This window comes from Notamacropus eugenii, chromosome 1, assembly GCF_028372415.1.
Source record: "Notamacropus eugenii isolate mMacEug1 chromosome 1, mMacEug1.pri_v2, whole genome shotgun sequence".
NCBI lineage: Eukaryota > Metazoa > Chordata > Mammalia > Diprotodontia > Macropodidae > Notamacropus > Notamacropus eugenii.
Genome location: NC_092872.1, coordinates 628,945,376 through 629,088,880, shown reverse-complemented (window position 1 = coordinate 629,088,880; position 143,505 = coordinate 628,945,376). Strand labels below are relative to the sequence as shown.

General features: G+C 39.7%; 5 protein-coding genes, 1 long non-coding RNA gene, 1 other non-coding gene and 1 pseudogene across 13 annotated transcripts in view; 6 read left to right on the top strand and 2 right to left on the bottom strand.

Annotated features, from left to right (window-relative positions):
* The window catches only part of LOC140520860 (transcription factor E2F6-like), a 19,835-nt gene extending 4,821 nt beyond the window's left edge, over positions 1–15,014 (top strand). For 2 of the 4 annotated variants that reach the window (XM_072635230.1, XM_072635231.1), the window contains 6 exons: positions 525–579; positions 2,923–3,139; positions 4,770–4,928; positions 9,075–9,189; positions 11,350–11,497; positions 14,360–15,014. In XM_072635230.1, the coding sequence (XP_072491331.1) occupies positions 525–579; positions 2,923–3,139; positions 4,770–4,928; positions 9,075–9,189; positions 11,350–11,497; positions 14,360–14,421 (756 nt within the window). In that variant the 3' untranslated portion in view covers positions 14,422–15,014. Of the gene's footprint in view, positions 1–524; positions 580–2,922; positions 3,140–4,769; positions 4,931–9,074; positions 9,190–10,129; positions 10,206–11,349; positions 11,498–14,359 lie in introns of all 4 variants that reach the window. The other 2 variants (XR_011972679.1, XM_072635232.1) reach the window with 2 other exon arrangements.
* Positions 15,015–23,180: 8,166 nt separating this feature from the next.
* LOC140520859 (transcription factor E2F6-like) lies at positions 23,181–60,341 on the top strand. Its single transcript, XM_072635229.1, has 7 exons — positions 23,181–23,429; positions 29,824–29,869; positions 33,583–33,790; positions 37,702–37,860; positions 50,015–50,129; positions 52,329–52,476; positions 59,659–60,341. Exons 1-6 carry the CDS (start codon positions 23,295–23,297, stop codon positions 52,437–52,439), a joined length of 774 nt encoding a protein of 257 aa, XP_072491330.1. The 5' UTR covers positions 23,181–23,294; the 3' UTR covers positions 52,440–52,476; positions 59,659–60,341.
* A 6,569-nt stretch (positions 60,342–66,910) lies between these two features.
* On the top strand, positions 66,911–68,023 carry LOC140528024 (L-lactate dehydrogenase A chain pseudogene; annotated as a pseudogene).
* A 1,865-nt stretch (positions 68,024–69,888) lies between these two features.
* MAK16 (MAK16 homolog) lies at positions 69,889–85,194 on the top strand. Its single transcript, XM_072635225.1, has 10 exons — positions 69,889–70,456; positions 73,491–73,540; positions 73,629–73,738; positions 73,847–73,911; positions 74,161–74,312; positions 80,713–80,767; positions 82,848–82,922; positions 83,659–83,778; positions 84,570–84,635; positions 84,879–85,194. The coding sequence occupies exons 1-10, from the start codon at positions 70,442–70,444 to the stop codon at positions 85,068–85,070; spliced, it is 900 nt and encodes a 299-aa protein (XP_072491326.1). The 5' UTR covers positions 69,889–70,441; the 3' UTR covers positions 85,071–85,194.
* A 600-nt stretch (positions 85,195–85,794) lies between these two features.
* Positions 85,795–98,481, bottom strand: TTI2 (TELO2 interacting protein 2). Of its 2 annotated transcripts, XM_072635223.1 has the most exons (7): positions 97,571–98,481; positions 93,177–93,363; positions 91,506–91,598; positions 89,838–90,025; positions 89,606–89,749; positions 87,107–87,269; positions 85,795–85,954 (listed from the first exon to the last, which is right to left on the bottom strand). In XM_072635223.1, the coding sequence occupies exons 1-7, from the start codon at positions 98,149–98,151 to the stop codon at positions 85,850–85,852; spliced, it is 1,461 nt and encodes a 486-aa protein (XP_072491324.1). In that variant the 5' UTR covers positions 98,152–98,481; the 3' UTR covers positions 85,795–85,849. The 2 variants fall into 2 exon arrangements, with proteins under 2 accessions (XP_072491324.1, XP_072491325.1); XM_072635224.1 differs by lacking the exon at positions 91,506–91,598 and having other exon boundaries at positions 97,571–98,396.
* A 255-nt stretch (positions 98,482–98,736) lies between these two features.
* LOC140520858 (uncharacterized) lies at positions 98,737–133,081 on the top strand. Of its 2 annotated transcripts, none has more exons than XR_011972677.1 (4): positions 98,737–98,956; positions 130,077–130,189; positions 130,398–130,445; positions 132,889–133,081. It is a non-coding gene; the product is annotated as an uncharacterized lncRNA (long non-coding RNA). The 2 variants fall into 2 exon arrangements; XR_011972678.1 differs by having other exon boundaries at positions 98,738–98,956; positions 130,083–130,189.
* On the top strand, positions 98,739–98,842 carry LOC140521916 (small nucleolar RNA U13). Its single transcript, XR_011973183.1, has one exon. It is a non-coding gene; the product is annotated as a small nucleolar RNA U13 (small nucleolar RNA).
* On the bottom strand, positions 125,513–141,775 carry RNF122 (ring finger protein 122). Of its 2 annotated transcripts, none has more exons than XM_072635226.1 (6): positions 141,281–141,775; positions 134,269–134,425; positions 130,585–130,630; positions 129,564–129,605; positions 127,408–127,490; positions 125,513–126,801 (listed from the first exon to the last, which is right to left on the bottom strand). In XM_072635226.1, the coding sequence occupies exons 1-6, from the start codon at positions 141,288–141,290 to the stop codon at positions 126,690–126,692; spliced, it is 450 nt and encodes a 149-aa protein (XP_072491327.1). In that variant the 5' UTR covers positions 141,291–141,775; the 3' UTR covers positions 125,513–126,689. The 2 variants fall into 2 exon arrangements, with proteins under 2 accessions (XP_072491327.1, XP_072491328.1); XM_072635227.1 differs by having other exon boundaries at positions 127,408–127,487; positions 141,281–141,746.
* Positions 141,776–143,505: the final 1,730 nt, after the last annotated feature.

Genomic DNA, 143,505 nt, shown 5'->3' with positions numbered 1-143,505 from the left:
GAATGAAAAAAAATGATTGTCATACCTTTTCTGAGAAATAAAAATACATTAAAATGCTGATTAAAATAATTTCAAGGAACTGTTTCAAATAATTTGTTTTGGATATTTTTCTCCACTATTGATTGAAATAATTGGATAGTTAATGACTGGGAAATCTTTCTAATACATAATTTTTTTTATAGTAATCATAGTTTGTGACATCTTATTAGTTTCTATTATGTTCTATTTCGCTTCCTCTCTGTTGACTCTTATATTCACTCTTTGTTTTGAAGCTTATTATAGTTATCTACATCTCATTTTCCCATGCTTTTTTTGCACTGCTTGTTTGTGCCTCAGCATTCCCATGAAGGAGTAGTTTTGTATTTAAAGACTGGTACTGTGTAGGTGGGCTAGTGAGCCCCCTCTCAGTCTTACTTGAACTATTGCCTCAGGAAAAACCTCAAAATATATAAAGAAATTATATTGAGTTTTTTAAAATAAATTGTTGGTTACAAGTAATTTAACAGTTATCTTTTTTCCCCTAGCCATCAAAAATAAAGATTAATTTAGAAGAGAATGTACAATACATGGCCATGAGAAGTAAGTTAAACATTGCGTAGTTTTGTTTGAATGTTATTTGAATTTCACAGATTTAAACTGTGTATTGGGGTTTTCAAAAATATGAGAAAGACTGTTGGTAGGAAATTAGACTAAGTCAATCTAAGTCATTCTTCCAACACAGTGTGATTGATTCTTCCTATGCTCTTATAGTGAGTACTTTTTCTACACTCACAAAGTGGAATACTAGCAGCAATAGTTAAGGCACTGGATATTGCTTTAAAAAGGAGAATTTTAAAAATTTGTTCTGTATTTTAGAGGCTTTTTAGGAATATAGAATAATAGGAATGTTAAAGGGTCATCTAGATTTATCCTCTCATTTCACAGATGAAGATTTTTTTCATTATGATACAATCAAGGTAACAATGTGAGAGTAAGTGGCTGGGATTCAAATTCAGCATCCCTGATTAAATCATGGAACTCTTTTTGCTAGGCCAGACTGTCTCTTACTGATATCAGTACATAAATAAATCATGTTTCTAAAAATGCTCTTATTTCTACTCTATGGAAAATCCCATACATTTACACTTAAAATTTTTCAATATGTACGCAGTCTAGTCAACATAGTACATGCTTCAGCACTGTTGATCTCAACCTATCCATGTCTTCTCATCCTGTTTGATTCTTGTTCATTCCCTCCAATAAATCCTCTAGTCTATGGCCGAGAGACCTTCCTCTAGGCCTTTTAAGTTTCTGTGGATAACAGTGTAGCATGTGGGTTGTTCATCTTGCTCAGAAATCATTATTGGTAATATGATGCAGCCTTCTTACGGTCATCCATGATTTTTATTTCTTTGGAAATTGTGATGTTCCATGATTTTAAGCTATGTAGCATTTCTGAAAATTGGGGTTTTATATTAAAATCCTATGGTATTTGGAAAATTCAACAGCATAGAAACTCACAAGAGACAAAAGTAGTCAGCAGGATTGCCTTCAGATAAAAAACAACTCCCCATGTCTTACTACGATTTTGGTTTCATGCTCCTTGAAGTCGCTGCTACCAATTGAAGGTGATAATGATTTCTATAGGAGATAGAACATTAGTTTTAATTCCTTATCCTTTTTGAAATATACAGCAAAATGAAGGAACAAAGATGAGAATGATAGATTTCACCTGAGATAGAAAGATGAGGAAAAACCTTGAAAAGTTAGAAAAGCCTTAGGTTGGGGGGGTAGGGGGTGGCCGTGGTGGGAGCAGCTACTGTTATTTTTTTTCTAAGTTTTGTGGAATTTGATGTGTTTGGGCCTTTAAATGTCATAACCCTAACCATTATATATTTAAATAAACACTTGTTAAACTAGAACTTGTAGTTTGAATGGTATATTTGAACTGTTGTCTACTGCCTGCTTAGAAGTAATGAAATCCTAACCACCCACCACTATAAATCTTTTTAAATATAGAGCTAATCTCCATTAATTTGGGGAATCTAGCTATTCATCCTGCACTGGGTAAAATCATAGATTTGCCAACCACTGGAATTAATCTGAATAGGATGCAATGAATGTGATGGATTAGGGAACTTGGAGAGTGGTTTTACAGTATTGCCTTTTGAAGTATGGTGCTTAGGATATGTGGAAAAAAATCATTTAACCTTGGAGCAGAATGACAGCTGAATTATTTAAAAACATCTAATAAAGATACATTCAAGGCATTCATTGTAATAGGATGTTGAAATGCAGTGCAAATGGGAGATTCTGTAATTTATTTAACAAAATCTTAGGTAGAAGGAAACTTCAGTGGCCATGGAATCCAGTATATACCTAAAAAACCACTGCTTTGAGATTCTGGATACCGTATGTTCATTGTGCGAGGCCTGACTCATCACCAAACTGTCTTCAGGGTGTGAATTTCTCAATTATAAACATTCTGGAAGATTATCTACTGAATTCCAGAGGTTATGCTACCTGCTTTGGTGATGTGTTTTTGAAGTGTTTGTAGCTATTAGTAGGGTGATTGGTTGGAGCTTTGAGTCAACAGCTAGAATTTACAACTAGTCTCTTAGTGTGGTAGAAACGATTAAATTTAGCACTTAGCGAGTCTTACAAGTTAAAATGGTAAGCTACCAGTGATCTGGCTAGGATTCCATACCAACCCCTGTACCCTACCCCCAGCAATATGTCAGGTGTTGGTAATGTCAGTTGGCTATTTTGTTGTTCTATTTGTCCCAGGTTCAATAATTGATATGTAGGACTGAGTATATGGAATGTCTTTTTTTTTTTTTTATTAAATACAGTGTTACAAAAGAGATATTTTTCTGAATGGTAAAGAATATGCCTAAATGTTTTATAAAACTTATTATTAAAAATCGTGTTCTATTTTTTCAGAAGCACTAAGAGTGGCAAAACCTCGTTATGATGTATCTTTGGTTTATTTAACTCGTAAATTTATGGAGCTCATCAAATCTGCTCCTGGTGGAGTTCTTGATTTGAATGAAGTTGCAACAACATTGGGAGTACGGAAACGAAGAGTATATGACATCACCAATGTATTGGATGGAATCGACCTCATTCAAAAAAGGTCTAAGAATCATATTCAGTGGATGTAAGTTGATTCAAGCTTTTTTGTCATAATTCTCCTTTAAATCTTCATAGTACAGTTAAATCTTTTTCAAGAAAACCACACGTATACATTTTAAAATTGTAATCCAAAGAAGAAAGTTTTATACAGTAGGAAAGAATTTTAATTATTCTGTCTTAAACTGAACTAGAGTGTAGTTCACTAATGTGGAGAACCTTAGAAGCAGTTAGGAGTCATTATCATTGAAGAATTGGAGGCATAATATTTTTTTGAGTCCTTTCATCATAGTTCAATAAACATCTGTCACATTCTATTTGATTCCTGATTACTAAGGAAGAACTAGTTAAGGCTTCAAAAGTAGATGGATACCTTGGAGAAGTATTCAGTAACCTAGAGAGGGGGAATAATAAATCAGTAAGATAAATGGAATTTAAGTCCCAGAGAGTTAGCCTTCATAGAGTAAAGAGAGGCAGGTGTAGTACAAAGCATTTGGGTACACTTAAACATAACAGGTTATAATTATCCAACAAAGAAGACTGAGAAGCCTGACAGGATGAGTAGGTGGTCAGTAATATGCTATAGAAAGGGTCAAAGTTGAGGAGTCAGAAAAAGCCATTATTCTTGACAAATAAGAGATCATTCTAGCTTTGGCTAGAATAATTTCAGTTGTGGAGTCAAATGCCAGATTGTAAGACATTGAGGGGTGGGCTGATAGTGAGGAGGTGGAGGAAACAAATACAGGCAATTTTTTCTGAGTTTGACTATAAAAGGGTAATATAGCATAGAAATACAGAAATATGATGGAGCCTCCTTAATACTTACCCTCCGAAGTTAACAGTTTATTACCTGAATAACTTGTCAATATTTTGTTATTAAAACAAAAATCTATCATGACCTTAAAAAAATTTAGCCTTTAATTTATTCATTATTTATTAAGCTGATTTTTTTTAAATTTGAGTTTCAAATCCTCTTCCCTCCAGCCTTTCCCCTATTGAGAATAGAGCACTGGACCTGGAGCAGACTCCAATCCAACTTCAAATGTGGTCTCAGAAACCAGATTAATAGCTGTGACCCCGGCCAAGTTACTTAACCTCTGTCTGCCTTAGTTTTCTCTGCTATAAAATGGAGATGTTATCAGCTCCCAGAATTGTTGTGAGGATCAAATGAGATAATATTTGTGAAACACACTTAGCATAGTGCCACACACATAATAGGCACTTAAATGCTTTTTCTTCTTTACACTCATGTGATAGTAAGAATAGGAAGTAGTCTTATATTGTACTCTACAAATTAGGTCTACATTAAAGTTTTGTTTCTATTTTTGGTCACTTCAGTATAAAACTCCTCTCCAAAATTCCTATGTCTGTTTTGTTGAGAGGTTTTCTCATAGGAATATTTTGAGTCAGTGGAAAAATTCCTTTTAAGCCAAAATTTGAAATAAAAGTGAGCTATTGTTTACTCTGTTTTGTTAAATGATCATTTTAACATTTTCAGTTGCCATATGATTATCATTGAATGTAAGTATAACATACTGAAGATATTAATACAATTTGGACAAGATAAAAAGAATTGTAAAAGCGTTAGTGAAACAGTAATCTAAAAGTATTCTTTGTAAGCTTTTTACATGTTTTATTTTTTCATACTTTTTTTAAAGTGGATCTGATCTTGGTGGTATTGGATCAAAAGTACCACACCAAAAGAAGATAAGGGATGAACTGAATGATTTAACAGCAATGGAAAAAGCTTTGGATGAGTTAATTAAAGATTGTGCTCAACAGCTGTTTGAACTGACAGATGACAAAGAAAATGAAAGATATCCTTTATCATTAGCTGTTAGAATTACTCTGGAGCCATTTAATTTGAATGCTGTTGTTAGCAATAAGTCTTAATTTACATATCTTAGATGGAAAATAAGTCATTTAGCCACTGAAGTACATGTAGTAGGAGAACTTAAGGTTTTAACACAAAAATCCCCATTGCTTTTATAGCCTCATCAAATGTTGGTTGGGACTCTGGGAGATAATACCCCGCTGTTATCTAAAAGTGATAGTTACTATTAGGGTTATTTCATCATCTCATTTTTAATAGTAAAACTGTGGTATGTTTTCATTGTAGAGTATTATAAAATTAGTCAAATACTTTTCTGTTTAGGTAACCCCCAGCTTACAAGTTGTATTCCCCAAAATTTTATAAAGTAGTTATTTGGAACTAGAAATACTTTTTCCTGGGAGAACATTATAAATAGTGATTAGATTTCCAGACTAGTCAGTCTAGCAAATATTTGTCAGACACCAGCTATGCATCTAGCTCACAGTTTTAACTCATACAACAGCCAAATAATTCCTGATTCCAGAAGGAAGGAGCTATGTCATTCTCCGTGACCTTTCTGCAGCCTTTGACGCTGTTGAACACTCTTTCCATGATATTTTTTTCTCTGGGTTTTCAGGGTACCGTTTTTTCCAGGTTTTCCTCCTACCTATCTGATTTCTTCTCTGTATCTTTAGCTGGATGCTTCTGATCACATACTCTAACCAAGGTGTCACTCAGTTTTGTCATAGGCCCTCTTCTTGGCTACACTACTTAATTGTGAGATCTCATCAGCTACTATGGATTTAATTACCATCTTTATGCTGATGATGCTCACATGTACTTGTTCTGCTCCAGACTCTCTGCTGACATTTGATTTTGCATCTCTGCTTTCTTTCAAACATCTGAAACTGAGTTCCAGTAGACATCTTAAACTCAGTATTTCCAAAATGAAATTTATTGGCTTTCTCCTTAAATCCTCCCCTCCTCATATTTTCCCTATTGCTGTTAAGGGCAACACCATCCTCCTAGTCCCTCAGGCTCACAATTTAGGGGTCATCCTGGTTCCCCTATTCTCTCACACCCACCCAACCCCCCACTCCACTCACCATGTATCTAAGCTGTTACTTGGTCTCTTGGTTTTGCCTTTGCAACATTTCTCATGTAAGCCCCCTTTTCTCCTCTGACACTGCCACCATTCTAATGCCAGCCATCATTACTTCAAGCCTGGATTATTGTATTAGCCTTCTGGGGGGTCTGCCTACCTCAAGTCTTGCCCCATTCCAGTCTGTCCTCCATTCAGCCGTGATTTTCCTGAAGTACAGGTCTGATTATGTTAGTGTACTACTCAGTAAACTCCAATGCTTCCCTTTTGTGTTCAGGAGCCAAATGCAAAATGCCTTGTTTGGAATTCAAAACCCTTTGTCACTTAGCTCCCTTCTATTTTTCAGTCTTCTTAACACTTATTCCTTTTCTTGCCATGTGTTCTTCAGTCCAGGGATGCTGTCTCCCTGGTTGTTTCTCACACAAGACATTCCATCTCTTGATAATCTCTTTAGCTGTTCCCTATGCCTGGAATACTCTCCCTCCTTTATTTTTGTTGACCTCCCTAGCTTCTTTTAAGTTGTAACTAAAATCCTCCCTTCTATAGGAAGACTTCCCTGATCCCTCTTAATTCCAGTTCCTGCCTTCTGTTAATTTCTCCTATTTGTCATGTACGTAACTTGCTTTGTATGTCTTTGTTTGCATGTGGTGTGTCTCATTAGATTATAAGCTCCTTGAGAGCAGGCACTGTCTTTTGCCTCCTTTTGTATTCTCATTGCTTAGCACAGTGCCTGGAACATGGTATGCACTTAAATATTTATCCATTGATTCATTGATTACAGAAAGTGTTTTCTTGTTTATTAATAATGGGCAGAAGTTTCATCTTCTCTTCTGAGTTGTAGTACTCCTGTGCTATCCAGTGCTTTTTTTAGCTTTCCTTAGGCCCTCCACTGGGTGTGCCTTACCATTACCAACATCTTCACATTCAGAATTCCTATTTACTAACTAGAATAATCTGAGGTAGGTATTAGGAGAAAAGGAGTCTGAACTAATTCATACTGATCTATGTATTGCTGGTAGCTCCTAACCCTTCATTATTTATTTGAATTTTACCCTAAAGAATATTCAGTCCGGGAATGTCAGGCAATGAGGTAGTTCAGTAGATAAGAGTGTTGGGCCTGGAGTCAGGAAGACCTGAGTTCAAATCTGGTCTGAAACACTTAATTACCTATATGACCCTGGGCAAGTCACTTATCCCGTGTGCCTAAATTTTCTCATCTGTGAGTGACCTGGAGAAAGCATGGCAAAGTACTCTGTATCTTTGCTAAGAAAATCCCAAATGAGGTCACAGAGAGTCAGACATGCCTGAAATGACTGAGCAAATCAAAGTAAGATGAAACATAACAAGGTAAAATGAAAAAAATACAAGTACTAAAAGGACAGTATTTTAGGATGGAATAACCAGTACTGTCTGTTACCAGGCCCACCTCCCCTCTATTTTCTATCCCTATCCTCTCCTTTGTTTCCTGGAAGATTGCTCTTTTAAAGACCTCTTTCTCTTCACTTTCCCTACACACTGATTCCTTCTTTACTGCCTACAAATATGACCAGTTCATGTATCTCTTTTACAGCCAACCTCCTAGAAAGGAGTTATCTACATCTACTTGCCTCCTACTTAATTCTCAGCCTTAAAGTCTGGCTTTTGATGTTAGCTTTTGATTAAAACTAGCTCTCCTCAAGGTTACCAGTTTATTAAGTGCTAAAGGCAATGGCTTCTTTTCAGTTGATTGTATCTGACCCTTCTGCAGTTTTTGATGGTGTCAGATACTGTTTTCCTGGATACTTTTTCTTTTGGCTCCATGACATACTCTTTTTATTTTTTTTTAAATTAACTTAGTTTTAGTTTTCAGCATTCACTTCTATTAGATTTTGAGTTCTAAATTTTCTCCCCACCCCAAGACAGCATACAGTCTGATATAGGCTATACATAAATATTCATGTTAAACATTTTGACATTAGTCATGTTGTAAAAAAAAGAATTAGAACTATTGGAAGAAACCACAAGAAAGGAGAAAAAAAATGAATACTATTCTTTGATCTTCATTCAGACTCCAACTCTGGATGTGAACAGCATTTTCCATCATGAATCTCTTGGAGTTGCATGACACTGCTCTTTTGATTTTCTACATGTCTGTATTTTCTGTATTGTTTGCTGGATCATCATCCTCTTCCCACCCATTTCTGTCTTATTTCATATTCTTCATCAAAGCATCTTCTTTCTAGATGAATGAAAACACATTTTTGTGTGCTTACCATTGTGTAAAGCACTGAACTCTGTGCTGCATATGCATGTTGAAAAGTAAGACAGCTCCTGTTCTGAAGGTCTTCATGCTGTAATAGGGCAAGACAGTGTGGTAATAGCATTGTATTAGATATTTTACCTTTCTTGCATATCAAGAAGGACTTGGAACTAAAATTATAATTTTTACAGTGATGAGAGGCATCATAACATACAGTACTTTGGAGCTGTGATCTTACTGATGTGGGTACTCTCTCTGCCAGTACAAATCACATTCCATTCACACCTCATCCTTAGATGGTAATGAAGTTTCTTTCATTAATAAACTCATATCTGTTTGTGTTGAACCATTTGGTAGTGAAAAAGAAACCGATCCAGAAAGGTTGCAAGTGACTTGTCTCAGGTCACATTTAGGTGCCAAGAGCTTATAATCGTCACACTTCAAATCCGGCAATCTTTCTACTGCATACCAATTTCTTCCTAAAGGAGAAAACTTTCCTTATATCTGTTTTAATCTTTATTTTTAAATGTTTTGTCTTCATTATTAACCAGCAGAATATTTTAGCATAATCTGTATTAATAAAAAGAAATCTGGAGCTAAAGTAAATACTGAAAAATGACCCTGGAGGAAAATCTCTGAGTAGTTTATTACTTGGGCTAAAAACTCTACTTTTTCTACTCTAGGCTATTTAGCTCACATAAGTTAAGAATTGCCTAGATTTACATTATGAAGCATTTATCACTGGCGACCTTTTAATTGCTTTTTAGCTTGTGTTTCTTAATTTAGAGATTTCCTTGACTGATTCATACATTAGCATATGTGACCTATCAAGATATCCATAGTATTCAAGCTTTCCATGAACAGATTGTTATTGCAGTCAAGGCTCCAGAAGAAACCAAATTGGAAGTGCCAGCTCCTAAAGAAGTAGGTAGTATTTTAAATATATTTGTTTTAAAAGTTTCATTTTAAGAAAGTCTTTTATAAAAAGAAGTCTCGTTCCATTTTTCTCTTTTAAAATTTATCTAACACCATTGCCTTCGCTCTGAACTTATTAAATAAACTTGATCTTATAAGTAATAGAGATGCCTTTTGGTAGGATTTGTTGGTCCTCTTTTATAGTGTCTGGAATGGTAATAGCATTGTATTAGATATTTTACCTTTCTTGCATATCAAGAAGGACTTGAAACTAAAATTATAATTTTTACAGTGATGAGAGGCATCATAATATACAGTACTTTGGAGCTGTGATCTTATCGATGTGGGTACTCCCTCTGCCAGTACAAATCACATTCCATTCACACCTCATCCTGTGTGATTCTTGTCCATGTCTTCTCCTTAAAACCTCCAGATGATAAGCTCAACCCTTCTCCTCGAGTTGTGGTTGTTTTTTTTTAAAACATTTTGTGGAAATCAGTGCAGCCCTTAGACTACCAAAATATGTCTTCACTTTTTAGCATTCCCAGGACCTTTGTTAGAATCCCAAAAAGGTTACATTTCTATTTTATAATAATAAAAGCAATCTAAAGACTTCCATGGAAAAGGCCTGGAAAGGGAGGAAAGAAAACAGGTACTGAAGAGCTGCGTATAGTGTCTTCTTTTGACTCTCCTGGTTCCTACAGGCATATCAGGCCCTCCTGGGTTCCCAGCACTGAGCTGGAGTTCAAATGAGAGTCAGTCTGGATAAGCTGTTAGGGAAGATGTTTCTAAATTAAAACCAAGAAGCAGACTGGTAAATTGAAACCTGAAATAGCCTTAGACATGCCTTCTGGTAATGGGAGAACTTAGAAATAGAACAGAAAATTAGGATGTGAGATCCTCTGCTATGCTGCATTTCACTGCAACTCACTTTGTGTTGTGAACACAGTGAAGGGCAGCGCGGGAGGGAGGAATGCCATCTGTGTTGTCTAGACCGGGCCTAACAGACATCCCCAGAGAACCAGGTAGGGGTTTCAATTCCAACTGTCGACATGTTGCTTTTCATGTGTGTAACATTATCATTTTATTAAATGTGTTAGAGCCATATTTCTCATGTGGATATTTTATGACATCTGAACTCTTAAGAGTAGACCAGCAAAGTATCTGTGTTTGTGGGGTTTTGATCAACCTGCATGAGAAAAAAAAATGGAAATCATCCTTTTAATGAGGACTATGCTTGCTTTGATTTACAATTAAGAAAAATACAGAGATTATTTTCAATTGTATTGCTTTCTCAAGAATTGACTGTCTTATGGGGGAGAAATGGTGAGATGTCTAGAATAATATGAAGAGGCAACATTTTAAGTAACTTTCAGGAAATGCAGTGAGGTACAGTGGAAAGAACATGAGCTTTGGATTGAGGGAATGAGTTCAGAATTATATTTCTGCTAGCCATAAGTGGGATATTGGGAAGGTCACTTAACTTATCTGACCTCAATTTCCTCATCTATAAAATGATGGGGAACAGTTGGACTGAATGTCTTCTAAAGTCCTTGGCAGCTCTAAATTTGTGATCCTGTGTGACTCATTATTTAACATTATTTGATGACCTTAGGTGCTAGACATTACATTAAGTGCTCATATTTTCCCAAAAATCATTAAATTATGTGGTGTTATAAACAATTTTTTTCCTTTGAGATTCTTGTTCAAGTATCAGAGAAGTGGTCCCTATAGCATGTACCTCATAATCATTCACAATCATTAGACTTTTAGTAGAATCTGTACTTTGTGGTCATCCAACTTAGACTAATCAAGAATTCTCATTCTCCCCTAATTGATAAAATGTTAGGGTCTTGGGTACTGTTTCTAGATTCATTCAGTTAAAGTAGAAGACTTAAGTAGAAAGAAACAGGGTTTTAAATAATTGAGTTTTTGTACTTTGGCTCCAAACCAAACCCTCAGTATCATGTGCCTGATTGCTTTGCTAACCTGACTAGTTGATTATACCTGATTATTTTTCAATCTTCATTGATTTTTTTTCTCACAATTATTTAATGATAAAATAAAGTGTAAATTCAAACTTTCAGGTACATTTACAAAACTAGTGAAACAAGATATGACTAATGGATTGTTCTCATTCATGTTTATATCCTATGTTTCTTTTCATAGGACTGTATAACAGTACATATAAAGAGCACAAAAGGACCCATTGATGTTTATTTGTGTGAAGTGGAACAAGATGACATAAGTAACAAAACATTTGAAGAAATGAGCACTACTTTATCTGAAAGTAAGTCTACAGTTCATCCTGATCAAGGTAAATATTAAAGTGATTGTAGGGGAATTTGGAATTATCAGAACTCAAGTATAATTTAGCCAAAATTTTATGAGTATATATCATAGTCTTTTAAATAAGTGTTTTTAAGAAGTACTAGGCCATGAAGAAATATGCTTGTCTCACTGAACAGTAAAATTCAACATTCTTTTTGGTCTATTCAGTGAAAGTATTATGAGTGTTCTGCAATTTGGAAAAGATATTTTGAAAAAATTAGATGGAAAGCACAATAGAATTTTATATCTTAGCCCTATTTGTTCATTGGCTGCTGTTTTACAGTTGTAAATGTGTTGTTATGGCAAGACACTTTCTTAAATGGAAGAAATGATTGTCTTCACTCTAGAGGCTTTCCTGTTCTTGTCTGCCCTTTCTTCTCAGTGGGTGAAATAGCACCCTTTTTCAACCATTTAAAATTCATGAGAACTTGGAAAGGTCAGAAAATTCTGAGGTAGTTTTGAACTAATTATTTACATGCTCAGAAACCTTCCCTTCTATTTTTGGATTGATGCCTTTGTTTGTAAGGCATCTTAGTTGCAACAAAAAGACTATCTGATTAGGATTTGGAACCTCTGGTTTCTGGCTTCTCCCAATCAACTGTTTATTAGCTATGTAACTTTACTAATTCAAATAGATCGTTTTAACCCTGTTGAAACTTGTTTCTTCTTACAAGAGGAGTATAATAATGCCTGCCCTGCCTGCTTGACTAGAAGCTCAAAATAAATAACATATCCTAACTTTGAAAACACTAAAAGATTATACATATGTAAAGTGACTTTCTTTTCTTCCTACTGTGATTGGATCAGCATGGTACAGTGGAGAGAGGACTGAATTTGAAATCAAGAGACCATACTTTCATTCCTGGCCTGGCTCTATCATTTGCGTCTGTGCCTCTGGGCAAGATACTTTCCTGGACCTCAGTTTCCTTAGGTGTAGAATGAAAAAGTTGCACCTAGAACACCTCCAATCAATCTTTCAGTTCTAGGTCTATGATTCTTTGAATCTGAGCAAGACAAAGGGAGGTGTAGGACGAAGATGCTTAACCTTTTTGTGTTATACTCTTTTGGCAGTCAGGTGAAGCCTATGGATTCCTCAAGAATAAAGTTTTCAAATGAGTATAATGCATGACATTTCAAGGGAAACCAATTATTTTAATAGTTATCAAAATAGGTTTTTAAAATATGTGGCTTCAAAGATTTTGTATATAGAAAAGCTCAACAATTTTTCATTTACCTTAAATACACGTTTGTAGACTTTAATTAGCTATAAAATTGTGTTCCAGAGAAGCAGATCATGATACTGACTTGTTGAATAAACTTAGACTAAACATTACTCCTTTATTATTACCTTTATGAAGAAACTTGATGTTTCAGTTCTTCTGATGAAACCTGCTATGAAAAATTGTTATACTAACTCCTTCCTTTTAAAAATTTAAGAAACTTATTTGTTTTAAAAAACCATTTGTGTTCCTTGCAAAAAAACATCACAATCCCCTTCTTGCTTTCTGGTTCTTTTTTCCTGAGTTTTGTTATTGTTTTGCCATTGGCAAGTAGCAAAGTTTGAATGTTGATGAAATGTTTTCTGTCTGGCAGCTTTTTTTCAAAAATCCATTTCAAGATGTAGGTATAATAATTACTTTAGAAAAGTGCTTCATATAAATTTGAATACGTTTTTCTCAGGCTTGAGGGTGTATAAAGGAGCGTACTTCTCAATTTGGGGGAAGCTGTACTTTGGTCTTTGCTGTATCTTAGTAAATATCTCTTTGTAAAGGCTTTTTAAAGTGTCTTCATATGGGGAAAGTTGTCAGCCTTAACTAAAACCTTGTTTTCCTTTCAGTAAGCAAAGTAAATCACTTTATTAAATGAACCACTTAAGTCATTTTCCTTTTACTCTCAGGGTTAGCTGTATTATGTCTACTACCTCTTCTGTCCATGTTGTTATTTCAGTTGTTTCTTAGTGTGTCCAGTTCTTACTTGACCTCATTTGGGGTTTTCGTGGCAATAATACTGAACTAGTTTGCCATTTCCTTTTCCAGGTCTTTTCATAGATGATGAAACTGAGGCAGACAGGGTTAAGTAACTTGCTGAGGGTCACACAGCTAGTATGTGTCTGAGGCCAGATTTGAACTCAGGTTCTCCTGACTCCAGGGTTGGCACTCTGTCCACTGTGCCACCTAGCTGGCCCATAGGTGGGTATTAATTGAAGTCACAAAAACATGGTCAGTGAAACCTACAAATTTATTCCACTGCCATAAACCACCATCCTTCTCTAAATCACTGTACTCACCTTCCTAGTGTAATAGACTGAGGGAAAAGTAGTTGGTAAAACCAAATCATTTTAATAGTTTTAAGGCTGACTTTAATTGTCAGTGAAACCTACAAATGTAAATACTATTAGTACTAGAGTTGAATGTATTAGTGAGGGGAAAATTCACTATGTAGCTACTAATTAGATTGAGCATTTTACTAAGTGTTGATATGCCACACACTGTGCTAAGCACTGGGATGCAAGAAGAGACAAAAAGATAGCCCCTCTCATACTGTAGTTCAAAGACCATCTCATATTTCAATGTTTGGTTTAGGAATTTTCTATCACATGTAATTCAGAAAGCCATTCTTAATGTTTGAGGTTTGTCTTTTTATTGTATTGCATTCAAATTTAAAATGGTCATGAAGGTTACTTTTTTCTACCTTAAAAAAAAACTGAATAGATTTTATACCAGTGATTTTCAAAGATGTTCATTTTGCAGGCATGGAATTTCTTGTCTTCTCACTTGCCCACTTGCCCCCTTATCTCTCCCCAATTAAAAAAAAAACATTCTAGCTTGTTATGTTTATTTCTTTGTAGAAGGAAATCTACAGCAGAGTGAATCAAATGAAAAAAGCCACCTGAATGGTCTTGAACATTAAAACTCTGGAATGATTTCAGCACCTTCTGTCAAGTTGGCTTAATGTCAAGTCTCTGGTGAGACTTGCCTTTTCAGTTTGGACTTAAAAAAAAATCAGGCCGTTGAGGATTTCTTTGTCCAGTTTGATATTAACATTAAGGCCAATAGTTTTAGTAGTTCTCTTATATGAAGTTATATCAACTTGTTGTGGAAAATGGTTCATTTTATAAACAATTATGAAAATGTAATTTGGCATTTACTTAAGTGAAGCAAGGACTTTCTATATTGAATGGCGTTTTATCAAAACAATCTTTTAGAGCACAAGTTTGTTACTACTAAAACATTTGGACTAATCTGACGTTGAAGAACATAGTATATCACTAACTTCTTTACAATGCAGAATATGTACCAAGTGAAATTATGCTTTACATCATGTGAATACTGTTTGCATTGTGTGCAATCAGCTGTTTAAATAATAAAGATGTACACAGTAAATTAAATGTGAATATTCCTGTATATATTTGTATAATGTTTAGATAACTCATGAAAAATGTGAAGCATATCGAAAATTTCCACCATGTACAGCAAAAAATAAAATGTAAATATGAAAGTTCATTTGATTTTTGTGTTTCTTCAGATTTATCCAACAACCTCAAAATCAGTTATTGAGGTAGAGAAATGTGAGTTTCAAGGAGTTGAAAGGGACCTCTAGTGTAACAGCACCTACAGGTGTGCAAGTGTACACACACACGCACGCACATGCGCACACACACACTCTTACTCTCTCTCCCTCTCTCTCATGACACGGGAGTTAAGTGACTTCTTTCTGCATGTGCTTGAAGACGTCTAGTGATTAGACTTTTCATTTAAATGGTCACGTGCTCTCTTTAATTCTGAAGTTCCCTTTGGTGATGAAGATTGTATCCATCGATATTTGCAGCTTTTATCCATATTTTCTCCAAAAGTTTTCCACGGGAGGTTGACCTCACTTCATGGAGATTGCTAACAGATACTTTGTCAACTGACAGATTCCTCTTTTACTACATGACCAGACCATTTTCCCATCTTACAATTCCTTGATGGCATTCTTTACTTCAGAGCCCTTCATTTGCTGCACATGGTAGCCTCCTCATGGCCACTATTTTCTTCTGTTTGATACTCATCTTTAATTCTTCAGAGGCAAAGATCTTACATGAGCAGCACCAGTAAAATGTTAGTATTGAGCAGATGGGCTCCTGCTTTCATGGGAAGCTTGGGGGCAGTAAAAGAACTTTGCAAATACCTTAATGCAATTCAGCCTGCTCTCCTTTTCAGTTGTGGGCCCAGCTTATTGTACCTCTACTCTCCATTCTAGATCTGTATTCTTGGGTGAGCTTTATAGGGTGTGCATCCAAATGCATGTTGAAATCTGCAGTGTACTTTGTGCATCTGTGTGGATGACAGGGCTAAACTCCTCTGAGGCTTCCAGGGTGCTCTGCAATATCTTGGTTTTGCACAATAAATGTAACATCATCTGAAAACAGGAGAATATTGGAGGACCTCACCATCTACAGAAAATCACTGCTGGACTTAGATTCTACTGGATCTCTACCAAAATTGTTTGGGATCTTTGGGAAGCATATACTGACCTCCTTCCATATTTTATATGTGTTTATTATCACAGAGTTGTTGAGCAGCTATTTCTGTTACTTCTGTCGGAGACTCCTGAAGTCTTCTAACTTCCGTTCCTTCTAGTTTTATTCTCTGGGGACAAGCAGAACAAGCCTAATCCTTCTTCCACATGATAGGCCCTCAACTAGGCAGTTTTCTTGTTCCCCTAAGTTGCCTTCAGCTTAATCCCACTTTGAGTTGATCCACTCAGTGTCATGATTTTTCAGTCCTTTTACCATCATGGTCTTAAGCATTGGGGCATGCTTATTTTGCTTGTGCCCTTTTGAAATGTTATAACCAGATCTAAACATTGCATCACGCAGATGGTCTAACTCAAACACTGGATCTTTAGGGTCCTTTTAGAACAGAATGCTGTAAACTTCAGAGCCCTGGGATTTCCTGGTCTGTGTATTGCTAGATCAGCACTGGCTTCTACCTCAGCAGCTTCCTGGGTGCATGCTATTTGCTTCTGACCACTAAGGAGCTGAGGGAAGCTCATTCATTATTCTCATTGCCTTGAGATTGATATTTCTTTTTTTTTTTTTTTTTTACTTTCAATAATAATACTTTTTTTTTTATTTTGTAATGTTTAACAATCACTGCCATACAATTGCGATTTTATCCCTCCCCACCTACTCCCCACTACCCCCCTCCCTCCCCACGACTGCATACAATTCTGTATAGATTCTACATATACTTTCCTATTGAGTATGTTTTCACTATAGTCATGCTATGTAGTCAGACTAAGATAAATGAAAGAAATCGTATAACAAATCAGAACATGATACACAAACACATACACATACACAAACATGATCTGCTACAATATGTGAGTGACTTCCATATTTCTCTCTCTGAGTGTGGCAAGCATTTTGCCTTGAGATCCTCCATTGGGATTTTTTTTTTTTTTTGGTAAGAAGTTCTTGTGTTATTACAAAAATCTAAGTCTACCAGAAAAAACTCTCACACACTGTGGTTGTTGCTGTGCATAAAGTTCTCCTGGTTCTGCTCCTTTCACTCAGCATCAGGTCATATAAGTCCTTCCAGGCCTCTCTGAAGTCTTCTTGTTCATCATTTCTTATGGCACAATAGTACTCCATTACATTCATATACCATAATTTATTCAGCCATTCCCCAATTGATGGACATCCCCTTGACTTCCAGTTTTTGGCAACTACATAGAGTGCGAGATTGATATTTCTAATCTAGGAAGGAGGCCCCTGGCTAGTTTTTGCCTGTACTCTTGGCTCTGACTTTACTGCAGGCTCCTTTTCCTCTCTTGCCTGTGGGTTTCTAGCTGACTTTGTGTGCAGTTCTGGGGTGGAAAACTTAGCATATTTTCTCACTGGGTTTTCTTTATCTTGGCAAATCCTGGAATCATCTATTAGGTCTTGAAGAGATCTTCTGGTCCTTAATGAAAGGATTTATTCTGTGAAGTTTGGATTCAGTCAAAGGGTTAAACTTGAGGAACTAGAGGGCCACGTGTGGCCTTGAGCGGTTCCCCCACATCTAGCTAGACTATCAATTGTTATTTCTTAATTATTAATACAATAGTCCAGTTGTGGTCTGCCCCAGTCACTTAATGCCTCCTTTTCCTTGGAATCTGTACATCTCTTAAATGCAGCGTAAGATAACATGTTAGCAGCTTTGACTGTGATATATGTTGACTCCATACCAAGCTTTCAAAACCTACTAAAATATGCTGATCCTTCAGACTCATCTTGTGCTTTTGAAGTTGGATTGTTTTAACCTGAATGTATAACTTCACATTTATGCCTTAAAAGTAGGAATTGTTTTATTTTCTACATAATATCTCCAGTGCCGGGCACATAGTTGGCACTTAATGAACTTACTTTACTCTTGAATTTAATCTTACTGGATTCAACCCAGTGGCCTAATAATGAGGCATTTGGTAGAGTAGAAAGTGCTGTTACTGGCATCAGAAAACCTCAATTCAAATCTTTTTTTGTGTGTGGTTCTTTCTGTTTACATGGCTGTAGTCATTGTGTATATTGCTTTCTTGGCTCTACACTGTGCGTCAGTTCATGCTTTTCTACACTTTTCTGTGTTCATTATTTCTTTTAGCACTGTAGTATTCTGTTAGACTCATGTGCCACAATTTAAGCCAGTCCCCAGATGATAGGCAATTACTTGGTTTCCAATTCTTTGTTATCACAAAAAGTGCTGCTGTGTTTTTGTATATGGGGACTTTCTTTTTATCAATTGCTTCTTTGAGGAGTATACCAATTAGTGAGGTCCCTGGGTCAAAAGGTATGGACATTTTTGTCACTATATAATTCTAAATTGCTTTCCAAAATTATTGCATCGAATTCACAGCTTCTCCAAAGAAATTTATTAGTGTGCGTAGCCATCCCACAACCATTTCAACATTTGACTAATGCTATTTTTTCACCAGCCAGTGTGTGAGGTGTGTCAGTCACAGAATGTTAAGAATTGGAAGAGATTGAAGAGTCATCTGGCATTAACCCCAATGTGAAGAAATAATTCCCTTTTAGGATATTCTAGAAAAATGGCTGTTCACCCTCAGCTTGAAGGCCACCAATGACAGGATGCTTACTATTACCTATTGTATTTATGAATAGCTCCAATTAAGTTGTTTCATAAATAGTCATTTATGAAATGCTCTTAGGTAAGCAGCTAGGTGGCATAGCAGTGGACAACCCTAACCCTAACCCTAACTGGACATGGAGTCAGGGAGATAGGAGTTCAAATCCAGCCTCAAGCACTTGGTAGCTTGTATGACTCCCGGGAAGTCACGTCACTTCTGTTTACCTCAGTTTTTTTATCCATGAAATGGGAATAATAATAATAGTACCTGCCTCATAGTAAGAGTTAACATGAGAATCCAAAAAGGTAATATTTTAAAGTACGTTTTGAGTGCTCTAGAAATGCTGGCAGGCAGTCAGGGTTAAGTGGCCTACCCAGAGTCACACAGCTAGTTAAGTGTCTGAGGCTGGTTTTGAACTGAGGTACTCTTGACTACATCCACTGTACCACTTCTGCTACCCCCTAACCGTTGTTTATAGCCTTATGTTAATTGCTGCTATCATAGATTTAAAGTTGAAAGGAACCTTAGACATCATTTATTCCAACTCTAATTTTACAGATGAGGCCCAAAGACCTTGTCCAAGATCCCACAGTAAGTAGAACTAAAGTCTGTTTTCCAGTACTTCATCATGGTTTGGAGGTACCTGGGTTCTTGAAAGATGCTTTAGTCAAGTGACACCTGTAGCAAAGGATTTACCAAGCTGGGAAAGTCTTCAAGCCTGTGATGCATTGTGTGCTTGTTGCCCAAAGATCAGTCCAGCCAAGTTCAGAGGCTCATCAATAGGTGTCCAAGAAGTTTCTATAACATGAAGTTTCCCTGAGGAAATCATGGAGCCTCATTCCTCTCCCCCCCCCCTTTTTTTGGTACATTCTGTCTCCCCAACTACATAGTAAGCTGCAGAACCTGTTGTAGGTATCACAGAGAATACAAAGATGCATAAATCAATGCTTTGCCCAATACCTGTTGAGTAATGGGTACTCTAAATATTGATGACTCACAAATGTCTTGCAAAGCTCAAACAGTAGGGCTTTATAAGAGTGACTGTGAACATTTTCCAGTTGATAAATGTTCAAAGGATGTGAACAGGCAGTTTTTAGATGAAATTCAAGCTATCTATACTCATGGAAAAATGCTGAAAATCAGTATTGATTAGGGAAGTGCAAATCACTACAACTCTGAGGTACTGCATCATACCTATCAGACTGACTAACATGACAAAAAAGTAAAATTATCAGTACTGATAAAGATGTAGGAAAATTGGAGTTGTGAACTGATCCAGCCATTCTGGAGAGCAATTTGGAACTATGCCGAAAGGGCTATAAAAATGTGTATACCCTTTGACCCAGCAATACTAGCGTTGTATCCCAAAGAGATCATACCAATGGGAAAAGGACCCATGTACAAAAAAATGTTTATAGCAGCTCTTTTTGTGGTAGGAAAGAATTGGAAATTGAGGGGATGCCCATTAGCTGGCAAATGGCTGAACAAGTTGTGGTAGATGAATGTGTGAGAGACAGAAGAAGTTGTTTCCAAAGTGAGTTATTGTTAATTGATGAAGTCATTGAGAGTAAGTTAGATAATAAGAAGGCCAGCAGACTGCAGGTAGACTCAACCAATCAAAAGACAGACAGTGGCCTTTAGAAAATTAAAAAGTTTTTGATAAAAGAACCATATCTACAGCTAGCTGGAACTAGCCAAGAAAAATGACCTTGAGTTACCTGGAGAAAGCTTTCCTTCACTGCACTTGCTTAATGAACCTCATGTATATAAGCAGACATACCCTGCATAAAATTATGCCTCCATTTTCGGATCATAGATCCTACGTTAAAGCATGTTTGGGAGGGGGAATCACAATAAGGGGGGTTATGTAATGGGCATATAGAGAAGATGATGACCTAATGGAGAATGGACCAATCTATCTCCTGGTGGGAGGATCTGTTTTGAATTAACAGTATTTAGCTCATTTCGCTTCTCCCTCCTCCTGAAAAGAGGGTGGGGGGGGGTCTGCTTTAGCCAACATGTTCATTTCCTCTGAACTGAGCTGTAATAAATTTTCTTTGATCCCTTATTAACGTCAAACGTGTTTCTAACAAATGGAATACTGTTATGCTATAAGAAATGATGATCAGGTGGACTTCAGAAAAACCTGAAAAAACTTGAATGAACTGAGCAGAACCAGGAGAACATTGTACACAGTAACAGCCACATTGTATAATGACTTTGATAGATTTATCTCTTCTTAGTAATGCAAGGATCCAAGACAACTCCAAAGGACTCATGATGGAAAATCCTGTCCACATCCAGAAAAAGAACTGGAGTTTGAATGCACATTAAAACATATTATTTGCCCTTTTTTACTTTTTGTTTCTTCTTTCTCGAGGTTTCTCCCATTGATTCTGATTCTTTTTTACAACATGACTGATGTGAAAATAGATTCAATATGAAATGTATATATAGAGCCTATATCAAATTACACACTATCTTGGGGTAAAGGTAGGGGGAGAGATGAGAAAATTTGGAACTCAGATCTATGCAAGTGAATGTTGAAAACTATAAATTTTATTGCATTAGAAGAAAATAAATTGTTTTCTGTGTCTTATATCCTTTTTTGCGTTCCTCTTAAAAAAAAATCTTGGAGGTTATCAGTATTATACTCAAAATTTTCATGACTGTCAGTTGTGATCCCATAACCCTCCGACAAATATGTGAACCACAGCTTTTTGCTTACAGAGTGTAATTTGTAAAATCTGGATAGAGGAACTGTCTGCCTACCGTTGAATTGAATTCGGGAAACACATGTAAACAAAATTTAGATAAAACAGACCTCCCCCTTGTAACTTAAAAGTCTCCGTGGAAGATAAAATACACAGCAATAATATATCTAAGCATGATGTCACGAGCAAAGTGTTACGTGAGTTCTAAGGAGGGGTATGTGTACGTGAATCATTTTTTGGAAAAAGGTAGGTTTAAGTTAAACTTCAAAAAATATACTAAAATTCAGAATGGGTTGGAAAGTGGGGTTTGGTGGTGAAATGTATTCTAGACAGACTGGCAAATAGTGTGGGGAAAGGAAGAGAACAGTGAGTAACAATTCGTTGCCAAATCTAGTTAACTCTACCTACACAACATATCTTCCATCAGTCTCCTTTCTACCTACATAATCACCAGTTTGGTTCAAGTCATCACCACCTCTCCTTTTAAGGAGTATTGCAAGAGTACTGATTGGTCACCCATTCTCTCCTACTGAAATGTCAAATTTCTGTTCCTAAAGCAGAGGTCTGACCATGTCAAAGAACTGCTCTAGGGACACCTTTACTTCCAGACACCTTTGTTTTGCATTTAAAACCCTTCACAATCTGACTACAATAAGGTGACCTTTCCAGGCATGTTACACATTACGCTTTCTACATTCAAGCAAGATGGCATGCCAGCCCTCCCCAAGAAGTGTCAGCTCCTACGAGAAGCCTATCTTGATTTCCTCTAAGCTTGCTGGTGCACCCCACTCCAGAAGTTACTTTGTAACATTTTCTTGATATATTTCACCACGCATTTTGAATTATTTGGCTCGTAGGATCATTCCACAAATTACTTTGTAACATTTTCTTGATACATTTCACCACGCACTTTGAATTATTTGGCTCGTAGGATCATGAATCTGGAGCTCGGAGGAACCTTGGAGACTGTCCTGGCTAAGTCCTCATTTTGGTAGTTTATGTTTCCCAGCGTCAAAGGACGGTTAAGTGTTATGTGGGACTGCCAGCGTCCTGGGGTCATGGCACGTTTGGGCACACTGAGGCTTGACGACTTGCGTGGAGTCGCACAGCTGACTGTGTCTGAGGCCGAATTTCAGCTCGTGTCTCCCCCACAAGTCCCGGGCCCTGTCCGCTTACACCCTGCTGTTAATCACTTCTTCAGGTTCTTGTCTTTATATTCCCGGCGCCAGGCCCAGGGCCAGGCACCCAGGAGGTGCCGCTGGTTGAGAAGGGGGAAAGCGGAAGGATAGGAGTGACTTGGAGGCCTTGGAGAAGGGGTGAAGGGGGAAGGATAAAGGGGGGCTTGGAAGAGAGCAAGGCACGGGTGGAAGGCGTTCAGAAGGGAGGTCTGCAAGAAGGAAGGAGAGGTCGGGGAGGGGGGCTTGGAAGAGGGGAGAGGGAGAAGTAAGAAAGGGACGGAGAGGCCGGAGACGTGCTGGAGGGAAAGAGCCAGAAGTGCGAGGCTTGCAGAAGAGGAACGGAGAAGCGGGAGGAAGGGAGGGAGGGGGAGGCGTGAAGGAGCGAGGGAGAGGGAGAAGTGGAAGGCTTGGAAGAGGAAGGGCGAAGCGAATCGCTCGTGCGAGGGGGAGAGGCGGGGAGCCTGCAGGAGGGAGGGAGAGAGGGAGAGAGGAGCGGGAGGGGTACGGAGGGAGAGAGGCGTGCAGCAGGGGAGAGGCGGGCAGGAGGGAGCAGGGCGAGGCGGGCGGGAGCGGGGCGAGGCGGGAGGGAGGGAGCAGGGCCAGGCGGGAGGCGTGTCCGAGGGAGGGAGGGGAGGACGCCTCGGCGGGGAGCCAGGTCGGCCGAGGGACCAGTGCGTAGCGGGTGGCGGGCGCAGGAAAGCCCGGCAAAGCGCGGCTCTCCGCGTGAGGGCCGCGGGCACCGGGCAGCGCTCGCGAGCGGAAGCGCGGGGCGCGGGCGGGCAGGATGAGCGGGGCGCGCGCGAGGCCGCGGGGCGGAGCCCCCGAGGCCGCGCCGAAGAGCGGGGCCCGGGCAGGGACCGCACGGCCGGAGCCCCGCGGCTCCCCCGGGACCAGGGACGAGGAGGGCGAGAGCGTCCCGGTGAGTGAGGAGGGGCAGCGGGCGGGGGGAGCCGCTTTGTCCCTTCTGCCCGTCCTCATTTTACAGATGAGGAAGCTGAAGCCGAGGCAGGGGAACTGGCTTGCCCAGCTCGCCCAAGCAGTCCCAGCCAGATCCAGCATTTGCACCCAGAGCCTCGAACTTCGAATTGAGGGGACGGCCCGGGATTTCGGGGCGCGGACACAGGGTTTCCCTCAGTCTCCGGGCTTGCCTCGGAAGCAGATTAGTTGAAATGGATTGGTTAGAGGAAAGCGAACCGGGTCTGGAGTCATTCTTCTCCCCGAGCCTCAGTTTCCTTCTCTGTAAAACTGGAGGGTTGTAATGGATTTCGCTTCTGGATCTAAGCCAGCCATGACCAGGAGTCCGTCAGTCTGTCAGTTAGCCTTTATGAAGCGCTTGACCCGCCCCAAAATGTTTAATGCCTTTAGGACCTTTAAACGCGATTCTTGAGTCGCTGGAGGGCTCGCCTGGACCGTCCTGGCTTTGGCTGGTCCCAGTGCCCGGCCCTGAGGTCATTACTGAAGTTACCGCGTGAGGGACTTGGTTTTCCAGCACTCACCGGTGCCCAGGCTTCGTGCCTCCCCTGGGGCACTGACTTCAGGGAGTCGGGCTTAGAAAGGAAGACAGTGAAATGTTTGGTGGGTGGAAGGTGACGCTGACCAGTGCTGATTTCATTTACTTCAGTCCCAGGGGCTGGGGGGGCGTGGTGAGGGCACTACCGCCCTATACCGTTTTTATTTTTTAGAAAACAAATTAGCAGTTCATTTGGAGTAATAAATTGCTTTTTAAAAGACTTCTTAGGAGGAAATACTATTAATCGTGTATTCTTTAGTTTCAATTATTTTAACAAGCTAAAAGACTTTACTTTTAGCCAAGTTTCTTCTGTCTGGCCCCTATCCCAGTCCCTATAGTTTAACTCAGTCACTATCTCCTCTAGAGGAGATCTAGTTCAGTATCATCCAGGGAATTGGGATTTTGGAAGCAGCTATGGTGGTGGATATGGAATCAGAGGAGGTGGGTTTAAATCTGCATCTACCTTCCTGAACTTCAGTTTTATCATCAAATGACATACATAAATTATTTTTGCAAACTTTAAAGCATTATGTAAGTGTTGGCTGTTGTTCCTACGCTTAGGTCAAGAGGGAAAGGTGTCTGTCAGTCATATTTTATTTCTTACATGCCTACTATGTGCTAAGTGCTGAGAATACAGAGGTAAAAGTTCCTGTTTTCAAGGAGCTCACAGTCTTATGGTGGAGGCAACATACAAACAACTAGCTAGAAACAAGTATATTAGGATAAATTGGATGTAATGAACAGAGGGAAGGCACTAGAATTAAGGAGGAACTAGAAAGGCTTCCAACAGGAGGTGAGATTTTTTTCTGGAACTTAAAAGGAAGCCCGAGGTGGAAATGAGGAAGGAGAGCATCCTAGGCATGAGGGACAAACCATGCAATAAGTCAATGAAAATTCATTAAGAGCCTACTGAAAATGCCCAGAATGGAGAGGTGGAGTGTCTTGTTCAAGAAACATCAAGCAAGGCAGTGTCACTGAATCAAAGAATATATTGGAGGGGAGACGGGGAAGGTTATATGGTGCATAAAGGCTATACAGTTATATGTGGTGGGGCTGGAGGGGGTTATGGAGGGTGTTGAATATCAAACGGAATTTTCTTTTTGATCCTGGAGGTAATAGGGAGACAGTAAAGTTTATTGGGACTGGGGAAAAAGTTGTGACCTGGTTAGACCTGTTTAGGAAGATCATTTTGACAGCTTAGTGGAGAATGGATTGGAGTGGGGTGAGCCTTTCAGAGGCGAATAACCAGCAAACTATTGGAGTAGTCCCAGTGAGGTGTAGGATTGGATAGGGGATAGGGAACTAAGTGGTTTTATGATGTAACTTGTGGGGTGAGAGGGAGTAAATTGTAGAATTCAAAGATATTTCTTTTGTCTAGAACTCAGGTAGCATTAGGATGCACCTACAAATTATCTAACCTGTTCCTTTTGACATGTATCTGCAAACTGCTGCTACCGAATGCTTAACAGAGTATGAATTTGGAAGGCTATTAAAACCTTAGCCCTTCTAGTTCAGAACAATCTCTCCAATTCAATCCAATGTCACTTTAATTAATCCCATATCCTCAGTTTGGGGTGGGCATAGATAGCAAAGTAGAAAATAGAAGGTAAGCTCTTTGAGGGCAAAGACTGTTTCGTCTTTTATCTTTATATCCTTAGTTCCTAGCACAGTGCCTGGAATGGAGCAGATACATATTAAATGCTTGCTGAATGAATGAATGAATAATTGAAGGAAATGAGCCTGCTAGATAGATTTTATTTTTATTTTTGTAACTTACTATTTACTTTTTCCCCTAATTACATGTAAAAAATAATTTTTAACATTCATTTTAAGAAAATTTTTGAGTTCCAAATTCTCTTCCTCCCACCTTCTTACACCCCCACCATTGAAAGGCAAGCAGTTTGATATGGGTTATATACGTGCAGTCATGCAAAATATTTTTGCAAGTTAGTCATGTTGTGAAAGAAAAGATAAGGCAAAAAAACCAAGAAAAATTAAAAAGAAAAACTATGCTTCTATCAGCATTCAGACTCCATCAGTTCTTTCTCTGGAGGTGAATGGCATTTTTTCATTGTAAGTCCTGCAGAATTGTCTTTGGATCTTTTTATTGCTGAGAATAGCTAAGACATTCACAGACAATCATCATACAGTATTTGTGTTACTGCATATAATGTTCTCCGGGTTCAGTTTATTTCATTTTGTATCGGTTCATGTAAGTCCAGGTTTTTTGAAGAGCATCTTGCCCATCATTTCTTATAGCACAATAGTATTCCATCACAATCATATATGATATTTTGTTCAGCCATTCCCTTATTGTTGGATATCACCTCAATTTCCAATTTTTTTCTACCATTAAAAAGAGTTACTATAAATATTTTTGTACATATAGATCCTTTTCCTTTTTGTTTTTTGGGTTTTTAAAAAATTTCTTTGGGATATAGATCTAGTAGTGGTCTTTCTTGGTCAAAGGGTATGCATGGTTTTAGAACCCTTTAGGCATAGTTCCAAATTGCCCTCCAGAATGGTTGAATCAGTACACTGCTTCACTAGGTAGATTTTTGAAGAGGGGAAGACTAGAGGCAAAGAGATGAGCAATGAGGCTTTTTAGTGATCTTGGAGAAAAGTGATTAGTTGTAATGGCTGCTTCAAAAGGTAGTAGACTCCCTCTCATTGGGAGGTCTTCAGGCAGAGTACAGAGAACCACTTCTTTGTGTATGTTATGTTGAAGATTCTTTTTGTATGTGGCTTGGACCAAACGGCTACTGAAGTCCCTTGTAAACTCTAAGATCCTGTGATTCTGTGACTTTTAAAATGACAGTTGGTGCTGTGATTGCTAAGCTCCTATGAATAATCTTGGAAAACTCATGGAAAAGGAAGAGGTGCCACAGGACTTCAGAAGGGCAAATGTTTTCATTTTTGAAACTGGAACACAGTGGAGTACCAAACTATAGGCTGCTGGTGATCTTGACCTTGATTCCTGGCAGAATTCTAGAATAAATTAATAAGCGATGGTTTATGAACTTTAAAAAAGGGAGCATTGATCATGTCAGACTCACTTCATTCCCCTTCTGACAGGGTACCTAGGCTAGTAGATCAGGGTAGATAATTTACCTAGGTTTTAGCCAAGTAACTGATAAAGCTTCTCACATTGTCCTTGTAGACAACGTAGAGATATATAGGGTAGATGATAGCGTAGACAGATGTATTTAGAATTGGTTGAAGTACTGGACCAAAAAGTTAATGTCATGTTGGAGAGAAATCTCTAACAAGTGCCCCAAGGATCTATCTTTGACCCTTGACTGTTGAGCATTTGATCAGTGACTTGGATGAAGCTATGGAATCATGCTTGCCAAATTTTCAGATGCTGTGAAGTTCAAAGGGATAGCTAACTCAATAAATGACAAAGTCAGGATCCAAAGAGATCTCAAGCACACCAGAATGATGAGCTAAATCTGAAAAGATAAACTCTAATAGTTCTATAGTTGAATTAAAAATTAATTTTGTAAATTTGATGGAATAATATAAAAAATCTGGGGATTTTAGGGGGTTGGATGCTCAATCTGAGTCCAAAATATCATGACAGCCCAAAATGTGATATGAGCCTAGACAGTATTAAGAAGGCACTGTGGCTAAAGGAAAGGATTTAATACTTCTAATTTGCCCTGATCAGACTATGTCTGAGGTATTGCATTTAGTTCTGAGAGGCACATTTTAAGTAAAGCATTGACAAACTGGTGTGTATGTTCAGAGAAGCAGTGGAGACCGATAATTGATGGAAGGAAACGGAGATATTGATACTGAAGAATGGGAGACTTCAGAGGAACATTTCAGCTAACTTCATTTATGTTAAGAATTAACTTGTGGAAGAGGAATAAAACCTGCTTGGCCCTGGTAGACAAAACTTGGAGCAGGGGATGGTAATTGTAAATAGGAAGATTTTGACTCAATATAAGGGTATAAACTTCCTTTAATTATGATTAAAGATGACCAAATTTGAAATAGACTGCCTTGGAATGTTGTAGGTCCCCCTTCACTTGATTTTTTCAAATGGAGGCTAATCAGTTTGAAGGGTCTTTTTCTCCCTCTACTGTGGTTCTTGGATTTACCTCTTGCCTTCATTTTAGCAGTCACCAACATAGTCACAGAATCAGAAAATTAGGATCTCAAAGTATGAGTGTCTAGTATAATCTATCTGTGCCTGACCAAGAATGTATTTACTTTGGATGGAATTTGTATTTATTTATGTGTCCATGTCCTCCCTTCTTCACTGTCCTCACCCCTCTCCTCCATCCGCAGTAAAATGTAAACTTGAGGGCAAGCACTATTTTCTTTTTGTCCTTTAGTTTGTCAACAAGCATTTTTAAAGTGCTTACTATGAGCTAATAAAGGACCTGGCACATAGTAGGTGCTTAATAAATACTTGTTGAATGATCATTCAGTCTCTAAATTAAAATTTCCAGTGAGGTAATACCCACTACTTCCTGGCACATTTTACCTAAACCTACCCTGGGTCTTTCTGTGACTTAGAAAACACATTTAAATGTTTTTACAGTGATACCAAGTAAATGAGGTATCATTATATTAAGTTTCTGGTAGGTCAGAATTGCTATGTGACGATATCCTTTAGTTGTATAGAGATTCAAGACTTGAGAAAGAAAATTAAACCCTGGAGGTAAAGATTTAGAAATTATGTACATGTTAAATCCAGTGTCAGCACGTACCAAAGTAATGAAATGGTTCTGTAAAAGAAATCTTCAAGGACCAGATGAGAATTTGTTTTCTGCAGTATTAGTATAGGAAAAGTATTGAGACAGTCTAAGTATGAAAAATGAGGTCTTTTATATAAATACATACATACATACATATATATACCTATATATTTATAATACCCAAGTTAGCTACAAAGGACCTGTGAAGGTAGATGCTATCTGCATTCAGAGACAGAACTGATAGATAGAAGTATGTATAGAATGGTTATATATATATATATATATATATATATATATATATATATATATATATATATATACACATACACATTTTTGTGTCTAATGGTAGCTGTGTCTAGGGCAGTAGGGGGAGAGGGAAAAAAAGGAAAGATGCATGATAACTTTATTATATATTTAAAAGGAATAGAAAGTTATACATAATTTATTTGTAGTTTCATGTTTAATCATATTTTTTCTATTCTACTGTGTTATAGAAATGCTTCTTTTACATCTTAATTTAAGAATAAAATTTAAAAAATAAAAAACCTGACAAATATGAGAAATTCAGAGAAATATGGAAAGACATATGAAATGATGCAGAATGAAGTAGAAAAAAAGAGGAAATGTACATTTTAATTACAATAATATAAATGAGAAAAACACTAAAAGGAAGCCAAACCACGAGTAATTTTACTAAGTCTGGACAGGGAATATACAGAATGAAACATACTTCTCTCCCTTATCTTAGAATGTCAACTGTGAATCACTGTAGCAGTAATTTTTATTTTTGTTTTAATTTTTAAATTAACACTTTATTGCTTTTCTTTGCTATAAGGGAGAATTTAATGTTGTATTTATGTGGGAATTTGTATCTATGATCCTTCCAAAGACTTATAAAACCACATGCTTTCAGAAGAGAGTAGAAGGAATTGGATTTAATGCTAAAGACATAAATTAGTTGAGGTGACAAAACTTTGCCAGCTCCAGTTTGTCACATTATGGGACAAAAAATAGCCCATTGAAATGTTTTTTATTTCTATTATATTTTATAATTTGTCAACTAGATACAATCTGACATATTCCTTTTTTTTAAGCTACCAGAAATAAAAAATAACTTAGAAGAAAACATTCCCAGGAAAAGTAAGTGAAATATTATATATTTTAATATTGTACAGTTTAATTTTATATAGTTAAATATATATTTAGGTTATTTTCCTGTGCATATTCAGCTTTTAAAGATATGAATAATTCTCTTGGAGGAAGCTAGGAATACAGTAAAGAATGTTCTTTCTATGATAACAGACATATTTCTGGCAAAGCTTCTACGGCCATTGCCACATTCTGATAGGGTGAGTAATTTGCTCAGCATTATTTTGAAATTCAGTTATAGTAGTACAGAGGATTTCATGGTATCTGCAGAGACATACATATTGCTGTTGTGCCTTGCAAAAATTGGCAGTCACCTTTTATTCTTTTTCTGTCTCAATCCCAGTTACAGTTACATTTACTGTCATGCCTTGTTTGGGTATCAGGTGGTTTTATTCCCCGTTATCATCCACAGCACCACTGAGGAAAATGATCAGGCTTACTGGAATTAGGACGTATGCCATTTTATTTCCTCCAAAAGAGAAAAAAAGTACCTACACTGGTGTCTTGCTTTAAGTTTTGTTTGAGTATCATATAGCACAGTCCTGACCAGTATTCGTGGAAATAAATGCTTATGAAATCCCGGGGGGAAATATCCAATTTGCATTTTTATATTTTAAAATCTATCCATTAGTTTAAGGAAGCAAGAAAAAAGACATCATAATGGTGTCTAAAACCTTAATGACCTTTTAAGGATTCATCAGTATGTAGTTTGCAAGATGAGGAACCGTAGGTTTGGATAATTGCATGTGGTGTTAGACTCCATTGATGTATTAATTAGTTTTGTAGAACTGCTTTTTGAAGCTCTTTTTTAATTCCTCACTACAAGGGGTGGCTGTCTGGGAATGAGAAGGGTGAGGATATAACTGGAAATGAAAGTAGTATAAAAATAGAAAAGACCAATAAAAATTTAAAAAGTATAGTCTACAGATGTGACAACTTAATTGTTGTTTAGTTATAGTGAATAGTTTATTTTTGTGCAGAAAAAGACTTTAAATTATACCTCTTAAAAGAATTAAAGAAACAGTGCTTGTGAGTGAAGTATTACATAATTAGGGTTCAGAAAAATTTCAACACATTTTTGTAGTCATGCTACATAGAAAGAGACAAAAGAACATCCTGAGTACACAAATAAATACTTTTAAAAAATTTTGTTGAAAGATGAGAGGCAGCATTGTGTAATGGAAAGAACACTAGGCTGGGCATTCAGGAGACCTGTATCCAAATTCTACTACTCTAACTCAATTACTATGGATGAGTTGTTTTAAGTTCCCCAAAGCCTTGGTCTCCTTATCTGTAAAATGAGCGTATTAGTACCTGTACGTACTAATGTATTTATATTCTAACAAGTTATTGTGAAGAAAGCACTTTGTAAATCTTAAAACACTGTAGAATCACATAGTTAGAAGGAAGTGGTGGGAAAAGAACTGGATTTGGGGGCCCAGAGCACTTAGATTTAAATCCTGGGCCTAATACTATTAACTGTGTGACCTTTAGCAAATCATTTAACCTGTATAGGTTTCACTTTCATCATCTGTAAAATGAAGAGGTTGAAATAAATTATATTGAATGTATTTCCTTCCTTTGTGAAATCTGTGATAGTTAGAGACCATCTGGTTCAAACCATACCTAAAACAGACTCTCCTCAATCTACATCATACCTCATCCATCTTTGTTTAAAGACCTCTAGTGAGGGGGAACCCCTTGCCTCACAGGGTAGCACGTTCCACTTTTGGATAACTCTGATTGTTAGGGAGAGTTTCCTTACTTTACATTACATTATGCAATATTATATTACATCATGCTTCAATGTCATTCTTTATAATTACCAACTGTTCCTCCTAGTTCTGTTTTCTGGGACTAAACAAAAATATAACTGGTAGTGATGCTTATGCTGATGACAATAGTGGCTGTGGTGATAGTGGTGATGGTGGTGGTGGTGGTGGTGATGATATTGTATTAAGGACGCTTGCTCTGTTGGAATATTAAAGTAATTGGCAAATCTAATGTGAGAAATCACTGGAGTTAAATCATGGTAGTATGTAGAATACTTCCCATAAGTGTCTTTACTGTTGCCTGTGGTCTTTCTCTTGAAACCTAATTTTTGAGTTGGAAGAGACCTGAGAGGTGATCTACTCTCATCCTCTCCTGAAACATGGTCATCCAGTCTCCAATTATTCATGATCTTAAGTAGTAAAGTGTTCACTATTTCCCAAGTCAGCTTATTCCATTTGGGGGCTGTTCACATACAAAGTCCTCCTTCTATTTGAGCTGAAGGCTGCATTCTTGTAACTTCTCCTCATTCGTTCTTAATTCAAATTCTGTATCAGACACTTACTAGCTATGTGACCTTTGGGCAAGTGCCTCAATCTCTTTCAGATCCAATTTTCTCATCTGTAAAATAAAGGGACTGAATTTGATAACATCTGAGGGCCCTTGTAAACTTCAAATCTGCGATTCTGTAATCTCTTTGGAAACCAAAAGCATACTTCTAATTCTTCTCTAATTCTGTCCCTATTACTATTAAATTGGCCTGAGTCCCCTAAAAACTTGGACGCCATTATCTATACTCCCTAAAGTTTGCCTTCTAAAAATCTGATGTCCAAAACTTAACTTTTAAAATATTGGATGGATTCTGACAAGGCTAAAGTTTAAGGGGACTTGCTTTTTCTATATACTGTACTTCTGTTAATTTAGCCTAATAATCACAACTTTTTGAACCTGCTATTTTATAATGTTAACAGCTTCATCTTAAGTTTATAATCCACTAAAACTTCAGGTCTTTTTTTCTTATGACTTATTGCCTACCTACATTTCTCCCATGCTGTAATTTTGCAGTTGATTTTTTTCTAACCATATGTGCTGAACTTTACATTAACCAAATTAATTTAATAAATTAGATTTTGTCTTATGTGAATTTTAGTTAGGAGGAGAGAGTTAAATTTCATCCTGTTAGATTTTTTTCTGTCATTGGAACCTGTAGACAACTTTTTGGATCTAATTTCTGTCAAATAAAATGCTAACTGTCCCTCCCAGGGTCTTATCTTCTACAAATGACAAATGCGGTCAACTATGTCTTCATTCAAGACACTGATAAAAAAGTTCAGCAGAACAGGGACATGAGCCTTAATGTACAGTCCCAGGGACTTTCCATGTCTATTTAGCTGTAAAGAAGATATTTTGATAACTTTGAAACATTCATGATCTTACTAGTATAGATATCTTTTTCAGTGATAATAATCATATCACCCATTACCATCGTCACTCACACAGATTTTTTGAGTTGCTGTGACTGGAAAGATCCGTTATCGTCTTTTGTTGATAAATCTTCTATTGATAAACCTACTCTACACTTAATCAAATTAGACAAATAGTTCTTTTTCCAGACCTAAAATCTTTCCAGTCTGGAAAACTTCTGATATAGCTTTTGAGAATCCCAATCACTTCCATGCCACAGTGAAACATCAGAATAAGAGCACTGTAAAAGTGTAAAAAGGAAAGATTGAATTTGGCTCTTGCTTATACTTGTATAACCTTGCGCAGGTCATTTAATTTCCTCATTTGTGAAGTAAATGGGGTAAGATTAGATGATCACTAAGATCTCTTCCAGCTCTAACTCATAATCCTGTAAAAAAATTTTGTAGTCAAGTAAAGTGCATGAATAATGTTTAAATTGTACTAACACAATGTTTTTACTGCTTTCTCAGAAGTATCAAAAACTCGTTATAATGCATCTCTGTGTTATTATACTCGAAAATTTATGGACCTTCTCAAATCTGCACCCGGTGGTATTCTTCATTTAAAAGAAGTTGCTGCAGTATTAGGAGTAGGGAAACGAAGAGTATATGACATCACCAATGTATTACATGGAATCGAACTCATTCAGAAAAGGTCTAAGAACTGTATTCAGTGGATGTGAGTTGGCTTTAATTTATTATGTATTTTTAGCTGTATAGGTATGATTTGTTCAAAGAAAACTGAAATTGTGTAATCTGGGTGCATAAAACATAAATGAGATGTTAGTATGATCTTCGGTATTCTGTTAAATAGTGCTCTGTTGAGAGTAGGAAAACCTAAAGTATTAGAAGCCGTTGTCACTGAATAGTTGTCATCATCTTGCGTGATGCCTTACATATAGACGCTTCAATAAATATATATTAAATGAGTGTTAAATACATTAAATTAAGATCAATGGAAAATGTCATTTGATTTGTAGGAATTCAATTTTTCATGATCGTGCGTGTATGGGTGACTATAATCCATTAAATATTTTGATGATTGCTACAGTTAGGGTATCATGTCTTTGTGAAGGTCTTTACCTTCAAGGAGTTTACAATTGATTTGTGGACAAAAGACATAAATACCAAAAAAATGGACAGTTCAAGAGAGAAATGTGTCCAACAGGAATGCAGATAAGAGATCATTATGTGCTAAAGTGATCTGGGAAAACTTTGTGAAGGAGGAAGAATTTGATTTGAGACTTAAAAAAAATTTTTACATCAAGATAGTTTTTACCGGATTTGAGTTGGTTTGTAACTATGGGAAGGAGTTGAGACTTTAAAATCACATGATTCTGCTCAAGATCCTAGGGAATGTGAGTTGGAATTAGATAGTGTGGAATTCCCTTACCACTCTAAAATTCCATGGTTTGGGGAAGATAAAGAGAGGAGGCCCCGTCAGAAGAACCTCACGAGGTAGTAGAGGCCAAGAAAGCTCATTTTTCTTTACAGAGACAGGAAGATACTGTGCAATGAATAGTGGTAGAAATAATGATGGCAAGATAAAAAGTTCTTATAAAAACTTGCAGTAACATATGGAAGAATTTTTAAAAGCAGAAATTGTACAAGTGATAATTACAAGAGCGATGAATTTTGAGTCTGAGGACCTGGGCTCAAATACGTTCCCTGTGACTTATTGCTTTTTGGGCAAAGCGTTTAGTGTCTCTGGGGTTTCAGTTTCCTCAATTATAAAATGAGGAAGGCAGATCAAGTGAACTCTGAGGTTCCTGCAAATTTGTGATTATATCATTACTTTGTTACTTTGGGCAAGTCACAGCTTCTCCAGGCCTCAGTTTTCTCAATTGTAAAAAGCTCAAACATCAGAGGATCATAGATGATCCTTAGGACCTCATTTAGATCTAGTCTCACGATCTCATGAGCGCAGAGATGTATCATGGATGAGTACATCAAAGATCAGTAATTTCACTAATATGGGAACTTCTCCACCCATGCAGATCAAAACCTATGTTAATTTAGAAGAGAAATCTTAAGATATTTTGAGAAACCTTAGAGAGAGTTATCCAAGACATAGAATTTAAGTGACTTACCCATGGTCACATAGAGTAGCTCGTAAGGGTCAGAGGGAGACTGAATCCACATTTTCCTAACCCTAGTGGCTGCCATCTTTATATAATGCTACACTCTGTATTTTTATCAAAATTAAGTATCAGTTCAGTTTCAACTCATTTAGGAATTGTAGGAAATGTATAGGTTCAGCATGGACTGATTTATTGGCTGCTTTTATTTGTAGGGTTTTTTGACTATTAAAAAGAAGACCCCCCCCCCCCCCAACAATTTTGACTCTTGATGATGTGGAAAATAGTGCTTGATTTAGAGTCAGAGGATCTGAGTTTAAACCCTAGCTCTGCCAGTGACTGCCTGTATGACTAATTTTAGGTAAATAATTTCCCATTTCTGGGCCTCATTTTCTTCATCTGTAAAATGAGGAGGTTGGACTAGATGGTCTCTAATTCTCTTATAGCTATGAATCTGTTAGTCTATGCTTCTAAATTAAAATTCATTAGATTAATGTGGTTTGCTTATGCCTTCTGACTGATTGAGAGCAGGTTTGAAAGGCTAAAAGCCAGAATGGAAATGCAGCCAGCCAGGGACAAAGAAGTAACAAAAAAGGGTTTTTTAGAAGTATCATCAAGAGAATAATGGAAGTCCTGGCTCTCTCACTACTTGGGATCATAGATAAATTGCCTAATCTTTTAGGGTCCCTTGTCCATAAAATAAAGGTGTGATTAATTATCCTCATGAATATTTGATTATGTCACTTGCCTAATTCAAAAATCTTCTGTGGTTTCCTATTTCCAGCTCTTTAGCTTGGTAATAAATGCCCCCTTAGTGGCCAGCCTGCAAGCTTCCCATATTTAATGACAACAGTAATAATATTAGCACACATTTCTGTGTTACTTTGTGTACTTAAAGGCGCTTTCCTCACAGCTCTGTGAGGTGTGTCAAGAATGGTTATATCTCTCTTAGAGATGAAGTCACTGAGGCTCAGAGTTAAAATAACTTGCAGATCTTGAACTCAGATGTTCTGATTCCCCGGCCATTCCACTGTACCAAAATCTCTCTCTCATTTCACCCTGCTGTTCTCCATGTATTCTGTACTCCCACCAAACTTGTAGTGAGACCATGGTTTCTATCCTGAGGTCTGTGATCTTGTTTAAAAATATTTTGATACATCTATGCCTATGTAATTAGTTTCCTTTGTAATCCTGTGTATTTTATCTTATGTATTTAAAAATATTATTCTGAGCAGGGGTCCATAGGTACCAGCATATTGCCAGAGGGATATATAACACAAAAAAGGTTAAGAATCCAGTACTGGATGCAGATCAAATGTTACGTCTTTCATGAAATCTTCCTTAAACCCCATTAGTCAAAAATATTTTACTTCTTAAAATTTTTATAGTTTTTTTACCTCTGTTATGAACTTTTTATGTTTCATTATAATTTTTTATGTACCTTTCTTTGTTATGTCTTTGAGGGCAAGAAATGTGGGTTTGGTCTCCCTAGAACCTTTTTTTATCTGGATCTTCCTAAAATGTAGCATAGTATAGATATGATAAATAATTTAATTCACAGAATCTCAAAGTTGGAAGAGTTTAGAGGCCACCTTCTTAACTGACAACTAAACAAGAATCTTGTCTACAATACACCCAACAAATGACCCCTAGTATAGGGAAAACTTCTACAAGCTTGAGCTACATGGTGGTGGGGGAGTAGAAGATCCATTCTTGGCATTTGGAACTCCTACTGGAACTGAGTTTGAATTTTCCCGTTGAAAACAATGGGAAGCTATAATATTATCATTACCATAATTCATACATATTCTGAGTTAAATATACTTCTGTGCTTTAATTCATTAAACATTTATCTTTGTTATTTTCCTCAGATTCTAGCACAGTGAAATCCACTTAGCACTTAGAAAATATTTGGATGATGGCCAGACGATTGATCTTTGAAGCCCCTTCCATTTCTAAAAAATAAAATGCCAACAATTATCACCAACATTATGCACTGAACATGGTTGGAGCGAGGAGCCACTATACCTGAATGATAGCAAATCTAGGATATATGATCCTTATTGAAGTCCTCTGCTAAATTTTCAGTTCCAAAAGTTTAATACTATGATATAAAATTTTCAACTCAGTTTGTTGAGAGATATTTTTCTGTGAAGACATAACCCATTTTATTGTGAAAGTCAATGGAAAAATTCACTGTGAACAAAATTTCTTTTACCAGATAAATAATAGATGTTTGCATTTTGCATAGGAAACTTTGAAGTGCTTAGTTGCTTTGATATTGATTGTGATGTCAGCGTTTCACACACACACACACACACACACACACACACACACACACACACACACCTCTTAGACTGAACTGGACAAAAAGTAAAGATTTAGAAAAGTACTGGTGAAAGTGTTAATTTCTATTATTATAAATGTTGTACAGTAACCTAGATGAAAAGTTTTATTCTTTCATACTCTCTCTATTACTGTGTTCTGTTTTTCATATTCCACTTTTTAAAAGAGGATCTGACCTCAGCAGTATTGATGGAAAGATAGCACAGCAAAAGAAGCTAAGGGATGAACTTTCTAATTTATCAGCAATGGAAGACACTTTGGATGAATTAAATAAAATCTGTGCTCACCAGTTATTTGAATTAGCAGATGACAAAGAAAATGCCAAATATCCTTTACTATCAGATTTTATACCTGCTTCTAAAGCCATTTATTTTGGGTATTAAGGTCAACATTTGGAGTTCTTTTTATTTATTTAATAATAAATGGAATTCATTATTTTAACAATTGAAGAAGTAAAACTTGAGATGAATTTTAAATCATGAGTATTAAATCATTTAATATTCAGTTCTATAATTTTCCCAGTCATCAAAGTCAAGCTCACTATAAGCCCATAGTTTGCCAGCTGTTCTCTTCCCTTTATTGCAAATCAGGACTATGTTTATTCTTCTCCAATCTTGTGGTACATCTCTTCTTTCTCATGTTCATTTCACTGAAGTTTTGCTTTTTTCTTTTTTAGAGCTTTTTCCAACCTTGCCATCTCACTCATATAGACTGTGTAACTTTAGAATGAATAACTAATACAAATGGGTAGAATTTACAGGGAAACAGATTTCAGCTCAATTATAAAGAGCAATTTAAAAATTTCCCAAAAAGAAACTAGTTATTGAAATCTCTATTACTTTAAATATTCAAGAAAAAGTTGAGTCGATTTCTCAGCAATATTGTAGAAGGACTATATATATATATAATATAGTTATTCTATAGTAGGAGATTAGCATAGGTATCTTCAAAGGTCTCCTCTATTCCAAGATGTCTTAGAATCGAAGAGATGATTTTAGGTGTTTTACTTTATTCAAGTGATATATCTAAAATTAATTCAGCTACTGTTGATATAACCAAACCAAAGAAATCTTGTCTAAAAACATACCTGCCTAAAACATTGCCTGACCATTTCTTGATGGAGCCATGCTGGTTCTTTGTTGTCACCACTTTCCTTTCTCGACCTTCATTAAACATGTATTTAATGTTCTATTCTATATTTTTTCCCAGTCATCAAAGTCGAAGTCACTGGCCTATAGTTTGTCAGTTCTTTTCCCTTTATTGCAAATCAGGACTACATTTACCCTTCTCCAATCTTGTGGCACTTCTTTTCTTTTCCATGCTCTTTCAGTTCACTGGCAGTGGCTGACTAATCACATCTTTCAGAATCTCAAGATGTAGTTTTATCTGGGCCAAGTGACTTGAATTCATTAAGGGCAGCGAGGTGCTCTTACTTATTTATGGCAGTAACTCTATGGCAATCATTTTTGTTGTCATTTCCATTGTAAAGATCATTCTCCTTCCCAGAAAAAAAAAAAAAAACCAGAAACAAAATAAGAATTAAGCAGCTCTGTCTTCTCTGTTGTCACTTATCACTCTCCCATCTATTCCAAGCAAAGGTCTTATTCTTTTCTGATCCTTCTATTTCTCCCTATATAGCTAAAAAATAAATCACAACCAAATCAAAATTCTTATTTGTCCTTAGCTTCCTTTGACAGCTTCGGCTCACTCTGACAGAGAATTATAATTTCTGACACTATTTTTCAGTGCTATATTATGCTCTCTTGTATTAATTTTTCCTGTTACCTGGTTTTGCTTTTTTCTTCTGCACATTTCTTTTTTTAAAAAAAAATTTAAGTTGCGGGTGTGGTCCTTGTGCATTCACATTAGTCCCTTCAAACAAATCCCTTTTTTCCTCCTCCTTGAAATAGTTTCTCTTTGTGTGTTCAGAATTTAGTTCTTAAACATCTTCTGTCCCTCCTGGCCTGTCTTTTCCTGAAGCACTTTATTGAATGGAATCCTCTGAAGCCTTTGGAATATGCTTTCCTCAGATTTAGAGTGCATATTAAGACTATGCTCAGATTTCCTTTCCTTCTCCATCATAATCCCTTAGGGTCTAGTGGTCACCTCTCCTTTAGTTTCCCATCATTTCTACTCCAGCACCCTCTTTGTTAGTGAGAACCTGATCTAGAATACACTTTCCCCTTGTTGGTTCCTCTGTCTTTTGAGGAATGGAATATGATCATTAAAGCAGGTCAGGAAGTTAATAGCTACTCTACTCTTAGCTGAGAAAGAGCACCAGGACATGTCTGCAGAGTTCTCCCATTCCTGCTTTATCAGACCCCTCTGCCAGGCTCGTGATTTGTCTCTCATCCATTTCCTCTTCCTGTCCAGATGACAAAATCATTTTGTTTCTCTCCCATTTGACCTTAATCTAAATACTCTGTCACCATCTGCTACAGATTAGATCCAGTATAAACTCCTACCCCATCCAGGAATCCCGTTTGCTGTCTCTCACAAATAGTTACCCAATCTGGGCCCCAAAACGTGCAGACAGGGAGTTTACTGGTTGGTAAGGAAGCTCTTTGTAGTTTTGAGCAGCTATAATTGTTAGGAAAAATTTTCTTTGTAGAGGTATGCTCTACCACAAGTGAGAGTCTTTGGGTTCTAATTTTACTCTTGGGAACTATGAAAACTAAATCTAATTCCTCTTTTAGATGACAGCTCTTGAAATATTTGAAAATTACTATCATATTTATAGTCCCTTCCCATTGAGTTTCTTTTCTGGGACAAATATCCCCAATTTCTTTAACTATTCTTCCCAAGACAAGGTTCAGAGCTGCCCCAGTATCCTTGCTACATTCTTTGTTGCTCCTTTCTGTAAAAAAAAAAAAATGTTCTTAATTTAATTTAGCTCTCCCTCTGGGGTATTCCCCTGATTTAGTCTTACAGGTTGGGGCCCCAGAGGGCAAGGGCTACCTTAGGTTCTAGCAGTAACTCAGTAGATCTGCATTCCTAGCATCAGACCTCACAGGTGCTCACCTGTGTGCTTCTCATTAAAACTCAGCCAGTAGACACAGATAACTTGCAGTAATAGCATTTACTAAGGTGGCATAGAAATAGTATCTACAAAGCACTCCCCTCATAAACCTGGGGTGCCTTCTCCCACAAATAGACAGCATCCATGGGAAGAGTGGACTTAAACTTAGGGTATGAAATGATCATTTAGGCAAATGAGAACGTTAACCACTGCTCTGCCCCGATTTTGGCAGGGCTTTGCTGTGGTAGAGGTGAGGCATGTGTGTAGGATACATATGTAGCAAAAAGTAACTCATAACTGTTAGTACTTCAGGGCCTGGAAGCCCTGATACTTTCTCTTGGTACTTTTCCTCATTCAATTCAGTTAGGATGCAACATCTTTGCTGGGGGGCTGGGGAAGGTGGGTTGCTAAGCTGAGTTTTTAGTCTGCTCTTCTCCATAGTCTAACTCATTTCTCTTTTCCAGGGGCCACACTCTTCGAAGCTATTTCCTTCCTTAGGAATTTATCTCTGGATATGAGTGTGTCTCTCTACTTCCTACTAGGTGCAGTACTTGTTGAGTAGCTCCCTTTCAAAGCCACTTAGTCAATGGGGTTGGGGAGGTAGGGATTTCCTCCATGGGAAGCTCTTGGGCTGAAATATTTTCCATTATCAAACCATGAAAATCTAGCAGAGCCTTAAACATCTAAATCATCAGAGATGTGGGCAATTTTTTCCCCATGTTTTCTTTTATTTATTTATTTTTAAGTTTTATTTGTTTTCAGTTTTGTGCAATCACTTCCATAAGTCTTAGATTTTCTCCCCCTCCCTCCCCACACTCTCCCCAAGATGGCATACAATCTTATATGGATTCTACACATACATTCTTATTAAACACATTTTTACATTAGTCATGTTGCATGGAAGAATTAAAATGAAGGGGAGAAACCATGAGAAAAAGTCCAAACAAAACATAACACAAGAGAAAATATTCTGTTTCATTCTGCTTTCCAATTCCATAGTTCTTTCTCTGGATGTGGAAGGCATTTTGTCCCAAGAGTCCTTTGGGAATGATTTAGGTCCTTGCTTTGCTGTGAAGGGCTAAGTCTACCAGAAAAAATTTCCTGCACCATGGGATTGTTACTGTGTATAATGATCTCCTGGTTCTGTTCCTTTCACTCAGCATCAGTTCGTGTAAGTCCTTCCAGGCCTCTCTGAAGTCTTCCTTATAGCACAATAGTATTCCATTACATTCACATCTTGTTCAACCATTCCCCAAATGAGGGGCATCCCCTTGATTTCCAGTTCTTGTCCGCCACAAAAAGAGCTGCTATAAATATTTTTGTACTTGTGGAACCCTTTCCCATTTTTATGATCTCTTTGGGATACAGTCCTAGAAGCGGTACTCCTGGGTCAAAGGGTGTGCACATTTTTTAGCCCTTTGGGCTACAAATTGCTCTCCAGAATGGTTGGATCAGCTCACAACTCCACCGATAGTGAATTAGTGTTCCAACTCTCAGTGTGGGTAATTTATTTGCTCAAGCTAATCATTTTGTTCCCTTATTGATTCAAGGAAAGAAGTATTAGACACTTCATAAAGGAATCATTTCTTTTAGAACTAAACACTTCATTAACACTTTGTGATTATGTTCTGGGTTTTTTTTGAATACATCATGAAGAGTGTGAGGAGCTCCTTCCCTTACATTTACTTGTAGCACTAGAATTGAGTGGGATATTCCAGGTGTGGTGTAACTAGCACAGAGTACTTCTCATATTTGGATGATTATGATTATGATTATGCAGCCTTTAATATCATTTGCTTTTTTGACACTTATTCTGTTGACTTGTATTTAATTTGAAGTGAACTCAAGCCCTTCAGTCTAATATTTTACGTTAATTGTTGGCATATCAGATTTCCTTATTCTGGAACTTGGACTATTTTTTGAACCTTACAGTAGTTTATGTTTTTACATTTATTTTACATTTATTCCTATTAAATTTGCTTCTGATCAGTCCAGCCTTTGAACATCTCAGATTTTTTTGGCTTCCAGTCTATTCTAAACTTTGTGTTATCTGTACATTTGAGAAGAATGCTCTCAATGTTTTCCATACAATCAATAATAAAAATGCTGAAAAGAGGTCGTTGAGGTAACCAGAGACAACTACCTCTGATAAGTATCTATTAATTTTTAAAGCCAATCATCCATCTATGAATTTACCTAATGTTATAATTATCTAGTTCACATTTGTTCATCTTGTCCACAGAGCTATCTATATAAATTTTCTAAAACAGGACATTTTTCTGATAAACCAGTTCAATAACTCTGTTTAAAAACAGAGTTAAAAAGTGAAACTACTTTGATTCAAATTATTAGTGAACTTTTGCTAGTTTTCTAAGTGCTCATGCCCTGATTCAAGCCAGAATTTTGCGATGGGTGGATTCATGTTAGTTAATAATTGTCTGTCAATAACCATGTATTAAGTGTTTACTGTGTGCCAGGCACTATGCCAAGAGCTGAATATCAGAGTCACCAGGCAGTAAGTAGCAAAATCTCACTTTTCCCCTTGAAAATCTGAAGAGCATTTCCCCGCTTGAAGAACTTTAGGATTTAAAACTTGAAGGGACCTAAGAGATCATGTGTCCCAATGAATGGAAGTCCAAGGTAGTAAATAGCTGTGCTGTGCTTCAAACATAGATCTCCCCTGATTCCATATCTAGTGCTGTTTTTATTTACTGTCGCTCCACTTCTGTTCTCTGTCATTTCTCAAAACTTCCTGAAAGTGGTGTTCTTTTACTACATAGGGATTAAATTTATCCAGGACCAGAACCTTGAATTTATTTATTAGTTTGTCTTTAAAATGTTTATTGTAACTTGTAATCATCAGAAAGACAATCTGATAAACATACACAATAAGTTACAGATTTTCCTGACATAAATTGGCTGGATATCCATAGAAAGTCACTCAACTTCTCAGCTCTTTAAACAACTATAACACCACAAGTTCTAAAAGAGCTGCTGTTCTGCTTTGGTAGAGTGATTTTTTTCCCACTGAAAGTTCTTTGTAATAATTAAATCCTAAGTTTAGACCAGAAAATCAAACAAACTCCAGCACGCTAGTATTTAACAGAGTGGAACCAAACAAAGTAACATGAAACTAACAAAAATGTGTTGGCTCTTTGGAGTTGTTTTTCTAAACAAACTTCCTACACACACTCCTTTTCCTTTCCCACTTGACCAAGAAAAATAAGAAAATCTTTATAACAAATATGCTTTATCAATCTTTTCCTTTTTTTCCATTTGGTCGAGAAGCAAGATAGGGGTAAGGGAATACATACTTGTTTATTGGGAAACAAAATTTTAAAAGTCCTCAAATATGCATAATTCAAGTGAAACAAATTCACTCCTTAACCATGCCCACAAATATGTTTCATTCAGTATTTTGAGTCCATTGCCTTTCTTTGAGGCAGTGGTGTTTTTCATCGTCAGCCCCTTGGAATCCTGCTTTGTCATTGTATTGATAGAAGTTCTTAAGACATTTTTAAAATGTAGCTTTAATCAACATATGTATAGTTCTCTTTGAGTTAATCTTGCTTTGCAGTACTTCATATGAATCTTACCATATTCCTTTCTATTCATATTTATCTTTTTATGATGTTATATCTGTCATAATTTACTTTCTAATCATTAGATATATAATTATAGTTCCTTGTCATTACAAATAAACCAAATGAGCATTCGTTCATTCATTCATTCAACAAGCATTTATTAAATAACTGTCATGTGCCAGTTTCGGTGCCAGGTATTGAGTATACAGAGACAAAAAGAAAACAATTTTCATTCTCAGGGGGCTTACATTTTTTTCTGTTGAGGGAAACACATGAATGTATGTTTTATACAAAGGTGAATTCTCTACAAAGTAAATCCATGCTTGGTTACCTTCCTTAATGACCTCTGAAGTATATTCAATTCCTTGAGATCCTAATTCTGTGATTCAGAATTAGAATAACAGGGACTATTATCATTGAAAGGATGAGGTAAATTTAAAAAAAAAAAACAGCAGAGAAAGAATTAGTAGCACTTCAAACTGATTAGCCTCCATTAAAAAAAATCAAATTCAAGGAAACCTAGAACATCCCAAGGCAGTCCTTTTCGCATCTGGACATCTTTAATCACAATTCAGTGAGTTTTAACTTTACATTGAGCCAAAATCTTCCTGATTGCAATTTCTATCCTCTGTTCCTAATATTGCTTTCTAGGGCCAAATAGGAAAAGGTTTCATTCCTTTTCCACAAGATAATCCTTAAGATAATTGAAGTTAGCTATCAATTCCCCCTAAGTCTCCCATTCTTCAGCTTCCACATCTCCATTTCCTTCTATCAATCATTGGTCTCCAGTCTTCTCATCATCCTGGCCTTGCTCCTCTGGACACCAACCAGATTGTCAATGCTTTACTTAAAATGTGGTTCCCAGAACTGGAATACCTCAGTACCTTAGACATGGTCTGATCAGGGCAAGTTTATCAGAAATATATCCTTTCCTTTGGCCGCTGTGCCCTTTTAAATGGCACCTAGGATGGTATTTAATATTCATTTCATTACTCATGTTCTCAGATCTATTTGGATCTTGACTGTGTAATTCTTCATAAATCTACAATTTGGCAAGCATGACTTCATGGCTTTATCCATGAAAAATGCTGAACAGCCAAGAGCCAATGATAGATCCTTGGCACACTTCATTAGAAACTTCCTTTCAAGTTTATTAATATTTATTAATAATAACATATTAATAATTACTTTGGGGCCTAGTAATTCAGTCATTTCCAAATGTACCTAACAGTACTGTCCTTTAACCCACATCTCTCCATCCTGGTTATAAGAACATGGGAAACTTCCTCAAATACTTTTCTAAAAACCTAGATGCTAAAGAAATGAACTTGGTCTAGCATGATCCATCCTTGAACACATGCTTCCTTTTCTAAACGTTCATTATTAAATATTCATGCTTTTCTTGATTCATTCTGAATTTTGCCAGAAATCAAGGCCAATCTTACTACCCTATATTTTGGTACTCTGTGGGCTTCTGGTTTTTAAAAATTTGGTTCAAAAAATTTTGTCCTTCTGGAAATCCCATGGCACCTCTTCCTTTTCCATGATTTTTTTGAAGTTTATTCACAGCAGCTGAGCAATCACAGTTGCCAGTTTTCATTTTAGAGGTCTTTATTATGTCTCTCCTAAGATGACCCAAACAGCATTCTAGCCTGTTCCTTTGACTCTCCTTTCTTGCTGTTCTGATAATGAGGTGGTCTCATTAACTTCTTTACTCATTTACTTCTTTCCTTCACCTGCCCTAATCAGGAGAAGGGGAAAGGGTTAGATGAGACACGGGATTGAACTGGAGAAACTAGACTGAATTGGTAATAATGAAACCATTCAATTTCATTCTATATTAGGCATTAGACATCAGCAATTTATATTACGTATGCCAAATGGCTAACACTTACCTCTCAGGATTGTTGTGAGGATCAAATAAGACAATTGTAGAACCTGGCACGTGATACTATATATAATTGGTAGTAGTAGTAGTAATAGTAGTACTTACTATTATCATCATTTGGGGCACATGTAGTACCATGAGGACTTTAGGGAAAATGGCAGAGAAGTTAAAATATCTTTGATTTCCACAATCTATCTGTACTCACTTGCCCCTCAGTACCTGCAGGCACTTAGTTTCCTACCCCAGTCACCTGCTCCACTGACCATAATCACTTTCTGTACCAAATCTAATCAAAGGACCTTGAGTTGTAAGGATCCTTAGAGTCTTAAGATTCTGATTTTACAGATGATGAAACTGAAGTCAGGATGACCAGTTGACTCCGTTATGTATTAACAGGCAGAGTAAAATTTCATTCCAGTCCTTCTGATTCCAAATACTGTGCTATTTTCATTCCACCACAGCTGCCTCCAAAAGTCCTATTCCCCAAATAATACTCATATCATTTAGGAGTGACTCTGAGCCAAAATACAGAAATTGGACTGGGACAAATATTAGTCTAGGCTGGAAAGACTTGACTGAATTTTGGACTTCCATGATTTTCTAAGTTAGACAGTGCAGCATTGAGGATGGAGTCTTGGGATCAGGAAACCTGAGTTAAAGTTCTGGCTTTAATGTACAGTAGTTTTATGGCTGAACAACTTGCTTAACTTCAGAATACCTGTAGATAACTAAGAGTTGTAGGTGAATTGCTGAATAGAACTGGAGGAAACCATACAACCATTGTAGACTAAAGTAGTTATAGACATCCGGCTTCACCTGTGCACTTGTGGCGTTATGGCAGTCCTTTCATTCCACCATAGTTTATATCCTATCTTACTCTCCACCAAAGCGTTTCCAAACTTCTTATCTCAAACCTCATATCCATCTCTCTCACCTTCTCACAGCCAAGGGCCTTAAGTCAGTTTTACTAAGAAAAAGAATAAGGCCATTTGGCATGAGTCAGTTAGTCAGTAAACATTTATTAAGCACCTTCTATATGCCAGGCCCTGTGCTAAGTGCTGGGAATGCAAATACAAATTAAAAACAGACAATCTCTACATTCAAGAAGCTCACAATGCGACGAGTGTCCTTTTCTCAAGTTCTCTTTATCTTTATAGCGTGTACTCTCTCCCAGCCCCAATGTGCACTTACAGGTTTGGTTCCCAGAACTTGTTGACTACCTATTCACTCAGATTCTAAGCATAGTCCTGAGTGGTTGAAGGGTATATTTTTAATGCCATAGCTCACAAGTCTCCCCCAGGATGCTTCCCACCTTGATGATCAACTAATATCACTTAGACTTAATTAACTTTTAGAGAGGGGTATTTACTAAGGCAGTATACTGAGGTGCAAAGCGTTGTCCCCAAAGTGTATGACATACTAACCAACTATTATATATGAAGTCCAGGGAAAAGGTTGAGCTTACAGAATATACCTGAAAAAAGCAGTAACTCAGCCACCAGTAGAATTTTCATTGGAATCATTGATCTTCCTTGACTCTCAATGCAGACATTGCTATCAGTCATGCTAAGAATTCTGTTCTAGAGCTAATTAGAAGTTAGGAAGATCAAAATTCTCTATATCTTCAAAAGCTCACAAGACAAAGTTTTTCTCACCTCTTCCCCCTCAAACAATTCCTACTTGGGAGCAGCTTTCTCTCCTCACTACTATTAGATGTGCAAACCCTCCAGCTAACCTGATGGTTTTATTCAGCGCCCATAGTCTCATCCACTTAGAACAGAATTCCTGTTACACCTGTATCACCAAGGAAGGTACCCAGGCCTTGTTCAACTTAGTGGACAATAGGGATTTTTTTTCTTCGCTCAGAACATAGCATCTCATCACTTGTTTTAGGTAAGGTAGGATGATTTGATTTGCTGTCACCCTCTATCTTTACATCTCAAAACCCTGTGACATCATTCCTTTCTCTCTTCTTTTCCCCTAGTTTCTGATAGTGAGGTGGCCCTTCTTGCCAAGACTGGCTCCTGTATATGTGCCTTTGATCCCATCCCTGTCCCATTTTCTCCAGTAAATTGCAATCCCCACTCTTTCATTCTCTAAATATCAACTTGCCTTCATACATGCTTGAATTTCCCCTGTCCATAACAAGCTTCACTAGACCTTGCCATTCCCTCAAACAATCATCTCATATTTCTCTTCCCTTTCTTGGCCAAATTCCTAGAAAAATCTTATCTACTCAGTTGTCCCCACTTCTCTTATTCATTCCTCAATCCTTTGCAATCTGTCTTCTGACCTCATCACTCAAGTAATGTCTTAATTGACAAATCTGATAGCCTTTCCTTAGGCCTTCAGCTTCTTGACCTCTCTGCTGTATTTGATACTGTTGACCACCTTCTTCTGGATACTGTCTTCTCTCTGGGTTTTTGTAATGCAATAGTCTCCTGGTTCTCCTGCCAGTGTCTTTTGTTGGCTCGTTATCCATATCACACACTCCCAACTGTGTATTTCCCAATATTCTGTTCTGGTTCTTATCTTCTCTCTCGGCACTTTCTCAGTAACCTCATCAGCTCCTATGGGTTTAATGATCTTTGTGCAAATGACTCCTAGAACTAAACATCCAAACCCAATCTCTCTCTGTATTCCCAGTTCCATTTTCCAAAATGTTCCTTAGCTATTTCAGATTGGATATCCCACAGACATCTAAAATTCAAAATGTCCAGAACATAACTCACTGTCTTTTCCCAGCCCTCTTCCTAACTTCGTTATATTTGATCCAGGCACCACCATCTTTCTACTTATCCAGGTCGACGACTCTGGAGTCCACCTCAGCTCTTCATTTCCCCTCACCCTACATATCCAGTACTGAGTTTTCTAGGGTAGGTGATTCTAGGTTCGTGCGTCTTAGTTTTGTATATTGTCTTCTGATTTCTTAGATATTCCCTTTACTTCCTTGGGAAATGGCAATACGGATTAATTCACATTGGTTGATGTTTTCTTTATTGACCAGTATTTTTTCTTTGTCATTATAGTGCTGGAGTTAAACTATAAGGGATCTAAGAGGATTGAATTTTAGAATCTTCATCTTTGCCGTCCTGTTTCTGTTCTCTTCTAGATTGTTTTCTGTTTTATGTAAGCTTGTTTTTTTTTCTTGAAGGCTTTCTTTGAAGATTTCCCAGAATCCTCTGTTTCTGCTTGAGTTCTTTGGTTTTTTTTTTGAATTTTTCTGATATGTCAGTAATCCTGAAGTTACTGTGTCCTTAGTAGCCCTTTTTTTGTTTGCATTCATCTCCTTATTCATTTTCTATTGTGGTTAATTTTTATTTTCAGTATTTCTTTCTCTTCAGGGTTTCTTTTTTGTTTATTTGACTGTTGATTTTTTTTTTTTTGAGTCAGTGGCTCCCTGTAAGTGCTCAACTTATCTTTCATCATAACTAAAAAACCTTTATACACCTTTAGACTGACTACCGCTCTCCATCCCCTTACTAATTTAAGTTTCTGTTCACTTTTAATCATGTCCTACTCTTTTATTCCAAAGACACATCCACCTTGATTGAGAAAATAAAATAGGAGGTAAGTATCTGTAAACATCTGACCCTTTTCCCAAGCAGCATGAAATCATTTGTGGAGTTTAAAGTGTATAAGATATTTTGATTGCCTGATAGAAAGAAGTACTGTATTTTTCTTCTATCTCAATATTTAGCATACCGTAGAAGTACTTTTCCTTTTCTTTACTTATTTTAACATTTTTAGTTAACTAGTACCAAAATTTAGATTAAATAAAATTAATGAAAACGTAGAACATCTGTAGCTGGAGTAAGCAATTAAAAATGGAACAACTTGTAATATCTTTTAAAAAGCCTGCTCTTGATTAATGGCTTAACTGAGTAATTTCATAGTCAAGTCTGTTTAGTTCATATAAATTTAAAAGTACTGTGAACCATGAAATGTTTATCTTCTGAATTTAGAGAATCCTTGACTAAGAATGTATGCTAGCTTATGTGACCTGTGAAGATATCTATAACCTTCAGGCCTTCCACGAGCAGATTGTTATTGCAGTCAAAGCTCCCGAAGAAACCAAATTGAATGTTCCTCCTCCCAAAGAAGTAGGTATTCATTTATATTTGTTTATTTCTTTACTGTTAAAAATATTAGCATAAAAGAGAAATCTTAGCACAATCTCTAGTGTAAAGGGATTTCTGGCACTGTCATCTTTCATTTAAGCAATGTTTATAGAACACCGTAACTGAATGTCTACATCTGCCCACCAACTAAGCAAACTAAACTCATTTTTAAAGTACTGTAACATAAAAAATCTGAACCTAGGGGAGATGAATCATCAGTTCATTTTTTCAGGCTTTCTTTGAGTATTGATCATTATGCTGTTTTCTCATTTCCCCAGAAAGCATTCATTCCATAGGGTCATAACATGATGCAGCCAGGTTACGAATTGGTCTTTTCCTCTTGTTTGTTTTAAAATTTTCAAACTGAGTGAAAGAAAGGTATTCTTCTCTGATTCTCTATTATGAGGTAGAGGTGATCCTAGATTCTCAGATGACATATATACAAGCCCTGGAGGTCTTATCAAGCTTTCAGCTGTAGGTTCAGGGATGGGATGAAGTACACCTCTGTCATGTGAAAATCAACCTTACTAAATGTGGATTAATTCGTCACTGGAAGACTGGTCACAGGATGATTAACTCTCTAGCCACAGCAGTGGAGACTTTCTATTGATTCATAAAGGTAAGAAGAGAAAGTATAGCACACGAGTGAAATCATGAGTCTTTGAAGCACGTTAGAGAGGTGGCCTGTCCAGATGAATGACCCAAAGTGCCTTCATCACCTGAAGATTGTACCATTTCATTGTATTTTATTTTTTACTAGACCTCTGGTTTCCTTTTGTAAGGAACTTTCTCTGCCAAGTACAGATCAGCATCTTCTCACAATTTAGAGTCAGAGGTCAGCCTTGGGCACAGGGTGATTAAATCTTCTGCCTTTGTTCATACATCCAGTGTGTGTCTGAGGTGGCACTTGAGTCCTTCTCTTCCCAGGACTTGCTCCTTGCTACCTCTCATAGCATTTTATGATGTCATAAAATCCTACCTCTGATTTCTTTTAGCACTTTAAAGCACTTTCCTCCTTAAGAAAAGCATTTTATTTACAACTACCTTATGAAGTAGGTGATGTCATATTCATTTAATTTTAATTAAATGTTAATATAATTAATACATTAATTTGAATTAATTAAATTTAATTTTTGTTTTTGTTTTATCTTACCCAGTCTGGAAATATAGTGGCCACTCAAGGACTTGATCCCATTGCAGACTAACATGGAAGCTTTGACTTTTTCTTTTTGACCTGAGCTACGCTCAGGGGCCTGCCTTATTGGTACCAAATTTAGTCAGACACCCAATTAACTCTAGCCTTACTGTACCTCATAATTCCCAATTTCAAGCAATCTGTCAGCCTCAGGCTCCCTAAATAGCAGGCATTAACAGGCATTTGCCGACATGCCTGGCCATACTCATTATAATAATAGTATCACCTTATGTTTTAAGTAGTGCCTTTTGGTTTTCAAAGTAACAGTATTAGCAAATCAATTATCTTATGTAATAATTATCATAACTCATATTTATTTAGTACTTTCATGTTTGAAAAGCACTTTATTCACAGAGGAGATAAACAGGGCAGGTCTTATCCTCCCTATTTTAATAATAACATAGTTGCATAGTGTGTTGCCATTTCTAAAACAAGAATACTGTTATATTGTTTCATGTTATAATTATCAGCTTTCATAATTGTATAATACTTTATGGTTTGTGAATACTTCACAACTTCATGAAGGAGACAGGATTGTTGTTTTCAACTCCATTTTAATTTCTTATATTCATAAAATTTAGCTACACTTGTCAGTGCTAATGATAAAATGTATTTATTGTACATTTATGTATGTATGTTTGTATAGTGTATTTATCAGTTCTGCTGATCACCTGAAAGTTAGTCAGGGTAAGTTAACTTTTACATAGTTAGACTGACTCCAACTCCTTTCAACATGAATATCTATCCTTCTGTCTCATATGCCTTGACTGATATACTAACCTTGCTGTTTTTGTATATGAAAGAGCCATTTATTTTTCAACCTACATTCAATTTTTCTCATGAAATTGAATGTCTAATACAATGGAAAAAACTAAAATAAAAACACTTGTGAAGATTTCCTGCAAAGATCATTTGTCTTAGTGAATGAAATAAATATGGCTAATGGAAATCTCATCCATGCTTATATTTTATGTATCTTTTGATAGAACTCTATAACAGTCCATATTAGAAGCACGAAAGGACCCATTGATGTGTATTTGTGTGAAATGAAGCAAGATGATACAGCTGACAACTTGTATGAAGACATGGAACCTTAATTTTCTGAAAACACGTGTACAGTACTCATCAATAAAGGTAAATAGAAGAAATATTGGTGTGATTAGGAAGGAACAAGTAACTTTTCACACCATTTAGGTTCAAAATATTCCAAGGTTGTTGACTTTACATTTATTTATTTATTTGTTTTTAATTTTTATTTTTTAAATTTATTTATTTACATTTTCAATATTCATTTCCACCAAATTTTGAGTTCCAAATTTTCTCCCAATTTCTCCCTTCCCCCCACCCCTAAACACCAAGCATTCTAATTACCCCTCTCACCAATCTGCTTTTCCTTCTAACATCCCTCCCTTCCCTTATCCCCATCTTCTCTTTTGTCCTATAGGGCAAGATAAATTTCTATACCTCATTACCTGTATTTCATATTTCCTAGTTGTATGCAAGAACAGTACTCAACAGTTGTTCCAAAAACTTTGAGTTCCAACTTCTCTTCATCCCTCCCTCCCTACCCATTCCCTTTGGGAAGGCAAGCAATTCAATATAGGCCATATCTGTGTAGTTTTGCAAATGACTTCCATAATAGTCGTGTTGTGTAAGACTAACTATATTTCCCTCCATCCTATCCTGCCCCCCATTGCTTCTATTCTCTCTTTTGATCCTGTCTCTCCCCAAGAGTGTTGACTTCTAATTGCTCCCTCCTCCCACTGCCCTCCCTTCCATCATCCCCCTCCCACCCAGCTTATCCCCTTCTCCCCCACTTTCCTGTATTGTAAGATAGGTTTTCATACCAAAATGAGTGTACATTTTATTCCTCTTGAGTCAAATGTGATGAGAGTAAGCTTCATGTTTTCTCTCTCACCTCCCCCCTTTTTCCCTCCACTGAAAAGTCTTTTACTTGCCTCTTTTATGAGAGATAATTTGCCCCATTCCATTTCTCCCTTTCTCCTCCCATTGTATTCCTCTCTCACCGCTTAATTCCATTTTTTTAGATATGATCCCATCCTATTCAACTCACTCTGTGCTCTGTGTGTGTGTGTGTGTGCATGTGTGCATGTGTGTGTGTGTAATCCCACCCAGTACCCAGATACTGAATAGTTTCAAGAGTTACAAATATTTTCTTTCCATGTAGGAATGTAAACAGTTCAACTTTATTAAGTCCCTTATGACTTCTCTTTGCTGTTTACCTTTTCCTGCTTCTCTTCATTCTTGTGTTAGAAAGTCAAATTTTCTTTTCAGCTCTGGTCTTTTCATCAAGAATGCTTGAAAGTCCTCTGTTTCATTGAATGACCATTTTTTCCCCTGAAGTATTATACTCAGTTTTGCTGGGTAGGTGATTCTTGGTTTTAGTCCTAGTTCCTTTGACTTCTGGAATGTTGTATTCCATGCCCTTCAATCCCTTAATGTAGAAGCTGCTAGATCTTGTGTTATCCTGATTGTATTTCCACACTACTCAAATTCTTTCTTTCTAGCTGCTTGCAATATTTTCTCCTTGACCTGGGAACTCTGGAATTTGGCTACAATGTTCCTAGGAGTTTCTCTTTTTGGATCTCTTTCAGGAGGTGATCAGTGGATTCTTTCAATATTTATTTTGCCTTCTGGTTCTAGAATCTCAGGGCAGTTTTCCTTGATAATTTCATGAAAGATGATGTCTAGGCTCTTTTCTTGATCATGGCTTTCAGGTAGTCCCATAATTTTTAAATTGTCTCTCCTGGATCTATTTTCCAGGTCAGTTGTTTTTCCAATGAGATATTTCACATTATCTTCCATTTTTTCATTCTTTTGGTTTTGTTTTGTGATTTTTTGGTTTCTCATAAAGTCATTAGCCTCCAACTGTTCCATTCTAATTTTTAAAGAACTGTTTTCTTCAGTGAGTTTTTGATCCTCCTTTTCCATTTGGCTAATTCTGCTTTTTAAAGCCTTCTTCTCCTCACTGGCTTTTTGAACCTCTTTTGCCAATTGAGTTAGCCTATTTTTAAAGGTGTTATTTTCTTCAGCATTTTTTTGGGTATCCTTTAGCAAGTTGTTGACCCGCTTTTCATGCTTTTCTTGCATCTCTCTCATTTTTCTTCCCAATTTTTCCTCCACCTCTCTTACTTGATTTACAAAATCCTTTTTGAGCTCTTCCATGACCTGAGTCCATTGAATATTTATTTTGGATGTTTGGGATACAGAAGCCTTGACTTTTATGTCTTTCCCTGATGGTAAGCATTGTTCTTCCTCATCCAAAAGGATGGGAGAAGATATCCATTCACCAGGAAAGTAACCTTCTGTAGTCTTACTTTTTCCCCCTTTTTTTTGGGCATTTTCCCAACCAGTTACTTGACTTTTGGGTCCTTTGTCAAGAGTAGGGTATACTCTGGGGGTCTGTAAGATCTCAGTTCCTCCAAGGTGGTACAATCAAGTGTGTACACTGGTCTGAGAGCAAGCAGAAATTTTTGTGCCCAGAATCTGAGTAATAGAGTTTCCTCTTCACAACCACCTTGCCTCCAGTTCTGCCAAGACAGCATTGGGGGCTGAGATTCAGATAAGCTACGGGGCAGGGCCGCCATTCAGTGTGAGATAAAGATCAGCTGCTCAAATCCCTCAGGAGTATTAGATGGGGGCAGGGCCTGTACACAGGGCTGAGGTAAGAATCAGCTTCTCAGTGCCCCCAGGGGTTTTATGATCCAACAGTGGATGTGGGCTACTGTACGGCCTGCTGTGGAAGCTGCTGCCTCCTGCCTGATGTGGCTGCTGCCACAGCCTGAGGCTGGAGCTATAGGAAGGCCCTTCTCCCTTCTTAACCAGCTGAAAAAACCCTGTCACTGATCTTTGGTGCCTGTGGGTTGAGGGATCTGTGAACCACTGCTACTGCGACTGGGGATTCTGCCCTCGTGGCCTGGTCGCGTCCTCCTTCCAGAGCCGTGGCCAAGGCTGGGCTGGGCTTCGTGCTGCCTCTGGTGTGACAGACATTTCCCTTCGGCCTTCTAGGTCACCCTGGGCTGGAAATCTCCCCCACTCTGTTGATCTATGGCTTCTGCTGCTCTAGAATTTGTTGAGAGTCTTTCTTTACAGGTATTTTATGGGCTGTTGGGGTAGAGCTAGTATATGTGCATCTTTCTACTCTGCCATCTTGGCTCTACCCCCCTTGACTTTATAGTTATATAAATTTATATATTTAGAAACCTACATTTATATATTTATAACCTTACAAATAAAGAAGGAATGTTAACTTACATACACACACACACACACACACACACACACACACACACACACACACACACTTTTTGTTTTTATTGATTCCAGAGATAAAATGAATGAAAGCAACATTATATTCTGAAAAACATGGTATTGTGGAATGAATACAAGACAGAGAGATATTAATTCTACCACTAAATAACTGTCATCCCATCCACCTAGAAAGTATATTCAAGTAAATGTAAGGAGGGAGGAGGGTCATGAACTTGTCTTGGTGATCTTGCTCATAGGACACAAGGAGTTGAAGATAATTGGCTGAGATTCAGGGGGATGGATACTTGTTAGAGGAACCACATTCTCCCATAGTAATTTTAAATAGTCATTTTTAAGCCCATGTCAACCCTTTGTCTCTTTCTTGCTCTTTTGGACTTCTTTCTCATCTTCAGAAAACAGACCAGCTTTATAATAGAGGAGAGATATGTTCTTGAGGGTAATCTGAACCCATGTATGGTTCCCTTCCCCTAGAAACAGTTAATGGTGAATTGAGACAGAATCACATGGTGGTCTTTGTGTGCTTGCCCAATTGACCTGAGAAGGGACACCCTCTCCCACAAGTTCTTGGATATTTTCTGCCTTTCTATTACCTTTTTTTTTTTTTAGCATGTCAGGAACTGGAGAGCTAACTGATAGTGGATTTTCTCAACTCAAGACATGGTAATATCTGGTGTGGTGATAGACTTCCTGCAGAAGCACATGACCAAGATAGATATGTTCATATTCACTCTGAAAGAGTAGTTCATGAAGACTGTTTGTCGGCTCTAATTCCTGTGGGGAGAAGGGTAAATTTCTAATTCCCTGGGCACTGTGACCATGGTGTCTAGCCAGCTTTGGGAGTTGTTGCACAGATATCCCAAGTTCAAGAATTCCTAAGATCAGGAGTTTAGGAATTAGATCTTTTTAAGAAAAGGGGTGTGTGTTTTTGTTTACCTTGTTTCTGATATTTCATGCTTTTTAGAGAAAGAAGAGTATCTTTTGTATAATTCCTACATAGTCTCCTATTTGGAAGATAAAGTCACTGAATTACTCAGACAGTATAGGTCCACAAGAAGGAGACTGCTTGTTTAACATCCCCCAAATGAAGTCAATTAATATCTTCAGGACTCTTATTACACATGAGCTCCATCACAAGTGGGAACTCTTTACAAGTGGGAGCTCTCTTTCTGCATAAATTTAATAACCAGCAAACAAACATTCAGAATCACAATTGAGAATGATAGTCTAGCATAGTGACTTGGAGTGATAGTCTTGGAGTCAGGAAAACCTGTGTCTGACACATACTGGATGTTTGATTATTATTAACCTTTCAGTGCCCTCCAAGAATCCTCTGAGACAGGAGTCCTTAACCTTTGGTGTGTCATAGACCCCTTTGGCAAACTAGTAAGGCCTATAGACCTCTTCAGAAAATTTTTAAAGGCATAAAATTAAAAAGACAAACCAAAAATCTATCATTACAAAGAAAACCAGTTGTGATGAAATACAACTTTCAAAATATTTTATTTTAATATTTATTTAAATATTCAAACAGTCAAACAAGTTCATGAAACTCAGTTTATGAACTTCTAAGTATAGGAAGTTTCTTTACTGAAATTACTGGTACAGGCCTCCTTCTCCCAAACACACTTTCCATTTCTGGAATCATAATCAAACCAATATTACCATTGCTACTAGAAGAGCTGTGTCAATCTGCTTGCTCAGTTGCTTCACTTCCTGTAACTTTCCAAACCAGAGTACCACTCTCTGGCTTCCAGTTCCCTGTAAGTTTGGTCTCCTCCTTTTAGAATTTCCATGAGGATAGAAATCTTCACTTTGCATTTGTAACCATAACACTTAGCTTGGCATGTAGTAATGCTTAATAAATTTTTCATTCATCAGAATTTCTTTGCATTAATATATGTAGTTTCTCAGGCATAATAATATTTCTTTGGCCATTCCCCAATCATTACACATATGGATTGTTTCCAGCTTGTTGTTATTACCAGTAATGCTTCTGGGAAAGGCTTGGCATGGAAGAAAGAACACTCAGCTTTAGGAGTCATGAGACTGGGGTCCAGTATTTCCTCTTGCATTTACTAGCTGGGCAAGCTGGGGCAAATCACTTAACCTTCCTGGGTCTTAGTTTCTTTATCTGTAAAAACAGTAAGTGATATCTGGTACATCTCACAGGACTGTCAGGATTAAATCAGGTAATGTGACTTATGTACTTTGTAAATCATAGAGCAAAAAAATGACATTTATCATTATTATTATTAGGAAACTCCTTGTACAGGTGGGATTGTTTTTCATTTCAATAATATCTACAGTATGTAGAATTTTATCAGAAATAGTTATTGTCAAAATTTTTCTTTCCTAATCTCTTTCCTTTTTGCTCTGGACAAATAACAGTTTGCCACCTCCTCCATGAGGTCTTTCCTGATCCTCCAGCTGTTAGTGCCATCCCTGAAATTATGTTTTATTTATGTTGCGTATACTTTATATTTACTTGTGTGTGTTGTTTCCCCTATAGAAGAAGAGATTGATTTATTGTTCCAACGTTATCAATTTTTAGATAAGCAAATACATCTATTTTGTCTCTTATGATTTTTTATTTGTTAGAAAAATTTATTTTTAACCTCATAAGTTTTAAGAACTTTTTGGTATTAGCCATTTTTGCAAAGTGGTAAAATTTACCACAATCTGACAATTAAGAAACACTGATTTAACTCATCAGTGAAAACTTGAAATTGGAATTTGTTCTATATTCATTGTATGCACCAGTATAAACAAAAGTAAAGTATACTTTGTAGATTTCTAGATCTTGATTTCAGAGATTTTCTTTTTCTATTTCAGTTATAAACTGAATTGGGAATTTCCTTTTGGTTACTTTTTAGCTAACGCTCTCAAAATGTTCTGCCATGATGAATTTATAAAGCCATTATTAATATTTTTAAGGGAGCAGCTAAGTTGTACAGTGGATAGAGTGTTAGGCTTGAAGTCAGGAAGACCTAAATTCAAAGCCAACCTCAGACACATACTAACTTCATCACCCTGGGCAAGTCATTTAGCCTTGTTTGCCTCAGTGTCCTCATCTATAAAATGAGCTGGAGAAGGAAATGGTAAACCACTCCAGCATCTTTTGCCAAGAAGACCCCAGGTGCAATCAGAAAGAGTCAGACATGACTGAACAACATTTTGAAAGTTCATCATTGATTGTATTCAATTGTAAAACTTAAATAGCATCGTGCCAGGCCTAGAGGCCTGAGGGCTACCCGAGTCTTACCTTACCTGTCCCAGGTCTTCGGTTGGCCAAACCAGATAAACGTATGAGAGAAGAGACTTTCCGGAGTCGAACAAGGATTAGGCTTTATTCAGGGTCCTGGTTACATGTGCAGGGGGAGCTCTTCCTTAGGAGGGAGAGAGAAATCTCCCAAGGAGGCAAAGATCTTACAGTAAGAGACTGGAAGCAGAAGTGTAAGTGGGGAGAGAGGGGGAGGGGAGAGAGGAGAGAGGAAAAACGGAGCCTTCTGTCCTGTCAGGGCCCCTCCGCGCTAAGAGCGCCTTCAGGCTTTCCTGACCCTAATTAAGCTCTCTGGCTGTGTAGTTTGCACCTGAATACCATTCCTGTTAGATTACAATAGGTGTGCCCAGATCCGGGACAGTCTCAAGGGCGGGGATGCTCCTCCCGTCACGTTTCTCACGGGAAGAGGCGGAAATCCACGAGATAGCTCAGTCTCACTCCTCGATTCCCTGGTGTTTCATGGGGGGCCTCATGAGAACTGTAAGATTTAGAAGTTCCCACCTTTACCCGCCCGAGACTGTCCACGTGGAATTGAGCTTCCATCCCCAACAGCATCGCTAAAGGGTTCTTGCTGTCTGGCCCCCAAAATTTAGTTTTTTTAATAAAGGATCTCCAAATAATTTGCATTTTTCAGAAATGAAACTTCTTCCCCCTTTGTCCTTCCTTCTCATCACCTTCTGCTCTTCATTTAGAAAAATAATCCATTTTGCTCTTCAGTGATTGTTGTGCTCCTTGTTTTCCAGAAGGAAATCTTCTGTAGCTGTTGGAGTCAAGCAGGAAAGCACTTGAACAGTCTGGAACAGGTAAACTCCAGGAACATTTGAATGGATTCACTTGGCCAGGTTGTTTGAACACAAGAGATGGTTAAATTCGCATTTCCAGTTTCAAATTCAGAGCAGTAATTTGCTCATTGTGGATTCCTTTGCCTAGCTGATATCAATGTTAAGGCCAAGATATATCTTAAGTGTTTTGTATGCACCATCATAAACCTATTGATTTTTTTCTTGTGGAAAATAGTTCAGTTTGTAGATATTTGTGAAAATCCAATTTAGCAGTGAAGCAGTTTAGTAATTTAGCAGCATTTTTCCTACCAAAATAAATTAATAAAAACAATATCTTTCAGAAAATAGATTTGTAATTACCTCTAAAGCATAAGCATAAATCTGAAGTTCAAGAAATTGGTTTTTGTGAACTTCTTTTACTGGAGTCTTTACTGTGAAGAATATGTAAAACACCCTAGTGGAAATGATGCCTTACATAATTGATTTATTTGTATGCAGCTGTTTAAATAAGGGTATGTACAAGAAGAGTGATAGCAGGTACCTCTGTATGTATTTGTATAATGTTTAAATAACATAAAATGTGAAATATTCACAAAATTTTTGTTTTGTACAGCAAAAAAATAAAATGTAAATATGAAAAATGATTTCTATGTTGCATTCAATTTCCAAAGCATTTCAAATTTGTTAATACTGTACTTAACATATTTTAATGTATGAATGAAAAACCATTTATTAAACATTTAGTATATGTTAAACACGGAGCTTACAGTACAAAAGTGAAGATAGTCTTTGCACTTGAGGAGCTTATAATTCTAGTAAGCTAATGCACAAGGGGAAGTAGTGGCCAGGGAGGGGTGATTTGACTTTAAAGTTACTGGGATCATAAGTAAAACCATTGGGAAGTGGATTGACACATTCTTGATAGTGGGCAATGACAGTATTGATTTGATTATGGTTCTAGAACTGGAAAGGGGGAAAGAAGGTGAATGGTATGGTAGTAGACAGTACATGTAGCAAAGTGGCTGAGGAGAAGATGGTCAAGACGTATAATGAAACATGGCTGGAGCCCTCTGAGATATCATTCACTCAAAAAACACTTATTAAGTGCTGTCTGTGTGCCAGGAGGTATTCTCGGTGCTGGGGATATAAATACAAAGAATGAAACAATTCCTGCTTTCAAGAATATCTGAGATAACAGGATGCCAGAGTAAGAATTCTATTGGTGAAACAGTTAAGTCCTTCAGGCCATAGTCTCTGCTCCAAGTGACAAGTTGAGTAAGTCCTCTTAGATTTAGAGAGCTAAATGAAGCCCTCACCAGTCAGGACTGCAGGGGCATCAGGGCAGAATTTCCTTCTCCAAGGCATGGTATACCTTAAAGTGCTCTCTCTTTCTCTCTCTCTATCTCTGTCGCTCTATCTGTCTATCTCTCTGTCAGTCTCTGTTCCTCTCTGTCTCTGTGTCTCTCTTTGTTGGGCAAGTATTAAAAATAGTGAAATGAGAACTTCAGGGTTAACAGCCAAATTGAATCATAGCGCCAAGACTAGAGTTCAGGATGAAGTAGGAGATTGCACAATCAGATGGGGAACTGGACAGGTTTTGAGTGTCTTATATACAAGGAATAAAATTAACACGGCTGGAAATGGACTTTGTCCCATTAGTTCTTTACCATAAATGAACTCAGCTTTTTTGTAATAGCATTTTTTCTCTACCTCGAATCCTGGGCTTTGATATGATGGACTACTGCAAAAACCATGTATGATGTAGTAATGATGAAAGTAGTTAACATTTTATAGCCCTTAAGACTTTACAGCATGTTTTCCTAACAAGTATTTGGTATACAGTATTGTTATCCCCGTTTTACAGATGAGGAGACTGAAGCTCTTAAAAATCAGACATTAGTCAAATAGCTAATTTGGAACAGAATTTGAACTCAGGTCTCCTAATTCTAAATGCAAGGTTTTGTTCTACTCTGACATGTCGTGTTTTATCCCTAAAAATGATTAATTTGTATCCATTTTGTTACACAGTCTGGTTCCATCTGCAGTATCTTGTTAGTGATATTTTTGATTTGTGTCCCTTATGATCACTGGTGCTATTGTATAGTGTTTTTTTTCTTATAGTTTATAGTAAAAATATTAAACTGAAATGTTACTAAGATTTGAAAGTAAAATGATTTCTATCAATTTATAATATTTTTTTTTTAAAAATTAACTTTGAACCTGCCCTACAAAAACATTTATACCAATTCTTTCCTGGGGGTAAAAAATTAGAAATTAAGGAGATGCCCATCAGTTGGGAATGGCTGAACAAATTGTGGGATGTGATTATGATGGAATACTATTGTACTTTAAGAAATGATGAGCAGGATGCTCTCAGAAAAACCTGAAAATGGGCTGATGCAAAATAAAATGTACTGTGTACAAAGCAATATTGTAAGATGATCGGCTATGAATGACTTACCAGCAATACAACAATCCAAGACAACTCTGAAGGACCTGTGATGAAAAATGCTATCCATTCCCAGACTGAAACATATTTTTTACTGTATCTTTCTTGAGTATTTTTGTCTGTTTTCTTTCACACCATTTCTATTATGGATATGTTTTGTATGACTACACATGTATAACCTATACTAAATTGTTTGCCTTCTGGATGCGGGGGGGTGTTTGGGAAGGGAAGAAGGGAGAGAATTTGAAGCTCAAAAGTTTTAAAAACAAATGTTAAAATTTGTTTTTACATGTAACTGGGAAAAATAAAATATTAAATAAAAATGAAAAAGGAAAAATAAGATATTAACTTTTGCAAAGGTCAGAATGAAAGGAGAACTTAGTCAAAATAAGGTAGAGCATGTAATCTGGAATTTATTCTTGGCTTCTAACTTTAAAATTTGAATTAAAGAGATCCAATTGCAATTTAACATACATTATTAATCATCTACTATGAACAAAGCTGGGGGTAGGGAAAATAAAATGCCAAATGGGACACAAAAGCCTCCTTTGATTAAACTTGACAGAATGGAAGTGATTGAAGTTTCTTAAAAGGTCATGCTGGTGAAGTGCTAACTTTAATGAGTTCTGCCAGTTCAACAAATGTTAGGTGTGAGGAAGTGGATTGCAGAAAACCAACCAAACAAAAATGTAAGTCCTGTTGTTGGGATACTTACATTTTAATGTGGGTCATATAACATTGTATGCAAGTAAATTATAACAATTTGAGGATGGAGAGAACACGCAAACACTATACACACACACACACACACACACACACACACACACACACACACACACACACACACACACACACCACCCCCCAATTGGGAGAGATCAAGGAAGGGAGAGGTGTGATGGAAACTGAGCTTTGAAGCAAGAAAGACTGAGAGGCAAATTGAAGAAGAAGCATGTTGCAAATGTAGCCCCCTGTGGGAGTCTTTCCATTCACACAGGAGTCAGGTCCCCAGAGCAGCTCATGGCTGCCTACATCTCCCTCCTCAGGGCTCTTCAGAATTCAAAACTCACTCAGTAAAAGGACAGATATGCCCAGTTAAAAACTAAAGAAAAAGAGATTAGTAAAGCCAAAACAAGAATGAGGCTCAAAAAAAAAAAAAAGTGGATTGGGCACTTCGAATTGATTGCTTGAAGTTTCTAGGACCCCAGGAAAACTTTATTTTATGGATCTGCCGTTCTTAAGGATCTCACAATAAAACAATCAGTCTAGGTCTGCTGAAAAGTAAATGAACATTTTTTAGTGAGGTACCAACATTTTAAGGATGCAAAATCCATACTTGTCATATCAGCTACAATATCAATACGTGTAAAGGATTAAACATTTAACTACATAAAACTCATCGTAAAAGGAATGGGTTTAACAGTAAAGGAAACACTAGAAAAACTAATTATGTAATTGTAACAATTTTTTAAAAATTTTTTTCTAGTAGATCTCAAAACTAGGTAATCCATTAACAGGAGAATATTTTCTTTGGCTGTCCCCCATGCCTAGAATGCTCTCTCTCTCTCTCTCTCTCTCTCTCTCTCCCTCCCTCCCTCCCTCCCTCCCTCCCTCCCTCCCTCCCTCCCTCTCTCTCTCTCTCTCTCTCTCTCTCTCTCTCTCTCTCTCTCCTAGCTTCCCTGGCTTTCTTCAAGTCCCAGCTAAAATTCCATCTTCTACAAGAACCCTATCCAAACCCTTCTTAATTATAGTACCTTCCCTCTGTAATTTACTGAGAGTTTAGCAAACTCTTGATAAAATATCTCATACTAGTCTTAAGAGAAGATGGAGAAATGCAAACTAGACAGTAATGCAAATAGATGTATTCAGAAGTGGTTGAATGAATGACTAAAATAAATATTAATGATTCAATGTGTACTCAGCAGAGGTTTCCAGGGTAGTGACCTGTATTTGGTTTAGTGCTGTTTAACATTGATATCAGTGACTTGGGTAAAGGAATAGTTGTCATGCTCTTCAAAGCTGGGAAGGAGAGTTATTCTGCATAACAGAATCAGAATCCAAAAAGATCTTGACTGACTATAGAACATCAGGTTTAATTTTAGAAGAAATCTATTAGGGATAAATGTAAAGTCTTACATTTTGAGCTCCAAAAACAACTTCACAAGTACAGGATAAGGGGGACATAGTTAGATAGTATTTTGTCTGAAAATGATCTAGGGATTTTGGTGGACTGCAAGCTTAGTAATGAATCAACAGTGTGATGTAGCAACTGAAAAAAGATAATATGACATTGCACTACATTGAGATAGGCATAGCTTCCAGGAATAGGGAGATGATAGCCTTAATGTGCTCTGATGTTTGCAGACTACATCTGGAGTGTCTTATTTACTTTGGGACACCATAGTTTAATAAGGATATAGATAAATTGGAAAATGTCTAAATACAAGCAACCAAGATGATCCTTAAGTTCATGAGGTATAGATATCAGTTAAATGAACTGTTCGCTACAGGGAAAGCCTGGAAAATAGAAGACAGGAGAAAATAGTTGTCTTGAAGTATTTGAAAGGTGATCATGTAGAAAAAGCATTAGAGTTGGGTTGGGTTTTTTGGGGGGGGCCCTTAGAAGCACTAAAGAGCCTCTGTCTTTGAATAGGAAACTAACATGGTCAGACCTACACCTTAGAAAGATCATTTTGGCATCTGGATGAAGAATTGATTGACAATCTGAGGAGAGACTTGCAGCAAACAGACCAACAGGAGGCTATAATACTAGTCAAAGTTAGAGGTCATAAGGGTGGTGTCTCTGTGAGAAAAGAGAGATGTTATGGAGATAATAGTATTAGGTGACAAGGTAGAATAAGCCCTGAGAGGTATAGGGAGCTAAGTGGCACAGTGGACAGTGCACTGGGGCTTGGGATCAGGAAAAGTCATCTTTATGAGTTCAAATCCTGCCTTAGACCTGTCTGTATACCTGTGTGACTCTGTCTGGACAAGTCATTTAATCTTATTTGCCTCAGTTCCTCATTTGTAAAATGAATTGGAGAAGGAAATAGCAAACCACTCCAGTTAAGGAAGACAAGGAAAAAAGGTTATAAATCTGTGTAACTGGGACTGCACTTAATTAGGTAAGTTTGAGGAGGGGCAGGTTTTTTGGAGGGGTTAAATTCTGTTTTGGACATATTGGGTTTAGGTTGTTAACTAGACATCCAGGAGGGGGATGTTCGATAGGTTACTGGCAACACGAGACTGATGTAATAGTGAGAGATTAGGTATGGCTGTGTAGATTTGGAAGTCATCTTTGTAGAGACAATAGTTGAATCCATGGAAATGGAGTGCCCATGGAATACCATGCTTAGAGAAGGGAAAATAGATGAAGATTCAGCAAAAAAGATTCTTAAGGAGGAGTCAAAAATGTAGGAGGAGAAATAAAAGAGAACAGTGTCATAAAAGCCAGGATAGTTGTATCCACCTCAGTGGGTGATTAAGGTAATAAACAGTACTAATTGTGGTGTAATGTTGTCAGTTTATAATAAATGGGAGAAAGGTATGTGACTTTTTTGGTGGTGTTGGGACATGCAATAAGTAAGGGAAGAAAATGCATTGATCCTGGCAATTACCATGCTTTCTTTCTAGTGTAGCTCATTAGATGAGATGTAGCTCATTAGAGTTGAGGAAGTTGGTAAACTAGGGGGCCAGGGTGTTTAATGGGATATTAATGTGAATTCACTGAGTATGAGAGCAGGGGTTAGTTGGAGAAAACTATGATACAAGTATTGAGAAGAGGGGATATGAGGGCTAATAGACATGAACAACAAGTGTTGGGACTGGTGGGACAGACAGAAGAGATGAACCTTAAAGGACAAACTGATGAATGAAAGTAGGAGAAAGTTTGAGAACAGCAGTAGGAAGCAAGGAGTATGCTAACCTCCTCCTCTGCTGAAGCAAGGGGATGGAGGGAGCATGAAGGACTGGAGAGGGTGGGTAGGTAGGAGGTGTTATCAGAAGAAAGTCAAATTTCTGTGAGCAAAAGAGATAGAAGGAAATTAAAGGGAAGAAATCTAGGATAAAGTGGAGTTAGTGATAGAAGAGTGGTTCCAGAGGCACAGTAGATGAGGAAAGAAGCAGATAAGGACAAGGGAAAGGTAAGGTTGAAAGGGATTTTTCACTTTGATGGTTAGAGACAGAATCACAGAGATCAGAAGAGCTGGAAGGGAAAATTTTTTAGCCATGGGGCAAAAGAATGATCAGTTGAGTGAATATTTGCTTGATGGTAATGGCAATTAGAGAAGGGGGTATAAAGAAAAAAATCACAAATACTGGATCACATGCAACCAGGGAAGCTAAACTAGGAAAGCTTTGAATAGAGGAGGCCCAATGAAAGACTTTACTAGTAAAGGGCCAGTCTAGAGATAAGTCGTTTGCTAAGGAGGATGGCAAGTCTTTGACCATAGGTAATCATTAAACAGATAAAATAAAGTCCCTGCCTTCTTAGAGTTTACATTCAACTGAAGTTAGGAAGGGAGGGCTGGTGGAGTGAGGTTAGATATCTACCCAAGTAACTACACTATAAAATGAAAGAGAACCAGGCTCAAATCTAGAAAGATCTTAGTTTATGTCCTGCCACTGACATAAACTTTTCAGTGGAGAAGTTGATTGGTTTTGCCTAATCTTGTCTTCTCTTTTTTTAATTCTTTGTTCTAATGAATGGCTGGCTCTTTAGGATGGGAGGAGGTGGGATAGAATGAGAAAGTCTATATGAGGTTAAAAACAAGTTAGCAATAAAAATATGTTTTAAAATAAAATTGAGGTGCGAGCCTGGGAGCAGCAACCTCACATCTCACTCAACTTTCGCAGCCTGACCAGCTATCCCCCAAGATACCCTCCAAAATGGCATCAGCTGTCAAGGATCAGCTTATCTTGAATGTCCTAAAGGAAGACCAGGTTCCCCAGAACAAGATCACTGTTGTTGGGGTTAGTGCAGCTGGCATGACATGTGCCATTAGTATCTTAACAAAGAAATTGACTGATGAACTTGCCCTAGTTGATGTAATAGAAGACAAACTAAAGGGAGAGATGATGGATCTCAAACATGGCAGCCTTTTCCTCAAAACGCCAAAGATTGTTTCTGGCAAAGACTACAATGTGACTGCAAACTCAAAACTGGTCATTGTTATGGTTGGGGCATATCAACAGGAGAGAGAAAGTCATCTTAATTTGGTCCAGCATAATATGAATATCTTAAATTCATCATTCCCAATATTGTTAAATACAGCCCTAATTAGCTTATTGTTTCCAATCCAGTGGAATAGTGGACATATGTGGCCTGGAAGCTAAGTGGCTTTTCTAAAAACCGTGTCATTGGAAGTGGTTGCAATCTGGATTTTGCCCGATTTTGTTACCTAATGGGAGAGAGACTTGGTGTCCATTCTTCAAGTTGTCATGGATGGGTCCTTGGGGAACATGGAGACTTCAGTGTTCTTGTATGGAGAGGTGTGAATCTTGCCGGTGTGTCTCTAAAGAACCTTCATCGTTCTTTGGGAACTGACACTGATGCAGAGAATTGGAAAGATGTTCATAAATAGGTGGTTGAAAGTACTTATGAGGTAATCAAACTGAAGGGCTACACTTCCTGGGCCACTGGCTTATCTGTGGCAGATCTGGCAGAAAGCATTATGAAGAATCTTAGGAGAGTGCATCCAATTTCCACCATGATTAAGGGCCTATATGGCATTAATGAGGATGTCTTTCTTAGTGTCCCATGTGTCTTGGGGCAGAATGGCATTTCAGATGTGGTGAAGGTCAATCTGAATCTGGAGGAGGAGAGCCGCTTAAAGAAGGATGCAGATACTCTGGGGAATCCAGAAAGAGCTGCAATTTTAAAACCTTTGAATGTGCTGCCATAGAGAGAACATGACAGGGGTTGAGAGGTTATGTATGATCTGCTTTTCAAATAGACCAAATCCTTCCTCTGATTAGTGACTAAATATGATGCTGGATATGACTTGCATAGTCTCAGTGGTTGGTGTCAAGCAGAGCCAGTGCCCCACAGGTATATAAACTACCTGCTTTGTATATAGGTGCTACAGGTTCCCTTAGGTCCAAAAGATAACACTCCTGGATACAAAACACCATACAGCAGTAATTATTGATGCATTGATTACCTTTGTCCTCCCCTCCATTAGGGCACTACAGCATGGCCCCATGTATCACCTTTCTAGAGGATCCGATATTGTCTGCCTATATATATATATGTATGTATGTATGTATATATGTATATATATATCAATAGTTGTAAATTTCCATATTATATAAAAAGATCTGTATGTGTACAACAATGCAACCAATTCCTTAAGTGTCATACTAACCCAAAATACTGAATAAACAACAAATAACTGATAAAAAAAAGATTCAAATCAGAAATGAAGTTCCTCAGTCCCCCTTCTCTGTTCTTTAAGACTACTGAGCATCATCATTGTGTCTTCTTTTACTCCATTTACAGAAGGCTCATTAAGGTGAATCCTGCCTGTACCCTGGAGTTCACTGCCCCTCATCTTTTCTAGGACCTTGTTCCCCAAATCTTCCTTTTTATATATACTCCTTCAGACTCAGTCTCTGTCTCTCTCTTCTATCTCTCTGTGTCTCTTTTTGGGGTCTCTTTCTGCCTCCATCTCAGCACAGATTCCTTCCTATCTCCCTAAAAGCCTGTTCAGATTTCCTTAATCCTAAAGAAGCATTTCCTTGACCCTTCTGGTGCCTCCAGCTACTCTTGCATCTTTCTGCTCTTTGCCAAACTTACCAAGCGCTTTGTGGATAAATGCAAAGCTTTGGAAGGTGACCGAGGGTTGAGATTTTTCTTTTTTTAAAGGCTGGTCCTATTTTATAGAAGATCTACACTTAATATCTCTACCTAATGTTCTGATACCTCACTCTCTCTTAAACCTCTTCTAGTCAAGCTTCCTTCCCTCTCCTTTCTCTGACACAGCCCGAAATCAGTAAACCTCATTGTTAAAATTACGGATCTTTTGAATTAACCAGATGCTGCCCTCTGCTGACTACTGAGATAGAGAATGAGAGACAAGAGACAGGGAGAGACAGAGAGACATAGAGACAAAAAGAGAAGATAGACAGACAGAAACAGAGATAAAGAGAAACAACTTGGATAGCGTGCCAGGTCCGGACTCAGGAAGACCTAGTCTTAGATACTTTCTAGCTGTGTGATCGCAAGTCATTTAACCTATGTGCTACAGTTTCTTTTTCTGTAGAATGGGGGCCATAATAGCACCTACCTTCTAGGACTGTTGAGAGGTTTGAAAGAGATTGATAATTGTAAAGCGCTTAGTAGAGTGCCTGGCACATAGTAAGCGCTATAAATGGTGGCTATTATTAGCTATTATAAAGAGACTGATGGAGGTAGCAAGAGACAATGACAGACACTGATAGAGAGATACAGAGACAGAAAGAAAACAGGAGAGACAGAAAGATAGCAACAGATTCAGGGAAAGATGGGGGTGGAGACAGAAAAAGACAGAATGACAGAGAGAGAGAAAAGGAGAGAGAGGGAAAGAAAGACAGAGGTGGGGGAGACAGAGACAGACAGACTGACGGACGGAGACAGGGACAGAGACAGTCAGAGAGAGGTGGCAGCCTAGCATAGCCCACAACTGCGCTCCTCCAGCGTTGTAAAGTGTTAAAAGCACTCTCCTCACCAATAACCCGCAGGAGGCGGTGGTGCAAATACAGGTATTCCCGTTTTACAGATTAAGAACCTGAGGGTCACACAGCGAGTGCGGAGCCGGACCCAAAAGCCGCATTTGGTAGCCCAGGGCTCTCTGCCTCCCTCCGCCGGGAGGGCACATTTTCCACCAGTCACTGGGCACACCTTTCTATGCTGTATTTCGGAGGTTGAGGAGAAAAATTAAGTAAGGAGCCCAGAAGAGATGCTGTGGAAAATGCATTCAACCAACAGAAAGAGCGACGTAGTGATCCGAGAACTAGGAGATCCCAGGACTAGGCTAGCCCGGGGGCCAGGACTTCAGCAGGGACACACCTCCGCGCGCTCCTGCTGTTAGATTAATCTGGCCAGGCTATCTGCCAAGCGTAGGTGGGCGGAGTCGGGAGGCGGAGTCTGCACACCCTGGGAATCCCCGGCAGAGGGAGCTCCCGGGAGTCGGGAGACCTCGCGCAGCTCTCGCGAGAGACGAGACTTCCTGCGAAGGCACCGGAAGAAGTTCCTTCGCTGCATGGCCACCCCCTGAGCCTTCTGAAGTAACACGTTGGGGAACGGTACCGACCGGCACCATGCAGTCAGATGACGTAAGTTTCCTCGGCTTTTACCGGGACCCAGGGGGCGTCGGGGGAGACGCGACTCCGCCCCTTTCCCGTGCCAGGCAGGGGCTGACCCCGGCACTTGCCCCCAAACCAAGTCACCGGGTGAAGCCACGCCGAGGCTCGCGCTTGTCTTAGAACGAGACCGAAGTGTCCACGCGCTCCGACCCGGGCGGGGGAGCCCCGCCTCAGTAGCGTGCCTTAAGCTGTTAGCTTTGTAAGAGAGACGGCGAGAAAGAGGCAGACAATGGGAATAATGAAAGGACTGCGCGGACCCGGCCGACCCAGCCTCCAAGGCGCCCTGGCCGTCCTGCCCAGGGTTTAACTGTACATGGTCATGATTTCCCCTCCCCCTTTTCCAACTCGTGAAGCACGGAGGACCCCCCCCCCCGACATTGCAGACGTAATGAACATGACCCTTAATGAACTTAGCCCTCGGGGTTTAAGTGCACCTCGCCGAGGTGGATGCTCCTTTTGTGCGTTACTTTGGTGCCGGTATTGAGGAGATACGGGGTAAAGATCCTTGGCTTCCATTACCATCATGCTGTGCCCGGGTCCTCCCGACTGGAGAGAACTGAGGCCTGGAGGCCCATTGACCGGGCCTAGGCAGCCCACGTTAGCATTGGCGGCCGGAGGGTGTGTGGGGTGGCCGGGCTTCAGACCCAGGCCGCTGGAATCAAGACTGTGAGCCCAGGACGGGTTTCCTTTTTGGTTTTGTACTCCGGGCTCCAAGCCCAGTGCTGCTTAGCAGAGTGCTGGCATTGCTGGAACAACGGCTGGCATTTATATGGTCTTTAAGGTTGGCAAGGCCCTTTACCGATGTTACCTCCTTCGATCCTCACAGCAGCCCTGAGAGGTGGGTGCTGTTATATCCGCATTTTACAGATGAGGAAATTGAGGCAGGCAGGTTAAATGACTTGACCAGAATCACCAGGCGATAAGTGTCTGGGACTGTGTTTGAGCTCAGGTCAGCCCAGTACTGACCGCTGTGCCTGCCAGATTCCCGTGTAAACTCCTTCCCCGCTGCCAGGTCGTACTTACTACTGCTGCCGGTGTAATCTGCTTTATGCTTGGATCTACCCATGGATCCGCTTTTTTGCTAAAAAGTCTTCTGCCCTTCCCTTTTGCCTAACTGTGAAATTTGAACTCCCTGTGTTTGCCAGAGCACAGGACTGAACATCTGGCAGTGTGACCCCGGGCTAGACATTTAATCTCTTTCTCCCTCAGTTTTCTCATCTGTAAAATGGGTATATACCTACCTCGCAGGGTTGTTGTGAGGATCAGTGGAGATAATATTTGAGTGCTATATAAATGCTAACTATCCTTGCTATTCTTTTAGAAGGCCCTTACCTTTGCGATCTTAGCTCATATTTGCTATCTCCAAAACGCACCATTTTTTTCCTGCTTGCTGTCTACAGGGTGTCTGGAAATGACCTGTCCTGTACTTTCTGGGGTTTTAGGAAGAATAACAAAATAGAGGTGCTAGATTTAGAACTGGAGGGGACTTTAGAAGTCATCTAGGCCAGCTCTCTCATTTTTCGGATAAGGAGAGCAAGTGTCTGAGCTGAGATTTAATCTGACTCCAAATCCAGCATTCCTTGTATCCTCCCTCATGCAGCCCTTTTATGTACACACAAGATTTATATAGGGAAGATGGGAGGTCATCTGATAGGGGAAGGCATTAGCAGCTGGAGGGAGTGTGTTTTCTGTGAAAGGCCTCCTGCAGAAGATGGGCTTTGGATCCGAGTATTGAAGGAAGCTAGGAAAACTGCAAGGCAGAGATGTGGGCAGAACATTCCAGGCATAAGGGATATCCAGTGCCAAGTTATAAAGTAGGCAGATGAAGTTCAAGGAACTGCCATTAGGTCATTGTAGCTGCATTAAGGAGTTATGGGTGTGTGTAATTGGGGGGGGGGGGTGGTAGGGGCAGGGAGTAATGTGTAAGAACGCTGGAAAGGTAGGAAAGGGATTATAAAGCACTTTAATTGCATATATAATTGTACTAGATAATCTCCGGGGTTCCTTCTCCCATATCTGTGATTCTAAATCCTACCTATCCTTTGAGGCTCATTTTAAATGCTACCTCTTCCATGAAAGCTTCCCTAATTCTCCTCTCCTCCCTTTATCAGTAAATATCCTTCCCCTTTCTAACTCCCACCCTTAGGACCTTGAAGAGCACTTGATTTGCACCCTATATATTTGAAGCATTGTGGTATAGTGGATAGAATATCAGAGTTGGTAAGATCTAGGTTCATACTTTGCCTGTGATACTGGCTGTGCAGTCCTGGGCAGTTATCCTCTATATGCTTTGGGAACAGTGCCCCAGCATTTACCCTTGGTGCTGGTGTACACTGGACTTTTTTGGAAATTCTCTTATATAAGCTTATAATAAGTACAGAAGTCACAGAAATTTTCCCCATGTTTATATAGACACATATTATTTTACGTTATAATTACTTGTGTGTATGAACACATGAGGGCATGGACTTTGTCTTATTTAATCTTGTATTTTGTCCAGCCTTTATCACAGTGCTCTGTACCCAGTACGTGCATGCTAGATAGCTGTTGATGTTGATGAATTTAGGAAACTCTCCTGTGTATACAAATTATGGGGAATACATCCCTCAGATCATAGTTTGGTTTGTGAGAATGATTTTGGGATGGGGAAATCAGGCTAACAGTTTTTCTCTATCTTCAAAAGTTAGGCCATTCTGCCAAACACTTCTTCCTTTCATCTTGGAACAGCATTTAGAGCTGTAAGGATCCATAGAACTTGACCCTCTTATTTTACTTATTGATCTTTAGATTGGGAAAGTAACTTGCCCAAAGTCACATAGCTAGTTTAATGGTATATCTGTGTTCAGCTCTTCTGACTCTTAGGTCAGTTCTACCCGCTATCTCATACTGTCTCTCATCTTCCCTAAGTATGTTTTGCCAGGCCTGCTTTCATCTGTAAGGCAAGGTTTATATGTTTGTGCCTGTTAGTCAGAACTAATGGGTATTTTCCCTTTTGTCTTTGCAGGTTATCTGGGATGTGCTTGGAAACAAGCAGTTCTGTTCTTACAAAATGAAGTGAGAATCTAATTTCAGTTTTAGTGGGGGGGTTTTCTAGTAGAATACTAGCAATTCATATTACTGTCTCTTTGCTCCTGCACCTTAGAACCAAGACCCAGAACTTTTGTCGAAATGAGTATAACCTGACTGGATTATGCAACCGTTCATCCTGCCCATTAGCAAACAGCCAGTATGCTACCATCAAAGAAGAGAAAGGTAAGAACCCAGTTTTTGTTCTTTATAGGATTGCCCAATAAGCTTTTGTGAACCTCTTTTGAGTGTCAGTGTTCACAGTAATAGTGGCACATATTCTTCCTTTCTCAGGTCAGTGCTACTTGTATATGAAGGTGATAGAACGAGCAGCTTTTCCTAGGCGCATGTGGGAGCGGGTAAGAATAAGAGGTGAAAAAAAAAAAAAAGAAGCTGTGTGCCTGTTCTGTCTACTGCCTACCCTAGTTGTTTTAGTCCTTCTTCAGGGTTTAACAGGGTGCTCTGAAATGCAATTGCTTAAGCTACCTTAATTGATATCTGTTTGAAAGATCTTTGGAGAACCTTCCTGATAGAAACTAATTGGCCATTAGAAAAGAAAAAGACCTTTCCATTTTCCATTCTCACTTTCAGCTTCTTTGGTTTGGCAGGTCCGACTCAGTAAGAATTATGAGAAAGCTCTGGAGCAAATAGATGAAAATCTTATTTATTGGCCTCGCTTCCTTCGGCATAGATGTAAGCAGCGGTTCACCAAGATCACCCAGTACCTGATTCGAATCCGTAAACTCACTTTGAAGCGACAGTAAGTGCCATGATCCTCCCTTAATTCTTATTGGTTCTTGATTCACTGCACTTCCAGTGAGCTGCTACAGCCCTCTGATGCCTTTGGGCTTGGCATTAAGTAGTCTTTTCTGACAAGTTATTGGAAAGAGAGGAAAGGAAATGACATGAAGCTGAACAGCTTATTTGTCTTTAGATATTCAAGATTGTGCCTTTTGCAATGAAGTATTGTATTGCAAAAACTATAGAAAGTGATTATGATTATTATACTTTTAAAAATGCTAGTGAAGAAACTTTTTTTCAAGGCATCAGCTACTGAAAACTTGAAATTACTGTTCAGTCCTACTACTATCCTTTATCACTTTAGTGACTAACCAACATTCCTTAATGTGGCAGATATGTCAGTATTTCACAGATAATTCCCTATTCATTGTTCACCAAAGCATTCATCTTGGGATTATTAATAAAGATTTTGTAGAGTTGAGAATGGCAGAGTGGTTAGAATGCCAGACCTGAAGTCAGGAAGACTCATCTTCCTGAGTTCAAATCTGGCCTCAGACAGTTACTATCTATGTGACTCTGAAGTTACTTCATCCTATTTGTCTCAGTTTCCTCATCTGTAACAAGAGCTGGAGAAGGTAATGGTAAACCATTCCAGTATTTTTGTCCAGAAAACCCCAAATGGGGTCATGAAGAGTCGGATATGCCTGAAAATGTCTGAACAGCGGAGCTGAGAAAGGCGTAGAGGTGGTTATTAATGTGCTCTGGATCCCTTTTTTTTTTTTTGGTGGTAATAAGCCCATAATTTTTTCCAAGCACTTAGTATCCTTTCCTTCAGGTATCTGGAAAATTACTCCTTTACAACCCTCAACATTCTATTATTTCTAGCATGAGCCTACTCTTTGTATACTTGGCCTGGTCCCACCACTCTTCCTTCCATCTCTGTTTAATTTAGTTCCATTTCTACTCCTGTAATTCATCACGGACTACAATTTTAGTTTCCCTTAGTGGTGACTCCACTGTTATTTAATAGAGAGAATATATAATTTGTTGTGCAAATCTGGATAGATTTTTTTCCATTTTTTTTTTTTGTCCTTCAGGTTTCATTTTTAAATACTCAAGATAATTGGCTTAATTGGATATCTTGCCAAGTGTTCTGAAAATTTGGGCTTTTTTCCTTCCATTGTTTCTTGCTGTATTAGTAAGACGGTTCATAATTTTTTGGCATTCTCCTTTACAAGATTTTAGAAATGAGTTTATATTATTAAACCATAGTTGCCTTTAGATTTTTCTGATTGGCATTAAGATTTGCTGTTTTGAATTGCTTTCAAGGCTCTTTTTATTTACTCTTGCAGGCCTATTTGTATTGCTTAAACTAACTTAGGAAAATGGTGATAGTGAAATCTTTGTTTTACTCGTTATCCTCCTTTTTTGAAAAATCAAAATATAAAATATGTATCATTTGTAAAACTTATGTATATTCTTCTGATGTTTATTCTAATTTGATACAGTAATCTGGCTATATCCACGTGATTGGGAAATGACTACAATACTGGAAACTACTTGTTTTCTGTCAGGAAAAAATTAATTAACTACATTTTTGTGATGTTATTTAATGCTTGCATTGTCTTTGGACCTGCCAATTCCCTTTCTCCTTCCTTTCTTCCAAACTCTCTCCCTCTGTCTCGCCCTCTCTCCAGCTCTTCTTTTTATTTTTTTTAATTCTGAACTTAAACACCAAAAAAGAACATTTCTACATATGTAACAGAACATAAAAAAAAGGATTTTGCATGAAATTATGAGTCTCCATTTCAGTTTGCTTTTAAGTATATATGTATGTATGTGTGTAATTTCAAATGCTACTGTAACAACTGCCCTTTTTGTGCTTCTTTCTTTTCTCTTTTTTTGCATTTTAAAAATTTTCATTGACCCTCTTTTTGTCCATCACTATTACTTCTCTCTCCTCTCCCTCTCATCTCCCCCACACCCCAAATTAAAAACAGAAAGGAAGAAATAGTTATAACACATGACCATAGTCTAGCAAAAAGATGCACACAATGGCCATAATTAACTTAGGTCTTTTTTATACCCTGAGTCCCATCACTTCTTTGTAATTTGTCAAGAAGTGGCTACATTCTTCATCATAGGTTCTCTCACAAGACTGGGTTGGTCGTTGCTTAATAGAAATTTTAAAGTATTTTAGAGGTTTTTTCCTTTTCAGTATATGAGTTTATCATTGTAAAAAATGTTCTTCTGGTTCTTTTCACTTCACTTTGCATTAATTTATACTTCTCAGGATCCTTTCGATCATTTTTGTGGTATAATAATATAACATTATGTTCATATACCATAGTATGGTTAGCCATTCTCTAGTTGATGGGTTCCCTCCCTCATTTATTTATTTTTCCTTTTAATCACCTTTCAGGATTCTGAAGTTTGTTTTGCTTATGACTGTTTTCTCCCCTGTATTATCCTTCTTAACACTGTCCTCCCCCACACACTTGTTTTCCTGTTGAGTTTGATGTATTTCTACAACAAATTATGTATGTGTGAGCTCAACTCTCTTTTGTTTTATTTAAGAGTGAGATTCATCTGATGGCTGCTCGCCTTCCCCTTCTTGTTTCTATACCTTTATGTACCCCAATTATGAGAAATAGACAGCTCTCCTCCCCTTTTTTCTCCTTTCCACCCTAGTGTATTCCTTTTATGCTGTTAGAGTGTATTCCTCTCTTCTCTTTCAGCCAGCAGAAATTTGCCTTTTCTTGCCATCTTCTCTTCCCTAAGTCTGTGCTTTCAAGAAGCTTACATTCTAATGGTAGAGAAAACAATTACCTATATAAATATACTCAAAATATAAAATGAATAAATATAAACATGCACAAAAGTAGTTAAATATAAGGTAGTTTGGGAAGGAAGGCACTAGTAGCTAGAAGGATCATTAAAGGCTTCACTCAGAAGGTGGTGCTTGGAGTGCTTTTTTAATGGATTTTTTTATTTTAAAAAATTGCATTTTTTTCAGGCAGCAAAAATCTGCTTTCCAAGCCTCCCACTCCAATTGAGAACTAAAGAAAAACAAATCCTCTTACAAACATGTATTGTCAAGCAAAACAAATTTCCACATTGGCCATCACCTCCCCTCCCCCCGTTTGTCTCATTCTACTCTCTGAGTCCTTCACCTTTCTCTCAGAAAGTGAGTAGCATGTTTCAGCATTAGTTCTTTGGAATCAAAATTGGAATTACAGTGTTAAGAGTATCTATATCCTTCAAAGAAGTTTACCTTTTTTGTTCACTCTGCATCAGAGAAGGTGTTGTGCTCTATGAGCAAAGCAGAATTGAAGTAGCTCAAAAGAAACACCAGATATGCAAATTTAGAGACATGGCCCCTCCAGATGTTCATATAGACTATTTGTTCCCACCCTGTGGTGGAGCATTCCAAGCTCTTACTACTCTCAGCCACAGTCAGACACTTTGGAACTTGACTCTAACACAGTGATGTCATTTTGGTCCTCTTGAAGAACAAAGGGCAACAACCAGCATCAATTAATATAGGTCTTACAGGTTTCTCTGAAACATCCCTTTCATTGTTACTTATATCACAGTAGTATTCCGTCACATTTTTATAGCATAATTTGTTCATTCATTCCTCAGATTATGAGCACCCCTCAGATTCTCATTCTTTACCAACTCAAAGAGAGCTGGAGGTGTTTTAGACATCCTTAGGTGGAGCTTGGTTTGCTTAGGATTAATCCCTTCCTTAATCTGTCCTCCCTCTAATCTGTTTTTTCCTTTTCTCCTCTTTCTCTCCTATTTGTTGAGTGAAAATGTACACAACTGTGTGTATGTGTGTGTGTGTGCATGCTTTACACTCACATTCTTACTTCCTTTAACCAGTTCAGATAAGAGTGAAGTTGAAGTGTCAGCTCTTCTCTACGCCCTTGATGGTATAAATGTCTGCCTGTATGCTCTGATTACGTGAGATAATTTTTTTCTAACTTTCCTTTCCCTTGTTCCTCCCTGCGCTCCAGGCGTATTGGTCTTCCCATCTCTTTGCATTTTTTTTTTCTTAAGGTCATCCAGACATAACAGAGCCCCTCCCAGGGCTTGTTTAATTAGATTTTTTCTCTCTGAATCCTGATAGTAGGGTTCAGAGGGGACACATGTATCATCTCCCCATATTAGAATGTGAACAGTTTATCCTGGTTTAGTCCTTTGTCATTGTTTGGTTATATTTACCTTTTTATGTTTCTCTCAACTGCTGATGAAGCTGGAACTGAGTTCCTGTTCCTCTCCTGGGGTCAGAATCACATCCCTGCTATTTTCTTCTGACTTTTCTGTTTGCTTGGTACGTAGCCTAAGGCCTATGGCTGCTTTCTGCCCCAGAATGCTACCGGGGCATAGGTGCTTTTCTTGGTTTGCCCTGGATCAATGACCTGGAACTGTGTAATGGGTGCCAAAGCTGCCAGTTGGCATCTGTTCTTTTGTAAGGCATTAGTAGGCATCTGGGACCTCCTTTTGGGGGCATAGTTTCTTTCCTGGCTCTAGATTGTTCCTGATCAGGGTGCCCCTGGTCACACCACATTTCTAGTGTCCGTAGACTTCTTTGTCTTCCTGTGTTAACCTGAGCTAGAAAAATGACTTACTATGATTTTTTTTCTTGCATTTCCCCATCAAGATTCAATCTGGTGCATTTTTTAGATCTGTTTGGAGGAATTTTGGGGGTGGTGGTAGTGAACTGTACTACTTCCTGCTACTCTGCCATTTTGGTTCCCTTTCCCCCTTTGTCTTTCCCCTCTTAAAACCCGAAGAATAGGACCGATCAACCCTTCAGGTCTTCTAGTTTTCTAATTTAGAATTTAACCTACTTTAGTTCTCTTTGAAGACATTCTGAAAAGACTTGTTTTATTGCATCTCCCCCTACCCCAATCTTCCAGTTGCTCAAATAAATTTACCTTTTTTATGACTTGATTCTTGGATTTGCCTTTCGGAGTTCCTCCACAGCTCTGGTCTTTGCATCCAAAATACATGAAAGTCCTTTATTTTATTAAAGGTCTATTTTCCCCTTATAGGATTATACACTTTTTTTTTCAGAATAAATTATTCTTGGTTATAAATCTATATTATTTTCCTTTTGGAAGATTGTTTCTAGGCTCTCTTGTTTATAGTTGAATCTTTCAGGTCTGTGTGATCCTGACTTTCCGACTCTCTTCTTAAGAGTATTTATGTTATGTTGGCACATCAAGACTTCAGTAGAGCCTACACATCTTTGGCCTCTAGTTTCCTACTTCAAAACTATGTTTTCCAGTGTATTTTTCACTGCCCTATCCATGTTCAACTTTGCGTTGAAGTCATTAAAATATATGTTGACACTCAAACCTGTGATTTTGTCAGTGATGGAAATCTTATTGCAGTACCTATGACTTGGAAATAAATCCTGGGGAGTTGACTGAGACACAAACTATAACTGGCTTGGCCAGGTTCATATATCTAATATACGTTAGAGTTGGGATTTGTACCCAGATCTTTCTGAGACCTCAAGCCCAGCACTGTACTATGCTACCTGTACTTTATGCATTAAAATACATGTCTGTTTAATTTGGAGGGTGTTTTTAAGTCCTTTGAAGTTTTATCTTCTATTGCAGGGGTTCGTAACCTTTCATATATCATGATTATGATACACATTTCAGAATAATGTTCTTAAATGCATAAAATAGAATACGTAGAACTACAAAGGAAACCATCTATATTGAAAAACAATTGCAAGAATATTTTTAAAACAAAGTCATGGGCCCCAGGTTAAGAACATGTTCTATTTATTGCATGTTGAAGAATAAACTGCAGTTATTTTCATGATTATCTTTTTGTAAATGATAATGTGAGATGATTGGCATCTCATAAAAAGATATTTTATGTTGTCTTTGGGCATACAGTACCATGAACCCAACTCCTTTATTTTCTTTTCCAAAGAGAACCTTTGATCATCCTTTCATTTACCTACAACTTTCTTTGATCTTCAGATTTCATATATAGAAAGAAAGTTGAGATTGATTGAGATGATCAGGTTCTCCTGTAATGTCCACCTCTTGATTACTGAACAAATATCTCAGCTTTACTATTACTGTCACTACTACCAGCACCACTGCTGACATTTATATAATCTTTGCTTGGAACCTCAAGCCTTTATGACACAGTGGAACCTGCAGAGTTTGTGCTTGATACCATAGCCTAAATCCCAGAACCACCTCCAGGCCACATTGATGCACCTCAAAGGGACACTGTGGAAGTTGTAGGCTTGTCTTTTTGAGCCAAGCCCTAGAAAGTCAACCCTTGTCTCCTTCATTTTGTAAGAGAGTAGAAGAATTTGTTGTTTTCCTGATTTGTAGAAGATGTTGTTTCCCTACTTAATGTGTATTTCTTTCTTATAGGAGGAAACTTGTTCCCTTGAGCAAAAAGGTGGAAAGGCGTGAAAAAAGACGAGAGGTAAAATTATTTTGGGGCACAAGGAAGGAACTTCTGAGAATCGTTTGATTAGCTTTGTGTCCGAGCTGCCCATAGTTTAGATTTTGACTGGAAAAAGAGAACTATTGCTTCATCCCCCAGTGTTGAAAAAAAATGTTTTCCATAATACCAACATTACTGTACCAAGGCTTTTATCCCATATTAAGTGTTGGTATTTTTAGGGTATATGGAATATACCAGAAGGAAAACCACATTAATAGTTTGTTCTGTGGTTGTTTCTTCCTTTGGAGATTATTTGGCATTTGTGTATAATAAATAGTTAAAGGTGATCATTTTGCTACATTCCTGACTGCTTGCTCTCTCCCAAACTCGTTTCATATTTCCAGCTTGGTGTCCTACGAGCATGTCAAGCTCATCATGTCTGAAACTGGCCTCACTCATCTTGTTTCATCTCTTAAACCATTTCTTTTTATCCTCATTTCTATTAACCCGGAGATGGAGCCACTGGACCTAGAGTCAGGGAGACCCAGGTCCAAATTCCATCTGTGACACTTGCTAGCTTTCACCTCTGCCTGCCTCAATTTTTTTATTTGAAAAATGGGGGTGATCACAGCACCTACTTCCAGGGTTCTCATAAAGATCAAATATTCATAAATGACTTTGCAGACCAAACTTTAAAGTGTTTAGATGCTGGCTATTATTATTATCAGTGGCATTGATGTTTTGTCTCTTCCAGGTTATCATGCTTCTTCCATAATATCAGTAGTAAAATCACATTCTCTCACATTTTTCAGCCTTCCTATTCCTTCTACCACCACTCTAATTCCGGTCCTTTTGTACCTTTAGCTAAGCCTATTATAGTAGACTGTTAATTGGTTCCAGTATATCTAACTTCAGTTCACCCTGTGTACTCATGAGTAAGTCAGTTGTTTTGTAGTTTTAAAGTGTAATATAAATATCTCATTATTATTAATATAGTTGCTTTACAGTGTGGTAGCTTTAAATTGTCTGGCCTCGTCTCTTATTATTCCTCTGTGACAAACTGGACAACTAAGTATTTCTCAAGTAGCCCTGTGCTTTTCTACTCATTCTCCTCCTCCTATAACTTGTTCCAGCTAAATAACCCTCTTTGCCTCTTCTCATGCTATATCCCCCCATTGACTTTCTTGCCCCAGCTCCCCATCGCTTATCTATACAAATCCTAATCTGTCTAACTCCTTTCAGAATTGTAAAGTACTAGTTAACACGTTGTGTCTCTCATCTGTCACTTAACACAATCTACCTTGTAGGGTTTCATTTTTTCATCTTTGTCTTTAAAGGCAAAGATCTTGTTTTATTGCTATTAGTATCCTCAGTGCTTTGAATATAGTAGGCACACCATGAAATTGAGCTGACCTTCTTTCAGGGTGGCTAGTGATTGTAAAGATGGGCAGGCAAGGGATGGGGAGGTGTGAGGAAGTTTGGGGAGAAGGAATTCTGCCCTGGCATAAGGCCTGTGAAGTTTGTCTTTGTCTTTTCTGCTACTCTTTAAATCACCTCTCCAGTGATGTCTTTCTTTTACTCAAGTAAAGTTTGGTTCTGATAAGCTACAAACCTCCCTCCCACTAGTAATGTGTTAAAAATGTTTTATACATAGTCATTTGGAAAATGAAACTAGAAGGACCTTGCTTTCCTTTGGATGATGAATTCTGTGAAAGCAGAGATCATTATATGAAAGCTTCTAATTCTTAGTATTCCTTAGCACCATTACGTTTTTTAGAACATTACAAATATTAATGGTGACTCTTCCTAGCCTTTGCAAAGTTGAGGACTCTGGACTCCTCAATCCTAGAGATTATTATACTTGTGCAGAGCTCTTTGCATGTAAAATGGCTTTGTCCACATTTGTTTTAAAATGTTATAATGAAGGTATTTGTTGGGTGTTAACTTTGTAGAAATGATTGAGGCAATTTTATAGAATAATTTAGGAAAAGAAATTCCTTGTAGTGCTACTACTGATACTAGAACATGTATACTTTCTTGCAGAAACCTTTTAGCTCTTCAGATTTAAGGGTGCTAATTTTTTCTTTATATTGATGCAATACATATTTTTTTCTTTTAGGAAAAAGCATTAATAGCTGCTCAGCTAGATAATGCAATAGAAAAGGAATTATTGGAGAGGCTTAAACAAGATACGGTAAGATAATGGATAAGACGGGGTTGTGTAATTCAGATTTTTCAGACTGTTTTCTTTGCTAGTGAAAATTGGGAATCTTTAATTTTTTTTTGGTGAGGGCATCTGCAGGAGAGGGGACCTGAGTACAAGAAGGTAGAAGAGAATCCTGGTTTTTTTCAATATCTTCCATAGAGGGAATTTTATGGGTGTAGTAAAAAGATTTGGAATCAGAATTGAATTGAAATCTTGGCTGTGAATACTAGTTTTATGACTGTTGACAAGTACCTTGAATTCTTTGAGCCTTAGTTCCCTCATTTGTAAAACATGGATAACAATTGCATTACCTCCCTCACAGGGTTTTTGTAAGAAAAATGAAAATGCTTTTCAAGCCATAAAACACTATAAATTGGGGTTATTTTTTATTTTATTTAATACTAATTACTGCTGTTTTTGCTTAGTATTGAAAATGAGGTAGAGGTACTTTTAAGAGTCTGGTGTTTGACCACTGGGATAATACATATACAAATGTATACATATACACACACATGTATATATACATACACATATGTACATACATATACGTGTGTGTGTGTATAAAATGACTTGAACTTAATTAACATATAGCATCTACAACCTTATACCTACACAGCACTGGGAAGAAGGGGAAATGATTGGGTAATATGCTTGTTAGAAAGTGGAATTCCAGGTCCTTTTTTCTGTTGTGATTAAAGCCAAATCTATACGTTCTGTTCTTCAGTATGGTGACATCTACAACTTCCCCATTCATGCCTTTGACAAAGCTTTGGAACATCAGGAGGCTGAAAGCGACACCTCAGATACTGAAGAGAAAGATGAAGAGGAGGAAGAAGATGATGATGTAAACTTTGCTGACATTCTTCATACATTTACATGACTCCTGTAGGACTAGTTCCTTATAAACAACCAGAATAACTTACATCTTCAGTTCCCTTTGCCAGAAAGAACTATTTGGTTCTGATTGCTAGTTATCGTTCACCTGCCTTGCCTGTAACCAAGCAATTGCTGATGGGTGGATGTCTGATTTTTCTCAGTTCATTATTGAAACTTACCAAGAGTCAAAGGAATTTCCTAAACTGTACCTAAGTTTACGGGAGGTACATTGCCTTTAAAATTATTTTAGTCTTTATTTCAGCTAGTCAAATCAGTTTAATTGAAGTTGAGCAAGTAGATGTTTTTGATCACATGGCAGGTTTCTTAGTAAATGTTTGTTATGAACAATATTTTATTTAAGTTGACTACATATTAACTGTTTGGGAGCCTTTTCTATTAACATAAAATCCATCAGTCAGTTAACAGTGAATGCTTTCCTACTTTGCTTATTTGTAATTCTAAGAGAATTTGTGTTAAGGTGAGTGGGAATGCATTTCAGCAAGTAATAACAGCTAGGTTTGCATACGTATGCCTAAAGTGTAAACTATTTTTACCTTGTTGCTTCTTCCTTTAATTGGTAAATCCTTTTGACCCTTTAAAATACCATCACCACCACTAGAAGATAGCCAGATCCTGCTTTACTCTGATAGGATTTCTTTAATGCATCATTTTGAGATATTATAAAAGGTGCTGGCCACCTGTAGCCAGTCTTGATCCTTCCGGTTGTGTTTTGGATCTAAAAGGGATGATCTCTTTCAGGACTTGAACAAAAGGGAATTTGTGGCAGATGATGAGGTGGAAGAGAGTGACATCAGTGATTTTGAGGTAAGCTGTATAGGTACAAAAGGATCTGTCATGGCAGGTTGGAGAGATGGAACATGAGGATTATTCAAAGTAACAGGAAACTCACGAATAGCCAGTTTCTAAATTTTTAGAGCATAAGCCGTGATTGTGTGGCTCTCACTGGAGATAGTGGGAGGGGATGGAAAGGGACTTTGTAAATTAGTTGGTCTACCTGGGTAATGATTATACTTTGTGCTTTTTTTTGCCACTTTCACTCCTTACTAGGACATGGATAAATTAGAAGCTACCAGTGAAGAAGATGAAGAGGAGAAATCCATTGAAGAGGAAGAAAAAGCTGTTACTGCCAAACACAAAGGCAAAGCCCCATTGAAAGGCCCAGTGAAGAGAAAGCGAGCCTATGTGGAAATAGAATACGAGCAAGAGACAGAAACAGTGACCAGACCCCAGACTGCTTGATTGCCTTCAGGCATTTTGTAAAAAGACAGAAATAGGAATGAGTATTCTCATTTTTCTATCTTTTAAAAGATCTTTCCTCTCTCATTTTGTGTTTTAACACAAAATTTTGTTTTTTAACACACTATTTGTCATCCAAATGCTCATACTTTTTCTCTTTGTGAAGGGGTGGAGAAAACCTTAAATTTTGATCAGGATTTTCATGGCAGAGGCAGATATATTAAGTTGGGCTGGAGAAGGCTCACAGGTTGGAGTTAAGCTTGTGGATAGAAACATTCCAGCAGCCTTAGAATGGCATATAATTTCCCACTTGAATTTACTCTTGTTGTTCAGTCATGTCTGACTGATTCATTTGGGATTTTCTTGGCAAAGATACTAAAGTGGTGTGCCATTTCCTTCTCCATCTCATTTTACAAATGAGGAAACTGAGGCAAACAGGCTTAAGTGACTTGCCCAGCATCACACAGCTAATAAATGTCTGACACCGAATTTGAACTCAGGTCTTTCTAACTACAGGCCTGGCATTCTATCCACCAGCTGCCTAGCTGCCTTGATTTCACTCCTTTTTGCTTAAGACTTTTTTTACTCTTCTTGGTCCCTGCTCCTATGGAGTAAAAGGGACAAAAGCAACAAGCCACCCTATTTCCAGTCCCTTTTGTATTGAGTGGGTAGGGAAGACACAGGAATCCTTTTCTTCAGATTAATAGAAGATGAAGGAAAGGCAGCATTTTATCTTCAAAGTAAGAAAATATATTTATTTTTTTAGAAGGCAGTGTGTCTGTCTACGTTCCAGCTTCGTTTGTTCTTCCTGAAAGTTGTTGTACTTTTCTAATACAATCTAGTACCTTGGCATCTTCACAACTTTGGACAGCTTTCAATAGCAGACTCTGAAACAAACCAAAAAAAACAGGGATGCTTTGATGTTTTCATCTACCCGGGTTTATTGATTCTCCTCTTCTACATCTCACCTCCAGTCAGTAGAAACAACTAAATGACATTCTACTCTAGTTGTTCTTGGAGTGGTTGGAACAGATTCTGATTTAATGTGGCAGCATACCTTGGGAATTTTCTGCTGCCTTATGGACAGAAGCAACAATCATGTAAATCATTTTGAGGTTTGGCAGCTAACATGCAAGAATTTGAATACACAGATGATGACAAACATTATCACACAAGCTTTCTGAGATTTGTGTAGGTTAATAAAGTTTAAAACAAAAAAAAGTGCATGTAGAGAATGAGTGAAACTGTTGAGAAGTTACCCTGTAACCAAGCAGTGGACCTGTATTCCACTGGAAACAGATCAGTAAAAATGTACAGCACTATGCTGATTTCATTCTGCTCAGCCCTCACGGCCTAGTGAGCTTCAACTGCTTATACTTGCTGTTGGTGGCATATATTTATTTTTAAAGAACAATTACTCTATTGAAAATGAAGGAAATGGTATTTAAATTTTATAAATTATTAATTGTTCAGAATGTCTGTCCATTCTAGCCCAGGAAAAAACTGCTGTTGGAAAGGTGGTCTGACCCTGACTCTTGTTTAGCTTCTGGCCTAAGATACTCTTAATGTTTGTAAAGAAAGGAGTTCCTAAATCCTACTGTATGGTAACTTTTACCTTCTAGCACTGGCTATATTTATGAAAACTTGCAAGGGGGAGAGATCTGAGGGCATCTGCAGCTTTGGTTTGAAAACAATTTGCCAGTTTATAGATATCCACAGTTTTATTTCTAATTCAAAGTTTGACTAACAAGCAAACAAAAGTGTTTCCATTTCCATATCTACCCTTTTCATACAATAATCACATGGGTTTAGGTTCTATATAGTTCTCATATGTATTCCTTCAAGCCATACCTTCTGCTAATCCCTTGTCTGCTACCACTGTTCAAAATACTTATCTTGAGGGGAGTGGTAGAGACTTGGAGGGCCAGAGCTAGGCAACAGGTAAGTAATATACATATCCCTGAATAGCATCTTGGAGGCTATAGTCAGTCCTATGCATCATCACCAGAAATGACATTTAGGGGCCACTTTTTACTTACCGTCACTTGCCCTGAAGAGCAGTGGTCCAGGAGAATTAGACAGTCGGTGGCCTCCTGTAGCAGGGCTGTCTTCACAGGCTCTGGTGTTAGGCTCTGATCCCTTGCCACATCACATACCATTTTTAGGAGGGCCTTCAGGAAGACTTCTAGTCTGCAAGGAATCCTGAGTCCAGGGATATAAGAAAGTAGTTGTGATCAAACTTATCAATCAGAATAGTAATGTTGGAATAATACTACAGTTAACATCCACTGCTTACTATGTGCCAGGCACTGTCCTAAGTGCTTCACAATCATCTCATCTGAACTTCACATCTTTTCAAGGTAGGTATTTTTATCATCCCCATTTTATAGATGAGGAAACAGGCAAACATAAGTTATGTGACTTGCTCAGGATCAGCCAGTAAGTACCTGAAGTCAAATTTGAACTCAGGTCTTCCTGACTTCAGGCCCAGCACTATCCACTGAGGTATGTAGCTTCCTATTAACTATTTTCTTTGCTTCATTTTTAAGAGGAAATGGCAAGGCTTAACTGAGGGTACATGATTTGCCTAGGGTCTTCCAGTTAAGTCTGAGACATTGTGCCCACTAGAACCCAGGTTTCTTGACTGTTCCATTACTTCACGCTGCTATCTCGTTTACGTGACCTATATTTCCCAAAACCTGGCCAAAGACAAACCAGCCTCTTCCATTGGACCTAATAGACCCCTGGGCTTGGGAATGATGGCTCACTGCCAAATTTTGGTACTAGGACACTTTTATCTACCAGATCGAGAGCTGAAAAGGGTTTTGTCATCTCTTGAGGGGTTCCAAACCTTATTTTGTTTAATGTATGTCAGATCCTCCTGGCAGGCTGGTAAGACCTACTGACTCAATTTTTAAAAGCTCATAATTAAAATGACAAATTTCAGTGAAAAATGTACTATTTTTCCTACCTAAGTTCATGGACCCCCTGAAATACAGACATGTACATCCTGGATTAATTTAACCCTCTTTTTATAAACAACAAAAATCACACTCAGGTTAAGTCACAAAGTAGCTTGAGTCTGAGTTCAAATTCAGGTCTGATAATCTCATTTCTGTTATAGTACCAGTATTAGAGAAGGTACCTGGTGCTGTGGTAAAAATTTTTTAAAAAATTTTATATTTCATAGTGACATCAGTAAGAATCCATCCGTTAGCTAATAACACATCCACATCCTGATATATGCCAGCTAATCTTTCTTAAACAATTAGGATTACTTCTCTTTCTAAGCTTTTTCCCTCAAAAGCTTACAGTGATTTAATGGGATGAGTGCTGGACTGGGACTAAATCCTGGGTTCAAATCCTTCCTCAACTACTTTTTGATAGTACGAGCCTAGGCAAAGCACTTGACCTGGAAGAACCTGTTTCTTTCCTCACAAGGTTGTTTTGAGGACCAAATAAGATAATGCATGTAAACTCTGCAAACTCTAATAGTACATAGAGATTTCAGTTACTGATTTATATGCAAACTCATGTCTGGAATGAATGCTTCTCCACCAGTATTTCTTCCATCCCCAAAGGGTAGCCTTTGCTCCAGCTACATTGGTTTCCCCACCTACGTGCACCCACCTTGTCTGCCATATCCACTATCCATGCATTCCCACCTTTGTTCTTTTGTTAATCCACTACTCAAGCCTGGAATCCCAACCTTTGCCTATTTAAATCTTTTTCATCCTCCCAAACCCTGCTCAGGACTTACCTCCTTTGGAACCTTCCTTGACTAATCTGACTGCAAAACTTTTCTCTCATGTTGAATCCCTTCAGCACTAATAAATAAGTGTAGTAAAAACCATAATCTCATATCATTCTAATTCTGTTCTTTCACTTACTCATGTCTACATTTTTTTTTTCCTGGAGGAAACCTGAAGGAAAGAACCCCAGTATAAACAGGCTTACAGGTCTGGCTCTAATGGAGGCTGGCCATGTGGGTCTAGTTTAGTGTCCTTTGTTCAACTGGGCCCAGGTTAGGAATGTTAGGAATATGACAGAGTGGGTAGAGAACTGAACTTGAAGTCAGGAAGACATGGGTCCCAGTGCCACTCAAAGGAGACTAGCTTTGTGACTATGCAAGTCATTGGACCCTGCTGCACTTGAGGAAGTTGGACTTGGTGACTTGTTAGATCTCTGGCTCTAGATCTATGACCCCTACTCCCCTACCCCTGGCATGACTGGGACTTTGAAGAGAAAGGGGTGGTTAGAGAGGGGGCAGCCCTTGGTGTCAAGTGAAGAGAAATAAAGGCAGCCAGCATTGGCATGGAAACAGGTCCATGCACTCAAACTCAGAAATCTCTTCCGTCTCTAACCACCTTTTCCTTGAGTACTAATCATTTTCAAACATTTAAAAGAATTGTGAATTTTTACATGGCATATACTAAATTATTTAAGTTGTAGCCACTTCTGGGGACAGTTCTAAAGAGACGAAAATTAGGCTTTTCCTAGAAAAGAGAAGAAAAAGCCCCCTTTTCTGGCTTTCATACCTTGGCCAACAGTGCTGGATAGTAAGTTTAAGGGTTTCCAGTATCCTTAGCCTGGCCTCCTCCTCGGGTCCATCGTAGACTTCTAGGTATCCTATAATCACTTGCTCCAGTCTTCTCAAGTGTCGCACTGTCAGGATCCCCAGTCTAAGAATGAAAACCAACGCTATGAATAATGACAGTAACTAAGGGCCATTGAAAGCAGGCAGATAGAAAACAGAACCCAGGATCTTGCCTCTGTACAAAAGCAGGCAGGTTCCTGGCATAGGTTCTTCGAAGGAGGAGGCGATACTCAGGTTCCATATAGGTCAGGATCAACTGTAGCACATCATCACAGGGACCAGTGGGTCTGGGCTCAGCGGCCTTCCACTGTAGTGGCCTTTCCAGGACAGGAAACAGGTCCAGCAGACACTCTAACACTGCCTGAAATGAGAAAGAATGGTGTCCCAAAGCCTTTTTCCATTCCTGTTTCTTGGCACTTGGGATATTTCCATAGAGTAGGAGGGCTCTAGGAATGTTGTCCTTCAGGGCTCATGCTATGGGACTAAGAAGAGTTTCACAGTGAGATCTTTCTCGTAGTTCTAGCTGAACATAACTCCTTGAAGGGATCCAAGATGGTTCTGGTTTATAACAAACTATCATAAGAACTCTTTACTTCTCTACCCACTCTTATCATATTCTGAACATGGGAACTTGGGCGCAGTTGAACAGAAGACCCTAAACTAGACCCGCACAGCCGTCCTCTATTATAGTCAGACTGAAGCCTGTTTATACTGGGTTCTTGCCTTCAGGTTCCCTCTCAAAGAGAGAGAAAAAAAATGAAGTCATGGATAAATGAGAGAACACACCTAGAATAACAGATTATGGTCTTTATAGCACTTCCTTATTAGTGCTGAAGGGATTGAACATGAGAGAACAGTTGTGGAGTCAGATTAGTCAAGGAAGGTTCCAGGGGAGCTAAGTCTTGAGCTGGGCTTGGAAGGATGGAAAATATTGAGAGGAGTCTAGAAAATCCAGGACATACTTCTCATCTTCCCTTCCCTCCTTTCCATTCTGACTGGCATGGGAGTGCTGACCAGTTTCAGCCCTGAGCCACCTCTATCCCCTTAGGCATCCTTGTGACCTGAGCTCTGGGACCTCACCCACTGTCTCTTAGCCCTCCTAAACTCAACGAGATCCAGCGACCTCAGCTACCCTGGCAGCAGGGATTAGATGGGGGGGATGGGGGGGTGGGATCTAAGTAGCTGCAAAGAATAGAAATGAGGTGGGGTGAACAAAGGGACTATTCCTTGATAGTTATCCATTCAGTGATTAAAAAAAGGAATTTTGTTTCAATTACATGATCACACCTCTCCAACTGCCCCAAGAAAGAGACAAAGCAGTGCCTGGCAAATGTCTGACCATGAATCCTTTTGTGGAGAATTTGGAATGTGGCTATCTCCTTGCATTTATATATTTTCACTGGAGATGACCCACGATGAGGTAATTGGATCATGTTTCGTCATCCTGATGAATATCTGGTCACTGGATTCAGATGGCTCTGGAGGAAAAGTGAGGCTGGTGACCTGCACAGCCCTCCCTCACTCAAAACAAAGTCAAGTGCAAGTCATGTCATCGTTTCTCTGATGTCATGGTCTTTTTTGGCAACGAAGGACACACACACATACACACACATACACACACACACACATACACACACACACACACACTCATTTTCACTAGTTGACATTTTCACTGGATTTTCTGAATCAAAATGGGAACGACTTTTAGGTATTTATAACCTGGAACAGCTATAAATAGAATCCAAAATGTAAATCATCTGCCAATTATTTCTGCTCAGTCAAGCTATCTTTTGTCCACACTTGAAAAACCCAGATTTAGGCTTAGAAGCAACTTCAGTTACCTGGATAAGATCTGGCTCTGGCGTATACAGATGATTGAATAGGGCATGGTAGATGACTTGGGATCTGTTAAATTGGTGCAAATCAGCAGCTGGCTGCAATGAGACAGAACCTAATTAAAGGAAAGAGGGCCTGACGGGGTTATATTCAGCCTTTCAAGCACCTTTCCTGTACCACAGTGACACCGTCAATTGTTAATTACTTGAGGCCTGATTATTGAATCTAAAATTATGGAGGCTACTTTTGATTCTGTCTTATAGAACCATAGTGAATCTGAAACATAAGGTGAAGGGACCTTAGAGATCAGCTACTCCACACCCTAGTTATATCGAAATGAGGAACCCGATGTCCAAACAATGCCTTGCTTAGTCACAAAGCTAGTTTGTATACAGCCAGAGTTTGAACCCAGGTCTGATGACTTCTAGTTCATTTAGCAACATCACACTGCTGTCATCCTTTCAGGTCATTGTACTACCTGTGATTACTGCCATCCATCAGGTGGGCAGGGAAATAAATTCATTTGTTTAAATTTCATTTCATAGCAAAAATATGAAGAGCTACAAAGTGCCTAACTGGTTATCCAGTCCATACTCCTCATTTTACAGATGAGGAAACTGAGGCACAAAGAAGTTAATTAACTTGCCCATGGTCACACAGCCAATGCCTATGGCTGGATTCAAACCCAGGTCTTCCTGAATCCCAAGTTCAAGGCCCCAACGGTTGGGCCCTGCTGCTTCAACAATTAAGAAGACTTTGGTTGGATAACTTCTGTACATGTTACTTTCTTCAATACAAAATAAGAGGAATGAGTTAGATGATCTCTAAGGTCCCTTTTGGTTCTAAATGTATGACCTTTAATTATTCAGGAGAAATAGCAGAAAAGATTTCCCCATGACTACTAGAAATACTATTGTGCTATATGTACTATAAGAAATGATGAGCAGGATGGTTTCAGAAAAACCTAGCAAGACATATATGAAATGATGTAAAGGGAGGGGAGCAGAACCAGCACAATAACAACAATACTGTATGATGATCAACTGTGGAAGACTTTGCTACTCTGATCAACACAATGATCTCTAGCAGTTCCAGAGGACCTTTAACAATAAATGCTATCCACCTCTGAGAGAACTGAGGAACTCTGAGTGCAGACTGAAGCATACTTTTTTTTACTTTCTTTATGTTCCTTGTTTTTGTGTGTATGTGTTTTCTTTTGCAACATGGCTAACGGGGAAATACATTTTGCATGACTTCACATGTATAATTGATTTGCTATTTTCTCAAGGAGTGAGGGAGGGGCAGTGTAGAGCGAGAGAATTTGGAAAATTAAAAAAAAAGAGAATGATAAATTAAAAAAAATATATTGTAATTGGGAAATATTTGACAAAATAAATAAAAAGATATTTTTTAAAAGACATCACCATGAAATGGGTTAGTCCATATACTGAGAATGAAACAAGAGACACACATTGATACTCCCAAAGATATATGTAAAAAAGAAGGGAACATCTTCAGTGTATCGAGGACTTGTTCTGGAAGATTTTCAGGACAACCTGTATTAGCATCGCCCAAGACGGTATTTGCAATCTGCACTAGTGAAGGTAGGCCTACAGCGCACAAATCCATTAAAGTATCCTCTTAACCTGGATGTGGGATCCCTGGCAATTGCTTACCACATTGAGCACAATGTGATGGAGGCAGTGCACACCCAAGATTTTGTTCTCAGTCTGGTAGTCATCTGAGATGAGCAGGGATGGAGGGAGGATCCTTTCCAGGTGATGACTCAGCCAGGGCCTAGTGACCTGATGCAGGGTCCATGAAAATATGTGCTTGGTGGCAGGGTTGTTCTTCCAGGATTCCCTGGAGAGGCAAAAATTGATCTGGGAGTAAGAATAACCAAAGGATCCATGTAAAACACACTATTCCTATTTCTGAACAAAAGGGACATCCAAGGAGAGCATGCACTTTCCTCCTACCTCTAACACGCTTTCCCTGAGTAACTCAGGTGCTCTGTGCTGGTCGTGAACAAAACAGCATCTTTCCACTTCCCAAGGCCAATTATCCATGGCACCGGTTGTGGAGACTAACTGATCCATCACACAGCCAATGCCTGTGGCTGAATTCAAACCCAGGTCTTCCTGAATCCCAAGTCCAGTGCCCCATCTGCTGGGCCCTGCTGCTTCAAGTAAGAAGACTTTGGTTGGGTAACTTCTGTGCAGTTTACTTTCTTCAATACCAAATAAGAGAATGCCAGATGGTCTGTAAGGTCCTTTCTGGTTTGCTGCACATGTTTGTAGATACAGTATACAGGGTGTTAGGGAAATCTCCATTCATTTTCCCCTAGTAGCAAAGGGAACAGAGTAACTAACTCTTATTTTAACTCTAACTTTAACTCTTATTTTACTTCTTTTTCCTCGCCATATTACCACGTGTTTTGTTATATACACTCAGAATCACAGATCAAGAGCTGGAAGAGAACTTAGAGGTCATCTAGTCCAACCCATTTTACAGGTGAGGAAATTGAGATCAAAGTGACTTGTCTAAGTCACAGAGCTAGTAGACAGCAGAACCAGGATTTGAACTAAAGTCCGGCATCATTGTTTTCTACCTTCTTCAGTTCTTTAGCCTTCTTCACACTGCCTCAGTTTAGGAAAATAAAGAAAAGTAAGAAGTCTTTCTATGACTTTACCCTGAGTATCTGAATTTGCTTTACTTTTACCCTAGTTCTTTTCCCCGCTTAAATACGTTTGTCTGGAAATGGTGTAACCTATTTTTTTGGACAATAGAAATAGCTTTAATCAATAATTCTAAAATCTAAATCTTTCAAACCCTAGAAAAAGTGTTTTGAAAAACATACATTTTTATGATAGACTATGCTTTAATTTTTAAAGGGCTACATAACAGATCTGTACCATAAAGGCAATTAATTCTGGTGCATATAAAACATTAAATGGGCAGAAAAGAGGAGCATTTGGGTTGGTCAGAGCTTGTTAGTAATTCTGCCTCACTCATATCACAAGACCTTTGGGGCAAGAGATAGTACATAAAATCATTTCCCCTTCAATTATTTATTGTGCCTTTTAGCCTAAAATAGAAACATATGCATGACAGGTCTAATGTCCCTATAACAGTCAAATTCACATTCTTTGTGGTGAAAAATTAGTGGCCTAAAGTCTTATTATTTAGTATAAACTACAATATTACAGAGGAGCATGAGTGTTGATGGTGTGGGTAAATGATTACAATCACAATGTGTACATTATGCCAGGGAGGACAAAATTCAAAATACTTTTTGATCAAACGTCTGCCATGTGAAGATGAATAAAGAGCAGCACAAGAGTTAAATAATAATGCTAAATAAAAACATGAGTTATGTCATAAAGGGATGTGACTTGGTGTCATGAGTCATACAAATAGCACATATTAGTTCAGAGTAGAAAAATATACCTGACCAGTCTTCTACACAGTGCTTCATGCCCCTAGGGCCTAAAATAATTCATTCCAATTTGGGAAAAATAAGTGGAATTATTAGGAAGCTTTCCTTGCCCCACGAAGGCAGTCACAGGATGATGGATAGAGGGCAGTACCTGGAGGCAGGGAGACCAAGTCTAGTCTTGGACACATACTGGCTGTGACACTTGGCAAGTTACTTCAACTCTCAAGGCAACTCTAAAGCATTTGCAGAGAAGATGTCCACCTGCATTGGTAGAGGGAAGTTCCTCATCCTAGAGCTACCTGCATCAAGGCAATCTCTCTGAGTCTTCTACCCAACACTCCTATTTCTATTCTGTTGGCCTAGGATAAATAAAGCTAACCTTCTTTCATGTGTCAGTCCAGGAAAGGAATCAAGAGACCAGGTCTCTTGTCTTATTTCTGCACTGAAGCTAGCTGAGAAAATCAATTAAAAAGAAAAGATAATGTAATATAATTCTTCAATTTTGGAGAAGAGATGGGGGACTAAGGATGCATAATGTTGTATACACTACCTGATATGGTCACTGCATCCCTGGGTTTTTTTTTTTTAACTTTTTCTTCTTTGTAACAAGGGAGATTTTAGTAGGGTAAAGGGAAGGAGACAGATAACTTTCAGAAGTTACTGTCATATATAAAAACAAAAGACAGCTATACAGTATTATAAATTTTAAAAAATTAACTTCACAGAGCCTCAGTTTCCACATGTGTAAAATATTAACAGCCTACATTTCTAAATCTGGTGTAGAAACTTATTAGCTGTGTGACTAGCCTGGGCAAGTCACTTAACCTCCATTTGCCTTAGTTTCCTCATGTGTAAAATGGTAGTAATAAGAGCACCTACCTTCCAGGTTGCTGTAAGGATTAATGTGGGTGTTTTTCCTTTGTTGCTGAAGAAGACCATGCCATTAGAGAAACGATGACATGACTTGCACTTGACTTTGTTTTGAGTGAGGGAGGGATGTGCAGGTCACCAGCCTCACTTCTCCTCCAGAGCCATCTGAATCCAGTGACCAGATATTCATCAGGATGACTGGAGATGACCCAGGATGAGGCAATTGGGGTTAAGTGACTTGCCCAAGGTCACACAGCTAGTGAGTGTCAAATGTCTGAGGTGAGATTTGAACTCAGGTCCTCCTGACTCCTGCACTGGTCCTCTATCCACTGCACCACCTAGCTGCCCCCCAGAGGATCAAATGAGATCTTTGTAAAGACCTTAGCACAGTGCCTGGAACATAAGAGAGCACTGATGATATGCTTAATTCCCTTTCCTTTCCTTCCCTCACTTCTAATTCAGCATCCTCTTGGGAAACAATGAGGTATCCTGAAAGGAGCACAGACTTGAAGTCAAGGAGAGACCAAGGTTTGAATCCTGGCTCTATCTCCTACTAGCTTTGTGATGCTGGGCACTTACACATCATAAAATGATAATGCTATTTGCCTGACTACTTTTATACGGTTGTTGTGGAAAAAACACTTCATGAACTTTAATAAAAAGAGCTTGTATTTATAGTCTCTGTCAGGCTTCCAAAACACTTTACAAACAGCATCTCATTTTCTCCTCCTTTACACATATGTGTAATGTTTATGTAACCCTTAATTTGCACTGGGCACTGGTTCAGTTGTGTGACCCCGTGAACCATAGCATTCCTGGCCCTTGCGTCCTCCCCTATCCCTCCTTGTCTTCCCAAGTTTGTATTTGCTGCTTCCATGACATATCTATCCATCTCCTGATTTCTCCTTTTCCTTTTGTCTTCAATCTTTCCAAACCTCAGGGACTTTCCAATGAGTTCTGTCTTCTCCTTGCATGGCCAAAGTATTTAAGCTTCAGTATTAGACCTTCTAGTGAATTAATATCTTTAATTATTGACCGATTGATCTGCTTCTTGTCCAAGGGACTCTCCATTGTCTTCTCCAGAATCATAATTTGAAAGCATCAATTTTGGGGTGCTCAATTTCCCTGACAACCCAACTCACAGCCATAGGTTGCTAGGCAAGGTGATGCCTCCACTTCTTAATATGACGTCCAGATTTGCCATAACTTTCCTTCCAAGGAGCAAGTCATTTCATGACTTCCATCCCCACCTGCAGCGTTCTTTGAGCCCAAGAATATAAAATCTGACACTTTCCATTTCTTCTCCCTCAATTTGCCAGGAAGTGAAGGAACCAGTTGCCAGGATCTGAGTTTCTTTGATATTGTTTCAATTCAGCTTTTACACTCTTCACGACCCCTGTAGGGTTTTCTCGGCAGATACTGGAGTGATTTGTCCTTTCCTTCTCCAGCTTATTTTACAGATGAGGAAAGGGAGGCAAACAGGGTTAAGCGACTTGTCCAGGTGTCTGAGGTTGGATTAATTCAGGTCTTCTGACTGCTGGCCCGGCTCCCTCCTGGAGCTCTATTGTCCACTTCTCCACCTGGCTGCCCCTCACTGGGCACGGTGGCAAGCCCTGGACAATGACTGTTTCATGTGATCCTCACAGCACCCCCGGGACAAACAGAATTGGACGTGCCTTGCCCAGCCTCTGACCCCAGATGCTCCTAACCCCGGGCTCTAGGATGCCAAAGGAAGCCCACCGAGGGGCCTGGGGTACTCACTTGGTCAGCTCTGGCTTGAGCAGGCCCATGACCGCTGCGAAGCTGCCGGCCTGGTCCTCAGTTTCTCCTCGGAGGAACTCTGCCACGGACCCACAGCCGGTGACCCTCAGCAGCAAGGCCAGCACCTCTGCGGCCACCTTCCGGGATGCGGAGCTGGTCCAGGGGCGCTCCTGGCAGTGCGTGACGCAGAAGAGGTAGAGGTGCGGGGCGGCGGGGCGCAGCGCGGGCACCGCGCCCGGCGGACCCGGCGAGCCCGGGGCAGCCTCTATCCCCTCCAGGAGCCGGAGGAGGACGGCCCCGACGCGGGCCGCTCGCTCTGCCCGGCCGGGTGCCGGGGCGCTGCCGCCATCCTCTTCTTTGGGTGGGGCTGCTTGGCCGCACAGAGCTCGGACCACCCGTGCCAGCTCTTGGGGAGCCCCGGGATCCCCCTGCAAGAGAGCGGGCCAATCCGCGGACGCTATCAGGGCGTCCAGCTCCTGGAGCGCTGGGTCCGAGCCGAGGGCGGCCTGGTCAGTGAGCCGCTGCAGGAGGCCGGAGAGCGTCTGCCCAGCGGGGGCTCCGCGGGGGCTCTCCAGCTCCATGCGGGGGCTGTGGCCAGAAGCTAGCCGAGACTCCCGGCCGGAAAAGAAGGATGAAGAAACCCCAGATCTGGGTAAGGGCGGGAGTAGCTGCGGCTCGCCCAGGAGCTCAAAGAAGATCAGGCTCCCCCTAGCTCATCAAGGAGGAGAGAACTCCCCCGTCTTCCCCGCTCCAGGCCCGGTATACACGCTTTAGTCCCGGCCCTGGCTAGCTATGAAAGTCCTCCTCTGGCACCTAGGCCTGGAATAACTAATGTCGTAAAGCACCATGCCGGCTCCTTCCAGTACCGTCGCAAGGCTCAGCCCCGCCTCCTCCCCGGGAAAGAGAAAAGCGAGGAGGAAGGGGAGGGGCGGAGTTTCTGGTCGAATATATTTGCATATGTAATTACCCCCTCTCTTCGAGGCGTCTTCCTTTTTTACCTTCATCACGTGAAAATGAAAGATTAATAAAAACTTTTTAGGCAGGAATTTCGTTTTTTACAAGCTTTAGAACTTCTAGATTCTGAATAAGCATTGCAGCTGTAAAGTCGCGCTCAGCGAAATGTTAATGGCGGATTCTGAGGGCTGTTGATTGGGTGCCAGAGATTTCGATCCTTCTGGTTCATGCATATGATGAATGGGGTTTCACGCGCCTGCGTGAGATGTACCGACCTTGCTTTTCTTGTTACGCACAAGGTACATGACCCGTCTGATTTGAACCAGAAATTTTAGAGTCTTGGTTTCTAATTTTGCGTGTTACAATTGTAGGTTGTTGTCATATCGTGGGGGGAGAGTTGAAGGTGGCTTACTTTGCGTTTGGATGTTGAAGGTGAGAAAATAGGCTTCATATTTTGTAACAAGTGGTGTGTTTTACACGGTTTTGCTCATCTATGGTTTAGTAGGTTGGTTTCTCAAATGTGCTTCTGCATTTAACCCATTTCAGTATGTGTTCGTTGAAGTATATGAAAGAAGTCTAGCCTCACACATATGTAAGTTGGAAGACAGAGAAATATTGCACTAGGCAAGTAGCGTCAATATTATGAAAATAGTTTTGACCTCCCAGCTCCCGTGAACAGGTCTCAGGGACGCTCAGGATGTCTCGTTCTCCGTTTGGGAACTGCCAAGCTTCAGGTATTATTACAGATGAATACCCAGACCCAGAGAGGGAAAGAGTTTTGACCAAGAGTGCAAGAACTCTGCTGGAAGAATTGAGAATGAAGGACTTTGGGGAACTGGAGGAGAACTAGACAAGTTAGACAAGCATTTTGTAAATACTGTTTTCCCCAGGCACTGTGCTAATGTCTGGAGACACCAAGAAGGGGAAAATGTGTCCTCTGCCTTAGTGAACATACATTCTAATGGTGGTGACAGCGCGTAATTAACTTTTACAGAGAATGTTTATACAGAATGGAGGGAAGGCATTAGCAGCTGAAGAATTGAGAAAGACCTCCCTGCAGAAGTGGGGGGTCTTAGATCTTGGAAAGGAGAACCCTCCTCATCCCAAACACCCTTCTCTTGCAGCTGTGTTTCATTGGCTTTTGGGTCTGTGCCTCTTTCTGTAAAGTGGGGTGTGTGTGTTGGGGGTGGTGGTGGTGGTGGTAGTTTAAGATTTTCCCTATTAGTAAAAGAAGAGGACTGGACTATATTGTGTCTGAAGTCAAACAGTCCATATGGTTCTTTGATCCTTAATATCTCTCAGCCACATTGTTTTCATTCACCTCCCCCTCAGTGGAGGTGGGAGGAATTGCTATGACCAACAGATGGCAGCAGAATCCCCAAGGAAGGCTAAGGCTGTTTCCCACCAAAGCAGTCAGAGATGTGTGGAAATGGGGCAACCACAGGCATCTTATAGCCTTGGAACAGTGTTCTGCTTACAATTTATCACCTGTAAGCCTTTGAGCTAATCCATGAAAAATCCACACAATATAGTGTATGTAAGCTCCACTTCAGCCAGTTCCCTTCCCTGAACTTTTGTAGTCTGTTATCAGCACTCTTGTCTTTTGACTTGTTTTATCTTTTGTTAAAAATCTTGTTAATGTCTGTTTGTTTATTGACACGTTCCAGTTGCAAAACATTTGATAAAAGCCTTGCCAGCATGAAACTTAAACATGAATTGACTCAAGTTCAAATTTGAGTTCTGCTGTGAACTTTCTTTCTGACCCTGGGGAAGTTAGTTTTCCTCTCTGAGTCCGTTTTCTCCTCTAAAATACAGGAGAGGGGCGGGGATGGAGAAGGGGTTGGAAATGATCAATAACCAACCAATAAACATTTATTAAGTGCTTATTACATGCCAGGCACTGTACTAAACACTTTACAAATATCTCATTTGATCCTCACAACAACCCTATAAGGTCCTCTTATTGTCCCCATTTTATAGTTGATTTGGAAACTGAGGCAAACAGAGGTCAAATGATTTGTTTCGACTGACACAGCTAGTCAATATTTCAGTCTAGATTTGAACTTGGCTTCCTGATTCCAGGCCCATTGCTCTATCTGCTGTATCACCTAGCTGGGCTGGGAGGAGAGACCCTGAATCATATGTGATTCAGAACTAAAGGGCTCAAGATGAGTGGAAAGAGCTGATGACCTAGTGAACATGCAAAAATTGCAATTGGCTGTTCTCTTGGTATCATGTAACTCCAGTGGGGGTAGGGGGAGAGGAGGAGGAAAGGTTCTTCTCTACCGCCATATTACATGTACCTTCTTAGTGGTCCACCTGAAACCTGTTAAAGACCTTGGCTTAAAAAGGCCAAGGTCTCCAATTGCATTCAGAGCCATCTCCAGTCTTCCTGATCTATATCTTGCCCCTAGACCCAAATGACTCTGGAGGAGAAAGAGTCCAGTTCATTGGCATGTCATGGTATCACCTCCCTGATGTCACGGTCTTCTTCAAGAACGAAGGACAGACGATAACAACATTACATGAGACACCTTGTCAGTGAACTTATCTAGGTGCTATAGTCCCTGTTTACTGTTGCCTCCTTTGATATTAGTTCTTTAGTGATCTTAGGTGATGGAGTATTTGCTTTAAGGTGGCCATGTTCAGGATTGTAGCCAACCTTGTGAGTGTGAAAGACCTGAGAGATTCTGGGCTAGAGACGCCTGGAAGCGGAGGTGGTAGATGTCAGAGGCCCTGTCTCAGAGAAGATGACTGCCAACATGTGGACTGGCCCACTCTTGGCCTGTTTTAACAACAGATATGTACTGAGAAATCATTTGGGAATTGATGTCCAGCTGATGCAAAATATAAAATGTCTTATTAGTAGTTGTGAAAACTGCTTCAAGTTCTGATTATATTTGCATCCTAACAATTGTAATTATTGTAGTTATAAGTTACTGAATTCTGTTCTCATAGTTCATGTTAATGGAACTCATTTATGCTTAGTATTTCTTTGTGTGGAAGAATAAATTATCTCTCCCATATGCTGACTCGTATTGTAGGTTAAGTACCTCTTTTGCCTCCCCACTTTTGCCGACAATTGTCTCTCCCTGTTCTTGTGAGCCATAATGCAATTCACTATAATTAAAATTATTCTTGGGGTAATTGTAGTAGAAAACTTAACAAGCCAATGAGAATAAGAAAAGGAATCCCCCTTCTCACTAGAGTCAGGCTCCAGAGGACTGAATCTGGTCCAGATTGCATTTCTAGGTACAGGGACAAATGCCCAGCTCCTTTGAATCCAGCCCAGAGATCCCTCTTAAGGCTAGATGTGAAGCGGAGAGGAGGGTTTGTTTTTGAGGGTTAATTGCAATCAACTCCAAGTACCTTTTTTAATATCCTTGTATATGTTTGGGGAGGGGCATATACACATTTTTTTTTTCTTTTTGAACTAAGCTTGCTTATCCTATTGTGTTGTATGTGTCTGAAATTCCATTAGGCTTACTCTTACTCTTGGCAAGAATCCATTAGGGAAATTTTAGGTGCCCTGTGGTGCAGAGACACAGAAGAAATTTTGGCTGGACCCCCAGTTGGATCATCTTCATGTGCAGGGAACCCTGTGAAACTTCTACTAGTCACATGTGAAAGAAAAGCCTGGAAATTTTGTCCAGGCTTCTAGTTAGATCACTTTATGGCACGGAAGAATTTCCAGTTCACTATGAACACTGTGTGTTCACTGTCTTGAGAGCAATTCCTTTCAAGGTTAGATAAGTAACTTGTATTGTCTCTTGTCACTGACAATATGGCAATGTGTTGCTGGGCAGTAGCCTCTAAGTATAGGGTCTGCTGTTTTGAGATCAGTGAAAACTAGAAGCAGCCTTTTCTCTCTAGTATAGAATCATTCACTCAAATAATCATCCAAAAATCGACTTCTAAACTTCTCATAGTTGTACATATTGGGGATTTGAACCTGGTGAGGAGAGCTATTTACTCCCTCTGGCTGGCCCTTACCCTTGCGTAGGCACTGACACTTTACCAGCTTCTCCCTTCCCTAAGACTTTCTAGTATGCTCCTTGGGTTCCACCCCCTGTAGAAGAGAGAGAAGGGGAGGGGATTAGTTTTCCTTTCCAACCTCCCAAAGGAAGACAATGGAAAGAGGAGGTTCCTGAGGTTACTACCTCTGTAATACTAGCTCACACATTCCTCTCAGTCTTTTTCCACCCAAAGGCACTAGAATCTAAGTTGTCTAGAACTGGCCTGGATCCACATTTTCCTGGACTTTGGGAAAGCTATAAAAAATATGAATCAATAAAACCTCTTTTTTTTCAGCTCTTAATCCATATTTTTTCCCCTAGGAAAGGTCCCAGCGGTGATACAATTCATCTTTTTTTCACCCCAGGTACATTTATCACCTACTGTCAGCTGCCTTGTGCAATGAATTATACGTGGGTCTATAATGTAAGAGTTAACAGTGGCTTAATCTTAATACCATCTTTAAACACTAGATGAACAGTAATGTAAATAAGTTTGGAAGAAATAGAGAAATGTACTTTTTAAACAAATATTCTGTCCTGAAGAGGAGAGAAAAGAAGTGAAATCTTTGTCTTGGATCCTCCCTTTTGGGTATGTTCAAGAAAAACTAGGATCTGTTCAGACTTGCCTCTTGGCCTGGTGGAATTTACAATCAAGGATGTAACATCTAGGATAATGGGGAGAAGGTTGGGTGGAAGGGGATGTTAACAGCAGGCAGGTTGACAGAGGACTAGACTTTGTATCCCTAGCTTCTAGCACAATGCCGTGCACATAGTGGGCCCTCAATAAATGTTTGTGGGCCTGTGTTGACAAGGCCTAGACAAGTCACTTAACCTGTCCAAGGGGACAGTGGTTCTCTGATTGGGCCCTCACGGGTTCTTTTGTCTAATTCCATTTATCTGTCAGAGTCTTCCCAGGAAGAAGAGGTCCTTCTGCAATCCCAGCACAGGTGTACTTTGACCTGCCTGGGCCAAGCCTTGGTCCCTTCTTTCCTTGTTCTTCTCTGTTTCTTTTGTTTTCTTCTCTGGCTTGATTGTTTTACTTCCTTGTTCAAAGGTCCATATATTTACTTGCTAAACCACAGCTTTTATATTTATTTTTACTGGGAATATTTCAGTCAGTTTCCTTGATCTCATTGGATTCATTTTCAAACCTCAGAATCACATAAATGCAGAGGTTCAACCGTTACCATTAGGAAGTAGAAGAGGACTCAGCAATAGATTGCTACAACACTCCCAACAGCTGGTCGTCCAGACTCTGCTTACAGATACTTGGTGATGGGTGTTGCCTCACTCTAAATGAGAACCTGAAAAGGCCTTACCCTAAAAGGTCAAGGTCTCCCATTACATCCAGGGTCATCTCCAGCCATCCTGATGAATATCTGGTCACTGGATTCAGATGGCTCTGGAGGAGAAAGTGAGATTGGTGACGTGCACAGCCCCTCCCTCACTCAAATCAGAGTCAACTGCAAGTCGTGTCATCATTTCCCTGATGTCATGGTCCTCTTGGAGAATGAAGGATATGTGCAACTTGGTGATGGGGAATTTATTACCTCCCAAAGCTAGCCTGTTCTTCTTTGAGATGAAGAAATCTATTGCTGAGTCCTCTTCTACTTCTAAATTCTGTAATCCTACATATTTCCTGCTTTTCTGACTATTTGACCCACTGTTCCTTGTTCTCACATCTGGGACCAAGCAGAACAGATGCCATGCAATGGAAAGAGTACTGGATTTGAGGTCAAGGGACCTGGGTTTGAATCATCCCCTCTGCTACTTTTATGTTGTGTGGCCTTGGGCAAATTGCTTAACCTCTTTGAGGTCTCAGTTTCTTTATCTGGAAAATGAGGTGGTTGAGTTAGATTACCTCTCTGATGCCACCTTGCTTTAAATTTATGATCCTAAATCTAATCCCTCTTTCACTGGATAGCAGCACCTCAAACACTTGAAGATAGCTAGCTTTCTAGTCCTTACTTACCAGGCCATCTTTTCTTCAGGCTAAACAACTCTAATGGCTTTCTCTGATACACAAATAGCCTTTTTTCCAGACAGGCTCTCCCAAACCAAACAATAGAAATGCCACTGGTAAATAACCAAGAGACCATAGCATCCTTCCCATACACTCCTATATATATTCATGTAGACACATAGAGCAGCTAGATGGAACAATGGATAGAATATCAGGTCTGAAGTTAGAAAGAGACTCATCTTTGTGAATTCAAATCTGGCTTCAGACATTTACTAGCTGTGTGACCCTGGGCAAGTCACTTAATCCTGTCTGCCTCCGTTTCCTCATCTGTAAAATGAGGTGGAGAAGGAAATGGCACCACTCCAATATCTTGGCCAAGAAAACCCTAAATGGGGTCATGATAAGTCAGATACAACTAAAAACCTACTAAACAAAAACCATAGATACATACACACACATATACACATATTCCTACTTGTAGAGACAGGTTTTACTACATTTAGCCTTTTTGTTCTACTTTGGTATATATGTAGTCTGGTCACACTATTCCATCATCTTAAAAAGGGCTTGAATAAATGAGAGTAAAATCCCTTTTATAAACTTAGAACAAGATGGTAGGATTTTAGAGTGAGCCTCAGAGATTATCTCTTTAATCCATCCCTCTCATTATATAGGTAAGAAAACTGAGAGCCATAGAAGTTAAGTGACTTGACCAAGGTCACAAAGGCAGTAAGTGGAAGTTCTGGGTTTAGAAGCCAGGGCTCCTAACTCTGAATCCATGTTCACTATATTATGACTGCCTCCTTTGGCTTGGAAGCAAACCATACTGTCTTTTTCAACTTTGTATCTTTGCTAACATCTTGTTCTTAGGATACCCTTTCCTATCTTATTGTCTAAATCCTAGAGCCATTATTAGAATTTTTCACACTTGGAATAAGCTTTATAAAACTTGACTAGCTCAAGTAGTGTGAAGAATGTTCTCAAATAAACAACTTCTCAAGACAAATTCTGTTGCAAAGGTTGGGATAAGGACTACTGTGGAGCTACCTTTGGAGCCCAGGTCTGAAGGCACATCTAGGTTACTTTACCTCAGATTGGGGAGAGGGATGATGGTGGAAATGATCCAAGAGGGAGGATCCATGAGCCATTTGGTAACTTCTTTCTGAGGGGAAAGTGTGCTGTTAGCATCCTCTAAATGGCAGTGCCTTTGAGCAGTGCTCTCTTTACCTGGCCCTAGGTATTGGTCTTTATCAAACCCTACCCCCATTTCATGAGAAATCTCAAGTCTCTGCTCTTCCATGAAGCCCTATTGCCCAAACATTCTTCTTTTCTTTTTCTGAACTCTTGCAACACCCTCCTTGTTACTTAACCACAAGTGCCTTAGGCTATCTTTTAACTGTCGTCTGCATGGGTACAATTCTAGTTCGTCCCTCCAAAGAGAGCAGACTCTCTTTAAAGGTAGAGAAGTCCTGTGCTATATATAACTCTTGTGGCTCAGGACAGGGCTGACTGAGCCTGTAGGAGGCATTCAGTAAATACTGCCTTGCTTGAGTTTAATAGCTTCCTGGATACTGCCCTGCTTCTCTCTTCTACCTTTTCCCATGACTTTTACACAAATATTGCTCCTCTCCACCTTCAGGCTGTTCAGCCAGTTAAAGGGGCTCTTTATTCTCCCCTCTACTTAGAAAACTAATGGATGAATGACTCCATAGGGTCACAGAAACTTAGAGTTAAGGAGGACCTTAGGGGATCATGGAATCCAAATACCTTTGCTGTACAGGTGAGGGGGAGAGGATAGGGCAATGTCTGTGATCCCACAGATAGTGAGTAATGAATGACAGGACCAGTGCTAGAATGTAGGCCTGCTAGGGCCCAGGGCCCAGTTCATTTTGCTGGTGGTCATCTCCTCTGGGAAGAGTGTAGTTCCAGAGATCACCTCCTGCTAGATAGTCAGGATCTGATTCAAAGATTTCATGAGGAAGCAGCAAAGACTGAAACCATCAGCCTCAGGACTGTCATTCAGTTACCTGTGCTTAAGGGAAGAAGCACAAAACAGAAGGAGTTGCTAGGAATTTGAGATCCTGTCTCAGGCCAATCTAGCAAGTAAATGCCCTTGCTGCCATATGCATGTGACTTTGATAGCTGCTGCTGGGGAAAGGGAGAGAGAAAAATCTGCTTCTTCCATCCCTCTCCTTGTTATAAATCCAAAGAAGAGCTCATGTTGGACATGTTTCCCACCAAAGAGGCTTCCTAGGAAGAGAGCAAAAGCTATCTGTCCTTATGACCAAATCTAAAATTCTGTTTTTCTTTCAAAGCCCTCATAACCTGGCCCCCCACCTATCTTTCCAGTTTTCTTATACCTTACTTCCCACAAAGCACTCTACCATCTAATGCAACTGGCTTCTTGGGTGCTTCTAGTACAAGATACTCCATATATAGACTCTAGGCCTTTTCACTGACTGTTTCCCATGTCCGGAATTCTCTCCCTCATCTCTGCCTCTTCGGTTCCCTGGATTCCTTCAGGTCTTAAAGAAAACCTGACCTTCTGTAAGAAATTTTTACTGATGTACCTGAATGCTAGTGCCCTCCATCTGTTGATCATCTCATACATGCACACACACATACACACATACACACATGTATATATGCTTGCAAGTGTGTATATATGTATATTATGTATATCTTATTTGTACATAGTTGTTTGCACATTATCCCCTCCATTAGGTAGTCAGTTTCTTAAAAGCAGGAACTGTCTTCTGCCTTTCTTGGTATCCTTAGGACTTAACACATTGGCACATAGCAGGCCCTTAATAAATGCTTGTTGACTTGACCCACAGAATGGGTGACATTTCTTACTTCAATTAGATGTCCACTTGGCATTGCTAGCACCTTCCCCCATTCTGTGAGGACCCAGGGACAAACCAAGGGCCTCTGATTACATATGCCCTTTAGCATGGGGCCAGGACAAAATATATCCCTCTTCATGGGAGTCAAGGCATGAATGTCCAACTCCAATTCAACCTTTCCTCCATAGGTAGTTATGGAATCTTAGACTCCACACATCAAAGGAGATCTTAGAGAACATCTAAACACTTTGCTAATGGAGGATGCCCCCTACTGTCTCTTCTACATCCCTAAGAACAACAGCACACATTCCTCTGGCACTTAACATACATTCTCTTTGAGCTTCACTGTAACCTCTAAGGTAGAGTCAGTACTATAGACATGTCATTGCCATTTTACAGATGGGTCTCAGAAAAATTAAATGAATTATCTAGGTTGAAGATCTAATACGTGTCATAGGCAAGCTTCTAACATAATTTGTTGCTGACTCCAGGTCTGGCATACTTTCTTTTTCTGAAAAACAAGTATCTAGTGTAATGGGTAGAATGTTGGGCCTGGAGTCAAGGAGACCTGAATTCAAATCATTCATCCCTCAGATACTAGCTGTATTATCCTGGGCAAATCACCTGATGTCTCTTTGCCTCAGTTTCCTCAACTGTAAAATGGGAATGATTTCTCTACCCTGCAGTGGTATCGTGAGGGTCAAATGAGATAATATTTGTAAAGCACTTAGCAAAGAGCCTGGCACATGGTAGGTGCTTAATAGATGCTTTTTTCCTTCCCCCCTACCTATCTTGGCATCTTTTTCCTCATCTGTAAAACCAACCTGTAGGACCAGTTGGTGTTTGAGTTCCATTCCAGCTCTCAGTGTACTATCCTGTGATCTCTGAACCTGTCTGCCATGAGGAGGGAGTCATGCTTTATTGTCAGTCCTCTGAAGTCACCCTTGGTCACCTGGTTCAGAGTTCTGATGTCTTTCAGCATTTTCTTTTACATTCTCATGCCCATTGTCCAATACCCTTCCCACCACTCCATGTTGCCTCCAGATGGCCTGATTTAATGAGCCTCCTGATTCAATAGCATAGTTCACTGTTGGTTTAGAAACAAATTACACAGGCATCATTTCCTTCACTGGATTCCTCCCCTGCCCATTATGGAATCAGGGTACTCTTAAGCAGGTCATCACACTTTCCTAAAATAGCATGCTTTTTCAGAGCTCGCACTCACTACTTACTGACTTCTGTGTTCTACACTGTGCAGTGCTTTTAAAGACCCCAGGCTGCTTCCTGAAACAAAGACCCATCTTTTTCATATCAGTATTCTTCCGGTGATGCAGTATGACTGTGAGTCATGAAATGTCACAATTTCTCAAGAATTAGAGTTGCAGGTCACCCAAAGGGTAATGGAGAGTGGGAGCATAGGCTGGAACACATAGTCATGTCAGGGGTTTTCTGGGGCACCCAGCATTCTGAGCAGGCACCCTCGGGAGGACAGATGGGAGGATGGGGGTAAGATTCACCATGATGAAGAGTGGAGGGGGAGGGCCCACGTCAAGGAGATCACACAGGTCAAAGGGATAAAAGTATAATTTTAAAAATGTATTAAACCCTGCTCCACCTCGCCCCTTATTTTTAAAAGCAACTAATTTTAATAATGATTATTACTAATTCTGAAAGTCAGCCCATTTTTAACTGTATGATCCTTGCTTGTTCTTAGCCATCAAGCTGAGTTTCTTCATCCTAGAGATTTCCATGATACCAGTGCACCTTACTTTTAGACAGCCTCTATTGTATAGAAAAATGTTAACAACAATAAAACAAAAATCACATACTTATGTGACAATTAGTAAGTGCTGAACAAATGGTTTTTTGATTGATTTTCAAAAGTACCACTTAGAGCAATCATTAATAGTCCCTCTACAGTCTCCAATACTTTGTCTTAACCACCAATTTCCAGTCTCTGGTGTGCACTGGTATGAGTAGAAAACAGAGTATTACCAAAGGAAGATCCACAAATATGATGCCCCAACAAATGAGGAAACCAAGGTCTTGGGGGATGAAGGAAGATGACCAGAACCCTTGAGGATGCAGAGAGGCCAGAATTGAACTCAGGTTGTCTGGCTCCAGATCTAATGCTTTTTTTTCCCTTTCTGTCTGTGGTGCCACCATTCATGTGTTCTTTTAGCTGTGATTAAAGATAACCCCTCTCTCACTTTTTCTTCTCATCTCATATGTGTAGCAGCAAGCACCCCAGCATACACAGGAGCACCTGCTGCACACATTCTTAGATCTACTTTTCTAAAAGGAAAGCAACTTTTGAGAGGTCAACAATCTTCTTTAATTATATTCACTGAAAGAGAAAATACAAGCAGAGAAATAAAGGCCAACAGACAGGGCTTCTGACTATTTAGCCATGAGTAATACATACATCACAGGTCAACAGACAGATCCAACTGTCTGACCATTACATACATACATACATAGTTACCAGACAGAGAAGCACCAACGTCTGGGTTTTCAAAAGGCAGGGGAAGGGGTGCCCAGTACAGCTACCCAGAGTCTCATCTGGCACAGGAACCTTCTTCCAAAAAAGCCTCCAAAGCAAAACCTCACCTCAGAGTATGTATACATTCTTCAGAGCTGGAGGGCACAAAGTTCCTGACTCAATGCTCATTCACAATTAACAAAAAACCTGGGCCTTCCTGCAAAACAAGCCTCCCCTAATCTAAGGCCAATTAATGGCCAGGGAACATCTTTTATTTATGTTAATAAAAGATTTATGTTAATCTCATTAACATTCCAATATACAATGAGTTATCCTCTGTATCCAAAACATATCTTACTCTGTAGCGTCTTCTCATTCCCATTGACTACCTAATGGTCATCCATTTGAACTACTGGTGTCACCTTTCTCTCCATTCTCTCTTCTTAACTATTCTTCATATGGTTTCCAGGATCATCTTATAGGGTCATTCTCTCATAATCCCTCACTGAATTTAAAGTTGAAAAAGAACTTAGAAATCATCTATTCTAAGCATCTCATTTTCCAGTGGAAACAGAGAACCACTGAGAATAAGTAATGTGCCTAATGTCACACGGGTTGTAAATAACAAAGTTGAGATTTGAACCCATATCCCTTGACTCCAAATCCAGTGTTCTTACAATTAGAATCACACTGCCTCTTTTTCTGATGTGTAGATCTATATATATGCAACTATTCTGTCCAGAAATTTTCATTGAATCGCCATAGCCTGAATGATGAGGGACTAGCTAAGAAGAGCCCAGGCCTTAGAACATAATATTTCTTGCATGGTTTCAATTGAACACATGCAATTTGGGGAAATAGTCTTTTGGCCATTAATGATATAAAGGCCAGTGCTATGAGTGTCAAGAAGATTTTGGTTGGAAAGAAATTTTTTTTAAAAAGGGGGAAAGAATCTGTTTGTATAAAAATATTTATAGCAGCTCTTTTTGTGTGGCTAAGATTTGGAAATTGAGGAGATGCCCATAAATTGGGGAATGGCTGACCAAGTTGTGGTATATGATTGTAATGGAATATTATTGTGTTATAAAGAAAGGACAAGCAGGATAATTTCAGAAAAATTTGGATACTTACATGAACTGATACAGAATGAATTGAGCAGAACCAGGAGAACATTGTACACAGTAGCAGCAACATTGTATAATGAAGAATTGTGAATGACTTGGCTGTTCTCAAGAATGCAATGATCCAAGACAATCCCAAAGGACTCATGATGAAAAATGTTATCTGACTTCAGAGAAAGAACTGATGTCATCTGAATATAGACTTAAACATACTATTTTCCCTTTCTTTTTTGTTTGTTTATTTGAGTGTTCTTCACAAAATGACTAATATGGAAATATTTTACATGATTGTACATGTATAACCTATATCAGATTATTTACTATCTCAGGGAGGAGGGTAGTAAAGAAAGGAGGGATAGAACTGGAACTCAAAAAAAGAGTAAAGAATGTTAAAAATTGTTTACTTGTAATTGGGGGAAAATAAAATAATATTTAAAATGTATAAAAAGAGAAGATCTGGGTTGGGTTCAGAGCTAGAAGGACTGATCACAAGGTTGGAATTGAATTCTCATAGAAAGGGATCAATATGGGGAGATCCTAAGCCCCAGTGTGGTGGAGCAGGTAAATCCCAGTACCAGGAGCCCCCATGTGCCTCAGCATAGCCAAGGGAATAAGCACACTCTAGTTCTGATAACCGTGTGTGCTGCAAACAGATAGATGCTAGCCCTACAGGTACCTAAGCTCCCAGAGCTTCAGGTGCTTCAGTATAGACCTGGGTAAACAGGAAGCCTCCAGTGTCCATACCCTTATGTGCTTCAGAGTAGACCAGGGAAATGCAGAAACACCCCACCAGCCTTAGCACATGCCAGATACCAGCACTAGGATTCCAGCTCAGTACCATGTAAAGGGCCAGACCTCTACAATCTCCAGCAGTGACAGCCACCTGTTATCCACCTCAGTGCAGAATCATACATCAGGATCTGCTGTGAGCCTCAGGGCAACATCAGTGCAACACCAGGTAAACAACCAGGGCCTTCAGCCTTTTTAGCACAAGAAACCTGAGACAATGTTCCTTCTATGCCACTAGCAGAGCTCAAATTTAAAAGAAAGGAAAAAGGCCAAAAAAGGTGAGCAAGAAACAACAAGAAAAAGGATCTGACCATAGAAAGTTATTGTGGTGACAGGGAAGACTAAGGCACGTACTCGGGACTCTAATGTCAAAACAGCTGTGGGCAAAACCTCAAAGAAAAATGAGAAGTGGTCTCAAGGACAGAGAGAATTCATGGAAGAGCTCAAAAAGGAGCTTAAAAATCACATAAAAGAGGTAGAAGAAAAATTGGGAGAAGAAATGAGTGATGCAAGAGAATTATGAAAAAAGCTTGGGAATAGAAAACAATTGCTTAAAAAGTGGAGTTGGCCAAATGGAAAAGAAGATATGAAAACTCACTGAAGAAAGCAACTTCTCAAAAAGTACAAGTGGTTGTTGTTACAGCTGTTGTTGCTTGTCCTTTGTTCTTGAAGAGGACCATGACAACAGGGAGGTGATGCCACGACAGGCAAGTGGATTTGGTTTAAGTGAGTCAGGGTTGTACAAAGTCACCAGTCTCACTTACTCCTCTGAAGACATCTGGGACCAGTGGCAAGATATAGATCAAGATGACTAGGGATGCACCAGGATGCAGTGGCAAAGCTTGGTCTTTTTAATAGATCTCAGTTTGACTGAGCTCATGCAGTAATTAAGACTAGGTAAGAAATAATGCAGAGAGAGGTGGAGCCAAGATGGTGGAGTAAAGGCAGGGACTTGCCTGAGCTCTCCCCCAAACACCTTTAAAAAATGACCCTAAACAAATTCTAGAGCAGCAGAACCCTCAAAAAGACAAAGTGAAACAAATTTCCAGCCCAAGACAACTTGGAAGGTCAACAGTAAAGGTCTGTTGCAGGATGAGAGAGGAGCGCAGTTCAGCGCAGGCAGTGCCAAGCACAGCCTAGACCCCAAAACCAGTGCAGGACTCAGGGCCACTGAATGACTGGTAGCAGTGGTGATTTCCAGACCTCTCAGCTCACAGATGGTAAGGGTCAGAAGGAGATTACAGGAGTCTTTTTGCTAATACTGAGGTAGGACTCTGTTGCTTTGCCCATATTCAATTCTGGGTTGCAGTCCTAGATGGCAGTGCCAGGGAGAGGAAGAGCACTGGCATAGCAGAATTTGTAGCAGCAGTGGAGGGGGGACCCTTCCCACAGTTACAAGACAGAAAAGAGTGCTTGTGGTCACTCACAGACCAGAGCTGAGACCATGAGAATAGTGAACACCTCTCCTTAGAGCATACAACCTTGGAAGAACTGAAAACTTACAGGTCCCTAGAAGTATCAGTGAAATCAGCATCATAAAACTCCTGAAGCTTGGGACAGTGTACCCTTCATCCTGGAAGCAGAGTCCTACTTTAATAAAGGATCAAAAGTCAAGTAATAGGTTGGGAAAATGAGCAAACAATAGAAAAAACTCTGACTGTATAAAGTTACTTTTGATGACAAAGAAGATCAGAACACACGCTCAGAAGACAACAAAGTCAAAGCTCCTACATCCAAAGCCTCCAAGAAGAATATGAATTGAGTTCAGGCTATGGAAGAGCTCAAAAAGGATTTTGAAAATCAAGTAAGAGAGGTAGCAGAAAAATTGGTAAGAGCAATGAAAGTGATACAAGAAAATCATGAAAAATGAGTCAACAGCTTGGTAAAGGAGACAGAAAAAATGCTGAAGAAAATAACACCTTAAGAAACAGACTAGTTCAAATGGAAAAGGAGGTTCAAAAGCTCACTGAAGAAAATAATTCCTTAAAAATTAGAATGGAATGATCTAAGACAAATATAAAAGATTCAGGAAGAAAAATGCTGTCCACATCCAGATAAAGAACTGATGGACTCAGAATACAGATCAAAGCATATTTTCTTCATTTACTTCATTTTTTTCTTCAAAGTTCTTTTTCCCTTTTGATCTGTTTCTTCTTTCATGACTGTAACTATTGTGGAAATGTTTTACATGATAACATATGTATAACATATATGAAATTGCCTACAATTTTAAAAAAAAGAAGGGAAGGAGAAAAGTTTGGAACTCAGAATCTTGTAAAAATGAATGCTAAAAATTGTCTTGACACATGTAATTCAGGAAAAAAGTGCTATTTAAAAAAGGAAAGGGATCAGTATGACTCGTCATTTGATCATTTTTGCCATTCTCTTGTCTCTGGTAGCTTTGGACTGAGGAAGAATTATGAGCCTCCAGGTAGGGACAGGGATAGGAGCTGTGGCTGCCTTGTCTTCCTGGCCAGGGTCCTACGTCTTCTTGTGCTCACAGGGATGTTGCTGTGGTGTTTGTTCTTTCCTGGTGTTAGGTGAATGAGTATTCAGAGATGCAATGTACCTGTTACTATCTTGTGAGACTGGAAGAATTGGAAGAGACACCAGAGGTTCCCTCAGTAAAGGGAGTTGGCAGCAGAGAACACCAAAGCTGGTGTTATTGTTGAATAGATGCCATATTCTTTGTCTTACTTTCTCTTATCTTCCATATCCCATCAGTTGCTGAGTCCTATTATGTCTACCTTTGTGCAATGTCTATTGCACGTGTATCCTCTTTTCTCACACTGCCAACCACCACCCCCGTGTAGGCCCTTGTCATCTCATAACTGGACTGTTGCAACAGTCTTCCTGCTTCAAATCTTTCCCCACTCCATTCTGTCCTCCATTCAGCTATTAAACTGATCTTCCTAAAGGACAAATCTAAACACGTCATCACTGTTCCCCCTCCCCCTCCTCCTATTTAGTAAACTCCAGTGGCTCCCTATTACCTCCAGGACCAAATAGAAAATCCTCTGCTTGGCTTTCAAAGCCCTTAATAACTTGGCCCCCTCCAACCTTTCCACTCTTATGTTACATACATCTTACCCTCCTGTGTCACTGTACCCTTTGATCCAGTGACCTTGACTTCCTGGCATTTCCCAGTTCTAAGTCTTTTCACTGGCCTGGAACTCTCCCTTCTCATCTCTGTCTCCAGGCTTTCCTGGCTTCCTTCTAGTCCCAGCTAAAATCCTACCTTCTATCAAAGTCTTTCCAAGCCCCCCTTAGTGCTAGAGCCTTCCTTCTGTTGATTATCTTCAATTTATCCTGTCTATATATTGTTTGTACATAGTTGTTTGCATGTTGTCTCTCCCATTAGATTGTGAGCTCCTTGAAGGGAGGGACTGTTTTTACTTTTATTTTATCCCCGGTATTTAGCATAATGCCTTGCATACAGTAAGTACTTCATAAATGCTTGCTCACTTGACTTGACTTACTATGGAGCCAGTTCTGAGACTTGTGAATTTACACTGTGTCCTACATGAAGCCACCCAGCTGAGCAACAGTAACTCTATTCACTGAATTTGATAGGGACTGTGTGTGAAGGGATAAAAGGACCCTAGGGTCAGGACTTTTCTCTTGGACCCCATGTACTTCCTATATCAATTCCCCAGGACATTTATGCTTCAAGTTTGAGCCCTATCTTCCAAAGGACTGAGTTCATACAAAGAGAATAGTACATTTTTTGTGACCCTTTTTTCGTAACCTTTGTCCCTTCTGTACCTTCTCAGTAAATATCCTTTAATAAAAAGTTAATTGGTATCAACTGGTTAATTGATACTGATGGGAAGAACACACTAGATGAGGAATTGTGAATAATAGTTTTAGAAGACAACCTGAGAACTCTCATGGGAGAAGCAGTCAATTGCTTTCTGTGAACCAAACTGCTAGTTTGAGTGGAGACTGGGAGGGTAAACCCTGAGGGTTTACTGCACCTGTAAAGAAAAGTTCATGCTCTTCTACCTGTCAGTCAAGGTCTCCATAGTCTGACATTACTCTACCTTTCTAGATTTATTATATCCTTCTCTTTTTTATATAGTATGTGTTCTACCCCAACTCCCTTTCCATCTCCCTTCCCAACAAAATACAGGTACAATATTTTTTACACCCACACACACTCACTCACACACATGCCTTTGTTCACACAATTCCCTAAGCCTGGAATTCCTTTTCCATTTCTCTTCAACAGTTGAATTCCTACTCATACTTTAAAGGTGAATTCACATGATACTTCCTGCAGGAAGCCTTTTCTAATCCCATGGGGTAATTGCAACTCACTCATTTGCTATGTAGAGGTATACCTTGGAGATATTTAGGCTAATTTCCAGGCCACCACAATAAAATGAATATCACGATGAAACAAATCATATGAATTTTTTGGTTTCCCAGTGTATATAAGAGTTAGGTTTATACTATATTGTAATCTATTAAGTGTGCAATAGTTTTATGTATTAAAAAACAATGGACATACCTTGATTTAAAAATACTACCAAAAAGAGTGCTAACCATTATCTGAGCCTTCAGTGAGTTGTAATCTTTTTTGCTGGTGAAGGATCTTGCCTCAATGTTGATGGCTACCGACTTATCAGGGTGGTGGTTGCTGAAGGTTGGGGTGGCTGTGACAATTAAAATAAAACAGCAATGAAATTTGCTACATTGAATGACTGTTCCTTTCCCTCAAATACTTGGAAGTCATTGCAGGATTATTAACTGACCTAATTTAAATATTGTATCTCAGGGAATATGGAGGAAAGGGAGAGAAATGGAGCAGTCAGAACACATACATTTATCGATTAATCTCACCATTTTGTAGGGGCACAGGCTCATGGCACCCCAAAACAATTACAATAGTAACATCAAAGATCACTGATCCTTTTCTTCCTCTTCCTCCAGGTCTGGAGGCTGGGCACCATTTATCGTGCACTAGGAGCAAGGGCAGACTCTGAGGATGAGCTGCTAGCTATCTGTTTCCTGACTTGACTGCACCTGGTTGGGCTGTCCTTTGCACTGTCTTTCCTATCCCATCTGAATTTGCGTCTGGCACAAGAAATCCTAGTTACATTTCTGACAGTAAAGGGTCTGCTTTGATGGACAATAATCCATTAAGGATGATGTCCAGTTTCACCATGAGAAAGCATTCTTATTTCCAAATGTTTAATAAAAATGATATATGAATGATCATTCTAGCTTGCTGAATTTAGGATGTTGAACCAAGTCCAACACAAGAATCTTCTGGTAAATGTGGTTAATGTACTCTAAGTGCTGCTTGTCTGACGATCTACATGGACCAACTTGGCCTGGTTTCTGATTCCCTTGTAGCTTCAGTTTTCCTTTTTTCATTTGTCTGCTTGACAAGTAAAATGCACTTTAGAAAGCTAATGGCTAATCATACAAGGGGTGGCAGGAAGGAGAAGGAACAGTTGCCACTCAATTTTAAAAATGAAATTACCAAAAACATCACCATTCCCTATCTTTGCCTGTTGAAATCCCATATGATGTCCTAGGAAGGAGAGACTATTATTATTATTCCCATTTTATAGATGAATAAACTAAGGCAGAGAGCAGGTAAATGACTTGTCTGAGGGTCACACAGCTAGTAAGCGTCTGAGGCCAGATTTGAACTCGTTTTCCTGATTCACGTTCTAGTGTTCTATGTGCTGTGATACCTCTCTGCTCTGGTTAAGGTATATTTGGGGGACTGTCATCAGTTCTGGGTACTTCTTTTTAGATAGGATGTTGATAAACTGTAGAATGTCCAGGAGAGGGCAAGCAGAACATTCTTGTCACCCCAGGACTAGTTGAAAAATACAAGCATATTCAACCACCTACCTTGGTGGGTAGGAGGAGCAGGACATGACAGTGATTTCAAGTATTTGAAGGGCTCCCTCATGGAAGATATAATCTAGGTTTGGCCTCAAAGAACAGCATTGCCTGTCACAAGTGGAAGATGCAAAAGAGTAGATTTAGGTTTGATGTAAGGCAAAAATTTCTGAACAATCGAAGCTGTCACAAAGTGACATAGACTGTTTCTGGAGGCAATGGTTTTCTCCTTCTTTGAGGTTTTTCAAGCAAGCACAAGACGGCCACTTGTGGGGATGTTGTTGAGGAGTTTCTTGTTCAGCTGTTGACTGGATAAAATGCGCTTTCAACACTAAGATTCTGTAGCTGGATCTCAGCAAGCTCTCAAGCAGCATTTGTTCAATAGAGTTGAATTAACAGGGATCATGCGCTCACAGTGATTGCCTTTCTTCATCAAAACTGATGCCAGTTTCTTCCAGTGAACGTAACAATAATAAAAATCGCCAGCATTTAGGTAGCGTTTTGAAGTCTGCTTTCTTTACATGTATTACAGAGCAGCTAAAGGTGCAGAGTGCTAAAGTTGGGGAGAGCTGAGTTAAAAAGTTGACCTTAGACATTTACTAGCTATGTAACTCTCAGTAAGTCATTTGACCTCTATTTGCCCAGTTTCTTCATCTGTAAGATGGGAATGATAATAGTAACTATTTTCCAAGGTTGTAATGAGGATCAAATGAGATATTTGTGAACAGAGCTTAGCAGAGTGGTTGGCACATATATAATAAGTGTTAGATGTTATTATTATCATTACCTCACTTGATCCTTATAATAATCCTGTCACTCAGTCACCTGACTCTTATTAAACACCTCCTTTGTGCCAGGCACCGTGCTAAGGGCTGGGGATACAAAGAAAAGCAAAAACAATCCATGTACTCAAGAAGTTCAGTATTTAATGGGGGTGAAAACATGCAAACAGCTTTCTACTATCTATCTACCTATCTATCCATCTGTATATGTATGCACATGTATATACATACACACAGGATAAATTGGCACATAGTAGGTGCTTAATGAATGTTTATTGATAATCAATAGAGGAAAAGCATTAGAATTAAGAGTTGGAAAGAAGGAGGTAGAATTTGAGCTGATACTCGAAAGAAACCAATAGGCAGAAAGGTGAGGGAGAAGAGAGTTCTAGGAAGCAGAATGACCAATGAAAATGTACCGTCAGGAGATGGAGTGTCTTGTTCAAGGAGTAGCAAGAAGGTCAGTGGTACATGGGGGGAAGGTAGGGTGTAAGAAGACTGGAAAGGTGAGGAGGGAGAGGGACAGGTTATTAAGGGTTTTGAAAGTTAAATAGAGAATTTTATATTTGATCCTGAGAGTGATAGGGAGCCAATGGAGTTTATTGTATATGGGAGTAATATGGAAATATGCCCTTTTTAGCCAAAAGTTTCTCTTCAATATGAATTATTTTCTATGAATTAAGTATTCTCTCCCTATGAATACTTTCTCATATAAAAACTTTTCTAGATTTAGTGTATTCTAAAGGCTTCTCAACCATCTGTACCATAAAGTGTACAAAACTAAAGGTGCCCTATAGAAAGATCAGTTTGACAGCTGAATGAAGAATGTATTGAACTGGGGAAAGATTTGAGGCAGGGAGATCAACCAGAAGGCTATTGCAATAGTTGGGTGCAGGACCTGCACCAGGGTGTTGGCAGTGTCAGAGGAGAGGAGGGCGTGTATACTCTGTGAGGTAAATGCTGTGATTATCCCCATTTTACAGATGAGGTAAATGATTCTGACAGAGGTTAATGATCACACAGCTAGTAAATGTCTGAGGCAAGGTTGGAACTCAGCTCTTTCTGACTTCAAGTCCACTGCTATCCACTGGACCATCTAATTGCCTCTAACAGCTGTGTTTCTTTCCTCATTCAAGGATGAATCTTTTTTTGGACAGTGTTAGTGCATTCAAGACCTTTAGACTATTTCTTTCTATTCCAGACTTTACAAACAATGTTTTCACTTTCCACTTCTAGAACCATATAGATGAGACAGAACTCAAAATATCATTATATCTGTCCCTCTGTTTCCAGGAACATACCCAAGGCAGATGCTGCTTCTTCCTATTTTTTAAAGATCTCAATACAACTTCTCTTTGTAGTCTATACTTTTGCATCATCAGTTTTATGAGTGGAAAAATACTTCCTTTTATTAACACAAGTGTTCTCTTTTTTTTGTAATTCATGCTGAATTACAAATTCATACTCTACTCTGTGAAATTAAAGAATCAATAGTCTGCATCACACAGTCACTCTGGAAGACATTATTATCTTGGATGAAGTAAAAATTATCCCCCTTGAATACATTTTTTTAAAAAAAATTTCCCTTTCCTCCCCTTACCCTACAAGAAAAAAAAATCAGGTGCTGATCAGTAACCCCTTGCCCCAAAATTACCTACTTTGGCTGTAGATCATATCTTCTGCTTTGTTCATGAGAATATCTTATAGGACAGAATTAGAAGGCTGGCCAAAATCTGAGTTTATATCAAATGTTAAATGCTATCTCTTTTTCATAGAAGTAAATTAAATTGGATGGGCATGACTTGCTTTTCACAGAGACATGTTGGTTGTTATACAGTGTGGTTATAAGTTAATTGATTGTTTGACGAATTGTCCTATGAGTGGTGTCTTTCCACTTGTCCACGTTAATTACTAAAGATGATTTGTGCTGAGATGAAGCATAAAAACACCTTATAAAGGATACATATGAAAGGGAAAGGAGGTAGGCTGGTCACATTATGAGAATGAAAGACAAGATGTGTGGTATCCTTGAAATTTTTTTTAAGTTGAGAGCAAGGTCACCAGTATGTTGGGTAGAAGATTAATGGAAAGTCATGGACAACAACCATTCTGGAAAACTATTTGGAATTATGCTAGAAAATTACCTAAACTGTTCATACTCTGATTCAGTGATCCCACTATGCAAGGAAGTCAAAGATAAAGGGTACTATCCCTTATATACAAAAAAATATGCAAAGTAAAAACAAAATACCTGAAAAGTGAATAACCATCAGTTACTAAATGGCTGGGCGAATCATGATATAGGATTGAAATGGAATCTTATTGTGTGACAGGAAACAGCAAATATAAACAATTCAGAGAAACTTGGGAAGACATATGAATTGATACACATCAAAGTAAGAAGAACCAAGAGAATGTACACAATGCCCACAACATAAAGGAAAACAGCACTAAAACTAGAGATTTACCAAGTACCACGTTAAGCCATCTTATCTATTATTGCCAGGACTGTCCTTTCTTTGTTTAGGTATGTTGTTGGGGCCAAAGGGGCCTTTCTGACCACTGGCCCCTACCCCCATGGATCAGGACTGATACCTCCACACTAGGGCAATTCACTAATTCCCCTTCCCAGGCTCCTCTCTCCATTTCCCTCTACCCTAGCCCCACTCTGTCCCCAATACACATATCTATTGGGGTAGGGGACTGACACTTTCAAAGCAAGAATAGTAAGGATAAATTGTCACTAGGGAACTTCAGGTCTGTCGCTCAGGTGTTGCATGCATAGGAATAGGGCCCCACCTTTGAGATCTAAGGCAAGGGGATGCCCATCAGTTAAGAAACTGAATGTGTCAAACCTGGAAGTTTCCAGATTAGAAGATCCAGAAGATGGGGATTCCAGAAAAAAGGCACAGGAGGAAATAGAGCTAAGGCATAGATAACTTGTTGGATAGAGAAAAACAAGGCTTGAAATATCACTTTTACCCCCTGGACTTTAACATTCCTTATTTTGGCCTCCATTTCATCCTTGTGAATAATCAATCACATTTTCAATTATCTTTAATACATATCTATCCATCCTTTGATGCTACTGTGTATACCACCCAAAGGCAAATATAAGAGGACTCAAGTGGGAAAAGAGAGATGGAGGGAGGGGCTCAGATCAGAGCTAATTGGGAGATGAGTGGCCCTGTGAGAACAAAAGAAAATGGAGTGGCAATTAGGAAGACAAAGGGGTGGTCAGGTTGAGATGTAGGAATGGCAAGGGGAAGGAAGGAAGGAAGGAGTCAAACAATTTCATTAGTAAGTCAGGACAACTGTGACATAGTGGAAAAAACCATAGATCTAGAGACAGAAGATCTGAATTCCTGTTCAGGCTTCAGTGCAAATTAGCTTTGTTACCTTGAAGAAGTCACTTAAGATTGTGCTTTGCTTTACTATAAAATACAGAAAATAATATATGCACTACCTGCCTCACAGGGTGGGTAACAATCAAAGTAGAGTAATATATTCTCAGCACTTTGTAAACTGCAAATGGCTATTTAACTATGCTATTATGATAGAAATCCCATGTATCCCTTTCCCTGTCATTAAAAAGACCTGCCCTCTCCAAGTTCTCAAAAAAAAAAAATTAGTAACTACCATAATTTGTTCTTAGAAGAAAGAAATGATTTCTGAGATTTTGTGGACATTCTCAGATGGACTAGTTGATTAAAGGATATTTGTAGAATGTGATGGATATTTAGTCCCTTGGAAGGAGAGGAAGTATTGAGACACTCCAAGGCATTGTGGGTTTATTTGGTGATTCTCTAAGGACAGGTTCCAGCCAGTGAGAAAGGTGGTATATAGAGTTGGGAGAGAGGAGACTCTTTTGACAGTTTGGAATCTTGAACCTTAGGGGTTCTTACTTCCCTGTTCTCTTCCTTCATCCAGAGTACTTAGATGGTAAAGTATCCAAGTTGTCGTGGAAGCCAGAATTCCACTGACCAGTCTTTGTGACCTCAGAAAAATCACTTCGCTCATCTGCTCCTCAGTTTTCTTATCTGTGGCTAGTCCTACCAACCTCACCTTAGCCTTTCTCTGGGGAATTGGAAAAATAAATAACAATTCTTTACATTTACAGATTTTAGTATGAGCATATACATCCTCTCTGAAGGAGACAGAGCAAATTTCATCATTTCCACTTTAGGATGAGGAAAATGAGGAAGTTAGATATTGCAATGGATAAAGAGCTAGGTCTGAAGTTAGGCAGATCAGTCACATTTACTAATTTGTGTGACCTTGGGCATGCCACTTAACATCTTTTCCTCATTTTTATCAGACTGTAAAATAGAGATAATAATAACCACCTATTCCATAGGATTGTTGTGAGAATCAAATGAAATATTTGTAAAACAATTAGCACAGTGCCTGGTACATAGATGTATAATAAATGCCTATTCCAATGTTTTTCTCTCTAGCATTAAAAAAAACCTCTTACTTTAAATGAACAAACTTTTATTTTTCTTTCTTACCTCCTGAGAAAAAGAAAAAAAAATCATTTTAATATAAGCAAAAAAAATCTTATATTAGCCCAAACTGTATGTCTTATTTTGTATTTCAAGTTCATCACCTCTCTGTCAGGACAGTAGGTAGTCTATTTCATTATTGTGCTTTGGAGTCATAGATTGTCATTGAAATTGACCATAGGTCTTAAACTCAAATTGTCTTTACAATGTTGCTCTGTCTACATTGCTCTCCTGATTCTGCTCAGTTCTCTGGTGTCAGGTGATACAAATCTTTCCAGGATTCTCTGAAATCAGCTGTTTCATGCTGTAGTTCTCTGTGTAAGCAGTGCTCCATCTAAACTGGACTCTTCCCTATCCTCTCTCATTTCCCCTCCACCTCCCAGTATATACTTCATGTCCAGACTGTTCTCCCTGTGCTCAGGTTTTCTCCTGGTTATTTGTTGAATTCCTACTCTCACCTTTAAAGCTCCATCCTCCTGATCTGCTTCTCTCTTGAACTTCATACAACTCTTCTCTTGTTCCTATCTAATGCACTTGCCAATAAGCAGCCTGGTATGGAAGCTAGAGGGCTGGCCTTGGAGTCAGAAAGACCTGCTTTTGACATGCATTAGCTTTGTGATCCAAGTCACTTAGCTTTTCAGCTGCAGATCAATGAGCATGAGGCAGAGCGAAGTTTTTATACTGAGGAAGTGAAGGGGATTTCTACACACAGAACTCCCAGCACAAAGGAAATGACAGTTCCATACCAGACAGCAGTGTGCTGGTAAAGGTTTAACAACCAGCTCTCTAAAAAAAAAAAGTACCCATGACAGTTTTAAGTTTAATCTGCATTTTTAAGTTTTTCTATCACTTTCTTCAATCTATACAGTCCACAAAACATTAAATCAAGCCCTGATTTGTAGCATTTGTTGATTTCAAAAATACAAAAGCTTTTACTGAAAATTTAACCATAAGCTCTGAGTCTATTTGAGCTGTCTCCAGCACAATCCTGGTACCAAAGGAAAAAAGGCACATATTACTTAATATTTTATTGAGGGGTTATCCCTCTCATCCCCTTACAACTGCACTATTCAAATAATCCAAATCCATAAATTTCAGAGGTTCTTTTGCATCCCACATATTATGGCTCTGTCCACTTAGGGGGGTCTCACTTGTAATTACTCTATAAAAGGCTGGTGCTGCCCAGAATACCCTTTTTATCAGTAAAAGTCTCAGTCATTGAACTCTCAGACTTGGGTTTGGTACAGGTATAACCCAAAGCTGGAAGAGCCACAGAAAAATTCCCTTTTATCACTAGGATGGCAAAAGTGGTCCATTTGCCATTTCACGAACAGTATTAGAGATCTAGTTCCTATGTCTTTGAACAGGTTGTCCTTCCCTCATGCCTACAATGCATTACTTTCTCAGCTCTGCCTCTTAGAACCCCTAACATCTTTCTTTAAGCTTAACTCAGGTGTCATCTCATAGGCAAGACCTTTTCTAATGACAGTTAAATGTTGATACCTAACCATCCTTGGTAAGAAAAAGGAAAATAAGGACTGGAGCTGTTAAGGGTTGGGGGAAGGGGAGAGAGTGAGAAAGGATGGATCTGGAACTCTTCCCCACTCAGACCACATTGTTCCCTCTCTCCAAGATGCCTGTGCCACAGTCTCCCCAAGACTGGAACCAAGGCCTTGGAAACATATTAGTTAACATTTATTTAACAATTTAAAGGTTGTAAAGCATTTTATCTATGTTATCTCACTTGATCCTCACAAAAACCCTGTAACAATTATTTTACAGATCAAGGAAGAAATGGAGAATGATCACTCTGGAGGACCTTAGATTTCAAGCTGAAAGAAATCTTAGAGGTCATCTAATCCAATGCCTTTATTTCACAAATGAGGAAACTGAGGCCCATAGACATTTACATAGGTTAAAAAAAAAAGGATTCAAACCCATGTCCTCTGACTCCAAACTCAGTGATTTTCCCACCATGCCATCGTACTTCTGAACTTTTGGATCCTAGGGAAAGTCAGGACTTACTAACAAAGGAACATTATTTCTGGACCATTCTGAGTCTTTTATTTTATTTTTGCACTTTCTGTAAGGTGGAGGAAAGTTCCATCCTGTCTCCATTTTAACTTTGAGTGACTACACAGGAAACCCTCTTCCCCACATTTGTGGTGATCTAGACATAAGCTAATTGAAATATTCGGAAGCAAATCATGTTAGGGACAGCTTGCGTGGAAATGATTTGGGGCCTCTCCCCTAAGATGGACTCAATGTCTGTCCAGGTCTTGAGGGGATGGGACCACGGATAGTGCAATGAATTTATCAGAGAAGTTAAGTGACTTGATCAAAATTGCAGTAAGTGATAAAACTCACTTAATTTTTGACTTCCAAATTCAATGTTCTTTTCTAAGACAAGGCAATATATAGATGGGTTTTTCATGTCTATGGATGTTGGTGACAGTCTCATTCTAGTGTTACACAGGTGACCCTAGTGCAGAGAGAGCATAATTTCTTTTATAAAGACATCTCTAAGTGAAGGGGGAGCCTTTGTCTTTCCTTAATTATCATCACAGGAGCTAAAATTCTGGCTCCTCCCAACAGGCTCTGACCACATGTACAGCAACAGAGTTAGACAATCTGCTATTTTTATTTGTTTTTTTTGGTTTTTTTTTGCATACAACCTTCTTCCCACCCTCCCACCCACTATGGGGAGAAATGGGACTCCCCAAGTGTCCCACGTACAAAGCCTGAGATGGTGAGGAGACTAAGGTATAAAAATACTATTTACAAAGGAGAAAAGGGCATATGGTCCCACCAAAGTTTCCAGACTCCTCCCACACTCAGCACAGCATCCTGCCTCTCTTCCCTTTTCGGGAAACATCAACTTTCATCTGTCTCTGGGGAAATCACCGTGGTTATAGGGAATGCATCTTCTGTTGGGAGATGCATCAAACCCTTCAGGACTCAGGAGGGTGGGAAGAGGAATAACAAAGGGAAGTGGGAAAAGGGCAGGTTAAGAAGCTGGTGGCACCACAGATCCCAACCCTGGCCAGGGTTTGCTCCTACGCTTTGTCAGTTCAGCCAGCCAGCTGCTGTTTCTGAAGGTCCAATGTAAACATTAACTTTTTTTAAAAAAAAGTATGGAGGTGGCCTCCTGGCCCTCCGCCATCTCTGCCACAGGCAGAACTCTGGTTATCTCCTACCCTACCTCCCCCAACTTGGGCCTTACTTCTTCTATCCTGGCTGTCATCCAGACACCTGCTTGAAGGTTGGTAGGGAAAGAGGGAGGGAGAATGAACGATGGGGACAGGGCCTGCCTTATCCCTCCCTCCCCATATACACATCAGGGAACACCTGTGAGAATCTAATGAAGAAAGTCCTGCCTAGGGGTAGGGGCGGGGTCCTGGTCACTCTCAAGAGTAATGGGCCTCAATTTCCCTGATGGCCCCTGGTCCTTTTTAGCTTAGACCTATATCCTTCATTGTGTCAGGAGATGCCTAATTTCTCTACAGCAAGGGACAAAGCAGAAGGTCTAGAAGCCCTGACCTGTGAGTGACACCAACAAAGTAGAGTAGCAGGGTAAGAGATGTCAGAGTTCTGAAAGGAGAAAGGAAGAGAAGGAGACTCTGGACATGGCCCCCTCTTAAGGAAGAGCAAGGACCAGCTTGCCCATTCTCTTTCCAGCTAAAAGGATAGCCGCCCCGCCCCACCAGGGGCACCTGCCACACTGTAGGCCATGCAATTTAAGAATAGGCCAGGCAGGCACTTGGCATTTAGGTATCGAGTCCCAGGGAAAAGGTGTCATTCACACCAGTTCATCCAGGAGGGTGCCAATGCTCTGGGCCTCTGGTGGGCCAGCGATGGGTTTATTGCACATGGGACAGACGCAGCGGACTTCCAGCCACTTCACCAGACACCTGCAGGGAGAGACACAGGTTTCTTTCGCTGCTTAGCTTATATCTTCCACCCTCAACCCACCATTCCTCTTTCCTGCTACTACCCTCCTCTCTACCTGGCCCAGCCTCCCAGCACTACCCTGCAAAAGACACAGCAAAAGAATGCTAATTATTGTTATTAACATTACTGTTGTCCTTTAAGGTTTACAAAGTACTTTTCCTGCAAGGGACCTGTGAGATAGGTAGTTCCTGGATTATATCTATCACACAGAATGCAAGTATTTGATTTGCTGAGGGTCACACAGATAGTAAGCAGCAGAGCTAGGGTTTGAACCCATGTTTCCTGACTCCATGCCACAATACTATGAAGTATCAGAACACTAGCCCTAGCCTCCTGGTCCCTCCCCACCTTTAAGACTGCCTAGCATGGCGATGTTCCCAGACTAGGCATGGGCCTGCTGGAGGCAGGGCCAAGAGCACAATAGGAGAAACAGGTTTCCTCATTGTCTTCCATCCTCTATCTCAATGGGGAGGAAAATAGGGGAGTGCTTAGGAAGCACTGTCTCTCCTGGCTGAATAGGCACATCTCTCCCACACCCCCCAGAGGTTCCCATGGTGATGACTCACTTCCTGTGGAAAGCGTGTTGACAAGGTAGCACACCAAGCTCATCTTTCCCCTTGAAGTCTTCTAGGCAGACAGCACAAGTCTGCTGTGGACAGAGAGAGAAAGGAGAGTGAGTTTTAAGATTCTACTCAGTCCAGACTTAGAGTGTTTTATTCCCCCTTCCACCACTAGGCACCCTACCCCCAACTAGGAAACTCCTGAACTTACCCTGGAGAGATAGGAGACAGAAGCCAGATGTATAGCCTAAGGACACATCAGTCTCACCATTTACAAAAGTATACCTGATCCTTTGGAGTTTAAGACTTATCTGTGAACTTAGGATCATAGGTTTCAGAGCCCGAAGAGACCTTGGGGACCATTTAACTTAACCCTCTCGTTTTGTATGTGAGGAAACTGAGGCCAAGGGAGAAGAGATATGCTCACTTCGAGTACAAAATAAAACACCCTGAGAAGAGAGAATGGGGTGAGGGGAAGTCATGTCTGTTCAGCCATCTGTCTAGTTACACCTCCTACTCCCCAAAGAAAATGTGTGTATATTGTTTATAGACACACCGATCATTCATCTTTCCTCTACCACCTCCCACCCTCCAAGGGGAAAAAAAATGGTCAAAAGAGAATGTTTTGGCAAACTATGAACTTCAGAATGACCTAAAGTGGGTAAACAGATGGACTGATTTGGGAACAGTGAATTGGAGTCAATTATATGTGAGTATATGCGATAGGTACAGGAATAACCGGACCTATGGTTTTCTTGGTGAGATGGAGCAGGAAAGAGACAGAAATGGGTTATGGGGAGAATATCTAAAGTAAGGGATCAGATGGGGAGAAGGACTGGAGGGAAAGGATAGTTAAAGGAACAAAAATTGTTATGTTGGGTTTGAGAGCTGGAAAGGGGCTTAGAGCTCATTTAGTCTTCCTCATTTTATAGAAGTGAAAACTGAACCCAAGAATTGAAATGACATGCCCAAAGTTACATACGTAGTGGTAAATGGTGAGCGGGGATTCAAACCCAGAGCCTCTGACTCCAGATCCTTCCACTACATCATGTTCTAGCTAAGAATTCTACTGAAAAAAAGAGATCCTCCAAGGATGTGGCACAGCTAAGGCTGACTTAAACCTTAAAGATGAGGCACAGAGCCTAGCTTCTTTTTGTAGCTGTTAATGGCTCTGTTTTCCATAAATCTGCTAAAAAACAAACAAGCAAACAAAAAAAAATCTTTTAGAATTAATTTCTATTTCTTCCCAACTTCATCATGTAATAAGTTTTGTAAATTTATCTACTGTTTTGAACTAGGCAGAATCTACTAAACTGTAAATTCCCTGAGGTCAGAGACTGTCTTATCTAAACTGCGTCACTCTCAGCACAGTGCACTACATGTAAAGTAGAAAATAGAGCATAAATCCCTTGAAGAAAGACACTGTTTCATTTTGGCCTTGATACTTGGCCCTGCATATGGCAGTTACTATGTTATTTGTTGAACTGAACAAATGTTTGTTGAATAAATGAAGGAGTGTTTCTGCTCCAGTCCTGTTCTGATGCTTCCATAATGGTGTGGAAGTGACTCCATACATAGTTATCTAAGGCTATGCCAAGGGGAGCACAAAAAGCTGGCGATGGACCATTCTAGTTAAATGTAGGAAGACTGATCAACAGGAAAATTGGCCATCAGGTACTTTCTCCCCATTGGAACAATTCATGAAACTAGACATGTACAGTCATTTTTTAGTCATATCCAACTCCATTTGGGATTTTCTTGGCAAAGATATTTGAGTGGTTTGCCACTTCCTTCTCCAGCTCATTTTACAGATGAAGGAACTGAGGCAAACAGGGTCCAAGATCACAAGCTAGTTTAGTGTCTGAGGCCAGATTTGAACTCAGGAAGATGACCCAGTACTCTTATTTACTATGCAACCTAGTGGCTTGAAACTAGGCATGGAGGGTCTGTAATCTAATGGAAAGCATACTCACACAGATCATAGCAAAGCTTTTGAAGTATTGGAAGAAATATAACGAATTTCTTTCATCTATCTTCAGAAAAGAGGTGAGAGAAAAGCCTCTGCCTCCCCCCCAAGGGCACAGATTCAGGGGCAAAAGGAGATAAATCGTTCTAGCTCCATCCAAATGAGCATCATCCTTCTCCTTCCCTGATACACTCACCCCATATAAATGTAACTTCTTAGCATCACCTTTCAGCACCACCTGAAAGGAAGAAAAGGACTATTAGGTCTGGCTTTTAAAACTCTTCAGAACCTGGCTCCTTTCCAGTCTCTTTCCATTTCCCTCCTCCCTGAGTGATGATCCAGTGATGATGTGGTAGCCTCCTTGCTGTCCTTTAAATATGACACTCCATCTTCCAAAATGTGTCTTTTCCCTGCCTGTCCCCCAGGCACGGAATGCCCTTCCTCATTTCGGTCTTCTGGCTGAGACTAGGCTCATATCCTACCTACTTCAAAATCCGTTTCCCAACCTGCCCCCTCACCCCTTTTCCTCTAAGATGAACTCCCCTTTACACTACATGTCTCTTATGTACACAGCTAGTTGATGCTGTCTTCCCATTGGAACAGAGCTCTTTCAGGGCAGGGACTGTGTTTGCCTTTATTTGTATCCCAAGCACTGAACTGTGCCTGAACACATAATAGGGTGCTTAATAAATGCTTGTTTATGATGAAGTTACAGGATTCCATGAAGATACGGATGGGGAAGTGATCCTCTGAAAGGGGCTGTGCTCCCAGACAGGCCCTCAAGGAGACCAGAATCCCTTTGCCTCTCCGTCTTATCAGTAGGTAATGTTTTCAGGTCCAAGGTTCTCATGTCTGGGGCAGATGGAAATTCCAAAGGGGAATTTCACCTCTAGGGTACACTGAGGCTGCCTAAGAGCAAGCCATAAGCATGACAGACTGTGGAGATTTTGAGGTTTAGATTCATAGGATTCTTGATCTAATCTGAAAGGGATGTTAGAGGCTTATCTTGTCTAACCCTCTCATTTTACAGATGAAGAAACTGAGGCCTGTCTAGTCACACAGTTAATCAGCATCAAAGGTGAGATTTGAGTCCCAGTCCTTTGCCTCCAAAGTCTGTTCCCTTTTGTCTTCACTTTGGGTACTAATCTCCCAAGCAAAAGTGACATGGGGGCAGAGGTTTTGTGGTGCATGCATGTTGCAGAGAAAACTCATATTACCTCTTTATATCCATACCGCTCACTCTGTGCCTGGTGTCTGAGTTTGCTGAGGAAATAAACAGGGGAGGGAGAGAGTTACTAGGTTATCTAGTGGCTATTTAACTAGTGATTACTAGAGAAACAAAGCCTGTTTTCCATTCCCACAACTGCTCAGACTGTTGAAGAGACCCATGTCAAGGATAAGGGGGAAACTGATAAGGAAGAAGTAAGGAGGGGAAGATGGCAGAAGGCATGGCAAAGCCCACTCTGCTAGCCAAAGGTGGGACAGGAAATAAGATGAGCTAGCCAGCAGCTGCAGTGTTTCCACCAAGTAGTCACAGAGGCCATGGGAAGCCCTGGGTGCCTACAGCCTGTTAGATCCCCAGTCCCAGGGTTTGAGAATTGGCTCTTCCACGTCTTTCATTTGTCTTTTCCTCAGGAAGTTTGGGCTCAAGACAACTGTCAGAGCCCTTGTAGGCCTTACCCTCTGCTGCCACTAGGGGAGAACAGGATAAACCCTACCTCTCAGAATGTGGGGGTGGAGGGGAGGTTGCAGCCCCACTCTGTGAAAGGTTCAGCTAGGGGACGGCAGGAGGAAGGACAGGATGAACAAAGGGCAACGGTACCAAACTGGGAATGTAGTGCCAACAGCTTTGGGCAGGTGGCCCTCTCAGCTGTCGGATGAGCAAGGCATCTAAAAATACCCTCTGGTTTCAATGGGGCCATTTAAAGATACAGTCAGCATGCTCCTCTCTTCCCACAGAAACAATAAAGAAAGCACCCCACCCCCCAGAATTGTCCCCTTCCTGCCACTTCCTGCCTTGATGTCCCTCTCATCCTGCTTGGGGAACAGTGGCAGGCAGGCCCTCAGGGAAGCCAGAAGAATGAGCCAGGGAAAGAAAGGGAAGAAGGACCAGGGAACGACTTCTTCTTGAGTGTTGATGAGCTCATCGGTTTGGGGGTAGGCGGTCATGGTCCCATTTTGGCTGAGAAGGAAGCTGAGAAGGCTGAAAAGGAAGTGGCTTCTATGCCTGGTCTCTTTCTATATATAGACATAGAAACACATAAAGTACCCCCCACACACACACACACTCTTTCTCACATAAACGTACATATACACAAGCCACCATTCTCCCACACACAAAGAGACCCACAAAATACCATATTCATATAGACACAATCTCTCCATCTCTCGGTTTCTCCCCCACTCCCTCTCTCTCCTTTTCTTTTTCTCACCCCTCCCTTCTCTCTGTCTGTCTGACACACAGATCCCAGAACCACCCAACACCAGGGGCAGCTAGGCTGTCAGGGGAGCAGGGATGAGGATTTGGAAGGCTGCTGCTCCAGGGACAGGTGGTATTAATGCCACTGAGGACTGGGCAGGTTTTGGCATCCTGTGGCTATTCAGCTGTTCTTTTACATTTAGCCAAAGCAGTAAATGGTGAACACAAATGCCAGCGACACATGGCTCCCCCAGACTCCCCTCTGTGCTTTGCTAATGCCAAGCCTTAGTCACAGGCCTGCCTAGGGCAATGCTGGGCACTCCTGGATCCTTCAAACACTCTTCCAACTATTCCACTGCCTCATGAGGGGAGAGGGATTGGGGAGGAGATGGGAAAAGGAAAGAAGAGGATTTGGAGGATAAAAAACAGCCCCTCCAACATCAAAGAACCAAAGCTAGAAGGAACTTTGGAGGTCATAGTTCAGCCTCCTCATTTTACAGTTGAAGAAACCAAGGCTGAAGATGATCAAGTGACAAGATGAACCAGACACAGGATTTGAACCTGGGCCTCAGAGTAAATATGCAGCGCTCAGTCTCCTACATCACGCTACCACCCTCTTACCAATCTTCTAGTCCAAACCCCTCATTTGAGAGGATGAAACCAAGGCCCAGAGCAGAAGTGTGACTCCCAAGGTCTCCCACTTCAGATGGTGTCAGAACCAAGCCTATGACACAAGTCTCTTGACTCCCTAATCTAATGTTCTTCCAGGATATTGTGCTGGTCACTTCATTCTCTAGTATACCCTACTAGCTACAGCTTAGGGTGGGGGTGGGAACGTGAGGCAGAAGCATCAACAGAGCTGGTTTTCACAGACTCCACTAGGCCCCATGATAAATAAATCATCTGTGGTATTTCTCTAGTTTGTCTCTGTCTCTCTCTGGGGACATCCCTGAGATGATCTTTCCTCTTCAGAATGCTCCTAGTAAAGAGGTAGGCAGTGGGGCAGGGTGTTCTTCTCTTTTTTAGAGACAAACTGAGTTGGGACAGAAAAAGAGCCACTTGTGAAGAAGTAAAACCGATGTTGTTCTTTTTCCTTCTTCAGTCTCACTCTCCCAACTGACTGGGATCAAATAAATAGTCCAAGAAGAAAGAAGAAACCACTGCCTTGACCTGGATTTTTGTCCTGGTTCGGGGTACTTAACTGGCCGTGTGACCCAGAGCAAGTCGATTTTCCTCTCTGGACCTTTCTCTCCCTTGCACTTTGAGAGGTGCTGGATAAAATGATTTCCAAGGTACCTTTCATCTCTATGATTTCATGGTTTTGTCTGCAGAAACCCTAAACTAGAAAATTTCAGAGTTAGAGACCTGTATCTGAAAAATCACAAGTTAGGAGGATGGCAAAGAAGTAATGTCAGTTCTGTGGCCAATGCTACAAGCCACAAGGATACGTCCTCTCTTTCAGGAGGGTTAGGTCAGTGACTTATGTGCCTTTCTCAGCAGTCTCTTCCATCTGAGGTGTTCAAAAACCTATTTAGGAATCTAAATTCATAGGATTTAGAGCTAGAATGGATCTCAGTAATCACCTAGGCCAAACCCCTCAATAGTGATGAAGAAACAGGCACAGGGAAATTAAATGATTTTCCAAATGTCAGATAGGTAGTAACAGAACTGGAATTCAAACCCAGGTTGGTCCTCAAATACCTCCTAGCTCCCCTGGGTCCTAAGTCTCTTCTGCAGTTCTCATCTTACTGCCCTCTTGCCTTCTCCAGTGCCCATGACTTCTCTTGAGCATCTGAGCAGAGACTAGCTGCAACCCCAGCAGGCAGCACAGACGCTTTGTTCTGATGTCCACCCCACCCGCAGGTCATTCCTGGAGAAGACCCTGAAAAACTAGGTGTGGTCTCTCCTTCCAACTCCAAAGTGGAATGAAAAAGGATTCCTAGGACTCAGCAGGTCCTGATATCCTCATCTGCTCTCCTGGTTCCCAGGGCAATAGGGAACAAGTGGTGTTTTTGGTTTTTCTCTCAAAAATAAGGGCTCAGAAGGAGGAATAAACAAGATGCTCCCCAGACATCTTCCTGCTAAAATTAGCCCCTGGACCAATGATGAAAGGGAAGGGATTTCCCAGGAGTACAGGGGGAGGTACTGTTGGTGTGACTAATGCCCATCTGCCTCCTGTCACCGTCTCAGGGAATGGAGGGAGGGAGAAGGGTATTTCTTAAGGTGTCACTAACATCACAAACAAGCCAGAACCTGGGTACCCCTAGAATAACCCAGGAAGCTGACCAGCTGTGGTGTGACCTCCTGAACCCCCTAAACTAACGTGATAGGACCAGGGAAGCAGATCAAGAGAGGTCACAGGAACCACAGATGACAGAATGGGCTAAGTCTCAGCATTAGGGGAATACACAGAGCCAGAGTCCCTGAATCTTCAAGAAGCCCTCTAACGAAACTGCCTTCTCCTGTGCTTCTCTCCACTCGCCTGATAAAGTAGCAGCAGAAGATGAGGCTGAGCACAAAGACAAAAATGCCTGTGCCAAAGATGACCATGTAGATGTTGAGGGGAAGGTCCTGGAAACTGATGGGGGGCATTGTGCACGACCTGTTGTTGTAGATCAGTCCCAGGCCGCAGGCACATCCTAGAAAGAGAGAACGAGATAATGTCATAGTTGGAACTTAGAGAGCACCTCAGCTCCAACACACAGGACCACAGACTTCATGGGACTCAATGGTCCCTTTGGCAGGCAGAGGGAAGGAGGAGAAGCTCCATTCAGGATCAGAGGAGATAAGAAATATGTAAAGCAATGGAAAAGCTATATACACGTTAGTTATTACCATTATTATATCGTTTGCTTGGCTAGCTGGTCCAACCAAAGGCTGGCTAGAAAAGGATTTTGAAGCTATCTGACTTAGTGAATCTGGGGCAGCTAGGTGCTGTAGTGGTGACCCTGGAAGCAGGAGGACCTGAGTTCAAATCTGGTCTCAAACACTTACTAGCCATGTACCCTAGGCAAGGCAATTCACCTTATTGGCCTCAAGTTTCCTCATCTAAAATGAGCTAGAGAAGGAAATCACAAACCACTCCAGTATCTTTGTCAAGAAAGACTCAAATGGGTCACAAAGAGTGGGACACGATTGAAAACAACTCAACCACAGACTCACTGGATGGCCTAGACTGGCACTTCTTGTTAGAAGCAGGTGGTATAATAGAAGAACATGGAATAAAAAAGAACTTGAGTTGGAAAGGATCTAGTCCACCTAGACAAAGGTTCTTAACATGGGGTTTGTGGACAGGTCTGTGCATAGATTTCAAGGAGTCCATGAATTTGCATGGAAAAAAATATTTATTTTCACTAACTTTTAACTACAATTTTCCATTTCTTTCACTTGTGAATATAGGCAACAAATAATACTCTAGGAAAGAGTGAATCCTATTGACTGTCAAAGGGTTTGTGATCCCCAAAAGAACCCTTACTCTAGTCTAATCCCTAACTAGAAAGAATACCATCTACCAAATTCCCCAAAGCAGACACTGAACCCTTTGTCCAAAGACCTCCAGGGTAGTGGAAGCCATGGCCTCCCAAGGGAGCGCATTTCTCCTTTTGGATAACCCTTACTATTAGTCAGTTAGATAATAAGCATTAATTACTAGCCTACTATATGTTAGATACTATGCTAAGTTCTGGGGTTACAAAGAAAAGCAAAAGACAGTCCCTAGTCTCAAGGAACTCACAATTTAATGGGGGATAAAGGAAACAAGAATTTTTAAAGAGCCTACTAAGTGCTAGGTGCTTTACAAATGTTATCTTATTTGCTCTTCCTTTTTACCCCATTCTATTTCTCCTTCCAATATATTCTTCTCACTCCTTATTTCTTTAGATATCATCCCTTCATATTCTACCCACCCTATGGCCGCTGTCTATGTGTATAATCCCTCCAACTACCCTAATACTGAGAAAAGTCTCAAGAGTTACAAATATTGTCTTTCCATGTAGGAATGTAAACAGTTCAACTTTACTAAGTCCCTTGTGATTTCTTTCCTGTTTACCTTTTCATACTTTTCTTGATTCTTGTGTTTGAAAGTCAGATTTTCTATTCAGCTCTGGTCTTTTCATCAAGAATGTTTGAAAGTCCTCTATTTCATTGAATGATAATTTTTTCCCTGAAGTATGATATTCAGTTTTGCTGTGTAGGTGATTCTTGGTTTTAATCCTAGCTCATTTGACTTCTGGAATATCCTGTTCCAAGCCCTCACCACTAATCTTTCTAACAACCCTGGGAGGCAGTTGCTATTATTGTTATTATACAGTTGAAGATACTGAGGCAGGCAGGCAGTTAAATGACTTTCCAAGGGTCACACTACTAGTAAGTGTGTGAAGCTGTATTTGAACTCAGGTTATTCTGACTCCAGGCCCAGAATTCTATTCACTGAGCCACCTAGTGTCCTCTAGGTGGGGAGATACCAGGCAACAGATATATAAACAAGACATCTGCAGGATAAATTACAGATAATCACAGAGGGAAGGCACTAGCACTAAGGGGGATCAGAAAAGTGTTGTAGAAAGTAAGGCTTTAACTGGGACTTCAAGGAAGTCAGGAAGTTTCTCCTTATACTGTTTATATTGGCCTTGATCAGAAGACCTGGGTCTAAGTCTTGGCTCTGAAACTCTGAAAAATATGAGGAAGGCTAAGCTCTTAAACTAGCCATATGACCAAGGGCAAATAAAAAAAAAAAAACCCAACTGTCTTACTGTGGACAAGTTAGATCAGCTCTCTGGGCTGCTCAGTTTCATCCACAAAATGGAAATAATACTCAAATTATCCACCTCACAAGATTGTTATGAGGAAATATATTAAACTTCTAAAAGTGCTCCAGTCACCCATTGATCACTTAAGCACATTTATCCTTAACAAATCAGAGTTAAAGGATTTCCAGGAACCCCTAAAGAGCTCTCCTCCAAGGCATCTCAATGCTTCCAGGAGGGATCATATAGAATAATGCCAGCCAGATAAGGATAAAAAATAAAAGGCTGGTTAGGTAACCCATTCTAGATCATAGGCTAATCCAAGATTAGACACCAGGGCACTGGGGGAATATGTATGATGAGAGTGAAGTCATAGCTATTTGGCTTAACTCATGACCATCTCTTGATTTTGACTCGTATTAACTTCTTTCCACACATGCTCACAGAAATCTGGTAAGCCTTTCCTTACTCTCCCTAATGAATGGGATGGACAGAGGAAGAGGAAAGGGTAGCCCTTAGAAGTGAGGAAAAAGGTAGAGAAGCTGCAAATTTCCATCTGGGGATGCAATTCAATTTAATTCAATAAGCATTTATTAAATGTCTGTGATATGTAGAGGCATCATCTGCTAGGTTTAATCTGAGCAGCTAGGTGGGGGCAGTGGATAAAGTGCCATGCTTCGGAGTCAGGAACTCATCTTCCTGAGTTCAAATCTGGCCTCAGGCATTTACTAGCTTTGTGACCCTGGTCAAGTCACTTAACCCTGTTTGCCTCAATTTCCTCATCTGTAAAATGACCTCGAGAAGGAAATTCCAGTATCTTTGCCAAGTAAACCACCAAATGGGGTCACAAAGAATTGGACTCCCCTGAAAAAAAGAAACAACAAAAATAACATCAAAATGGCATGATAGTTGGAGTGAGGAAGACCTGGGGTCAAATTGTACTTCAGATACTGGGCCAGGTGTGACCCAGGACAAGTCACCTAACCCTGTTTGCCTCAGTTTCTTCATCTATAAATTGAGTGAGTGTGTGTGTGTGTATGTATGTATGTGTACTCACTATTCTCTAAGGTTCCTTCCAGCTCTAAATCTCAGATCCTACATGCCAGTCACTCTAGGGTTTTTTCTTTTGTTTTTGGAGGGGTAAGAGGAGCCAAAATTTAGACCTATGATTTCAATGAACAAAACTTCTAATGGGGAAAATTCCATGACCACAGACAGGAAATTGGTCTTCAGCTTATTTTTTTTTTTTGAGAATTTGCTGGGGCACTGAAGTGACTATCCCATGGTCACATATTAGACACAGGACTTGAACCAAGCTCTTTGTGACTCCAAGACTAGCTTCCTGTCCGCGAGGTCACCCTGCCTAGTCAGGCACTGTGCTAATACAACAGAAATAAAATAGTCCCTGCCTTTGAGGAACTAATCTTTAACTATAATGGCACACATAGAAAAGCCAGCGTATTATATTGGACAAGCAAGGATCAGATGAAACGTTCTAGGGTTTTTTGGTTTATTTTTATCCCATTAACTCTAGCACTTAGCAGAGTGCCTGGTACATAAATGCTTCTTAGTAGAATGACTGGGGGGATATTCCAGGAAAAACAGCAGCCTGCTAGCACCTGCTTTATGAGAAGAAGTTGTTGATTTTATTTCATATCTTTGCATCTCTCCTCAGCAGAGGTGAGGAGAAGCTTTCATTAGAAACCTTAGAACAACGGATACATCTTGCTATAACACTGTTCAGAGTTTTTACAGATGAGGTCAGCTTATAACTTTTAACCAAAAGGATGAGGTCCTTTTGGTAATAACTAGACCCTATTAACTGGTGTCTAAGACTGACCCAAATTCTTCTCTCTCCAGTGGAAGCAGAGGTTATTCAGCTAAAGGAAACAGAAACACCAGAGGGACACTGGAATGATGGGGGGGGGGGGGGGGCGCATTTTTTTTGAAATGATGAAAAGCCATTAGAGGGTTAAAGAAAGTAGATTTCCTGGGGACACTAAGTAATTTGTTTTTGAAAAGAAGGTGGTAGGTCAAATAAGTTCTAGAGCCTCTGTTAGAGATGGGACCCCGGAGACCACATAGTTCAACTCTCTCTCCCCATTCTATAGATGAAGAAATAGAGGCCCAAGGGAGGTTGTTTGCTCAAGAGCACACATATAAGAAGCCTTCATATCCACTGTCAAAAGATTAAGATTTTGGGACTCTGGGTGCATGTACCTTTAAAGAGATAGCAAAGGTAAGTTTGGGAGGAAAGTGGGATAGAAAGAAAGTAGAATTGACATATCATTTGGAAAAAAGACTTCTGGGAACTTAAACTCCTTTTTGTAGCTTCTTACCACTTCTTTCTCCCTTGCCTACTTTGTGAACCAAATCATATCATCTGCAAGAGCCTTCCAACTTGTTGGTGAAGATCTTGTTTTCTTCTCTATATAGCTCTCTTGGAGCATGGACAGTGGTTTGTCACTGCTTTCCAGTGAGGATAGAATCTACAGACTCACTGGCCCAGAGTGCTTCAGTCCACCCTTATAGTTTGGAGATGAGTTGTTCTCCTTAAGGCTAGACTTTGGGGGATTGAGAAGTTTTTGGAGGTCAGCTATATCTCTTCATTCAGGCTCCTTCTCAGGTGTCTCTAGAAAACCTTCTGGATTCTACACCTGAAAGGCTCAATTTTCTCTTCAAATTCTGTTAGTGCACTACATCAGTTTCAATCTTTGACCCCCTAGCACATTCAAACCATCATTGTCCTAACCAGTGTATTCACCTGTAAAGTCCTTCAATGCATGCAGGGTCTATATTTTCCTCCACCCGGACTCCTAGGTGGTAGGTTGCTAGAGGGAAGGGCCAGTGTTCTCCTCCTCCCTCATAATTGTATCTCCTCTTCTGCAGTCAGTAGGTGCTAATGGAAACTACTGTCCAGGAAAACAGGGCTAGAAGAACACTGTCTTCCAGGGTCCAGGGACAGGAAGTAGAGGGCCTCAGATGTTTTATACAACACAAGATCAGTTACCTCATTCTGACATGACATGAAAGGAACTGGTTCCCGTGGTCATTTTAAGAACTGAGAAGTTTAAGAAGTGAACTCTTGGGAATCCAAACCAAACCCTCCAAGGGAAATAGGCTAAGAACTGAAGAAATGAGAGCAAAAGATCACAATTACAAGAGAGCTAATTCTTTCCCAGCAGGCTTTCTTCCATTGAATTCCCAACTACCTATGCTTAGAGGGGCTTTCTTAGTAGGATCCTAGATATCCTGAGTGTCTTAGCTTCCTGAGGCAGAGCAAAAGGGGATAATGTCATGAAGAAGGTGAGCCAGGAAGGGAATCAAGTGAAGCTGGTAAAGGCCCATCATCTTTAGTCTGGCTTTCTGATCAGGATCTAGTGCTCTTCCATCCTTCCATCAGAGAAGTAGATTGGGGAGAGGAAGAAAAATGGAGAAGGGATATGGACACCATTCCTTCTTCCTAGCCTTAAAACAAAACCTTCTTGAAATCATTAATCCCAGATCTGGCAGGAACCTAGGGAAATATTCTCTTTAGCCATCCAGTTAGCAAAACTCAGAAAAATGGAAATCTATTGGTTTTTAACCATGGTCTTCAAAGTATCAGATAGGTGGGACAGTGAGTGGATGGAGCATTGGACTTGGAAACAGAAAGGCCTATATTCAGATCAGGTTTAGACAGTCAAGACTAGGCAAATCACTAAACCTCCGTTAGCTTCAATTTCCTCATCTGTAAAATGAGGATGATAGCATCCACCACAGTCTAGGGAAAATCAAATGAGACAACGTGTGTAAAAAGGTTTTGCAAACCTCAAGGCAATATATAAATGCTCTTCCCTCTTTCATTCGGGACGTTTATACTGTTCTGCTAAGAAAGCTGCTGCTTCCCTATTAAAAAGACAATCCTAGTTCTCACACGGCTTTCTAAGTTAAAACAAAACAAAACTTCATCTGTAAGGAACTTGGTGACTCTCACAGGTTTGAAATGAATGATCTCAGGGGGAGCAAAGAAGCCAGGAAAAAATTACTTTGGCTTCGGGTCCCAAGCTGGGGGCCGCATCCAGAAGGCAACAACGAAACTATCCTTGATCTGCTCGAGGCAAACTCTTGAAATGCCATCCTCGTCCAAGAAGCTCGGACAATCGTAGGTGGGCATCTTCTCCAGCTATTCCAAGCAAGAAGCAGGGTAGGAAAGGTGCTCCAACAAAGAAAAGGGAGACAGCCTATCCTTCAGCAACATATGTATGCTGTACATATTTTAAATTGCCAACAAAGTTTCTTGCCAAACTTGAGCTCCCTCTAGGAAGAATCCCAGCCCATGCTTAGATTTAACTCTCCCGACAACCACAACAAAGGACAGTTGGAGAGCACAAAGGCAGGGGGAAGGGGGCTGGGGAGGGAATCTGGGAAACAAAGCCAGGGCTCTGCTCAGGTCCTAGACCTTCCACTCGGGCTCACATTTTAGGCTGAGATGGGCTCAGACCCTTCCACGGATCTCAGAGAAGCCAAGGGTCTCTGCCGATCGCAAGGCTGGTGGGGCAGACAGGATTCGTCTTGCTGGGAATATTTCTGTCCCTTCCCGTTCCCCCCAGAAAACTTGGCCCAGATTTGGGGGCAAAAAAGGCGAAAGAGGGACACCCGGGAGAACTGCGAGTTTAATCTTTAATCCTTGTAACCCACTTCGAGTTGTCTGCAAATAGGTGACTCGCGCCTTCCCCTTCACCTCGATGCCCACCCCCTGCTACTCACCGTTAAGCATCAATGAAGCCCGAGCTGTAGCAACTGGCTACAGCGGAGAGAAAGCAGGCAGCGGGGAGTCCGAGGAGCCTTTCTTTTCCCTCGAGCACTTTCAGGGCTGAGGAGGGGGTACTCAGCGGCAGCTGCCTTCCATGAGAACCGGATCGTCCCTCCTCCAGCCTGGAAGGGTTTTCGGAGTGACAAAGGAGAACGCGGAGGAAATGTACAAACACAAAAAAGTCCCTAAGAGCTGAACCCAACAACAGTGGAAATGCAAGAGCTGGACTCCAGCCGGAGTGGGGGTGGTAGCTAAGCAGAGGAGGGGGAGGGGGCGTCCAGCTGGCGCTCGCCTCCTCCCGCCAGCCAGCAGAGCAAGAAAAGAGGCCGGGCCCAGAACCTCGCTCCCTGGGATCCTGTCCCACTCTCAGGGGGCCCTGGAGCCCAGAACCAGAAACCCAGCAGAGGTGGCTTTCCCCTCCCACTGCTCCTCGTTCTCCCCCTCCCCTCCCCGACCGCTCCGGGAAATCTCCACCCCCTTCCCTGCGTCACACCCCTTCCAGCCAATGGGGTCCCCCTTTTTTCTTTCTCCCCCTCTTTCCTCCCCTCCCCTCCGCTTCTATTTGCTAGCCCAGCTTAGTTTCTTAGGGGTAATAGTTGGCTCGCCCCCGCCCCCTTCCTCATTTACCTTCTCTTGGCATCTGGGAGGCTCAAGTTTAAAGGGAAGCCAGCTGCCGGAGAGCCTGGAAGGAGTGGGGGGCGGGGTGGGGGGGGAATGGTCTCCGGCTAGGACCTTGGAGAACACAAGCAATTAATGCCACATTGTTTTCTGCCCGGGGATCTGTTACTGTTTAGCATCTCTATAGTTCTCTGCTAAGCCTTTTGGATGGGTTCGGAGGCTGGTTCTCTGTTGGATTTGCCTAGTCTATGAGCTAGGACCGTCCAGCTGCCCTTCTATACTGGAGCATATTGGTGGGACCCAAGACTCATGACACTGGATATAGTTAAGGTTTTCAGGGTTAGGGAGGTATAAGTGGTAAGAGAAGTGGGGGCTGGGGGTAGAGTTTGGAAAGGAGGAATGAGGCAAAATTACTTCTGTATTTTTCTGCTTTAAAAAAAAAAGATTTTTATTTTTCTCAATTTCACTCCCTACATAAACCATTCTCTTCACTCATTGAACACCATTTATTCATCCATTGAACCAACTTTTTAAAGCCCCTGTTGTGTCACAGCATTGTGCTGAGAGCTGGGGTGAAAGGGATGAAATTTAGAAGCAGTGTGGTATAAAGGAAAGCACGCTAGCTTTGAAATCAATTCCATTCAGATTCCACAAGCATTTATTTTATTGTTTTAATTTTATTTTTAATTGGTGGACTAAAGCATTTCCATAACAGCATAATTTTAAAAAGATGAGTGCACATGAAACTGCACATCTATTATGTGCAACTTTGCTATTCCTTTTAAATATATAATAAAGTTATCACGTAAATTTATTTTTTCCTTTTTTTCTTCCCTTCCCTCTCCCCCCCACATGCCTACCATTAGGCACAAATATGTATGTATATGTATATATATGTAAAATCATTTTATACGTACTTCTGTTTGTCAGTTCTTTCTCTGGATGCAGATAGCATCTTCCTTTTTATGTCCTTTGTAGTTAATTTGGGTATATATATATACATATATATGTATATATGACTTTATTTGCTCAAAGTTGTTTTTAAAACAATATTGCTGTAACTTTACATCGTTCTCTTGGTACTTGTTTCACTCTTCATTATTTCATGCAAGTCTTTCTGACAGGGCAATAGAACCCCTAAAAGAAAAAAAATCATGTCTCTAGGACCTGGACCCCTAGAAGCCCCTGAATTTTCTCCAAACTTTCAGCAACCCAGTCCCTGGAGTATCACCTGAGGCATCTGGCCCATCCCAGTCTACCTAGATACTCAATAAGCTTTTTAACTGTCCTTTCTTTGCAGCCCTACTTACTGAACTCTTTTTATTTTCTGCACCTGGTCCACAATTTGCCACTCCTTAATCCCATCCATATCTTCTCGCTGTCTTTTCTTGTATATAAGTATCATTCTTACCCCCATTAAGTTATGCAGACTCACTAGGAATTTCCACTTCCATTGATTTCACAGTACAGATTTATTAGAAATCTTGCTCACCTAATCAGTGTTATAATAAAACCTCATTACTCTGACTGAAAGAAGGCTTGAATGGTAGAATTCTTTCAG

Excerpts from the sequence above, each read along its gene's own strand:
- LOC140520859 (XM_072635229.1), top strand. The coding sequence starts at position 23,295 with ATGAGCGGGGCGCGCGCGAGGCCGCGGGGCGGAGCCCCCGAGGCCGCG. Across the intron at positions 29,870-33,582 it reads AGAAAACATTCCCAGGAAAA|AAGTATCAAAAACTCGTTAT; the intron begins GTAAGTGAAATA and ends CTGCTTTCTCAG. Across the intron at positions 50,130-52,328 it reads ATGTTCCTCCTCCCAAAGAA|AACTCTATAACAGTCCATAT; the intron begins GTAGGTATTCAT and ends ATCTTTTGATAG.
- RNF122 (XM_072635226.1), bottom strand. Across the intron at positions 129,606-130,584 it reads AGCGGTATGGATATAAAGAG|GTGGTGCTGAAAGGTGATGC; the intron begins GTAATATGAGTT and ends TCTTCCTTTCAG. Across the intron at positions 127,491-129,563 it reads AGAAGTTACATTTATATGGG|CAGACTTGTGCTGTCTGCCT; the intron begins GTGAGTGTATCA and ends CTCTGTCCACAG.
- MAK16 (XM_072635225.1), top strand. Across the intron at positions 73,912-74,160 it reads CTAGGCGCATGTGGGAGCGG|GTCCGACTCAGTAAGAATTA; the intron begins GTAAGAATAAGA and ends TTGGTTTGGCAG. Across the intron at positions 83,779-84,569 it reads AGGAGGAAGAAGATGATGAT|GACTTGAACAAAAGGGAATT; the intron begins GTAAACTTTGCT and ends GATCTCTTTCAG.
- TTI2 (XM_072635223.1), bottom strand. The coding sequence starts at position 98,151 with ATGGAGCTGGAGAGCCCCCGCGGAGCCCCCGCTGGGCAGACGCTCTCC. Across the intron at positions 90,026-91,505 it reads CAGAGCCAGATCTTATCCAG|GCAGTGTTAGAGTGTCTGCT; the intron begins GTAACTGAAGTT and ends TTCTCATTTCAG. Across the intron at positions 85,955-87,106 it reads GCTCTTCAGGGCAAGTGACG|AGTCTGCTATTGAAAGCTGT; the intron begins GTAAGTAAAAAG and ends GGTTTGTTTCAG.